Genomic DNA, 144,179 nt, shown 5'->3' with positions numbered 1-144,179 from the left:
CAGTCCCCCCAATAAAAAGTTCGATTTCCAGCAATTTCACTCATTTGATCATTCGCTGAAATCAACTTTCGATAATATAATATAGACCCAAAAAACACATACCCATGTTATCTGAACCTGTATTTGGGTGGGCTCCTGTAGGTCATAGACCGGGTTATGCAGAGGTCCTTGAGTGGTCTCTGGGGTTTGGCACTAGACTAGGTTAGACTGTGCTGAAAGTTGATAGTTTTGTTGTTTTAATGTGCAAACTAGCTGCTCTAATCTTGTCTCCATGCAATGTTTTTGTTTTAGCCACATTAAGTTACAGGTTTCAGTTCTAAGGGTAGTTTATAGATAGAATTTGCTTTCTGGGCATTTGTGTCTCTACAGGGTACTATTAACTTCTTGATGTAAAACCACCAAGAAAACTTGCTTGCAAGTATAATGCTACAACAAAACAACTTAAACTACCTTGACAAGGCAGTTTGAAGTATTAGGGGCCTTTAGAATATTTAGAGGCAAAATCAACAAATAAAGCAAAAATAAAGCAGAAACACTCTTAATAGTTAAATGAAGTGCAAAACAGTGAAATAAATCTCTTATCTGCCTATGACAGAGCAGGATTAACTCAGTGGTCACGTTCAGTATGCTAATTAGTTTTCAACTTATTATACTTTCTGCATCACTCAGTCTGTGAGATGAGTAAATGAGGTAAACATCATGGTGAGTTCTACATGATGCTGTGCACACCCCTGAACAGCACAAGAATGGAGAATGACTTTGAAAAGCAAATACTTTCCAAGTGTCCCTCATTATGATTAATGGCTGGTCAGTGATGTGTTAAAGTTCCATGCTTCAACCCCCCTCCCCCGCACTTTGAATGGGTGTGTCACAAAAGTGACTGTTACAGATATAAGTAAAACACATTGAGAGATGTGGCTGAATTTTACCCACATATTGGTCATGTCAACTAAAATGTTTGTGAATGAGGCAACTGCACAACATTCCAGACCTGTGTGAAGATTCCTAATAATGAGGATGATATTTCTAACCATCTGAAGTTGGATTTACAGTGGAAAACACTGCATGATTTGGTTGTACTTCAGTGTGTTACAAATATCCCTGTCACCCACCACCATCCTGCTCAATGCCTGTGTCATCACCTTTGTGATTTCACTTTTGAACATTTCCTGTATCTGTAATAGTGCAAGTTATTCTGTGTCTTCACCTGATATAACATTGACGTGGAGCATGCATTTACTCCTCATGACTTACATTCCATAAATGTAGAAATGTGTACTTTGCGTCAGTCTTTCACACACACACACACACACACACACACACACACACACACACACACACACACACACACACACACACACACACACACACACAGGAATTATTAATAAACTCACCAAACTAGGCATCAACTCCTATATCACTAGGTGGGTTGCAAACTGGCTCACAGATAGAACCCACAGTGTGAAAGGAGCGGACTCAGTCAGACTGCCAACAAGTCATGAGTGGAGTCCCACATGGATCTATCCTGGGTCCTCTCCTGTTTGGCATCTACTTCTCAAAAGTTCAGGCCAACACAGAGGGACTTTGGCCGACCATGTTCACAGACGACTGCAAGCTGGAAGCCATTATTAACTCCCCAAGTGATGTAGACATCCTACAGAAAGGCCTCACTGAGACCAATGACTGGTGTTAAAACCATGGCCTTAAGCTTAATGCCAAAAAATGTATTGTCATCCCCTTTGGGAAAAACTAATTTCCCCACTAAGTACCACATTGATGGGAGCCCACTGAAAACTGAAGGTGTTATAAGAGATCTGGGGACACAGGTTGACAGCAACCTCTCCTTCGGCCACCACATTGCCACTGTGGTCAGAAGTCCTTCTATGTGGCACATCTCATTACTAAGGGTTTTGCATCCAGGAAGAAAGAGGTCATCATCTCTCTCTACTCTTCCCTCATTAGACCAATCAGAGTATAATGCACCATTTGGCATGTACCTAACTAGACACATGCAACAGCTGGAAAGGCCACAACCGTACCTCACAAAGAGGATCCTAGGCCTTAAACACATGTCGTACATGGACAGACTCAAAAAAACTCCAGCTATTCTGTGTCTCATATTGTCTACTAAGAGGCAATCTCTGCTTGACTTAAAAAGCCATGTCTGATCCAGTTATGTTAGAAATGCTACACTTAAAGAAATCCCATTCCTTCCACACCACATGCTCCAGAGACCTCAAACTCTTTACCACAAGTAATAGAACATGCTGGAGGGACAGGTTCATAACCCAGAGACTGCCCATCCTCTGGAATAGACTTCCCATACATGTCAAGCAGAGCACCTCACTGGCCCTCTTCAAGAGAAATCTTGATGAGGGGATGGGAAATAGAAAGTTTGCCAGGGCACTTCTATGGGCTAGACTTGCAAAGGCTCCGGGGCCATTAGCCTAGTACACACCTATTAACCTATATATATATATATATATATATATATATATATATATATATATATATATATATATATATATATATATATATATATATAGATATATATATATATATATATATATATATATATATATATATACATATATATATCCATATCTATATATATATATCTATATATCCATATCTATATATCTATCTATCTATATATATATATATATATATATATATATATATATATATATATATATCTATATATCCATATCTATATATATCTATATATATATATATATATATATATATATATATATATATATATATATAATGTGTGTGTGTGTGTGTACACGTGTGTATTGGTGTATTGTTCACTACCTATCACTTCACACACATGACCATAAGAGTTTGAACAGTACAACATATTACTCTTTCAGTGTTTACAGTAGCACACTGCTTGGCATTGAACAGTATCACTATTCATATTTAGGTATTTGTAAGTGGCGCTTTATATCTTACAGCAAAATCTGATGAAAATGTGCCTTCAGTCGCATTGATATGCTGACAGTCATGTGAATGAGCTTAGTATCAATGCTCAACAGAAAGCAATAATGGTATAAGCATAAGTAAACAGTAATTTATTATTATAACTGTTAACAGCTTCCATGGTTCAAGTTACTCCTGATGTAGAGATCTCACTGTCATTCTATTATGTAGAAGGTTAGGATCCACTGAGTATGTCTGTCATTGTATCATCACTCGTACATTCCCTTCAAATGTCTGCTTTCTGACAACTGCTGTAGAACTTATTCTGTGGTCTAGTGAGCAAATGTGATGTGAGAAATTTTACTTGGTTGTCACACTTTCACAGGTAGATGATTTTGACTGACTGCTTGATGCATTCCCTTTTAACCATGGCCATATTCAGTCGCACACACTGGTGGTGGTATCCCTTCAAATGTCTGCTGACTGAAAACTGACCTGTAATGTCTTCTGTGGTGTCCGTAGCTTATGCAGAAGTCAAAAGAATGTGAGTTAAGCAGGCAGGAGTTAAAATCTATTGTGCACCTTGTCTCAGTGTCTAATAAGCAATTGGTGGCATGCAATAATAGCTTAGTGAACAGATGAGATATGATGAATGTGAGACATTTTACTTGGTTGTAACCCACTCACAGGCAGCAGCTTTTGATCCCCCAAGGGATGTACTCCCTTTTAGCCTTGGCCATATTCAGTAACACACACTGGTGATAGTAACCCTTCGAATGGGTGCTGTCTGATCACTACTATATGACTTCCTCTGTGGTGTCAGTAGCTAGTACACAAGTCATGACTATGTGAGCTAGGCAGGCAAGGAATCAAATCCAACACACCAGTCATTGTCTCAGTGTGTAAAAAACAATTAGTGGAATGCAAGAATGGCTTCCTGGATGTATGTGATAAACTTTACTGGTATTTGACAGGTGGAGGGTTTTGATCCCTTAAGTGCTCTACTCCCTTGTAAGCATTCCCAGTTTCATAATTTATATTTTCTATCTCTCAGTTCACAACAATTGACAAATAGCAGCATCGTTATTCAAGGTTGGGAAATAGTAACTATCATTTCATGCTTTATGGCAAAAACTGAAGAAAATGTCTTTGGCCGCATAGTTATGCTTATCGTCATACAATGGACCATACTCACAAAGGGTGAAAGACAGTAATACTAATATAGGCATGGGTAGACATTTATAACTGCCAATGTAATAGCTTCCATAGTTCAATGTACTCCTGATGTGATGTTCGAATGATCAATAAGATATGTTGAGGATTGTGATCCAGTGATTACTGCTATCCATTTCACAATGTGCATTTGTCAGGCTTCCGTAATGTTGTCATACTCCCTTTAAATGTGTGCTTTCTAACAACTGCTGCTCAGCTAGTTTTGTGGCAACAGTAGCTAATACACCTGCCAAGTGAATGTGTTATGTAAGCAGGGTTTTTAATCCAGTCTGCTGTACACTGCATCAGTCTGTAAACCAGCTGTTAATATGTAGTAGTGACTTGGTGAATAGATGTGTTGTGTCATATCGGAGTATACTATCCCATCATGGTTGTAGGGTTTGGATGTCCTAAATCTTGCTCTGCCTTTTAACTATGGCCATTTACATTCACACATGCTGTTGAGGGGACTGTTTCATATGTGTGCTTTATGACAATTGTTGAAGCACTTGTTCTTTGTCATTTGTAGTTAGAGCACAACTCAAGGGACTGCGAGTCAGTCAGGTGTAGGTTTGAATCTCTCATGATCTAACTCTTGTAATAATAGCAGCTGTCATTATCATGTGTTAATAATGCTATGCAAGTATAAAATATGGTAACATGCTATGCTCATTTGACAGATTCCATGCCTCAATAAACTCATGCTGTGATTTGTACAATGGATGGCGTTTCTCACTCCCCACCGGCATTACATCATTTTTTCTCTCTTCATTTTACATTCTGCATCATTATTTATAACTTGGCATGTTTATGTGTATTTACACCTCTTTTATGGTGTATTTTAGTTATGACCATACCATTGCATCATCAGTGTGAATGATCATGAAATAAAACCCAGGTATGTACATTTTACTTGCCTGGTATCACATATTTTCATGTATATTGTTCCCTGAAATGTATTTTGCAGCCATATTTTTCATGAATACTTTTTTAGCATGCCTTGCTAATAACCTGTTCAGGGTAATGTATGCATTACTAAAGTTAGAGGTTCAAACACAGGTGTGTGCAGTTTGTTTGGCTGGAATCACTTAGGCTGCTGCCTTCAAATGCATTTTGCAGCCACCTCTTTCATGAGTACTCTATCGTGTCTTACTAATAACCTATTTGGGTGAATGTATTCTTCAGGAAAGTCAGGGGCTTAAAACACAGGTGTATGCATTTTGTTCATCCTGTTATCAACTGTCCCATACCCTAGAAATGTGTTATTGCACTCTTCTTTGTTCCCACTGATTCTACACCATGTTAATATGGTGGTCTAGCACATATCGGTGAAATTATCAGGGGTGTAATCTCATCCCTGTTTTTTTTCTCTTTTAGTGCTCACATCTGTTAGATACCTCTAAAAGTAAGCTATCCTGTCATAAGTCTACATTTTGTGGAGCATGAAGTACAGACTGTGCAGCAACTTACCATCATCTTACAGATGTGCAAACTGTTCCCCAACTTATAGGTTAATAGGTTCATAGGAAGTTAGTAGGCTAATGCCCCTAGGGCCTTTACAAGCTTTGCATGTAAAAATCTGAGTATCCTTACTGACTGTAGTTAGACTGGCATTTTTAACAGAGTGATTTTGTGATCAGCACTAACTGCCCCTGTTCATGAGGGACATAGGTGCCATCCCCGGGGTGAATTTATTGTCACCCATCCAGATGTCAAGGCTGCACTTGAATAGGGTCATTGAGGAGCTTCTCTTCACATGGAGTGGGAGCTTATTCCAGAGGAGAGGAAATCTGTTCTGTTTATGTCACAGGCTAGGGTGAAAACCCTTGAGCAAGTTATTCTTATCCCATTTGATTTGTGGATATTTTATTTTATTTTATTTTATTTTACATTTGTTAACCGGGGGTGTCTGACTGAGCCGAAATATGCCGCATTTCCATTTCCATTAGGGCATGGTCCGAGACTGTTCTGTAGGCCAGGCACAGGTCGTCTCTCAGCAGCCTGTATGATTCAGAATACAGTGACAGGGCTCTTAGTCTTTCCTTGTACATCATGTTTTGGTTGCCCTAGAGTCTCTTGGTTAGAAACCTCTGTGGTCTCACCAGTTGCTGCAGGTGTCTGGTGAGGTACATACAGAAGGGAGCATTGTACTCAATTAGTGGTCTGATAAGGTTCAAGTACAGCAGAGCTATGAGCTCCCTGGTCTTGGATGCAATGCCCATATTTGAGATGTGCAATGTAGAATGCTTTTCTTACCACTAGGGACACATGGTGATTGAAGTTTAGATTGCTATCAACCTGTGTTCCCAAGTTTCACAGCACTGATTTTGAGCTGAAAAGGGTGTTATCTATATCATAATTAGCAGGGGCTACTTCTTTGCCAAGCAGGATAATGAGGCATTTTTCTGCTTTAAGCTTTAGTCCATGAGTTTGGAACCAATTATTTGTCTGTGTCCGCCCTTTCTGTAATAAGTTAATATCATTGGGGGACTCTATGACTGCCCCAGTTTACAGTCATCTTCAAACATGGTAAGTCACAGGTCATCTACCTTAATCTGGACTTAAGCGAAATGGATTCCAAACAGTAGAGAGCTCATCATAGATCCTTATAGTACTCCACTAGTAACTGGTCTACTGGGGAGGTGGACTCCCCAACTTTGACAATGTGCATTCTGTTGGTGAGCCAGTTGGCTAACCATCTGGTAATGTATGGGTTAATCCCCAGATGGGAGAGTTTTTCTATTATACCTGAATGGGAGTGTGTGTCATAGGCTTTTGCTAAATAAAGATAGGTGGTATATACTGTTTTGCCCTTGTCCAGGGCTTTGGTGACCTTCTCAAAGAAGTCCACTAGGTTTAATAAGCAACATCTACCCTTACCAAAACCAAACTGGGTTGGGTCAATAGTTTGGAGGTTGCCTATGTCCTTGTGAATAAGGTCCATGATGATTGTTTCCATAGCCTTGCAATTAAGGCTGGTTAGGCTTATGGGTCGATAGTTCCCAGAGTCATTTGATGGATCCCTTTTGTGCAAGGGGATTACCGTTGCTGTTCTCCACTCTACCAAGACAAAGCCATTTTCTGCTATGGTTAGAGTGTGCTAAATGGTTCTACTAGGTCTTATTTTAGCTTGTTTAGTAAGTAGCCTCGGATGTTATCTGGTCCCATTGAGACCATGTTTTTGGCCATGGAGAATGCTTGTATGACCTGCTCTTTGAAGATACTCAGTGGGAGACTGGTGTTAGGAATGCTTTGGGGTATGTCTGGTGAGGGCTGAAGTTAATGCCAAATCTGTCAGCTAGCAGGTTGGCAATTTCTTCAGGTTCAGTCTGAGTTGCACTGTCTACAGTAAGTTCAGTGCACAGCTGGGCATTTCCTTTTAGGTTTCAGATGTAGCTAAAGAATGCCTTATGATTGTCTTTAGCTAGGGATACTAATTTAGGCTCATAGCTAGCCTTAGAGGACTTTAGAAGATATCTGATTTGCTTGTTCAAGCTGCACAGGGTATTCTTCCTCTGTTAAGTAAGTTCCCTCCTGTTCTTCAACATTTCTTTCTTTTGTTGTATAACTTATATATACTTACAGTCCACCAGGGTGGCTTTTTTTTGGGGGGGGGCATGATTTTGTTCCTGTTGAGTTCATCTGAGTCAATACATTTGTATAAGTGGTTATAAAGGGCATTTGTGTAGTCTTCTGCATTGTTAGCTATGTCGGCAGGGGCTTTGAAACCATCGCTTTTTAGGCAATAGTTTCCTTTAGAGAAAATTTTCAGTTTTTTTTAATTCCTGTGAGGGTGTCAGATTTGATATTTACTTCAAATGAGACAGATTTATGGTCTGACCTTACCAGAGAGGGCAACACACATGGGGTAGTGCACTGACACCCCCATGTTGGTGTGCACTATGTCCAGGACATTTGAGCCCCTAGAGGGGGTGCGGACTATCTCTTCCAAGGCATTTGAATTAATAAAGTCCAAGAATATAAAAGAGATCATGTTTGTGCTCATGTAAGTCACCCAATTGATGGAAGGATAGTTGAAATCTCCTATGACCAAGGTGTTTGGCTGTGTACTGAGTGACTCTAGCAAGTCCAGGTAGGCAGCGTGCTTCTCCTAATTTATGGTGGTGGACTTGTAGCTTGCAGTGATGTAGAAGGGTATTTTACCTATAGTTAATTGGACTTGAAGTAGCTCAAGAGAGTTGAGCTGTTTCATGAGTCTCAAGGTGTATTGGGATTTAATGAAGATGAATACACCTCCACCTTTGGTTCTTTCTTTTCATTTTGTTGTCTGAACATTTGAAAGGCATTGAAAGCTTGTACGGCCAGGGTGCTGTCAGCATCCTTGAACCAACTTTCAGTGACTGTACAAATTTCAGAATCTTCCGAGGCAAGGAGTGCTTCCAGGGAGTGCAGTTTACTGTTTAAGCAGCATGACCTGGAGTTTGTCTTTAGTGGATTTCTTTACATTGGAAGTTTTTTTTGTTTGGACATTACCTAAAAAGGCACTATGAGGGAGGTGTCTTTGCCAGTATCTGAAAGCCTTGAGGAGACAGGTGAAGGCCATCTCTGGCAAAGCAGCATGGATTGTCAACCATGTCTTCCCAGTCAGACAGATACTGGATCCCACTGGAGTCGCACCAGAAGCTAAGCCAATGACGGAAATCAATCATTTTTTGTCTGTATTGTGGCATCATTCTAGGTGAAGGTAGAATGCTGCTTAGGGCTAGGGACATACCTGCCTGGGACATATAATCTGAGAGTTTGGTCATGTCTCTTCATATAGTCAAGAGAGGTATGTGTCAAGTCATTCACACCAACATTACTATGACAGAGTCATAACGGTAATTGTTGCTGAGTGACTTGAGTGTGTACGTGATATGACAGATCCTGGCACCTGACTGACCATAACCTTCTTGTTCAGTCTGGTGAGGGGGACATCTGTGAGTCTCACTATTGAGTCACCTATGACCAGAACATTTGATTTTGAGGTGTTTTGCCTTAGGAGCTTAATTGTTGAAACATTGATATGTATGTTGTTATGTGTAGTGGTGGATTCTATTCATGCACCAGTATGTGAATGTTGTTTGTGGTTGGGAAGTCTTTTTGGCCTTTTTGGTAAGCTCTTAGTGAGTACCTCAGCATATGTGTGTTTATGTATCTTGACCTTCTCTTGTGTGCTAAGGGAGATGTGTGTGTGTTGACAACCTGTTGTATGTCTTGTTTATTGTTATGTCAGAGGACTGATTCTAATTTCATGGTATAGGTACATCTCTCACATACTGTATTTGTTTGCTTTAGGAGTAATTGGTGATCAGTATACATGAGGCAATTGCTACATTGCCTCAGAATGCCCATGTTAATCAGGTTGCCTGGAGAAATGGTGGGAAACTGTCCATCCATTATGGCAGGTATGTATTGTAGCAACTAGTGGGGTTGGGCTAGATGGACCAGGGTTTGTCTGTGAAGCTAACAAAGGTGGCTATTCTGTGGAAGGCTAAGGATGGAAGACTGAGTCAGCACCTCAGAATGTGCAGCTGAGTTGCTCGCTGGATAGCGATTTCCAACTGAATTGTGCACAGACAGGGAGTGGAGCTAAGGAGGGTTCTCTATCTGATATCAAGGGAAAATTGTGTTTGTGTTTCTAACAGTGGCAGCTGGTGACTTCAAATCACAGGGGGGCTGCAGGAGACGCTGAATGGGTGGGGTCAAAGGGAAGGGGTGTGGTCAACCATAAAGGGGAGGAGCTATGCACAAAACCACAAAAAACTAACTTTAATTAAATACGCTGCCCTGGGTGGCAAACCATCATTATGAAAGTCCAATCAAGACAAAAATAAGTGTAGAAGAATAAAAATATTTCAATGCATTGGCTGCATGACAGCTTACTTAATATCTAGATGGAAACAAAAGGTTGTGAGGCATGAAACAATAAATTACTTTTTAAATACATTACTAGAATGCCAGTCAAAATCAAGTATAAGAAAAACCAGAAGCACTCAACTCAAACCACTTCTCCTTGCACTGCAGTTCTAATTATAATATATTCAGCTTTATTAAAGTACCAAGCAACATACTGAAAGTAGAAATCTATGTGATGCCCCCACTTGTAAAAATGTTTCTTATCCAAAAAAGACCTGCTGCCTGACAACTTGTTTCATGGGGAAAACATGATAAAAGTAAAAAATGAAAAGCAAACAAGCTCAAGATACATTGCTTAAAGGATTACTGTACAGGTTATGGACCACACATGATTGGCATTCTGTTTAGTTTACGGGTAAAGTCTGTAGAGATGACTGGAAGTCTCCAACAAGTGTAATGAGCTTTTTAAAATAATGGAATCCTGTCCTTTAATACCCAAGGCTTATACATTATCTAGTCAAGTATTCTCTGCATGGCAACAACAGAAAGGCTTTCAATGTTGGCAATTCTTTAACAGTATGCTTATTAAAGCTTACTTGCATCTTACAATGTCAGACAAGCTTACCTTATGGTCATTAAAGCATTGCTACTTAAACACAGAGCAACAGGCACTTTGAGTAATAAGCATAAATCTGAGTAATAAGCATAAATCAACAGTACAAAAATATGACAGAAACCAGACCATTCTGCAAAATCAAGGACAGATGAAAAGCCACTGTAGTACTTATGCAGTGTGTCCTCCCCATCCAAGGTAGATACAACTACTCCTTGCCTTGCTTGGACACATCCAGAGTCACTACATGGGGAGTGGGGTGCAACAAGCATGTCACAATTTGAAATCTCTCTGGCTGACTGTGATGGCCCTGACACATTTGTCATACCTCTCAACCTCAAGAGCAAGAAATCTGGACAAAGCCATACACAGAAGTGGGACAAAGGCACAACAATAAGGACAATTTTTAAATATTGCTCTAATAAACTTAGAAAGATAATAGAATAGGTCTTGCATTAGCATGAATTTTCTGAAGGGTATAAAATCTGAAACTCAAATGTCTGTCATTTTCTAACTTCAGTCTTTAGTGATTTGTCACTAATTTGCCAAAAACACAATTTTATGAAAAATGGACCAAAAATGTGATGCAAAAATATAAAATAGACACACAATACAGCTGCTACCTGTCAAAGAAGGGACACTTTAATATTAGTACTGCTACCTTGAGCAGCTGACAAAATAAAAGAATCTACATGCATTTCAAGTAATCTATAACTTTGATTATTACAGTTATTTCTTAATTGTAAACCCTCCATGTTTTCTTCCAAAATTGCTATTTTTGGAGGGATTATTAGGGGGAAGAGCAACATTTTGAGCCAAAAATTGGGGACAGTTGAGAGGTTGGCTATGCCTAATTCTATAAAGCAATTTATTTGCACGTACCTCTCAACCTGTTAATGCAGTAAATCTGAACAAGGCCAAATATATTGGGGCACATATAAACAGTACTAAAAATTGCTCTTGTATAAATTGAGACAGTTGATAGAACGGCTCTTACTTTAACATGCATTTTTATGAAGGTTATGAAGTCTGAAACTTATTATTTAGTGACTTCTGGCAAATCATTTAGGAATTAAAACTACAAATTTTATGAACAACAAACCAAAAATAAGAAGCAAAAATCTATTCATTCTTTGAAAATCTGGACAGTTGGGAGGTATAGTTCAGCTGGGCCTGTCTGAGTTTGCTGCCCTTCCCCCCCTGACAAAATAATGGTTGAACTGGAGCCTCTGCAGCCATTCCAATTAACCATTACTTGGCTATTTCACTCCATTTACCATAAACACTAATGTGCATACTGCTTTACTTCAATGATTGGACTTCATTTGAAAGTTTTATTTTGTATTTTACAGCACAAACATTGTCATCTGTTAAACAAAGCAATGCAGTCTCACAATGAAAACTTAGCATTAAAACTTCTCTGCCCTTGAAACTCACATTCATTGAAACAGCATTGAAACCCACATTCAAAGAAAATACATTTTGCCAGTGGCAGATAAAGATTAATTTTGGGCTGTTTTCGAATCATAGGCCCCTTGCATATGAAACATACATGTGCTCTGATACACCTTCCTCATTGTACTAAAAATTATATTCCTTGTACAATACAGTACACTTGTTAGAGGGTGTTTTAAATTTGTTTTGAACATTTTTCCAGTAAGCAATGAAACAAAACATATGCACCCATAATGGCAAAACTGCCCAGTTGAGAACATTTATCATAAAAAAGTCTACTCAGACTTCCACAGTCCACCATTATTAGTAAATATACACAATTCTACAGTCCACCATTATTAGTAAATATGCACAATTCCACAGTCCACCATTATTAGTAAATATGCACAATTCTACAGTCCACCATTATCAGTAAATATGCACAATTCTACAGTGCACCTTTATCAGTAAATATGCACAATTCTACAGTCCATATTCAGTGAATTCAGTTCTTGCCATAGCTGTCAACCTTAGCACAAAAACCTGGATGAAGCCAATAATGGGGGAATACAGTCCCAAAAATAGGGACAAATTTAAAATATTCATCTTATAAACTTAGAAAATTGCTAGAAAAAAAGGTTGTGCTACTATGTATTCTGAAGAACATGAAGTTTGAAATTCAAATGCCGGTCAATTTTACTGCGGACAGAACAAAAACAATTTTCAGCAGGGATTAATACTGCAGACACGTCTTTGTAAAATGGCAGGGCACCAGAGCAAATCCACGCAAACACAGGGAGGAGATGCAGACTCCACACAGAAGCCACCCCAACCAAGAATCAAACCAGAAAACCTATAGCTGTGAGGCAACAATTCTACCACTGCACCATCAAATCTGCAAGGAATTAAACATTCAGAAACCTGAAGTTTGAAATTCAAATGCCGGTCAATTTTACTGCGGACAGAACAAAAACAATTTTCAGCAGAGACGCAAGGATTAATACTGCAGACACGTCTTTGTAAAATGGCAGGGCACCAGAGCAAATCCACACAAACACAGGGAGGAGATGCAGACTCCACACAGAAGCCACCCCAACCAAGAATCAAACCAGAAAACCTATAGCTGTTAGGCAACAATACTACCACTGCACCATCAAATCTGCAAGGAATTAAACATTCAGAAACCTGAAGTTTGAAATTCAAATGCCGGTCAATTTTACTGCGGACAGAACAAAAACAATTTTCAGCAGAGATTAATACTGCAGACACGTCTTTGTATAATGGCAGGGCACCAGAGCAAATCCACACAAACACAGGGAGGAGATGCAGACTCCACACAGAAGCCACCCCAACCAAGAATCAAACCAGAAAACCTATAGCTGTGAGGCAACAATACTACCACTGCACCATCAAATCTGCAAGGAATTAAACATTCAGAAACCTGAAGTCTGAAATTCAAATGCCTGTCAACTTTATTTAACATTTGTTAATCAGGACAGTCTGACTTGGAACAAAAAACAATTTTCAGCAGAGGCCCAGGAAGAAATAATGCAGACATGTCTTTGTAACATGGGAGGACACAAAAGCAAACCCACACAAACACAGGGAGAAGATACGGACCCCACAAAGAAGGAACCCCAGCCAAGAATCAAACCTGAGAACCTGCAGCTGTGAGGCAACAATGCTACTACTACACCATCAAATATCAATCATTGCAACATTTACAAACCACAGATATTATGAGGAACAGATCAGCTCAAATATGAGGCAAAAATCTGCAATTTTTTTACAAATGGTGGTGGGTAGGGAATCTTTAACACCTGCATACAGAGTACAGGGTTCAAGCCTGAGGTATTCCCTACCACACCACCATGAGCACCTGGGGCATTTTCACACACACACATACACACACACACCTCCAGTTACAAGCACCAGTTAACACATACACAACTCCAGTTACAAGCACCAGCTAACACATACAAAATTCCAGTTACAAGCACCAGCTAACACAGTCCGCGAAAATTTTAAAAAATTATTTTTTTTTTGTTTTCTTTTTTTATTTTGAGGGGGCTGCAGTCCGGCAGCCCGATGCCACGAGCCGCCCCTGGAAACGTGTTTGCATCTATAAACATCAGCGCTAAATCCCATTGCACAGTGCACAGCTATGCACAATTGCATTGCTTCATTACATGTGAAGTTATAAACAGTTTTAACACAAACTAAGCAATGGCAAAACCCAAAACTGAGCCTAATTCCAACAATCCCCATTGGGTCATGGGCTACACACTTTTGCTACAAGGGTGTAGAAGGGCCGCCTTAATGTAGGATGGCTGGTTTTCATGCTCAGTTAATACCAAACAGCTTAGATTCACTAAGTCTGAACTGAGCCTGTGCTATAAAATGCAGAAGTACTAGAAATACAAAATGCAGAAATAGTCACAGCAGTCGACACAGCAAACAACAAAGCAACAATTACGCTAAATACAGTTCAAAAAAGTGTAATGCAAGCTTAGAATAGATTTATTTTTTTGTTTAACACAGTGGATGCCTAGGATTTAGTTCAGATTCACTCCATATCTCTGGCTAAGGTTGTCAAACTCTGAGCAGTTCTGCCACACTGAGGGCAAAACCACACACATGCAGTGCTCAAATACAAGTGAAGCTAAACAGTTTTAACACAAACTATCTAATGGAAAAGCCCAAATTGAACTTTATCCCAACAATTCCCAATGCAGACCTGCACTACAAACTTCGGACAAGGGTGCTGGAGGGCCTGCTTAATGTAGAATGGCTGGTTTTAGTGCTTAATTAATACAAACCAGCTTAGATTCAGCAAGTCTGAATCTAGCCTATGCTATAAAATACCAAAGTAGTAGAAATTCAAAGTACAGAAAAAATAGTTACAGCAGTAGGAACAACAAAAAATAAAGCAGCAATTAGTTAAAATGCAGTTCAAAACGTGCAATGCAAGCTTAGAATATACTTAATTTTTGTTGAACACAGTGGATGCCTTGGATTTAGTTCAGATTCACTCCAGATATCTGGCTAACTGTACCTGACATACCACTATCTCTCAGATGTACAGGCTGTGTGTGAGCATACCATCATCTCATGTCCTAGGATTTCCCTCACCCTCTATTTCCCTTAGCTCACTGTAGCCTAGGCTGTGTTGTCCCCTCCCAACTTGATGGGAATTTACAAGTAATGGTCAATACAGACCGGTGCCATTTTTAAACCTAACTTTGCACACTAGTGAATGTATCCCCCTTCCTCTCAGCATTGTGTGCAAGCCAGTAGGTAAACTGTTTTATATTTGTCTCTTTCCCTACTGCCATAACTATGCCATACTCTTCTTATTTTTGTTAGTGACGCTCGATATTTAATGTGGTGTTTTGTGAGACTTGCTTACCTTTCAGATGTTACATATTGCTACAATACTTTGCTCTGTTGTGTTGTTGCAGCTATTTGTTAGTCAAATCTCTTGTTCATGTATTTTTACCTAGTAGTAGTGCTGCACGGACAGGCAACTGCTGCTGTTTGAACTCTTTTACTATAAACAGCAAGCTCTGTCCATGAACTTTTACAGCTTGTAGTAGAGATGCACAAGTCTCTGGTAGCATCTTCTTACTGTTTAAAAGCATATCCCTGGTTTGTCTTTACTTTGAAATTGCCTAGTATTACTGTTTAAAAAAAGCATCGACTGGTTTAATGTTAAAATTACATTGTCTGATGCTAGTTATTCAACTTCCTCACTCTACAAATTGAAAACCAATACCATGTAACACAAAAACAGTCCTCTGTGCTGCTGGAAAGCGTAAAATTCCTTTAATATTCGATAAAAATCTTACAAGTGAGCGCTTTCGTCTGCTCAAGGCAAACTTCATCAGACAAATAAAACCACTGGTGCATCAAGTATTTATATTAAAATCACCAAAGAAATCATTCAATTAATTCAATTGAGCTTGATCAACTAAAAATTTTTAAAGTTATATCAACCATCATTGGTACAATCAACCCACATTATTTTAAAAATAATACAATTGTATAATTTGACCAAAACAAAGAATAAGGAATAAATATACACTTTGGTGTTAATGACAACCTCTCAACCTAAAAAATGAAAAATAAAAAGTAAGATGCAATGTTGATAGACATTGTGATGAAGTGCAGAAATATAATGACATGAAGGTAAAAAAGTGAGATGTTCCAAAAGATTTGTATAAAAAATATAAACATAATTATATAAAATGTGATTAGCCCTTTCTGAACAATATGCTCTTGACAAGTAAGTACAAAATATTGAATGAATCAGAATTATAAATGAGTCAAAATTATAAAATGTAGGTAAAAAAAACCTCTAACTCATCTTTATCTTTACCCACTATTACCCTCTGTTTTTTATTTAGCTAATAATCTCCCTCTCTCGACTGCCTCTTATCTATACCCACTTTTACCCTCTGTCTTTCACTCCTACTTTAGTTATTACCCTTCACTACCCTATCTCTGTGCTCTCGTGTCCCTTTCCTTACTTTGCTGCCCATTCCTTATCTGTCTCTCCTAGCCCACATATCCCACCCCCCTTTTTCTGTTTCACTCACTACAAACTGCCCTTTCCCCTGCTACCTCAGTTTCCAAATTAACTACTTGGCTTTGTATAATGCTGCTTATTTTATTACAGCATGCTCCTCAGATGAACTCAATCTGCTGCCCTTCAGCCACCTCTTCTCCACCATCTGTTGACTTTCAAACCCCATGGAATAATCTCAAAACTAAAAAATAAATAAAAGGAACTGAACGCGCTCCCTTACTGAGTTTAAATGTAGATGTTTGCCTACTGTTGCATCATTTAATGTTATTGCTACAGTGCTGACTGTTAGTTGCCTGCGCACATGCCAAGCTCCCCCCCCCATACCCATCTTCTCCTCTTCATTTATCCCTTTTACTGCTTTTATTTTTCTATTAGTTCTTTTTACCTCTCTGTGTTTTTACTTAATCCCATTCTGCCACTATGTGGCAGTATTGCCTAGGAATTGATAGCTCTACAGCTCTTGTATCTCCCAGAGCTGCTTCTTAGGTTCATAGGCAGGTACTAGGCTATCTGCCCGAAGGCATTTATAAGCCTAGCCAGAATGTGTTGGCTTTCGGCGCCCCCTTAGATTAGTTCCCTGTGCCTCTGTCTGGCAGAACCACTGAAGTGATCCCCGGGGTAAACGTTCTGTTTCCCATCCACTCATCAAGGTTTCTCTTGAAGAGTGCTAGTAAGCAGCTCTGCCTAATGTAGATTGGAATCTTGTTCCTAAGCATGGGAAGTCTCTGGGACAGGAATCTATCCCTCCAGCACATCCTATTTATTGCTGTGGTGAGGCTTAGATCCCTAGAGCATGTGGCTCAAGGGGATAAGGTTTTCTTTAAGTGGAGCATGTTCATCAATTCTGGGTTGGACATGGCCTTGTATGTCGGGCAGAAATCACCTCTGAGCTGGCGGTATGCAACCGAGTACAGCTGGAGTTTCTTCAGTCGAGCTGCATAGGGCATCTGTTTGAGGCCAGTGATACTCTTGGTGAGGTACTTCTGTGGTCTTTCCAACTGTGCGTCTTGTAAGGCACATCCCAAATGGGGCGTTATACTCTATGATGGATCTGATGAGTGATGAGTAGAGGGGCACAATGACCTCTCTTGATCTGAATGCAAACCCTTTTTTGATTAGGTGGGCCACATAGAAGGATTTTCTATCCACTTTGGCAATGTGATCATCAAAGGAGAGATTACTATCTACTTGGGTCCCCAGATCCCTTATTACATTTGCCGTATTTAGGGGACTGCCACTTATGTGGTAGTTTGTGAGTACTTTGTTATTTCCAAAGGGAATAATTATGCACTTTTTGGCATTTAGCTTGAGGCCATGAATTTGACACCAGGTATCAGTCTCAGTGAGACCCTTTTAAAGGATGTCTGTTTCAGCCTGTGAGTCAATTATAGCCCCTAGTTTGCAGTCGTCTGTGAACTTGGTCAACCATAGTCCTCCTGTGCTTGTCTGTACATCTGAGAAGTATATGCCAAACAGGAGGGGTCCTAGGACTGAGCCCTGCGGAATGCCACTTGTAACCTGTTTAGAGTCAGACCTAGCTCTGCAATTCTCACCATGTGGGTTCTGTCCATGAGCCAATTGGCAACCCATCTTGTGACATAGGGGTTTATATTCAGGCTGTTGAGCTTGTCTATAATACCAGCATGGTGAATGGTGCTGAAGGCCTTTGTGAGGTCTGGGTAGGCTGTGTGTACCACCTTTCCCTCGTCTATAGCCTTGGAAACTGTCTCAAAGAAGTCCCTCAGGTTTAGGAGGCATGATCTGCCCTTAACAAAGCTGAACTGGGTAGGTACCAGTGTATGGAGGTTCCCAATGTCTCTGTTAATGATTTCCATGATAATGTGCTCCATAGCCTTGCAGACCAAGCTACTCAGGCTTATAGGGCAATAGTTCCTGGGGTCTGTTGTGACTCCACCTTTGTGGAGTGGAATAACCGTTGTTGTGCACCACTCTATGGGTATGTAGCCTGTGGAGAGGCTGACTTTGAACAGTGTGTTTAGGTGAGGGGTTAGTTCATCTTTGAGCTTGTGTAGGACGCAGCCTGGGATACCATCCGGCCCCACTGATGCTGTGTTTTTGGCTTTGGAGAGGGCTATTTTAACCCGAGTGTCTGTGATTTCAGGGGATCTACATTCTTTTGGTATGGTTATGGGTCCTTTTGAGGGTGAGAGGGGGTGAAGTTTGCACTGAACCTGTCTGCCAGGATGTTGGCAATATTGGTTGGTTCAGTGTATTTTGTGCCATTCTGCACTAACTCCGAGCAGATCTGAGCATTGCCACTTAGATTCTTGACATAGCTAAAGAATGCCTTGTGGTTATCTTTGGAGTCCTTGGCAAGTTTTCTTTCAAAGCTTGCCTTGGATGATTTTATGAGGGATCGTAGTTTCTTGCTGATACTGATCAGGGATGTCTTCCCTTATTGGGATTTTACTCTTTTCTGTACTAGTTTCCTCCTTCTATTGTATAGTGTGTTTATGGCAGGGGTCCACCAGACTGGTTTCCTTTTCTTGGAGGAGTGATTCTTGGTTTTGCTTGGGATAGCACGGTCCATGCAATCTTGTAGGTGCCCATAGAATGCATTAGTAAAGGATTTTGCAGCTTGGACAGCATTATCCTTTAACATGGGGGCTTTGAAAATTTCCACCTCCGTCTTAAGTAATGTGAAATTTGCTTTTGAAAAGTTGTTCACGGTGATTTCCTTGTCCGTGGGTGGGGGTGGAATGTGGATATCCAAAGTGATTTGTTTATGGACAGATCTAACCAGCGAGGGGCTGACCTCCATTGTGGAACACCAGTCGCCCATGTTGGTGATGACCAGGGTCCAATATGTTGTCACCTCTGGTGGGAGTGTTGACCAGTTGTTCCAGGGCATTTGAGTTTATAAATTCTAGAAAATGTTGGGCAAGGGAGTTAGTTCTCCCAGTTAGTTTGGGTAGTTGAAATCACCCAATATTAGGGTATTTGGTAGGACCTTTGTTACCCAGTGTTTCCAGAAATGCAGAATGGGGGTCCTGGGACATGGTGGGTGATTTGAATTGCAGTTTTGCCTGTTAGTTGCACGTGGTTGATCTCTGAAGCATCGTACTGTGGCACTAACCTGGAGGTGTGGGTATCTTTGATGAATATGGATACTTCCCCACCTTTTGTATTTCGGTCCAGGTTCTGTGGCCAAAATGTATGGTATGAGTTGTAGCCTCATAGTGCTGGGGTGCTCTCTGGACCCTTAAACCAGGTTTCTGTTATTGCACATATATCGATTTTCTCCATACTGAGACGTGCCTTGAGTGCGTGCATTTTGAAGTTTAGACTTCTGGCATTGAGTAGTATTACCCTCAGATTTTTGTTACTTGTGCTATTTATAGCGGTGGGTTTGTCTTTTGAGTCTTGCCTAAAAAAGGCACTATGGGGGTGGCAAGAGCCTTAGCCAGTATTTGAAAGCCTAAGGGTGACAGGTGCAAGCTGTCTTCAGCGAAGCAGCGTGGCTTGTCGAGCATGTCATCCCAGGCAGACAGACACTGGATCCCCTTTGAATGACACCAGAAACTTAGCCAGTTGTTGAAATTGATCATTTTTTCTTTATACCGTGGTATCATTCTTGGTGAGGGCAGGATGCTACTCGGGGTCAGGGTCATACCGGCCTGGGCTACATGATCAGAGAGCTCTTCCATGTCTCTTTTCATGTAGTCCAGGGAGGTACGGCTCATTCACACCAACATGGACAATGACAAAGTTGTATTTGTCCTTCTTCTGGAGTGACCTGAGTGCTTGTGTTATGTGACGGATCCTGGTAATCAACAAGCAGCTAACAGTAATCTTCTCCTTATTCAGCCTAGTGAGTGGGACATCAGTGTGCCTGACTATAGAGTTACCTATTACTAGTATGTTGGGTATGATATTTTGCCATGAGGCGTAGCACACTGGTTTTGTGAAGTATGTGTTTCATGGTTTGTGTTGGGGGTGGAGGTTGCTTGGATGTCTGCTTTGGAGGGCTCTGTTGCTTTTGCAGATTTTTATTTAGAGCATCTGAGTATGTTTTCATGTATTTACGTGTTTTTTTTTGCCGGTGCTGGTTTAATGGTTCTATGTGAGACTGGTGGTGTGAAGCCAGTATTTCCCTTCTCCTCTTGACTGTCTGATCCAGTCTTGGGTTGAGAGAACTTAGCCTCCAGTTTGGCTGTATAAATGCGTCTCTCGCATGTATTAGTGGTTGGTGGTAGGAGGAAAGGATTGTCTGTGTACATGAGGCAGTGGTAACATTGCCTCAAAATGCCCAGATTCACCAGTTGGACTGGAGAGTACACCTGAAACTGCCCTTTGGGTATGCCTGGATAGGTACAGTAAATTGTTTTACTGAATGGCTGGTAAGGTCAAATAGAGAGCCTTGTCCTTCTGTAGTGCTAGGGTTTATAAGTGTTGCTATGAGTTTTGAGCAAGTGCCGGGCTGAGAAATGAATGGCTTTAGTGCTTAATTTGAAAGTTTGTCTAGTTCCAAGGGAAAAATTGAAGAGGAGACTTTGTTGAGCCAGGAATAGTTATACCCTATAATATTTCCCTTTACTGGGAGAAGAACGTAGGTATGAGTATAACAGAACAGACAACAAATTAAAAGAGCAAGGGTGTCTGTTTGTTCACACAAATTGTAATGAAAGTCTATCAGTAGAAAGAGTTGTTGGCAAATATTGGCCGATAGTGACTATGAATGCGGAATTAAAGCAAATGCTTGGTAGTAAACCTCAATTCATTAGAAGAAGAAATATGAATTTGAAAGAGCTGCTTGAGACCAACCATGAGGGGGGACAAGACAGGACGTACCGAAGGACTGGAACATATAAATGCAATACTTGTAAGCAGTGCCCCAATATTATCAATAAAAAAGGTTTTATTTAAATTCTAGAAAGACCTACATAAAATCACCAGGGTATTTTAATTGTAAAACCAAGGGGTGGTCTACCTTGGTCTGTGTCAGTATTGCCATGGTTTTTACATAGGCAAAACGGAGAGGACGCTGGCAAAAAGAATATACGAGCATCTCTACGAAATCAGTAAAGGGAAAGAGACTAACGCATTCTTTAAACATTCATTGACTTGTGACAAAATGGAACTGAGGTTTTTAGTTTTAGAACAGGTAGATATTAACCTTAGAGGAGGAGATTGGGAAACCTCCTTAGAGTACAAAGAACTGCTCTGGCAGTTGAAATTAGAGGCAGCAAAACCCCCTGGCCTTAATGGGGCTATTAGTATAGCTAGCTTATTGAAAATCAGAAGAGCAAAACTGTAATAGAAAGGTATATAAGTAGTATTATAAAAGACTATGTGTGATATGTGCCAGCTCATATTATTCACAATACTTGATAGTATTTAATAAGAGGTGGGTAAAGTCTTATTGTTTTAGAGAGTTATTCACAATATTGGACAGCATTTAAGAAGGTGTGTGCAAAGTCACATTGTTTTAGAGAATAAGTATACAATTTTTGCGAAGAATTGTTGATCAATACTTACAAAATATAAGACGACTTAAACAATCATGTACCAACCATAATGTTCTAGTTTTTTTTTTTTTTTTTAAGTATTTTTGCAGTTGCAAAGTAGGAAATATCAAAGAATTTGTAAAGTTGGAGTAGTATTTGTAGTTGCTTGTAGGTTTTGTAGTTTACAGATATATTTTTAATATTTTTATAATAAATGATATTCTATATGTAGAGTAGATTATGGAGTTGTACACATGAACTCTGTTGTAAAACAAAATACCACCAGGTATATGGCAATGTTAAAAGTGGAACTACCCTTTTAATTGTAAATTTAATAATTGAATAATTTAATTTTAACTGAATTTATTTGTTTGGTAAGGGCAGTATAAAAGAACCTACCAAACTATGTAATAAATGTCTTGAAAAAGCCTGGGAGTGCCTGGGTGAAAGCGCTTGACATACGATATACTGGATGTGCTTTGTGTTTTTAATGCTTTTTGGTGGAGCTTTCTAAAAATAAAACAAACTACTGTTCAGTACTTGGTTTGCAATCCTTGAATCCTGATTTTTTGGATTACCAGTTGGTGTTTTGATGAGGCTCTTCGTTTTTGTAATAGTTATACCCTAGCTAACCGGCGCTGCCCGGCGAGCAAAACCGGGCAAATGCCGTTTTTTTAGCAGGGAAATGAAAGAGATAGAAATTAGCCCAAAATGGCCAATAAACTACTACTTTCTGGGCTGAAACCACTCCTCCAGGAACAGATAGGCTGCTCAAAGCTCCCCTCTCTCACAGGTGAACAGAGAAACTTCCTTCTATCCAAGTAAGCTATGGGCAAACACAGAGATGTGCAACACAGCCCTGAATTCAGCACTAACCTGAAAACTGGACTATACTAGCTTAGAAAGGCAGGAAACAAGTATATATATATATTTTTCAGAAAATAAAGCAGATACAATAAAAAAAAGCAGTTTAAATGCACATAAAAGGATGCTTATTGTTATATATCTCAGTTCAGAGTTGTAGTCAATGCCCCTAGTAATAAAGTAGGAAGAAACACAAATACAGTAAAAGCAGATGAATAAAGTGCAATTTGATATATATATATATATATATATATATATATATATATATATATATATATGTTGTTGTTTCCTTCGGCTTATCCCGGTTAAGGGTTGCCACAGTGGAACTGTGGTCCGCTAATGTTCGGTAGTGGATTTTTACGTGCCGAGTTACCAGCCCTGATGCACAACCTTCAACGAAGGCATGCCCATTCACACATGCCGCCACACAGAAGACGCTCTAGCTGAGAATCGAACGTGACAACATCTTGCTGTGAGGCGACAATGCTACCGCAATATTATATTTATATATATATCCCGGTTAAGGGTTGCCACAGCGGAACTCTGGTCCGCTAATGTTCGATAGTGGATTTTTACGTGCCGAGTTACCAGCCCTGATGCACAACCTTCAACGAAGGCATGCCCATTCACACATGCCGCCACACAGAAGACGCTCTAGCTGAGAATCGAACGCGACAACATCTTGCTGTGAGGCGACAATGCTACCGCAATATTATATTTATATATATATATATATATATATATATATATATATATATATAAAACATATATATATATATATATAAAAAACAATAGAAAATGAACAATCTGATTTAAACAAGTTACCCAATTAACTAGAAAAAACTCAAAACTGAGCCCTCTTCCAGCAGTCTTTAATCAGACCAATTCTAACTGCACACTCCCACTACTAAGCTTCAGGGGAACCTTCTCCAAAAAAGATGGCCTGGATCAGTGCTCAAGTTATACAAACAAAGCTAGATTCAGCAGGCCTGAATCTGGTCCTATGCGACAGCAACAAGGTGCACCAATTTCAGCAAGAAACAGTTCAAATCAGAAGGCACAATAAGCCTGTGACCAGAAATCAGAAGAGCAGAATCCAGCCTCTTCTCCCACAAGAGTGCAGACCACAAACCTTCTTAATGTAGAATAACTGGCCTGAAGCCCAAGTGCTTAAACCAGAACTAATACACTTTTAGAATAGCAGACACTGAGCTTTCAATCAGCAATTCCCAGCTTAGAAGGAGGTAAGCTACCTGTCCTGCCACAACAGTGCAGACCACAAACCTTCTTAATGTAAAACAACCAGTATGAAGCCCAAGTGCTTAAACCAAAAGACTTAGAATAACAGTTACAATTTAATCAGGCTACTACTAAGCAGCAATAAGTGCAGCAGAATAAATAAAACTGAGTACTTTTAAGAAGAGGCAATAGCAAAATAATGTAGGAGGAAACACAAATACAGTAAAAGCAGATGATTTTTTTTTGTTAGTAAAGTGCAAGGAGAGAGGAAGGAAGAACCTAAGTGTGTTGGCCTTCTCAAATCTTCTCTCTGTATTATGTAGAGTGAACACTCACTCTATTCGGTTAAGTGAGCAAATGAGATGGACTCAGGAGAAATGTTCAAATGTAGACTTACAGGAGGGGCGGGCAATTCCAGAGCCACCAACACTAACACCAAAACAAAAACAGGTAGGGTGGATGGGGACAAAAAGTACAGTTGTACAGATTACAGAGATATTAAATCAAAATGCAAACAAAAAATGAGAATAAACACTTATTTTTTCTCAATATCACAGCTGGCAGTAGGTCAGTCTCTCTGCAGCAGCCTGGGCAACAGGTATATCTGATTTAAAACACAGGACAGAAACCAAACAACACAGATGCAGGAATAGTTGGGCTGTATGAAACTAGTTCTGAAAACTTACTGCCACTAAGAAAACGGACAAGGCCTCCAGACAAAGGATTTGACTACAACTGAGGTCAACACTAACAGATATACAGCTATAACACACAAGAAGAATAAGTACAGTTGGACAAATTACACAGATATTAAATCAAAATGCAGACAAAAAATGAGACCAAACACTTATCTTTTCTCAATGTCACAGCTGGCAGTAGGTCAATCTCTCTGCAGAAGCCTGAGCAACAGGTATATCTTATTTAAAACACAGGACAGAAACCAAACAATACAGATGCAGGAATACTTTGGCGGATTAAACTAGTTCTGAAAACTTACTGCCACTAAGTAAGAAAACGGACAAGGCCTCCAGACAAAGGATTTCACTACAGCCCTGTCTACCTCATGCCACACATCACTTCATTACCTAACACCAGCATCTACTCTCTCCTACAGTCATTGCTCGCACAACAACCCTCACACACCTCTTATCACTCCCTACCTATTTCCACTCTCACCCTCCAACCTCTTTATGATCAAATTCTATAATAATGCATCTGTTTCCACTTATATAAAACCTAGAACTCCCTGTACTGTACACCTTTTCTGCATCTTGCTTACTTTCTTTGATACACTTCTGTTGGATGGCAACATCCATCCCAATCCAGTACCAACCACCTCTACCTCTTACATACATTCACACTCCACCTCACCCCTCAGTCTTTACACCAATTCCCTTCTTCGCCACCTAAATCCCTAACTATCTTCTCTCTAAATATCCAAAACAGTGTTAACAAAACTACTGAACTGCACTCTTTGATCCAGCTTAACTCCCCTCATATCTTAACCCTATCTGAAACCTGGTTAAGCCTCACATCTCTAACTCTTAAATCTTATCTCCAGGCTACAACATCTATCATGTCGACAGAGCTAATAACAGAGGTGAAGGTGTTGCCATACTCTACTCCAACCAGCTTACTATCTGTCCACTTTTAATGCCCTTACCCAGCTTTGCTCCTGCAGAAATCCTCATTGTAAACTGCCATCTTAATCCCCATAATTTGCCATGGCCCCATCTATATCCCCCACGTGACACATTCCTGTTCTTGAAAACTTTCTCTCCTGGATCTCCCAAAATATCGCCTATGAAACCATGATACTTGGCAAAGTAAACATTGATTGGGCTTTACTTTCCTCCTCTTCCCATACTCATTGCCTCAATCTGTATGCCTTCCACCAACTCATATTTTCTCCTACCAGAACCAACAAAACCTCTACCTCTGGATCTATTATAGACTGGATCCTAACTTCCAGCCCTTGTGTTTATCATAACCCTGGCAAACTTCCCAACTCACTGATTGACCATTACCCTACCTATATCCATAGATACTCTCAACAGTCGCCCAAAGAACACCTTTACAGAGAGTGTTATAATCTGACTCACTTCAACCCAGACACGTTTAACTCTTCACTGTCCAACATCAGCTGGACCTTCCTTTATAACCTCCCCCTTAATAATGCTGTAACTGCAGTCAACAAAATATTTCTTGACATGCTAAATGCCATGGCTCCATCTAGAAAAAAACAGATTAAAATGAAACCGTGCCCCCCTGGCTCACTAAGCAAACACATTCTATTATGCACCAGAGGGGCGCTGCATGGAAAACCTGGGTCAAAAATAAAACTTCTCCCCTACTCCAAAAGTACAAAGAACTTAGAGGCATGTGTAAAAAAACATTCCTTAAAGATAAAAAAATAATTTTTCACTTCCAACCATTGCAACCCACATACCAACTCCAAGAAATTCTGGTCCACCGTTAATACAATCCTCTACCCCAGTACCCCTCGCACCCCCAACCCCTTCACTTTCAATACTCCCACTTAAACTGTTGCTCTATTAAACAATCACTTTGTAGAAACAATCCAAAGACTCACTCAACATAGTCCCAATGCCTCTTCTCTGACTTTACCTCCCAGTCCTCCTCCTTCTAATACCTTCTCCTTACAACATATTCCCACTGCCTTCATCAAATCCCAACTGAATAAACTCAAACCCTGCTTTCCCTATGTAGACAATTTACCTCCCCACGTCCTTAAAATTGTTGCCAGGTCTATTGCCTACCCAGTCTCTAGCCTTATTAATTGTTCCATTATTGAGTTTGTTGTCCCTGAATTATGGAAATCCTTTTACACAGTCCCTCTCCATATAGGTGGTAACTCCACTGACCCCTCAAACTATCGTCCCATTGCTATACTATCCCCACTTTCCAAAATACTAGAAAAATGTGTTAATTCTCAGCTACTTAAACACTTACTTGATAATAATTTCAACTCCCACTCAACATGGCTTTAGACCCCATCACAGCACATCTGCTTTACTCTCACTCACCTAAACTGTAGCAGAAGCCTGTTATAACAACCTACTTCTTTCCAGTCAATTCCTTTATCTCTCAAAGGCTTTTGATACCGTCTCCCACTCTAAACTGTTAACTAAACTTTCTGACCTTCACCTGTCTACCCTCTCTATAACCTGGTTCTCTACTTCATAGGTTCATAGGTGTGTACTAGGCCAACATTATATTTATTATTATAAATTATTATAGTAATTATTCTTATATATTATAATCATTATTGTTATATTACAATATTATTTATCTAATAGACTGCAAACTATATGCTGGCAAACTTGTCACCTCCCCATTTCTGCCTGTCTACACTGATGTTCACCAAGACTCTATTTTGGGTCCCCTCTTGTTCAATATCTTCAATAACAGCTTACACTCTGCTACTAACCTCTCAACACTCTTACAATATGCTGATGATGCCACCCTTATTACCACTGCCCACAGTATCCCTGAGCTCTTTTCTCTTACCCAAAACACTTTCTCTTCCATCAAAACCCGGCTCACTGATAAACAACTAATATTAAAAACTAAAACAACTAATATTAAATCCTAAAAATTTAAACTTCTACTTTTTCTTTCTAAAACACTAGCCCAACAAAAATCCTCTTTCTCCATCACCTCCCTTAACAATACCATCATCAGAATGGATCCACATACTAAATCACTTGCTGCCACCATCGATGATGAACTAAAGTTCGATATACATATCAATCAAAGCATTAAAAAAATCAAAAGCTTGGCCTCCTGTACAGTAATCATAAATTTCTTCCTCCCTCCTCCAAATCCTCCCTAGCCATGTCTGTCCTTATACCTTGTCTTCTGTATGCAGCCCCTGTCCTTACAAACCTCCAGTCATCTCTTCTCAGCAAAGTAGAGCAAACCTGCAATAAAATAGCCAAGTTTGCCTCCAATCTCCCCTATAAAATCCACCATTGCCTTGCCCTAAAGTCCATGCAATGGCCTGAAGTCCCCAAACAATTGCTCCTTCCTCAACTGCATATAATGTATTCAATTCTTTATAACATATTTCCTGCCCCTCTATCTTTAATATTTTATCACTATACAACCCCCAGTGTCAGCTTTGTACATCTGATAAACATCTTTTTGACATTTACAAACCCACAAAAAAATATTGGGAAGTCACTATACAAATACTCTAGCCCACTCCTGGAACTCCCTTCTACATAATATAAGAAGTATGCCCCATAAGTCCCAGTTCAAACTTGAACTTAAATACTATCTACAAAACACCTGGTCCTGTCCCTGTCATGCTCCAACCTGATACAAGCTACCCTCCTTCCAAATCTACTTTCTTCTCTCATCTCATTCTCTTTCCTCAGTTCTTTCTCCTTTCCATAATGCTAATAGTACTACATACCAACACCCTGTTTCTTTTAAGTAATCCTTTGCATCCAGATTATCTTGTTGTTACTGTATGCATATACACAAAAACTTGTACAAAGCTGTTAAATGAGTTAATGTCACTATGCTGTTATACGTTCTTGTTATATGCCATCTGTGATGTACATTTTTGTCTTGTATGACTGTAATTGTAACTGGAGCTTTTCTCCTCAGGTCTCCACTGAAAATGGGCCTTTGGCTCAGCTGGACCAACCCAGTTAACAAATGACAATAAATACATAAAATAAATTAAATGTACAGGCTGTGCATAAAAGTAACAAAATGCCACCACATCACAGATGTACAGACTGCACACCAAGAGTACCTGACATCCCATTATCTCAGATATACAGACTGTGCAACAACTGTATCTGAAAAAACCCCAACTCATAGATGTACAACCAGAGCATCAACTTACCATCATCTCACAGATGTACAGATGGTGCACGGACTGTACCTGACATACCGTCATCTCACAGATGTACAAACAGTGCATCAACATACCATCATCTCACAGATGTAAAAACTGTTCACCAACTGTGCATGAAATACCCCTATCTCACTGATATACAAACCGTCCATCAAAATTCCATAATCTCACAGATGTACAGAAGTGCACCAACTGTACCTGATATGCCACCATCTCACATATGTACAAACTATGCATCAACATACCATCTCACAGATGTACAGACTGTGCAACAACTATACCTGACATATTGTCATCTCACATTTGTACAATCTGTGCACCAGCTATACCTCATATACACCATCTGACAAAAGTACAGACTGTTCAACATACCATCTCACAGATGTACAGAATCTGCACCAACTATAACTGACATATCACCTCACAGATGCACAAACTGTACCTGACCTACTATCATCTCACATATGTATAGACTGTGCACCAACTGTACCTGACACATCATCTCTCAGATTTATAGATTGTGCATCAATATAACATCATCTCATACACAGATTGTGCAACAGCTGTTCCTGACATACCTCATCTCACAGATGTACAAACTGTGCATCAACATCGCAACATCTCATAGATGTACAGACGGTTTACAAACTGTAGCTGATATATAACCAACTCACAGATGTACAGACTGTGTATCAACATACAGTCATCTCACAGGTGTACAGACTTTGCACCACTTGTACATGACATACCATCATCTCACAGATGTACACATTCTGCACCAACTGCACATTAAATATCCCCATCTCAAAGATGTACAAACCGTGCATCAACTTACCATCATCTCAGAGATGTACAGATAGTGCACTGACCATTTCACAGATGTACAAGCTGTGCATCGACATACCATTGTCTCACAGATGCACAAACTGCACACCAGTTATACCGGGGATACCATCACCTCACTGATGTGCAGAATGTGCACCAACTTCACCTGCCATTTCATTATCTCACAGATGCAGGCACTGCACATCAAAATACCATCATCTCACAATCTCACAGACCTACAGACTACAGGCCAACTGTACCTGACATACTGCCATCTCACAGATGTACAAACTTTCCACCAAAATACCATTATCTCACAGATGTACAGGTTGTGCAGCAACTGTACCTGACATAACACCATCTCAAGGATGCACAAAGAGTGCATCAACATATCTCACAGATGTACAGACTGTGCACCAACTATACCTGACACATTGTCATCTCACATTTGTAGACTGTCCATCAACTGCACCTCACATACCACTATCTGACAGAAGTACAGACTGTGCATCAACATACCATCATCTCACAGATGTACAGATTCTACACCAACTATAACTGATGCACCATCATCTCATAGATGCAAAAACTGTGGACCAACTGTACCTGGCATACTATCAGCTCACATATGTATAGACTGTGTACCAACCATACCTGACATATCATCTCACAGATGCACAGATTGTACATCTGTGAGATGATGGTATGTTGATGCACAGACTGTGTATTAATATACAATCATCTCACAGATGTACGGACTGTACACCAACTGTACCTGACATGCCCTCATCTGACCGATGTACAGACCTTGTATCAACATACCATCATCTCACAGATGTACAGACTGTACACCAACAGTACCTGATGTACCATCATCTCACAGATGTACCAACTGTATGTGACATACCACCATCTCACAGATGTACACAATGAGCAACATACCAGCATCTCACAGATGTATAGACTATATAGCAATGTAAGATCATCACACAAATGTGCAGATTGTGACGTACCATCATCTCGCAGATGTGCCAACTGTATGTGACATACCACCATCTCACAGATGTACACAATGAGCAACATACCAGCATCTCACAGATGTATAGACTATATAGCTATGTAAGATCATCACACAAATGTGCAGATTGTGTACCAACTGTAATTAATATACCACCATCTCACAGATGTATAGACTCTGCATCAATGCACCACCATCTCACAGATGTACAGATGTTTCATCAACTGTACCTGACATACTGCCATCACACTCATGTGCAAACTGTGCATTAACATACCATCATCCGCCAGATGTACAGACTGTAGACAGACTATACCTGAAACACTTCCATCATGTCATAGACTTTGCATCACCTGCACCCAGCATAACACCATCTCACAGCTGTACAGGTTGCAAATCATATGCTACCATCTCACAGATGTACAGACTGTGCATCAACATACCACCATCTCACAGATGTGCACGTTTCAACAGCTGTACCTGACATACCACCATCACACATATTTGCAAACACTGAATCAACATGCCATCATCTCACAGATGTACAGACTGTGTACAAACTAAGTAACATAAAACCATCTTACAGCTGTACAGACTCCACATCACATGCTGTCATCTCACAGATATACAGACTGCATCACCATACCCACATCTCAAAGATGTACAGGCTGTGCACCAACTGTACATGGCACACCATCATCTCACACATATACAGACTGTGCACCAACTGTACCTGACACATCTCCTCACAAATGTACAAACTGAGCACCAACTGTACCTGACATGTCATCATCTCATAGTTGTACAAACTGTATATTAACATACTCTCATCTGAAAGATATACAGACTGTGTACCAACTGTACCTGATATACCATCATCTCACAAAAGTACAAACTGTGCACCAGCTTTATCTGACATACCACCATCTCACAGATGTAAAGACTGGACATCAACACACCATCAGCTCACAGATGTACAGACTGTGCACAAACTGTACATGAAATACCATCATCTCAAAGCTGTATAAACTGTGCGTCAACTTGCCATTGTCTCACAAATGTACAGACAATACAGTGACTGTACCTGACATACCACCATCTCATAGATGTACAAATTCTGCATGAGCATACCATCATCTCACAGATGTACAGACTGTTTACCAACTGCACCTGACACACTGCCAATGCACAGATGTACAAACTATGCAGTAACATAACATCATGTCACAGATGTACAAACTGTGCATCAACATGCTATCATCTCACAGATGAACGTAGTGTGCACCAATTGTACCAAAAACACTCCATCTCATAGACTGTGAACCAGCTGTACCTGACATAAAACCATCTCACAGCTGTACAGACTGCACATCACATGCTACCATCTCACAGATGTACAGACTATGTATCAACATACCCTCATCTCACAGATGTACAGACTGTGCACCAACTGTACTTGAAACACCATCATTTCACCCATGTACAGACTGTGCACCAACTGTACCTGACATATCATTGTCTTACAGATGGAGAAACTAAGCAGCAACTGTGCCTGACATGCCGCCATCTCACAGTTGTACTGACTGGATATTGACATACTCTCATCCTCTCATCTCAGAGATATATAGACTGCACCAACTGTACCTGATATACCATAATCTCACAAATGTAAAAACTGTGCAGCAACTTTATCTGACATACCGTCATTTCACACATGTACAGACTGTGCATCAACACACCATCATATCACAAAAGTACAGACTGTGCACCAAATGTACATGAAATACCCTCATCTCAGTGATGTACAAACTGTGCATTAACTTACCATTATCTCACAGATGTACAGGCAGTATGGTGACTATACCTGACATACCACCATCTCACAGATGCACAGACTGCGCATCAACATACCATTATCAGATGTACAGACTGTGTAACAACTGTACCTGACACACTGCCATCCCACAGATGTACAAACTGTGCATCAATATACTATCATGTCACAGATGTATATACTGTGCATCAACATAGTATCATCTGACAGATGTACAGATTGTGCACCAGCTTTGTGACATATCACCATCTCAGATATGTATAAACTGTCCATCAGAATACCATCATCTCACAGATGTATAGAATTGCACCAACTGTACCTGACATAATACCAACTCACGTATGTAAAAACTGTGCACCAACTGTACCTGATATATCATCTTACACATGTACATCAACATACCATCATCTCAGAGATGTACAAACTGTGCACCAACTGTGCCTGTAATACTACAAATCTCTCATAGACTGTGCACTACCTATACCTGACATATACCACATCTCATAGATGTACAAACTGCACAGCACATGCTACCACCTCACAGATGTAGATACTATATATCAACTATACTTAACATACCATCATCCCACAGATGTACAAACTGTGTATCAACATACAGTCATCCCCAGTCACCTCACAGATGCATAGACTGTGTGGCAACTGTACCTGACATACTGCCACCTCACAGATGTGCAGGATGTGCACCAACTATCCTACCATCTCACAGATGTGCAGACTGTATCAACATACCATCATCCCACAGATGTACAGACTGTGAACCAACAGTACCTGATGTACCATAATCTCAAAGGTGAAGAAAGTGTGCACCAACTCTATCTGACATACCACCATCTCACAGATGTACAAAATTTGTATCAACATACCATCATCTCATAGATGTACAGACTGTTCCATAGCTGTATCTGACATACCACCATCACACAGATGTAGAAACTGTACATCAGAAACACCAAACCCAAAAGCTGTATAAAACAAAAATCAACAAAATAACATCCACAGAAGACATTCCAGTCAAGGAAACATTTTAGTGCTTTCATCCAAAGGCTTCATCAGAATAAAATGACAAAATGTCAGCCAACCTTAAATACTGTTCTACATACTCAATTAAACAATTGATTAAACAGTAAAACAATTAAAATCTAAAAACTTCAAGAAACAACTTTTAAAGCAACATTACACAATATGACACATATATGTATAAAAAGCACTTAATAATATATGCTGCCATTGATTACAGGATACTTATCTGCTTGTAACCTAAGCTGCCAGAAACTTGCTCTGCTCAAAAGCAATTTTGAAAATCACCACCCCTTAATCCCTAGGGACTGAATGTAATGTAACATATAAAAATTAAACTGTTCAAAATCTGCACATTCAGCAGAATGTTTATAAAGGGCATTACTGATTTCACAGTGTTTAATACTATACAGATGTTCTCTTATTCTCACTTCTAACTTTCTTGTAGACATAATCCAAATATCTGGTGCAGTGAGAATAACAGAAGACCAGGAAAAAAATGGAAAATGCACCAAACAAGCCTGTATATGAACTCCATTTGTTGCAGTAAAAACACTGCATTGCATTTTACTGCAAAAAATGGAGTTCATATGCAGACTTGTTTGGTGCATTTTCCATTTGGTTTCTTGTAGACATACTATATAAAAAGACAGGCAGCTAGAGCAGATTGCAATATAAATAATACCAGAGGAATCGCATTTAAAATAACTGTTACTTATAATGTGCTTATTTGTATGAGACAAAAATACTGAAGAACCCTGCAAAATAAAAGAGCACATATTACAATGCCATGATTTTTGCCAGTCTTAGCAGTCTTTGTTATAATATTGTCTGTTTCTTATAATATTGTCTGTTTCTAAGTATTGTTTTAGAGACTTAGCCTTCTTAACTACAAACCTAGATTCAATATCAACTGTTTTAATAATGTTCCAATCAGCCTAAAACATGTTCCATTTCTGAATAAGAATAGATCTAATACTTGATTCATCCACAATCATGTGCAGACAAATCTATTGGTGTAGCCTTTATCTATCTTAATATTAGAAACAGTGGAACAAGCAACCCTGTTTTCATTAGGCATGCCTACAGACAATGTAGGTGGACACTTATCATTCCTTTTTACTACAGTTTCATCCACAGTAGTCTTAAGAACATTATAACTATAATCCCTGTCAATAAAAAATACTACTATTTCATGAATTGCATCTCCTGATTAATAGTCATCCTCAAGGCCCTGATTGTCAGCACCCTAGGTACATTTCTCTTCATGTATTGTGGTTATGCACTAGAAAAATGCCAATAGTTGTTAGCAAAACATTCCTTCCTATAAATATTGATAGAAAAAGCCTTATTACTTTTGTTCCATTGTATGGCAACATCCAAAAAATGTACATTAGTGCCTAAACAGCTTGTATTATAGTCTAAATGTCCAGTAGTAGCATTAATATTTGAAACAAAAGCAGTAATAGCATCTAATCTAGCATCAGTAATAAACAAATCATCCACAAATCTATAATATTTAATTGCATATGTTTTTTAAAAAAGCACATTATACAAATATTCTGTCTCCCACCACCCCATGACAATATTGGAGAAGGAGGAAGCCACTGTTGCCCCCATTGCACCCCCTCTTTTGTGGTGGTAAATCTGACCATTAAATATGAAACAATTATCTGACATACCACTTTCTCAGAGATGTACAAGCTGTGCATCAACATACTATCTTCACAGAGATGTAAAGATTGTTCAAGTGTACCTGACATACCACCATCACACAGATGTACAAACTGTGCATCAACATACCATCATCCCACAGATGTACAGACTGTACAGTAACTGTATCTGACATACCACTATCTGACAGATGTACAGACCATACATCAATGTACCATCTCACAGATGTACAGATTGTGCACCTGCTGTACCCAACACACTACCATTGTGCAGATATGCAGGCTGTGCATCAACATACATCATCTCAAAGATGTAGAGATATTTTACCAACTGTACCTAACATACCACCATCACACAGATGTAGAAAATGTGCTTCAACATAACATCATCGTACAGATGTACAAACTGCATAAACATACCATCATCTCACATATTTACAGACTGCACAAACTGTATCTGACATACCCTATATTATAGATGTACAAAAGTGCATCAACATACCATTATGTCACAGATGTACAAACTGTGCAACAACCATACCTGACATACCTGATCGGACAAATGTACAAACTGTGCATCAGCATACCATCATCTCACAGATGTACAGACTGCGCACCAGCTCTACCTAAATACTCCATCTCACAGATGTACAAACTGTGCATCAACATACCATCCTGTCACAGATGTACAGATTGTCTCCCAAGTGTATCTGACACATGACCATCACACAGATGTACAAACTATGCATCAACATACCATCATCTCACAGATGTACAAATTATGCACCAACTCTACCTGACATACCACTATCTGACAGATGTACAGACTGTACATCAATTTTCATCTCACAGATGTACAGACTGTGCACCAACTATACTTGACATATTACCATTGCAGACATGCACAGGCTGTGCATAAACACCCCATCTCACAGATAAACAGATTTTAACCAGCTGTGCCTGATATGCCTCAATCACACAAAAATACAAACTGAGCATCACCATACCATCATCATACAGACTGTACATTAAGTGTACCTTACATACAACCAGTGCACAGATTTTCAAACTGTGTATCAACATACCATTGTCTCACAGATGTACAGATTCTACACCAGCTGTTCCAGGCATACTCCATCTCACAGATGTGCAAACTGTCCATCAACATACCATTGTCTCACAGATGTACAGCCTGTTCCCAAACAGTACTTGACATACCACCATCACATAGATGTACAGACTGAGTATCAACATCCAAATAGCTCACAGATGTACAGACTGGACAGCAACTGTACCTGACATACTGCCACTCTCACAGATGTACAAAATTTGTACAACATACCATCATCTCACAGATGTACAGACCATTCCCTAACTGTACCTGACATACCATCATTGCACAGATGTCCAGACTGCATCAACATCCAAACATCTCACAGATGTAAAGACTGTGCAACAACTGTACCTGACATACCACCACCTCATAGATGTACAGAATTTGTAAAATCATACTATCATCTCAAACATGTACAGACTGTGCACCAACTATATCGGACATGCCACCATTTCACAGATGTCAAAGCTGTGCATCAACATATCATAATCTCACAGATGTATGGATTGTTCACTAAGTGCACATGATATACCACCATCACATGGATGTACACATCATCTGACAGAAGTACAAGCTGTGCATGAACTGTACCTGACATACCACTGTTTGATAGAGGTAGAGACTGTACATCAATGTACCATCATCTCATAGATGTACAGATTGTATACAACCATAACACAGATGTACAAACTGTGCATCAACATACCATCATCTCACAGATGTACAGACTGTGTACCAGCTCTGACATAGTGTTCTGACAGATGTAGAGCATCTACAGCAATGTGCCACCCTCTCACAAATGTACAGATTGTGTATAAACTGTACTTGATATACTGCCACTGCAGAGATGTACAGAGTATGTCTCAATGTGCAATCTTCTCTTACACGTCCATATTTTTACCTACTGTACCTCACATACCACCATCACACAGATGTACAAACTGTGCATCAACATATCATCATCTCACAAATGTACAGACTATGTACAAACTGTATGTGACATGCTCCATCCTAGTCGTATAAACTGTGCCTCAACATACCATCCTCTCACAGATGTTCAGACTGTGCACCAGCTGTACCTTACATATCACTATTGAACAGATGTGCAAACCCTGTTTCAACACAACATCCTCTCACAGATGTAGATATTCTGAACCAACTGTACCTGGCATACCCCATCTCATAGATGTACAAAGTGTACATCAACATACAATCAATTTACACATGCATAGACTGTGCATCAACTCTACCTAACATATAAACATCTAATAGATGTACACACTGTGCATCAACAAACTATCATCCCAAAGATGTACAGACTGTGCACAAACTGTACCTGAAATACTCATCATCCCATAAACTGTGCACACCCTGTACCTGACATACTACAGTCTCGCAGATGTGTAGACTGCATATTAAATGCTACCGTCTCACAGATGTAAGACTGTGCATCAACATACCAAAATTTCACGGATCTACAGACTTTGCATCAAGTGTACCAGATATCAGACATACTGCCACCTCACAGCTGTAGGCTCAGCATCAACTGTACCTGACATGCCATCATCTCACAGATGTAAAGTTTCTGCACCAACTGCACCTGACTTACCACCATGCCACAGGTGTACAGACTTTGTATCAACATACCATCATCTTTCACATGTACAAACAGTGCATCAATTGTACTTGACATACCACCATCTCACAGATGTACAAACTGTGCATCAACATGCAGTCATCTCACAGATGTACAGATTGTTCACCAAGCGTACATGACATACCACCATCACACAGATCTACACACAGTGCATCAGCATATAATCATCTCTCAGATATATAGACTGTTCATCAGCTTTACCTGATGTACAGCTATCTGACAGACTATCAGCCTATTCAGCAATGTACAGATTGTGCGCAAACTGTACCTAACATACCACCAATGCAGAGATGTACAGACTGTGTATCAACATGCAGTCTTCTCACACATGAACAGATTTTTACTGTCTGTACCTCATATACCACCATCACACACAGGTACAAACTGTGCATCAAAATACCATCATCTCACAGATGTACAGACCATATACAAACTGTACCTTACATACCACCTTTGCACAAATGTGCAAACTCTGCTTCAACGCATCATATCACAGATGTACAGACTATGCACTGACTGTGTCTGACATACCACCATCTCACAAATGTACAAGCTGTGCTTTAACATATCATAATCTCACAGATATACACACTGTGCACCAACTGTACTTGACACGCAGCTATCTGACAGATGTACAGACTGGACAGCAATGTACCATCATCTCACAAAGGTACAGAGTGTGCACCAGCTGTACCTGACATGTCACCATTTCAGAGATGTACAGACTGCATCAACATACCATCTTTTCATACATGTACAGATTTTTTTACAGACTGTACCTGACATACCACCAATGCACAGATGTACAGATTGTGTACAAACTGTGTATGACATACTCCATCTCCCAGATGAAAAACTGTGCATCAACATGTCATCTCACAGATGGATAGACTGCACATCAAATGTACCTGAAATACTGCATCATCTCAGAGTGTGCACTGCCTGTACCTGACATAACACTTTCTCACAGATATACAGACTTCACATCATATGCTATCATCTCACAGATATACAGAGTGTGCACCAGCTGTACCTGGAATACCATCATCTCACAGATGTACAGACTGTATAGCAACATACCATTATCTCACAGATGTACAAACAATGCACCAACTGTACCTGACATACTGCTACCTCACAGATGTACAGACTGCACCAACTGTTCCTGACATACCATCATCTCACAGATGTAAAAGACTGTGCACCAACTATACCTGACATACCTCCATCTCACAGATGTACAGAATTTGTATCAACATACCATCATCTCACAGAAGTACAAGCTGCATGCATTAACATACCATCATCTCACAGATTGTTCACCAAGTGTACATGACATACCACCATCACACAGATGTACAAACAGTGCAGCAACAAACCATCATCTCACAGAAGTACAGATGGTGCATGATCTGTACCTGACAAAGCAATATCTGGCAGTTGTACACTGTACATCAATGTACCATCATCTCACAGATGTACAAGCTGTGTGCATCAACAGACCATCATCTCACAGATGTACAGATTGTTCAGCAAGTCTACATGACATGCCACCATAATACAGATGTACAAACTGTGCATCAGCATAGCATCATCTTACAGATGTATAGACTGTGCACCAACTCTACCTGACATTCAGCTATCTGAGATGTACAGCATCACTGTACCATCATCTCACAAATAATTGTGCATCAACTGTACCTGACACAGTCTGTATATCTGTGAGTTGATGGTATATCAACATACCATTGTCACACAGATGTACAGATTGTGCACCATCTATGCCTGATGCACCGTCTCACATATGTGCAAACTATGCACCAACTGTACCTGGCATACTACCATCTCACAGATGTGCAGACCATGCACCAACTGTACCTGTATACCACCAGCTCTTGGAAGCAGAAACTCTGCATCAACATACCATTATCTTACAGATGTACAGACTCTCCACCAAATGTACCTGACATAGAACCATCTCATGGATGTACAAACGGTGCATCAACATACCATCATCTCACAGACATGCAGAATTTTCACCATCTCTACCTAACATACCATCACCTTATATATGTACAATACCTGACACTCCACCATTGGCATAGATTTGCAAACAGTAAATCAACATGTCATCATCTTAGAGATGTACAGGTTGTACCTCAACTGTACCTGACATACCATATCTCATAGATGTACAAACTTTTCATTAACATACCATCATCTCACAAAAGTTCAGACTGTGTACCAACTGCACCTGAAGTACCTATCTAATTAACTGTGTACCATCTGTACTTGATATACCACAATTTCACAGATGTGCGGACTGCACATCACACGGTACCATCTCACAGATGTACAGATTATGCACCAACTATACCTGCGATACCACCATCTCACAGATGTACAGACTATGCAATAACATACCATCAGCTCACAGATGTACAAACTTTGCAACAGCTGTACCAGACATACTTCCACATCACAGATGCATAGACTGTACACCAGCTGTACCTGACATACCATCATTTCACAGATGTACAGTCTCTACACCAACTGTATCTGACATACCACCATCTCACAGGTGTACAAACTTTGTATCAACATACCATCATCTCACACATTTGCAAACAGTGCACCAACTGTACCTGACATACCACTATCTCACAGATGTACAAACTGTGCATCAACATACCATCATCTCACAAATGTGCAGAGTGTGCACCAACTGTAGTAGAAATACCCCCATCTCACAAATATACAAACTGTGAATCATATTACCATCATTTCACAGATGTACAGACTGTGCACAGAGATCACTATATCATCGATATTTAAACTATGCATCAACATACCATCATCTCACGGATGTACAAACTGTGCACAAAGTGCATGTGACATGCCATAATCTCACAGATATACAGAGTATGCACTAACTTTACCTGACATATCATCATCTCACAGATGTACAAACTGTACAACAACATCAAATCCTTTCACATATGTACAAAATGTGCATCAATATACCATCATCACACAGATTTACAGGCTGTGTACCAACTGTACCTGACATACTACCATCTCACAGATGTACAAACTGTATATCAACATTTCATTAACTCACAGATGTACAATATGCACACCAGCTGTACCTGACATACTCCATCTCACAGATGTACAGACTGTATATCAGCATACCTTCTTCTCACAGGTGTACAGTGCATCAACTAATGATCATCTCACATATGTTCAGAATGTTTGCCAACTGTACCTGACATACCACTATCTCAGAGATATACAGACTGTACATCACTGTACTATCATCTCACAGATGTACAGGTTGTTCACCAACTGTTCCTGACATACCACAATTCTACAAATATACAGACTGTGCATCAACATGCCATCATCTCAAAGATGTACAGATTTTTTACCAGCTGTATCCAACATACCTTCATAACACATGTACAAACTGTTCTTTAACATACCATCATTGTAAAAATGTACAAAGTATGCGTCAATGTGCCATCTTCTCACATATGTACAGACAGTGTATGTCAGATACAGTTTGTACACAATCTCACAGGTGTTCAAACTGCACATCAACATACCATCATCTCACAGATTTACAGACTGTGCAACAACTGAACCTGACATACTACCACCTCACAGATGTACAGATTATACACCAGCTGCACCTGACATACCTTTATCTCACAGATCTAAAAACTGTGCAACAACTGTACCTGACATACCACCATTTCACAGATGTACAAACTTTGTCTCATCACACAAATATCTCACAGCTGTACAGACTACACCAACTGTCCCTGTCATACCATCATCTCACAGATGTACATAGTGTGCATGGAGTGTACCCGACATACACCATCTCACAGATGTACAAACTGTACAGCAACATGCCATCATCTTTCAAATATACAGAGTATGCACCAACTATACCTGGAATAGTCCCATCTCTAAGATATACAAACTTTGCATCGACTTACTATCATCTTTCAGATGTACAGATGGTGCACAGATACCACCATCTCCTAGATGCTCAAACTATGCATCAACATACCATGATCTCACAGATGTACAAACTGTGTACCCAGTGCACATGGCATGCCATCATCTCACAGATATACTGAGTGTGTACCAACTGCACCTGACATATCACCATCTCACAGATGTACAAACTGCGCATCAACATTCCATCCTCTCACAGATGTACAAACTGTGCATCAACATACCATCATCTCACAGACATACAGATTTTGCACCAACTGTACCTGACATAACACCATGTCACAGATGTACAGACTGGCCACTGACTTTACCTGACATATCATCACCTTACTGATGGACAGACTGTGCATCAGCATACCATCTCACAGATGTTCATGATGTGCATCAGCTGTACCTGACAAACAGCATCTCGCAGATCTATAGCCTATGCATCAACATACCATCTTCTCATGGATGTACAAACAGTGCATCAACTAATCATCATCTCACAGATGTACAGAATGTTCATCATCTGTCCCTGACATACCACCTTCTTAGAGATGTATAGACTGTGTATCAACATACCATCATCCTACAGATGGAAGACTGTGCACCAGCTGCCCTTGTCATACCATCATCTCACAGTTATAAACACTGGACAAGAACTGTATCTGATATACACCATCTCACAGATATACAAACTGTACATCAACATAACCTCATCCCACAGATGTACAAATTGTGCATCAACATAACATTCTTTCACAGATGTACAGACTGTGCACAAACTGTACCTGACATATCACCATCTCAAAGATGTACAGACTGTGTATCAACATACCATCTTCTCATAGATGTACAAACTGTTTACTAAGTGAACCTGACATACTGCCACCTCACAGATGAACATCCTCTGCATCAACTGCACCTGACATATCATCTCACATATGTACAGTGTGCAGCAACTTTACCTGACATACCACCATCTCACATATGTACAAATTGTGTACCAACTGTACCTGACATACCATAATCGCACAGATGTACAGACTGTTCACCACTGTACTTTACTTAACCACCATCACACAAATACCCAAAGTGTGCATCATGATACATCATCTAGTAGATGTAAGGATTGTGCATCAACTGTACAAACTGTGCATCAGCAGGACAGTACACTCAGAAGTGTAGCACCCTTCCCTTATGTTTGCATTGTCAAATTAATCCAAGTACATGGTGGAGGAACAGAAACCACAGCCTTCTGATTTTCCAGCACTAAAGGTAAGTGTGCAACCTGTAGAGCCACAGAAAGTGACTATATACAGGTTATATAGTTTATTTATATGGTTGCATCCCGAGAGAGGTTTATTCCTGAATTTACCATTATTTTTAGTGTGGTAAAGAGATTTGTTTAGATGCTTTTTTTTTGCATGGATTCTCATATCAGTAACATTTCTTGCATCTGTCATGGAGTTTTATTATGACCACCCACAGTATTTACATCCTGTACTAGTCCCTGCCAAATCTTTTCACAAAAATGTTTGTCTGCAGCAACTTTGTCCAGGAGGCACATGCCACGTGTTTGGAGAGAATGCCATAGCACTTTGTTCTGTTAGCTAGCGAACATTTCAAGGCATTGTCTCTGTCAGATGGCTATGGCAGTAGATGTACACCTGATGGCAAAACATGTCAGTCAGCTGGTAAGTATGCTATGCTGAGATGCATCCAAGTATGCCTGCAGCCTCTCCCTCTTATACATCTACTTAACTAATGATGTGCTATGCACAGCCTCACCTCACCATTTATATATTGAGCCCCCATCTCAATCTATGGATCTTTAATCTCACACACACACACACACACACACACACACACACACACACACACACACACACACACACACACACACACACACACACACACACACACACACACATCTTGTGGTATATCTTCCCCCAAAATTTCTTGTGGTCTCACTTTGAATCCACTCAGCCCCAGGCAGATGGTTCTGTGCCATGCCAGTGATATGGGTTCTCAGTTTCCCAAACACCATGACATCTCCCTCACACTCCATGATGTTCAGTATGGTTGCTTGTATTACTGATCTACTTTACAGGCAGGACTTCTTTCTTAACTCTGTGAAGCTCCACACCTACAGATGCTTTAGTTAAATTCCTCAGTTTGAGGATGTAGTATTGTAGGTATTTTGTCCACAGTGTCACTGATGTGTTATATTCTGATAACCAGGGCCAGTTAACACTGTCATTACACTAATGAAGCCAGTTAGAACCACAGTGTGTTAACTGTTGCTAGCATATAATGCACTACCCGTACATGTCGGCACCAGCTATGCATGTAACAGTGAACTTGAAGCATGTGACCTGCATGCTCATACATGATTCACAAATATACATCCATCTATACAAGGCTACTGTATTGCTCCTCAGGTGGATCTTATTGATTATCTGCATCTTGAACTGTGGAATGCAGTTCTTCAGCATGGTGATCCATGAAGAGCAGATTTTTTCTGTTCCTTCTGCACAGGAACTTTATGGGGTGCTTGCTGGTCCTTGTGGTAGCCTTAGAAAAAAAGTAGATGCCTGGCATGAGCTAGCAGAAATGCTGAGTGATGCTACTGTCATTATCCATTCTGGTAAGTAATGTAGATGTCACTACAGTGACATGACGTGGTGCCATTTCAGCCTGCTTCACCATTCAGATTCAGAATTGAGATTCAGAAGAGGAGCCAGATATGCAGTGCAAGCAGTTTTTTCAGTATTATTGCCTTCAACTATTTTATGTGTTGTACATGCAGACTAAACAGCACATAGAGTTCCTTACATATTTGACAGTCTTCTTATCTGCAGATATTTAAAAAACAATATGATACCTGGCCGGGTCCCAGGTTATATATATTCATTGAGGTGTCTATGTTCTGAGTGGTCTTTGGCATTTACACAGGATTTAATGAACAACTGAACAACTGAAATGAACAATACTTTGTTGACCAGTCACAGAGGAGTGTCAGCTGAATAAAGCTGGTTGCCACAGCAAGCATATTGTCCCTCAACACAGAGTCAAGTATACGCATTGTGCGGCAATCCGTTATTATTACTACACATGCAATAAACTACTACTGTTAGAAATAAAACAATAAAAGGTAGCAGAAACAATATTTATTAAATCCACTTCTAGCACCTTGGCACAAACTCCTTCAAAGGAAGTAAAAATACAATGACACAGCACGTATTTAAAGCAAGAAAAAAAAACATCATCAATTAAAAAATAATAATTTAATTATTATGCATGTGCATGTTGATTTCTTTCCCAATGCCTTCACCACTTACCCTTCTTGGAAAACTTAGAAAAAGATTTTTTTCACCACAAAAAAAAACTTCTTTGCCTCCAGATTTCATACATTATGGTTCCCCTTCTGTGTATACCTCTGCCGTTTCATACTATCTACCCCATTTCCTCCCCTTTATGTGCTGATCAGAGTTGCCATTCTGCAGTGCACACCCACATTGGTCTTTCTGTTGGTTGCTTTACTCAGCTGTGCTGCTATTTCTGTAATAGACACTAGCTGCAACTATACATGAAACAATTCCATGTATTGATTTATTGATAACATTGCATGTGCAATTGTACATCGACTTGGCTACAGTTGTTTGTCACATCCATCACTTTGGCAATGCACATTACCATAGAGTTGTTCCTGCCATACAGTAGTCTTGTGCTACTTAACTTGCTACTGCTAACTCCGCGACTCGCTTTGCTTATTTGGGCCTTTGCTCAGTATGCATGGTCTATCCACTGCTTTCTACATTTGATTAGCTCTACACTACTTCACACAACAACTTTCTCTAATACTAGCTCTTTACAGGTATTCATTGTCTGTGAATAGCAGCCTAAAGTTCAGCCATAGATATTAAGTACAAAAAAACGGTTTTAAACAGCTCCATCCACCTTCCAAGTGACAGAAGTTTTTCAAGCACATGTTGCTGAGTAAGTATTTATCACTTCCCACTTAGAAAAGCATCTTGCTCAAAGAGCATGTAATAGACAAATGAGGAAGTTAGACCAATCCAGCACCAGCACAAACCTTGACAACAAATACTGGTAACATTCTCTAGCAATTCCCTTTCTTACTCTTTTTTTTTTTTTTTTTTTTTTTTTGAAGTTGAAAATCCTTTGCAGCCAGCATTGCACTTCTTACTGCACTTTCTCATTAAGACTTTACTTATTTTTGTTTTATTTCTTCATTGTAAGAAATGTTTCAAAAAGAAAATACTTCATCACAATGTTTGCAACTGGCACCTCCATCTTCCATTTATCTGAATGAGCCCCCACCATGTCAATTGTGCATTCTCAACACCTCAGCATTTTTTTTCTGAAAACTACCTCTGTTTTAGAATCCCTTGTCATACTTACATTCCTGTACTATATCAAGTTCTTTACTGTCCTTATTTTCTCAAGAGCATAACATTTAAACTTTACCCACCATGAATGTACATTTTCCCTGTAAGCTACTTTACTGCTCTGGTTTGAATGCCAATGTGAAATTAGGAACCACAGTTTTATCAAATTTGTCAGAATATAAAGATATGGGCATTTAGAATTTGCAGTAATTTTAAATTTAGATCACATGTCCAAGTAATTGAAACCAAAACACTCAAAGCATAGCATTACCTTTTATGAACCTGTATGAAGCAATACAGAATTATTTTAAAAAATATTTATTACATATGTTTGACCTATTATTGAATATAAAATTACATTTTGTGCATATACCAAAGGGGAATTTTCATTTTGGAAGGAGTACAGAGGAACTTTGCAAAGAGAATTTCTTGGTTGAAAAATCTTCCATATCAAACTAGATTGGAAGCATATCTCTCAAATGTCCAGACTTTCATACAATGCCCTGATTTTTGTTTCATATTTTTGGTCTGTTTTTCATAAAATTGTGTTTTTCTGGAAAATAACTGGCAAGTCATTCAGGACCAAAGCTCTAAAATAATGGCAGGCATTTGAATTTCAGACTTAATATCCTTCAGAAAATCCATGCTAATGCAAAATGTATTCTATCAACTAAGTTTGTAAGAGCAATATTTAAAAAGTGCCCCTATTTTGGGGCCTTTGTCCACCCATTGTTTATGGCTTTGTCCAACTTTCTTGCTCTAAAAGTTGGGAGGTATGACTGGAAGTTGTAGGTCTTTTTTTCATAAGTTATAAGTTTATGTGAGGAAAGTTTGTTTAACTTATTGGGCATTAAGGAATGAAGAGCTGTGATTATTACTAAACACAGAGCTTACATCTTCTATTCAAATTACTGAGGGGTGTAACTATTCATTTAAAATTGGAAGATGTAGAACTGTTGATAGAGCAAAGTCTCTATTAATTATACAGTCTAAATCATTACATCTATTTTAAAAAGCATCCTGACAAATGGGTAAATGCAAAGGTTTATACATTTATATTGGAATCTGCGTTTTAACTGGCGTTTTACCCCAATGCAGTTTTTTTTTCAAGCTATTGAAACTATTGTTATGCTTTATGAAGGCAGGAAGTCCAGAGCTCCACAATGCACTTGAAATTAAATCTAAATAACTAATAGTAGGTTACTATATTGATTGTGTCTCCTGATACTGATTATATCTCTAGTTATGTTTTCCAAGATTTTCATTTAGTATTCTAAACTTATTTGTGGTAATTTTAGCTAAGATTCAGAAAAAAAACTCACCATGGATACGAACTGCTGTGACCAAAAGTAGCAGTTTGTAACAATAGCAGAAACTAGAATTAATAAACACATTTAATCATGATGAGGAAAGACACCCACAGACAGACAGACACACACACACACACACACACACACACACACACACACACACACACACGCACACACCACCACTACTTCGACACAGACTCTTATCTTTTACATGGTCTCCCATTGACCACAATGAGAAAGGCAGCTTTTCATTTGTGTTCGTTATCACAATGAGCCATGCTAATTTGTGTGAATTGTTCAGCTGCATAGTTCACATTGTCTCACAGAAAGCTCTACATTAATATATGTATGTGTGTGTATATATATATATATATATATATATATATATATATATATATATATATATATATATATGGGTCTACCTGATAACACCGACATGCCAAAAGACTGACAACAAAATAACTGACACGAAAAAACTGACAAAAAAAGAAAGTTCAAAAACACGAAACTTCACATGCCCGACAAACCAAAATCCCGACAATTAACAAAACAAATACCTTTCCCGAAAAACACACACACAACACAAGCACGCCAAAAACCTTACAAACCTACACTAAACCTTACATACACAACTATCTAGGCACTAACCTTAACCCAAACAGTAACCCTAAGGTCCGTCACTATCGCACCTGCACCCTAACTCACTTAATCAACCCTTAACTCTGTCACTGTCACACACTTACCTTACCTGCACCCTAACCCTAACTCACTTAACCTGCCCCTAAACCTAAAGTCCGTCACTATCACACACTTACCTGACCCGCACCCTACCCAAACATCTATCACTATCACACACTTACCTTACCCACACCTTGACCCTAACGTCCATCCCTATCGCACACTTACCTTAACTTGTCGGTATTCTCAGTGTCGGGATTCTCAACTATCAGTCTTCTCCATTGTCGATCTTCTGGTGTCGGTGTTCTCGTCATTGGCGTTGTGCACTTTCGGCGTTTTCAGGTAGACCTATATATATATATATACATGCGCAGTTGTGCATGCTGTGGCTAACTTGTAAACAACTTGCATTACTGTATTATTAAAATAGATTTGTATACCTTATGGGCTAGTGGGCCCATATTCCTGTCCCTCTTCTTGGAAGTGATGAATGCAAGATCATCTCCAGCCTGCACATAACAGTCTGCCCTACAGCTTATGCTATTGCGCCGGCTGGCCTCAAGGGCATGCATTACCAACTGTATGTTAAGTCTGGTACCGCATCCTGTGTGCAATACCAGGTCTGATAAACAGATAGAGCTGCTGCACTCAAGACCTTGGAGAAGCTCGGGATGTGCCCAGAATAGGTAATGGAATTCATTAACACAGATTGTTATGGAATTTCATCTGTATGGGCAGCATCAGAACTTTAGTTTAGTACCTCAGTGTTGCAAGGCATTGAATTAGGCAAACCCTGGCCCTGGGTTAATGTCATCTGGGTGAGAGGTAGATTGAACAATTCATTGTAGTGAGAATGGATGGTCTTCTTTAGACTACTCATTACACTGGGGTTTCGAATCTGACTCTGTATGCATTCATGCTCTTATAAACTCTCACTGCCACACACCTACTGAGCAGTGGTCCTTTAAATTTATTATGATCATCCTTTCCTTTATTCTGCCATAATGGTTATGGATTCAGTAAAAGGCATGCCAGCTGAGTAGTTCATATGAATTATCACAGAATAATTTTTCATTTTATGGAACACCACTGATAGAGAAAAAAATCTGCTTTGTTCAGTTGCAGGTATATGTAATTTATATACATTTTTTTGCAAAATGTCAATGGTTTCTGAACATTATTCATTTTTGCCTTTAACAGGTGTCTTCCAGTGAATGCAAAAGTTGTGAAGTCTACCCAGAGTTACCTGCTCACATGTTTCTGCAGGACCTCACAGAAACTCTGCAGTGGATCTATAGCATATTAACCAAGTAAAACACTGCATACAGCAGAAACAAGAAAATGATGGAAGGTGACCCTGATTTAATCCAGTTATCCAGTGTAATGAACAGAGTAAATGGGAGTGATTTCATGAACCTGGACACTGTTGTCTTCTGGCTAATGGTAAGACACAAAACAATATTTACCATAATAGTAAACTTGAATCTTTACTTTTAAGGGGAGAACAGAAAGAAAAAATGAACAAATACTGCCTTCCAAAACAAATCCTGGAGGTAAATAACCTTCCCGTGGTTATGGAAATATCCCCAACAAATCTCTGTGAAAAACCTCGCTAGTCTAAAAAGTAATGGCTTTCAGGAAAAAAAAAATAGCAGTGTTCCTGTTGAAGTATCACATTCTCCAAAAGAATATAGTGGTGGAAATATCCTTTCCAGTATCACACAATAGAAAGGTGGTTAAAAATGAAGGTAGGACTCTAAAAACTGCTTCTTGTCTGAAGACATGTCTTTATTCATAAACAGTACTTTACAGGCAGATGAGTACTGCTCAGATAATGTGTTAAAGCTTGTAAAAACATGCTTGTAAAAACAGGCTTTCTTCAAGATATGTCTGTCCTCAGGGTTAGTGTCACCGGTGGGGCATGGATCACCACTGGGGGTGTAGTCTAGAATGCTGCCTTGCCAAACAAGTTTTACTTATTTCCAAAGACTTAACATCTAGGTTTCTGTTGCACCTAATGAAAAGATGATAAATCCACTCAAAAAATGTTAAAAACAAGTGCAGCAAACTGTGGGTGAAAAGCAAAATTAAGTCCATTTTTGTAAAACCTTATGCCTTAATCTATCACCTTCCATGCTATGGTTCTTTTTCTTTATTCTAAAGCCAATCTTCTTTTTTATAAAAACGAATCAAAGTTTCAGAGAAATATGACAATGAAAAAAAAAAATATATATATATCCATATATATATATATATATATATATGTGTGTGTATGTATATGTATATATATATATATATATATATATATATATATATATATATATATATATATATATATACATAGTAAACCAGATACAGGGACGATGACAGATGGAGGACTAGCAGCACTGTCACCTAGTCACTGGATTTTAATGACATTAAGAGAGCAGTCCAGAACAACTAGTGCATTATTAGTGAGAACAAGACTCTGACTAAGATCCTCCCCTCCAAAACTGGCCTTTACCATCCATAAAAACAAGATCCTAAGGTACTATGTAGAAAGTAGAGCACCAACAGAGAACTTACAAATTAGGAAAGGTACCTATCGATGTGATCAACCTTTCTGCAACTATTGCAGATTCATGAGCAACCAGGACTGTTTCTTTCGTCCCAACAGTCAGAAGACATTTCAGAGCACAGGCTACATACAGTAAGGGCAAATTGGATATAGAGCATAGTGTGAGGTTTGTCTGTCTTTTTATGTAGGAAAGACTATCAATAAGTTAAAGACCCACAACACTGCACCAAAATATGTCAAGGCACCCCTACCAACTCCTTGGCTAAGCATGCTAAGGAAAATGTTAGACACAACACCTTCACTTTTCATGTCATTGACAGGATCCACTATGAAGTCCAGGACAGTAATTGAAACAACAGACTAGAGAAAAAGGAATTAGAATGGGAGATTTGTTTGAGTGCAGGAGAACCACCAGGCCTGAATACCTTACTTTCTTTTAACTACATACTGAATCTTAAAAACTGGACCACCACAATTTTTACTGAACTTGAGAGAAAGAAAAGTCTAAAATTAAAGACAGATTTTTAATATTGCTCTTATAAACTTAGAAAATTTCTAGAACACTGGGATTTGTGTTGGCATGAATATTCCAAAATATAAGAAATCTAAAACTCAAATGCATGTCACCATTCTATAAAAATCTGGACAGTTGAGAGTTATGGTCTCCTACTATCCCCTTTATTTTAGGCTTTAACCAGAGCTTTTTGAGCTAAGAGGTTGAGCGGTATCCATACCTCTTAACTGCTGCTGCCACTGGTCGACCACTTTTACTGTTTATTGCTCTCTCATATACCCACACGCGCACACACACACACACACACACACACACACACACACACACACACACACACACACACACACACACACACACACTTTTTCTTTTTTTTTGTTGAGAATAAAATAATGGCAGTCATTAGCTTTCTTTCAGTCTGAACACACACACACACACACTTTTTCTTTTTTTTTTGTTGAGAATAAAATAATGGCAGTCATTAGCTTTCTTTCAGTCTGAACTCCACAGCACCTTAATTTTTCTGCTGTGAAATAGCAGACTATTTTTTTCAGAGGGCATTATGCAAGCAATGATGCCTGACAGGGTGTGTTAATGTATAATTACCACCTGCCCAGTGGTGTTATAAGGCCCGATGCCTGGAAGGGTGTTAATTACACATTAGCACACACCCTGAAGGGCATTATTGCACTTAGAGAATGGACTCGCTGTAAAAATTGCTCTGTTTTACTTGCTTATTTAAGTACTATATTATTTTGTTTTACATATTTTTAATGTAAAATAGCTCCTCTGACTAATGTTTTAAACTTGCCATAGTATATGATAATGGTGCTGGAGGAAACATTTTACATTAACAATACATAAAATCAATAATATAGTGCTTAAAAAAATAAATAAGTAGAACACAACAATTTTACATAGAACTCATTCTCTCTCTCTCATACACACATACACAGCCTGTGTTGCTTTCACACACACATGGATATACAAACACAGTCTCCTCTACATTTATGCATGCATTCACTCAAACAAGATCAATCTCACTCTTTCTCGATCTCTCATAAATACAGTCTCCGCTGCTTTTATACACCCATTCACACATACAAGATCGCTCTTACTCTCTCTGTCTCTCACACATGCACACAGTCTCCTCTGCATTCATGCACCTATTCAGTGACACATGATCACTCCCACTTTCTCTCCAACTCTGTCACACACGCACACGCACACACATACACACACACACACACACACACACACACACACACACACACAGAGTCTCTCTCTCCTTTTTTTATATTTTACGCTCGCAAAACAGCAGAGCCACTGCTTAATAATGGCGGCCGTTATTTTTTTTCCCAGCCCCAGTTCCACGGCAGCTTGATATGCTGCCGTAAAGCGGCAGACTCATTTTTAAACAGGCATTACTTGTACAGTAATACCCTGCTGGAGAAGGTTTGTTCTCCAGTCAGTGTATTGATATACAGATTGCCCGTTTTCTAAAGCCAGTTACAGGCAATGGTGGAAGGATCCAGGGGAGTTGACTGGAGGAAAATCTGGGAGATAGAAAAACAAACAACTAATCCCAAAGCTTAGAGTTTAGTCCCTTATTTGAGTATTTCTGAAAGTCTCATGAGGGTTTACTAGCTCAGTAGCCTGTGGAACCTCATTCTTAGTTAAAAATCTTTTTATTTTTATTTTGAACAAAACATGACAACACACCACGAGCTACCACTAAAGAACTATAGTTAAGAAAAATTTTTGAATGAGCTTCATCAGATCCATCTAACAGAGTGGCTTTTAGAGTGGTTTACAGTTTGATATTTGAAAATACCTGCTTTTATGAGGCTATCACTAGACTTAATTAACTTGCTTTGTATCACATGTAATGTGAGAGGATGGGTCTGCCTTTGTGTGGCTCCTATTCCTTGAAACAAATATGAAAGCTTTATTACAAAACTTTTTGTCCTTATCAATGCATATAGAGGCTCACATGACTAATGTGGCCAGTCCCCAACCTTCTTCCTGAAGACAGCCCTTTTTATATGCAGAGAAGGTAGTCATATAGAGCCATACTAGGTGACTCACATTTTTTGAAAAATACAGGTACCCAGAGAAATAGTTTAAAGTGGAAACAAGTCACAATGCTCATTTTACAGAGCTCATGGATGTACACAAGTAGGAGAGAAAATATAAGCACAGTCTGAGGCCTCAGAACCTTTTGCATAGGCTTTTTGTGCCCATGGAATAAAAATTCACCAAGTAGTGAACTGCAGACTATATAAAACCTTTAATAAAAATAAGCATCTCAGATCTTCCTTGAGTACTGGTAAACTGCGCCTATGATGTAAAGAATATAGCAGTGTGGAGTGGGTCCCTGGGATAACAATTAAATTACAGAAATTATGTTAAATGTATAGCCTCATAAAAACAGGCATTTTCAGTGATCAAAATATAGAAATGGATGGGTAAATTTGTGTGCTGGTAATCGGCCCCTTTTTATTTTTTGGAGACATGAAGTTATGGAAAAGTCATGGAAAATAAGGCAGAGAACACTGTGGGTAAAAACATAACATATATCATGCTATAGGACAGACAAAGGTCAGTGATATGCATAAAGGATAGGAGAGGACAGCACACATATAGACTGCCCAACACCTGGATTCCCTATTTAAATGAATCCTGTAATATTAGTTGTTTACTTAAACTAAAAAGCCTCAGTAGATAATAGTTATTGTCAAAGTAGTTTATGTCAATATGTTACTACATGTGACAATTTTTAGGGGAAAATTTGTGGTTTGTTTTGCGATTTGTAGGTGACATGACCACTAATGGTTAGGTTTTATTTTATTGTTTTATGGTTAACGATGTAAACGATTTTATGTGATTTTGTATCATGTGACTTTTTATTAGTGATGTTTGATCATGTGACAAAATTGCTTAACTATTTATATGTGCATTGGAGGTATGTTATTTTGTCTGAAGAAGTTGCTTTACTGAAAGCGACGAAAAGGGCTTCATTAAATACTTGTCAATTGTCAATCATTCGTAGTCCTAATATTTCCCAGAGCCTACGTTTTGGATTTAGTTATTTGTTTTGATTCTGTATGTAAGTAGGATCTTAGACTTTAGTGTTTCTCTTAAGAAATAGAAAATAGTAAGTTTAGACTAGTTGGTTTCTATGTTTATGTCAGAGTGTTCTACAGCATTATTTTAAGCATTTTCCTGTGATTTTTGAACTCTTGACTAGTACTGTGTTGAATTGAGAAGATTTGTCTTGTGCTATTATTTATTATTAAATATTTTTAAACCTCTCAACAATGGCTGTTTTGTGTAGAGATAATTTAAGCTCTAGAGTACTTGCATGTATTTGGTGATAATGTGCAAAGCCACTCCAAATAAGCCTTGCTGTTCATCACACTTACTAATTGGATAATAATATTGCACAGTAATAATTGTACACCCATTGGTAAGGGCCTTTTTAGTAGCTGATAAGAGTAGTTGGTGGTAGTGATTACTACCTCATAGCCTGGCAGGAGGGAGCATAGCTGGAGAACCTGTGCCAACCTTCCCCAGGAGTGTGTGTGTGTGTGTGTGTGTGTGTGTGTGTGTGTGTGTGTGTGTGTGTGTGTGTGTGTGTGTGTGTGTGTGTGTGTGTGTGTGTGTGTGTGTGTGTGTATAAACCAAATCTTAAAGTGTGTATGTGTCAACTGCTTGGGCAGGGACATAAAGCACTGGTTGGATAGAGAGGGCACTGGAGGGTTTGGCTGAGATCTGTATGCTGTAGCTCTGCCAGTGGGGAGTCTTATTGTGGATCTGGAGAGAAAGGGAGAAATCAGCCCAAGACTGACTGTGATTTCTGTGTGCTCTTTGAAATTGTACTTTACTGTGTGTGTATTTGTTATCATTCCAAATGTGGACACCCCTCAGTGGCATTAGTGGTGAGGATTTAGGCTCCTTGATTACTGGATTAGTGCATGGGCATCACACAAGTTATTATGCAGTTTGAGAAATTACAGTTTGCAATGAAAGTAGGACAAAAACATAGATATAAAAATAAAAATCATTGGTGTAAATGTGCTCTGTGTGGACCATTAAGGTAATATCCACAAAAGAGTAGATAACACAATGGTATAAAACAGTAGTGGCAATGAGCCTCACATGGCATATTAACAAATTTTTAGGGAAACGGGGGAATAAGAGTTATAAGTCTTGTATGTATGCAATAGAAAATATAAGAAATAGTAGGGAGTAATATTTGAAGAAAAAGGTGGATAAGAATAGTGGAGATCAGAGTTATAATTGAGTTGAGAGAGGGGGGAATAGGAAAAGAGGGGTGAAAGTAGAGGGGGAATAGGAAAAGAGGGGTGAAAGTAGAGGGAAGTCATGTGGGGTGAGGGCAGGAACATTCCCAGTGAGATGAGAGGTGGGAATAGAGCAAGGTCATAAAGGTGGAGTGGTTATGGGTGGTCCAAATAAGTGGTGGCAGGGAATTTCAAAGGCATGCTAGAGAGAAGAATAATAGAAGTTTGCCTGATGCACATGTAGGCTTGTGCACTTTAAGCAGGTTCTGATTATTGGATCTAAAGTCTATCAGGCAGATGCATTTTTACAGAGGAGATGAGGGAGGGGCAGAGAAAGGGTTTGAAGATGAGTTTATGGGCATACGTTTGTTGGATGTAGGAGAGATAGTTGGCCAGTTCTAGCCAGTTTAATTTGTGAAGGGCATTGCAGTGGTGGGTGGAGGATTTATATCCGGTAGCAAACTTAGATATTTTGTTATAGCAGGAGAATAATTTTGTCTTTAGAGAAGATTGAAGGTTAGTAAGAAGTGGTGCACCATACAAGAGGGATGGAGTGAGGTATGTGGTAGAGATGACATATTTAGTTGAGGAAGTAAGATAACAGTTGTGGCAATAAAGCAACCTAGTTTTTGGTGTTTTGTTTGTTATTGTGTAGGTGAATACAAATTTTAACTGTTCATCAACAAGAACTCCTAGAAGCTTTGTATAGGAGAGGATTTCAATAGAGGTATTTTTTTGGCTGGTTATGGAGAAAGAGTTCTTGTCTATTATGGTATTTTTTGAATGAGAAGCTATCATGATTTTAGATTTTGATGCATTGAGTACTAGGTGATTATTTGGCATACAGCGCTCGTTAGATGAGAAGACTTCTTGAGTTAATTTCAAGAGAGTGGGGATGGATGTGGCAGAGCAGATGATCATAGCGTCATTGGCGTATTGGATACATTTAGCATTTGGAATGCACTGATGGAAATCATTTATGAAAATATTAAAGAGTAAAGGACCTAATATAGAATCCTGTGGTACACCTGTAGGAGTATTAAGGAAGTAGAATGTGCAGTTCTTCCGCTTGACGGCTTGTTGTCTATCAAAGAGGTAACTGGAGAACCAGTTAATAGAACAGATGGATAGGTTGAGATTAGAGAATTTGGACAGGAAAAGATTATGTGACATAGTATCAAAGGCCTTGGATAAATCAAAAAGAAGGGTAGATACTAAACTACCAGAGTCTCGAGCATTATATTTGATTTCAAGGAAGGAGAAGAAAGCAGTAGTGGTGCTGTGTCCCTGTCTAAATCCGTGTTATGTGGGGGTTAGCAGATGGTTGTTTAAAAGGTAGGGTAATAGCTGTAGGTGTATACATTTTTCAAGAATTTCAGAGATAGGGAATATGATGGTGTGATGCCTGTGCCCTGGCCCAGCAATCAAGGAGCCTCAATCTTCACCACTAACACCAGTGAGGGGGGTCTCATATAGGAGGAAAGGATAACAAATGCACACAGTAAAGTGCAATTTTTCTTAATAGCACACAGCGTTCACAGTCCGTCCGGGGCTGGTCGCTCTCTTGGTCTCCAATGAGACTCCCCACTGGCACAGCTATAGGATCCAGATCTCAGCCTAGTAGGCAAGCTAAAACCTCCAGCACCCTCTCTGTCCAACTAATGCTTCATGTCCCTGCCCAAGTAGCTCACACACACACACACGCACACGCACACACGCACATGCACACACACACACACACACACACACACACTTTAAGAAGAGTTTATATAACCACATAGCCACCCCTGGGGAAGGCTGGCACAGGTTCTCCAGCTGTACCCCTTTTCCCCAGACTATACTGTAGTACCAGCTGCCCCCACCCACTAATATTTATCAGCTACTCAAAGGCTCTTAAAAGGGTGTCCAATTATTACTGTGCAATATTATTATCCAGTTGGTAGTATAGCCCAGGGCTAAAGCTATTGGGGTGGCTTTGTACAATTTTACCAAAGGCATGCAAGTACTCTAAAGAGCTTAAATTATCTCTACAAAACATCCACAGTTGAAAGGGTTTAAAATATGTAATAACAAATTGTCAGAACACAAGACAATACTTTTTACTACGCAGTGCTAGTCAAGAGTTCAGAGATCACCGAAAAATACTTAAAATATTTCAGTAGTACAGTTCTGACATCACAGAAAAACAATTAGTCGAATCTTTCTAGTTTCTAGCTATTTCTAAGAGAAAACACAAGTCTAAGATAAACTTACATATAGAGCAAGACAGTGCTGATGAATTGGAAGGTCAAGCCAAAAATGCTTAATGCTCTCTGATTCTCTCCGTTTTTAAAATCATATTCCTGTTTCACATTACATCATTCTTCACACTTCGCTGGGTTCCCAGGCTAACAGAAACTACATTTACATTCTTCACCTCTTCAGCAGAAACCAGAGCAATAAAGGACATTTATGCATGCAAATGCTGACCATTAACTCTGGCCTTAAAACAATAGGCAGGATGCCTCACTCTAGACTTACTGGCTCCATCAACATCAAAGGGTCACCACATGCTTTACTTGGTCAGTAGAGTGCACTGTTATTATATTTTTTTCAGTTCCACATGTAACACTATTTTTACCATTTAAGACAACAATCCTGTGGTTTACATTAATATTTACAGATGACAGAATTATCTCCAAAATTCTATATGGCTAGGCTGGCAGCCTTCACCTTTCTTCACCCAATCTTCACAGATGGCAATTAGCTGAAAATTGGGGATGTCATTGGTATTGGCCCCTTTGTGACAGGGGGATAATAAAGGTCTTTTTCCAGAGTAGGGGTATATAGGCTTCTTGAATTGACCGCTTTATTAGGATAGAGATGGGGAAGGATATGCCATTGGCAGCTTTTTTTAGGAAGTTGAATGAAAGGTCATCAGGGACATTTGAACATGGTTTCAATTTTTGAAGAAGTTTTCTCATGGTGGAGATAGGAATAGGATTGAGAGTAAAGGGGGGAGTTGTGAAGTTTTGGTGTTTGAGGAGGAGGAGATGGGTGGAGGTGAAACTAGTGCATTGTTTGGGAAGGATGTTGTGAGTTTGGCTATAGAGTCTGTGAAGAAGGTGTTAAATTGGGTGGCTAAGGACAGTTCAGAGGCATTAGGATCTAGGCAAGGGTTGACTTTTTTTACCAGGATGGAGGAGGGTAGAGATACTATTCCAAAACGTTTTGGGGTTAGTTTTATGGTTATTTTGAAGTACAGAATAGTAGGATTTTCAGTCAGATGCAATATGTTTTTTGACTTTATTTCGAAGTAGCTTGTATTCAGTAAGGGAGATGGGAGTTTTATATTTCAGGTAGTGTTTCCATGCTTTGTCTCAGAGATGCATCAGGATTATAGTTTATTTGGTTATTCAAGCGACAGTTCTACATTTAACTCTTTTAGTTCTGGGGGGTGCATAGCTATTTCAGGTTTATGAATGTAGTATTAAAAAATGTAACGGCATTATCCAGAGAGAGGGTTTTTAGAGGGTTCCAGTTTGTGTTTTAGAGAGTCAGAGAAGGTTTCAAGGCTGAAGTTTTTCAGAGAGCGAGTAGATATGTAAGTATACGATAGACGTATGGAGGAGGGTAAATGACGAGCAAAAGTGGGGAGATGTTCACTGAGAGAGGCTGGAAGGGTACCACTATCAGAAATATTGTGGGGGTGACAAACTAGTATCCAGTTAAAAGTACTACCAGACGAGCAGTCCTTGGAGGGTCTAGTAGATGAGTTGATTAGTTGTGTGAAGTTATATAGGTTTAGGTTCTGGGAAGTTGTGGGAGATTGTATGGTGGTCCAGTTAATATTAATGTTGCCTAAGATTATGACAAAATAATTACTGTGCAAGTCAGTTGAACTATTTAATGCCATGTAGCACTGAGATAGGTTACTCACAGGTCAACGATGTATGCATAAATGGCAGAAATAAAATTGTAGTGGATAATACAAGGAAAAAAAGGCTCAGTGAACAGTACACACTGGGGCAGATTTCACATGGGAGTCTCTGCAACACCTATGTCATAAATGTTGCAAATTCTCTGCTGTGACAAGTATATCAAAAACATACAAAACACCAGCATGACAACAAATATATGTGCAAAGTAGGTGATTATTCCACTGATGTGCACATAACATCACAGGAGAATGGCATCACAGTGGGATGCATCGTGAATGTCACTAATGTCTGCAGGTGTCATATTCAACCAGGGTTGCCACCTTTTAACAAGGGCAAAGTGGGACATGGGGGTGTGGTCAACATGATAGGGGTGTGGCCAACATGACACTGGCCACACCCCCACCACGACATCACCAGAGTTGTTAAAGGAGATGCAGTATTAGTTATGGATGCAACATTGTGACATTACAGCATACTGAAAACTCAAACCATTTAAATGAAGTGAACTATTACTGCACACACACTAATCGGTTGTAACAATAAACTTTAAAGGAATTATAATCTGATTATAATGAAAACAGTAAATAAGTATGTTGAAGACATCACTAAAACACAAAATAAAAACTTTGCTACTTAGACGCAAACTACCCTGTAACATGGTTTAGCACAATCTGAAATACATTGCATTAACTTCAGAGCATCCATCCACAAAAAAATAAAAATAAATGGGAAAAAAGTCCAAACATTTTAACTTTTAAAAATACTTCTTGCAAGAGAAGTAACAAACTACAATGTACAGCAGACTCCATGGGCTCCTTTTACCTCAAAACATAGCAATTAATCCAGCACAGCAATGCAATAAACAGGCCCAAGTAAAAGTAACACACCCATATTCACATTACAAGCAAAACAGTACATTTTAACCTTATTAAAATGCATAATAAATTAAATGCACACATTTACAAGTATAAATGAAAACAATCTTGAAACAGCTTTGGCAAATTGGCAACGTGTACCTACTAGAATAATAAATGAATTACATTAACTGTTAACATTCCCCCTCAAAAGGTAGACTTGTACCACAGACATGGACTTGCAGGAACAGGAAAAGTTACCTAAACAGTATATCGTAACTTCCTGAAAACAGCATTGTAGTGCATATTTCCATACAAAAAAATACAAACTATGCTCAAACAATTCCTATATGCATACAGACAATACCCAGAAAAAGCTACAACAATAGAAATGCATCACACTAAGTTTATATTTCACTGCCCCCCAACAGAAACAAACAACTTCTATACACAGTTCAGCCTTTTAAAAGTAAGGCATCCAAATCATACCCCCAAGCATGATAACTATTACATGTACAGTCAGGTTTTATCTCTTTAAAAACTACTACACAAAAATATTAAACTAACTACTACAGATTTAAATATTGCGTACTGCACCCACCATCTGCCTTTAAACATTAAAAAAATTAAACCACAATATATTCCCATTTTAAACTAGTACAAAAGTCTCAAAATAACCACTGCACATATTTAAATACTACATACTACATCCCCATCTACCTCTAAACATTAAAAACTTAAATAAAGCACACTATTCCCATTTTAAATAACTAAAGCCACAAAATGCAATTATCTACTTACCACTCAGTTATTGCTGGGCTGGCTGGGCTGGCTGGCTGGCTGGGCTGGCTCCCTTGCTGGCTGGGCTGGCTGGGCTGGGCTGGCTCCCTTGCTGGCTGGCTGGCTGGGCTGGCTCCCTTGCTGGCTGGCTGGCTGGGCTGGCTCCCTTGCTGGCTGGCTGGCTGGGCTGGCTCCCTTGCTGGCTGGCTGGCTGGGCTGGCTCCCTTGCTGGCTGGGCTGACTCCCTTGCTGGCTGCCTGGGCTGACTCCCTTGCTGGCTGCCTGGGCTGACTCCCTTGCTGGCTGGCTGGGCTGGCTCCCTTGCTGGCTGGCTGGGCTGGCTCCCTTGCTGGCTTGGCTTCAATGCTGGCTTCAATGCTGGCTTCAATGCTGGCGAAAAATTCAGATCTTTTGTCCGGGCTGCTATAGAGCTTAGTGCTCTACAGCTGCGACCTTTATGGGGCTCTTCACAAGAAGTTCCCGCCCCCTACAAATAGCTGCAGCCAATTACTGTGCTGCATTACCACCCGGACCTAGCAGAGAATCCCTCTAACTGCAGGTCCGGGTGGTGACGTAGCCGCATTGCCGTGGAAAAAACTGAAGTATTTTCGGCTTTTCCGCGGCAATTTTAAAATGCAAGCGCAAAGGGGAAAAAACGGGACTTTTAAAGTCCCACGCTTGGTGAGCGCGGGAAGCGGGATGAGAGCACTCAAACCGTGAGTGTCCCGCTGACAATGGGATGGGTGGCAACCATATATTCAACACATGCCATCTACCATCGCCTATTAACGCATTCATGTAAGCATTGTCAATATGACAACTGTATGGTCAGTGGTGGCCTGCAATCTGTTTGTTTTAAACTTAGCTGTCCCATACAAGTTATAAAGGATCATAAATGACACAATCATGGGCCACAATATGGAAATTAATATGGCCATAGACACAGTGCAGGAATAAGAGATTTGCTTATTTGTATTACTGTCAGCATAAATGACAGCAGTGTACGTCTGTTTGACATGATAGTTATAATGGCCTTGACACATCTGAGCATGTATCATAATGCAGAAAAATGAAATAGCCCCATAACAGCCCAATTGTGAAATGTGCATCACAACATATACAGTATGAACATGACCACAATATGGGAAATGTGCACAAATATGTGCAATGTAAGTGAAAGAAGCCTAAGTAACAATACACCATGGTAGCAGCATGGCAAGAGTGGGACATGTAGATAATTCTTATGGTCCACAGGCCCATCCTTGATCAGGCTGAGCAGCACAAATGATCTCATGTGCAAGCTCCTGGAAGGAGTCTTGCAAGGCCTATTTCTTGTCTTGGAAAAAAATGTTCTAATCATGTTCTGCATTTAGGTCCAGAACTCTTTTGTAACAACATCTTAGATCTGGTCCTTCAGGTAGTCTGGCTGGGGTGGTGGTGTCACCTTTCTTCTAGAACAATGTACTCTGATGTTCTTGGTCCTTCATCAGCATCATTGTCTGGATGTCCTCTCCAGTCCTTGGAGTTGGAATGTGCCAGCAGAGTTTGAGCATGCCTTCTTTGTCTCCTGAGAATGAGTAGGCTGGCAAGGGTCCCAAACTATGTAACATGAACAGTACACATAAATCAGTAACATTGTTATAACAAGCCAAAATGGTAGCAGATAATATCAATAGGTATACAAATGCAACATTTCCAAAATATGTATCGTATGGAAATACCTATTCATGGGATGTGTAAGTATGATAATCATTACCCCATGTGTATTGTGCTGCCACAATGTGCATAATGTCTAATCCTAACACAATACACATTTTGCTGTCATAATAGTCAGATTGATAAAGATAACACACACACACATATGTATGTATGTATGGTTTCATTTCATATACTTGAATTGCTGAAATATCGAATTTCAGCAATTTGTGTCCATGAAGCCGAAATCGCAAACTCACAAAAGTGCATAATCGCGAATGAGACCATGTCAAATTCGCGGTCATGCATTTCCGTGATCATACAGCAGTTTTCAGAAGGGATGATGTCTGCAGTGTAAGGTGAGTGAGTGTGCGTGAGTGTGTTTGTAATGTGTACGAGTGGGTTAGTGTAGGGAGGTAGAGATATGAGTGTGTGTTTTGGCTGTGTGTGCTTGTTTTTTCTTATTTTACTTATTGTACGATCTCGGAGTTAGTATATATAAGTAGGGGGGTGTGGAGGGTGCAGGATGCTCCTGCATTTGTGTAGTGTAGATGTGTGTTTGTGTGGTGTTGTGTTGGGTTTTGGTGTTTTGTTACATAGGTGTTATGGTGTGTGTGTTTTGTATTGTATTCTGTGTGTTCATGTTTGTGAGGTGTCGATGTTTTGATGGTTTTGACTTTATATGCTTGAAATGCTGAAATTCGATATTTCAGCAATTTGAGTATATGAAGTGAAACCGTGTGTGTGTGTGTGTGTATGTATATATGTGATATATATATATATATATATATATATATATATATATAAATAATGTGTATGTGTATATATATATATATATATATATATATATATATATATATATATATATGATATATATATATATATATATAACACAACTATGCTAGCAGTAATGCAGTCATCCAAGTTAAGGTATAGGTCAGACAACATCACAACATTATATACTGTGTTATAAAGCGTAGGGTCTGTCAACAGCACAGTTGTTATTAGGCACCCTGTCAGTACTACCATACATAGTAGATGAGTAACAGAACAATGAGACATCACTCACCATGTCAGAAGAGCACTTACAGTGGCTTACACACACACACACACACACACACACACACACACACACACACACACACACACACACACACAGCAAAGTATGACTAGCTCTGTTTGTAATTCACATGCCATTGAATGGTATTGTCAGCTGTATCACAATTGTGTACCTATATACAGTAAAGTTATCTATCGGAACACGTCAGCTGCAGCACACAGTTTCTGTACTGATGTGACACATATCAATGTCATCACAAATCTCTGATGCTTACTGAACAATAACAATGACTTGCATACATGAGTAGTGTCCTGCAGTAATTAAACAAACGGTATTGCCCTGAAAGAATGAATACTACAATTATAAAAGGAGCTAACAAGCTGTACGCATTACAGGCCTGAAACAAGGGTGTGTGAAGTAGTGACATCCATACAGGGTATAGATGGCTCTAATCTGTGAAAATATAGATAGCTGATCATGTGTACCCCATCACATTTATTTATTTATTTTATTTAACATTTATTTTACCAGGACAGTCCAAATGGACAGCTAGTGCCCATTTCAGTGGAGTCCTGGGGAGAAAAGCTCCAAGAAGTTACAGCTGAAATACGTAGGTTGAAGATTAACATTAAGTAGAATGCTGACATTTTAGACAGGCATGACAGTTGTATGCAATAATAGTAGTTTGATGACAAGAGGTAGAATGTTAACATGTAAAAGGCAGAAACAGTTAAAATGCAAACAGTCATATGCAATACAATTTCATAGCTCAAGCAGCAGATAACAAAACTTACATTATTTGTACAATATATGAACATAAGATAATCAGAGTAGGTACGTATTTACAATATTTACAAAGTTATACAATGCACCTAGGTGTTACAGCTACATTATTTCATGGTGTTATATTGCTGACATCATAACCTATAGTGGGGGATCTCACTGATATGCGAGTCTATTAAACCATCTTGTATGATGTCATGATTGTACTGACCATCTGTGGGAAAGTAGGATGAATTCTGGCACAACATGTGCATGTTTCCTAATACCAGCAATCTGTATGTCTGAAAAACACACAGGACTGCTGCAAAAATGTGATAAACGAAGGCCACAATTTATATGTAAAGCAGTCTCAGAATGTTGTGAATAATACAACAAAAAAAGCCATAATTGCTCTACCAATAGACTCACATATCAATGAAACCCCACCCCCGTATAAGTTATGGTGTCAATAATATACCATGAAATAATGTAGCTGTAACATGTAAAACTTTAAAGCATGCTGATACATCCCAAATGAGATCTGTGCTCAGAAGTGAATCCCCACATGTAAACAATGCATGGGAATATAGAGATGGTTATGCAAAGTAATGAACAGTGGGTAAGATATCTCCTGACAGCATCTTTAGATCACATTCTGAGTGGAATGTATGGATCACATCTTTACAGACTGTCCTTACCATATACAGTATGTCCATGCTATGATATATGTAAATAACATTATTTTAAGTATCACTCAGTACAATAAAGTTACACAAACTTATCTGTATGTCATAATGAAAAAAGCATGTGCTTTTCTAATCAGTCTCATACAGATGACTCAGAGGTGACCTCTGTCGGACATACAAAGTAATCTCAGACCCTGACTTGATGGGACTGCTGCTTACTGCCAGTCAAGCTCAACTTGAGTAACTCACACTTGTGACCTCAACCTGGTGTGTGACATCAATAGGACTTGTTCACGGGACAGATGTGTCCCAGAGACTCCCTCTTCTGTGGAATAGACTCCCTCTCCACATCAAGCAGAGTACCTCTTTATCCCTTTTTAAGCACAACCTGGATAACTGGATGGGAAACAGAAAATAAACTCCTGGGATTCCACCTGTGCCTGTCCCTGCTGGCCAAGGGCATTAGGTGCTGACTTGTCAGAACATGCGCTAAATTCTTGGCTAGGTTTGTAAGGGCCTCAGGGCCAATAGCATAGTAACTTCCTATGATTCTATGACATCCTTGGACAAGCTCTATTAACCCAATGAACAATAAAAATACATTCTGATATAGTAATGTGTATAAACATGTGTAAGGCCACTAAGGGCCCTAACACACATACAGTTGCAGCTACATTTACAAGCAAGAAGAGCAGAACCCAACCACAACCCAGTGATAAAACTCTCCCAATGGCACTGCCAAGGTGAGATAGCTGATACCCATCAAAAAACTGAACAGGCAAGATGCACACATCATGAAGTGAATGGAGCACCACTACCATACATTTGTTAACAGTGTACACTAATAAAAGAGGAGTAATACTAGGAGATACGGTTTATGTAGTATGTACCAAAACAGCAAACTCACATAACTTCTGTATGCAATACAATCAAAACTATACACAAAGGAGAATTAGAATGCAGGTGACTATTATTTAGGTTCTGTCAGCAAACTTCATTTTACCTTACAGTAGATACTGACAAATATTTCAGAACAGGATTACACTTAATCATGACTACAGCAAATGTGAGATAAACAAAAGTCAAAGTTAAAGAGATACACCTGTGTGTTGCATTATGGCAATCTTGTATACATATTTGCATTAAATGGTGCCATCTGCATAAACAGTGCTACCTGGTGACAGTGAAAAGCCAAAAGGGGAAAATTAAGGCTGTAAAACTAAACACATTGAATACATATTTCTCTCTCCCATTGCTGCTCCACCTGTCTGTGGATTCTCTCAATGCAAATGGCATAGTTATGTCCACTATGCTCAGCACCTGCAAGAATATACGAGTGCTTCTTCTTCTTTCGGCTTTTTTCCGGTTAGGGGTCACCACAGCAGATCACCTGTATGCTCATGATTGGCAGTGGCATTTTTACTGTGTCGAGTTGCCAGCCTGGAAACCAACCTTCCACAGAAGGCACACACATGCACTCATGCCTAGGGCCAATTTAGAGTGTCCAATCCACCTACAGCATGTCTTTGGGATGTGAGAGGAAACCGGAGCACCCAGAGGAAACCCACATGACCACAGGGAGGACATGCAGACTCAACACAGAAGGCACCCCAGCTGAGGATCGAACCGGAGAACCTCTTGCTGTGAGGCAGCAGTGCTAACTGCTGCACCACCACTCCCACTCATTTAAGAATATACTCGTGCAATCAGTGTAAATATTACCTAACAACGATTCTGTCTTACGCAGGTGTACAACATGTAATGGTAAATTACTCAGTTCAAAGCCTGCACTTTACAGATTAAAACAATGCTGTGTTCCATTATCTTACCTTATCACACACATTAGGATAACTGGCATCAAACCCAGCAGAAACTAGCTTCAAACCCATAGCAGTCACCAATATCAGTACCAGAAACCATTACTCTACCTGCTTAGCTACAGTGAACAAATTCCTGTGAGTCTTAACATGTTGGAGCTGTGAATATATACACACACACCCACATCCAATCCCACACACACATACACACACAAACACATTCATTCACATGCGCGCGCACACACACACACACACACACACACACACACACACACACACACACACACACACAGCATAAAATAATGTCACAGGTAATTATTTGTACTTGGAGAATGTTTGATACAGAATACATGGCAGGTACAATATGCTGAAGTCCTGCTGTGTGATGTAATGAATGACATTGTCACCATAATGCTCAGTGGATTGTATACCAAGACAAAGTAAATGGTGTTAGGACAGCATTAAGTATGTGATTGCATGTGCTAAGGTATAATGTATACCACATTAATATATGAAAAGTACTAAGACTGTAACATAAGTAACAGCACAGATATTTATGCAAAATATATTAGCAGACATTTATACAAACGTTGACATATAAGTGCTTGTATATATATATATATATATATATATATATATATATATATATATATATATATATATATATATAGGTCTAGTTTGATTCATTGAAAACTCATTTCACTGAATTTCAATTCACCCTCTAAAAATCGCTGAAATCTCAAATCACTGAAAACTCATTTCACTGAATCACATTTCACTAATTAAGTACTGTTGGGCAAATAAACCATATATGCCCTTTTCCCCACTGTAGTGCAAGTTAGTATATATAGTTAGGGTGATGTGGGGGGGCATAGCCCCTACTTTTAGTTTTATATTGTTAGCTGTCAGTGAAATGCGATTCCTAAATATAAAAGCTAAGTAGTAAACTGGTAGTGTCACAGAATCTCCAAATGATGTCAACATCTTACAAGAGGGTCTTACACAAACTAATGATTGGTGCCAAAGTCATGGCCTTAAACTCAATGCAAACATATGTATTCTCATCCTTTTCAGTAAGAGCGATGCTTCTTCTAACTATCACATAAATGGCAACACCCCAAGTACAAACTCATTGGTGAGAGATCTGGGCACACAGGTTGACAGCAGCCTTACCTTTGATCCCCATGTCTCCACAGTGGTAAGAAGGGGATTCTCTATAGTTCATCTCATAAGTAAGGACATTGCCTACAGAAAAAAGAAGTTATAATCTCCCTGCACTCTTCCCTCATCAGGTCAATAATTGAGTACAATGCCTCTTTTGGTATGTACCTCTCCAAGCACCTGCAGCAACTGGAGAGACCAGACTCACAAGGGAAATTCAAGGTCTTCAGCATCTGTCCTATGAGGATCAACTGAAATCACTGTCACTTTATTCTGTTTCATACAGACTACTCAGGGGCAATCTCTGCCTTGCATATAAGGCAATCTTTGACCCTGCTTTATTGGAAATCCTGCATATCCATATCCGTAAATCAAATGGTACATGGGTTACTCACTCTAAAGGCCTTCACCTGGTATGTGACATTACTAGAACCTGCTGGAGGGACAGGTTTGCCTCCAAGAGGTTACCACACTTTTGGAACAGACTCCTACTTCATGTCAAACAGAGCACCTCATTGGCCCTCTTCAAATGTAATCTGGACGATTGGATGGGTAAAAGTAAATTCATCCCAGGGGTTCCACCTATATCCCTCTTGAACAGGGGGGATAGGTGCTGATCGTGGAAATAAGGGTAAAACTTGGCTAGGCTTGTAAAGGCCCTAATGTCATTAATGTATTAACCTCCTATGATCCTATGAGAGAAAGAGAAAAAGAGAGATAGAAAGAGATAGTGAATTGTGAGAATATGTACAGACATAGCATTTTTTTAAAACATTAACAGGCATATGATGACCTGTGACGTGTGATAAATTTATTTATTTACTGACATTTGGTTACCAGGATAGTCTGACTGGGTAGAAGCCCATTTTCATTTTCATTTTCATTTTCAAAAGCTGCAAAGTAATACAAAACATTTTAAGAACAATAATTTTACAGTCTTCAAAAGTAAAACGAAAACATCTGCAGTTTAAATAATTACAACAAATTAGACATAAAAACATTGGTTAAGAATCGATACAAAGTGTATGACAATAATGTAATATTTAAAGAAATTTTAGACAGAGAAATTAAACGTAAGTTAGTGTAATGCAAATAAGAATTACAATATGAAGTGAAGGGAAAATAGGCTTATCGTATATTTAGAGAGAAAGTCAGGGAAGAGCATTAGATAGCAGTAAGGAAGTAAGTGAAGAAGGGAGAGTAAGGTGGTATAAGGAATGAAAAGGTACCTGTTCACATTTAGGGATATAGTTTATCCTGGTTTTAAGCAAAAACAGAGCCAGATTTTAGCTAGGAAGCCTTGCAGAACAGTTTTGAAGGATGGGAGGGAGGGTATCGAACTAATAGATACAGGTAAGGAGTTCCAGGCTTAAGTAACCTTGTACAAGTCAGACGATGCTCAGCAGATATGCTAGGTCTGTAGATGGACAGGAGAGTTTGGTCACTGGATCACAATGACCTATTGGGGACATAGTTGTGTAGAATGTTTTTAGTGCTGGACAGGCAGATGGATGCCAGATAATTTTATAGGTGGTATGAAGCTGTGTATATGTTAGTTGATGAGGCAGTTCTAACCAATTTATGCTTTTTAGTGATATACAGTGGTGAGTTCAGAAAAGGGTATGTGCTGCAACTTTGCTATAGCATTGTTCAAGTTTTAATTTTTGGGAAGCATGGCGGTTAGTAAGGATGGAAGCATCATGAAGAAGAGTGGGGAGGAGATAAGTAGTGGTAAGTGTAGTTTTATTTGTGTCTGTGAGAAGGTTTTTGGCTCTGTAAAGCATCCCAAGTTAATACTAATTATTGCGTGACAGTCTGTGGTGCCTTAATATTTAAACATTGAACAACCACTGAGTTTCAAGGCCTTGCAGGTGCCAAAGAAATACTTAGTCATCCACAACCTACATGGAGTATGTACTGCAATGCACAGATGTCCTTTAAGATGTTGTTTTGTGCAATATCTGCATAAATGTATAACATAACATAATAAAAGCTAGCCATTACATAAAAAAGGAACTTACATGGGAATAAAACCCACAAGCTCATAACAACAGCAATACAATTGCTAGCTATATGAAGAGAACATCCCCCTTCAGCTATACAACATTTTCAGGATTCCAAGTGCATATTTGCTTTAAAGACGATATTAATTTAATAATGCAGGGATCCAGTATCTGTCTGCTTGAGATGACATGATTGACAGACTTCGATGCTTTGCCAGAGATGGCCTGCATCTGTCACCCCTGGGCTTCCGGGTACTGGCTAAGGCTCTTGTCACCCCTATAGTACTTTTTTAGGCAGTATTCCAAAGACCAAATTACCAACATAACAGCTATAAATAAATGCAATCTGAGGGTCATGCTGCTCAATGCTAGACGTCTAAATCTCAAGATGCACTCACTCGAAGCACTCCTCAAAATGGACAACATCGACATTTCTTCTGTAACAGAGACTTGATTTAAAGCAGCAGAAAGCACCCCTGCACTACCAGGCTATAAATCATTCCACACCTTTCAGCCCTGAAACATGGACCAGAGCTCCAAAAGTGGTGGTGTCTCCATATTCATAAAGGATATGCACACCTCCAGACTAGTAGCCCAGCATAACGCATCTGAGATACTTCAGGTACAACTAACATTGGGTAAGATGGCGATCCAGGTCATAGCCTGCTATAGGTCCCCAACCATATCCATGGACACTCACTCCATTTTCCTAAACACCCCAGAATCTATCAAGGTCCAACCCAACAGTCTCATACTAGGAGACTTTAACTACCCCTCCGTCAACTGGGAAAACTACTCAAGCACCAATACACTGGCCCAATGCTTCCTGGAATTCATCAATTCCAATGCCCTGGATCAGCTCATTCTGACCCCCACTAGAGGAAGCAACATCCTTGACTTGGTTATTACTAACATGGGCAACCATTGCTCTAAACCAGTAGTCAATCCCTCCCTGATCAGATCCGACCATAAACTAATCACCATGGAAATCCACATCTCACCCACACCCCCTGCAAAGGTAACCACCTTGAAAAACTTCTCCAAAGCAGACTTACGGCACCCATGCCAATGGAAAAAGCTGCATGACTACCAAATCATATACCAATGCGCTGTACGAACATGTACATAAATGCATGGAACTAGCCATACCCAACAGAACCAAGACACACTCCTCCAAAAAAAGGAACTCAATCTGGTGGACTCTGCCATTAATAAACTCTACAACAGAAGGAAGAAACTGTTGCAGAAAAAGGTGCTGTCCCAAGACTGGAAAAACTCCCTCATTAGCCCCAACAAAAAGTTGAGATCCCTCATCAAATCCTCTAAAGCCATTTATGAAGGCAGAATTGCAGCAGACACTAAAACAATCATAAAGCCTTCTATAGTTATATCAAGAACCTCCATGGCAATACCCAGATTTGCTCTGAGTTACTGCACAATGGTACCTCCTATACTGAGCCAGCAGACATTGCCAACATACTGGCTGACAAATTCACTGCCAACCTTACCCCTCCAAAGGACCAATCACAATACCAGAAGAATGCCAGGCAACCAGCATTACTGCAGCACAGGTTAAAGCTGCATTGTCCAAGGCCATGAATACAGCTTCTGTGGGACCCGATAATATCCCTGGCTGTGTTCTACATAAACTACAAAGCAAACTGGCACCACATCTGTGTGCCCTGTTTAGTCACAGACTCACTTCAGGCATTGTCCCTACCAAATGGCACAATGCTACAATCCTCCCTCTGCATAAAGAGGGAGCAACTACAGACCCTGGGAATTATTGCCCCATTAGCCTGACTAGTCTGATATGTAAATCTATGGAGCTCATCATCATGGACCTGATTAACAAAGATATAGGAAATCTCCAAACTCTAGACTCCACACAATTTGGCTTTGTGAAAGGGAGATCATGCCTGCTCAACCTTGTTGACTTCTTTGAGTCATTCACCAGGGCTGTGGATGAAGGTAAGGCAGTGCATACAGCCTACCTCGATCTGGCCAAGGCCTTTGATACCATTCCTCACTTGGGAATTATTGATAAACTTACCAAACTAGGCAATCCCTATATCACTAGGCGGGTTGCAAATTGGCTCACAGATAGAACACACAGTGTGAAAGTAGTAGACTCCAAGTCAGACTGTTGACCAGTCACGAGTGGAGTCCCACAGGGATCAGTCCTGAGTCCTCTCCTGTTCGGCATCACGTCCAGGCCAACACAAAGGGACCACGTTCGCAGACGACTGCAAGCTGGGAGCCATTATTAACTCCCCAAGTGGTGCAGACATCCTACAGAAAGGCCTCACTGAGACCAATGACTGGTGTCGAAACCATAGCCTTAAGCTTAATGCCAAAAATGTGCCATCATCCCCTTTGGTAAAAACTCAGTTCCCACTAATTACCACATTGATGGGAGCCCACTAAACACCGAGGGCATTATAAGAGATCTGGGTCACAGGTTGATAGCAACCTCTCCTTCGACCACCACATTGCCACTGTGGTCAGAAAGTCCTTCTATGTGGCACAACTCATTACCAAGGGTTTTGCATCTAGGAAGAAAAATGTCATCATCTCTCTCTACTCTTCCCTCATTAGACCAATCATTGAGTATAATGCCCCATTTGGAATGTACCTCACTAGCCACCTGCAACAGCTGGAGAGGCCACAGAAGTATCTCACGAAGAGGATCCTAGGCATTAAACACACGTCCTACATGGACAGACTCAAAAGACTCCAGCTATTCTCTGTCTCTTATCGTCTACTTAGAGGCAATCTTTGCAGACTTACAAAGCCATGTCTGACCCAGCTCTGTTTGAAATGCTACATCTAAAGAAATCCCAATCCCTCCACACCACATGCTCCAGAGACCTCAACCTCATTACCATAACCAACAGAACATGCTGGAGGAACAGGTTCCTCACCCAGAGACTGCCCATGCACTGAAATAGACTTCCTGTGCATTTCAAGCAGAGCACCTCGCTGTCCCTCTTCAAGAGAAATCTTGATGAGTGGATGGGTAATAGAAAGTTCACCACAGGAATCACTCCAGTGGCTCTACTTGATAGAGGCACTGTGAACTAACGTCAGACGGCACAATGCCAGGGCACTTCTATGGGCTAGGCTTGTAAAGGCTCCAGGGCCAATAGCCTAGTACACACATATGAACCTCTGAACCTATGAACACTGAGGTTATTCAGTTGTGTTTCTATAAGCAATGCAACTGAAGCACAATGAGATGATAGTCAGTAAACTGAATAACATGGAATACCATTGGAGTGTTGCAAATGGCGTAGAAATATGTAGTCATCGGCAGCCTACATGCTGTAGGCATTAATGGACACTGACAGTAAAACATGACTACACATTTTAGTAATGCCACACCCAACCCACTACAGTATCATAGTTGTAGAATTAATACAAATAAATTAATGCATATGCAAATCAATAAAAAAATGCTTTTGAAACACAGTCACTTAACTTCACACAATACTGCTACATTGATTAATCAGTTGAATTAATTGACAACTGTTTTCAGGCTGTATTAGGGACTCTTAGTACATACTAATATTTATTAGCTTTATCACACACATACAGTCTTGAATGAGGAATTATTTTGCTATACATTCCTTTTGCTTATCTATGGATAACCTCAGACTGCCCAGTCATGTGATCATTAAAAGCGCTTCCTTAATATACCATGAATAGTAATGTATCACAAATCAGTACTGCACAATATCTGCTCAGTGCATAATAACTATGTCATGGGTGTTATGGTGTAGAATATGACACTGTAGGCATCTTGCAGCTGTCAGCAAACTTTGGTGATCCTCTCAAGCAGTTGCACCTGGTCTCTGCAGTGAAGATCATCATAGTGGTGGTGGACCTGCTCACCAGTCCTGAAAATCCTAGTCCATCCATGAAGCTCCCTGGCAACCCAGATACAAACATCAATCTGGGCAAATTCCTCTGTGATGTCTGCATACTGGCATCATGTTGCACATACACCTCCAGCATCTGCAGGGTCTCTTCATCCACCATTTGGGTGCCTGGGCATGCCACAGTCTCCTCTCAGTTAACATCTCATTGAAATCAATAGAAACACTGAAGAAAAATGCCTTCTGAAAATGCTCACTGAGGTACCAATCAGTATGTAGGTAGTAAGGGAAAGATCTGTAAATGTATCAACATCTTTTAAAACTGACATAAGCAGGATGTTAGCATTGGGCCCATGTTCTACATGTACACATTTACTGGCAACTATTGGGCATTTGTGCTGAGCACTGTGCACTCACACCAAGCTATTGGTTAATGCACCAAGATTCAAGAACTTACATGAATATTTGCAGATACATTTCAAAAACATTCTTTGCTAATGAAGCACATTAATTATGCATTGTGCAAATAGTACTTAATAGCTGTGTGTGTGAGGAGAAATACTCTCACTGTTAGGTTTACTTGCCTGACTCATCATACCTGTAAGGAAAGCTTTCATGGGGTCAGCTGCTTGTGTTACTACTTTAAATAATCTGTGATGGTCAAGTAATGTGTGTAAACTATATTACATGAGTTTGTGCTACAAAATCATCTGCACACGAACATTTAAGTTACATAAAATGTTAGAGATAGCCTTCCCCCATATGCACGTGTATGGCTACATGTCCATCATTCCCAGTCAAGTTTCTCCCATATGCAGGTGAATGTCCCAGTGAACTGTGGAAATAAACAGACACTCACCATATCTGCCAGGAATACAGTTCTACCTGTTAGTTCATAGTATTGTTTGGGGATAATGATGGGTTATGAGACTTTCTGCACATCAGATGTGATTAGTATGGTTTGCCAGTATTCTTTGATGCTGAGTCCCACGTTGGAAGCTCCCATGCAATTCAGCGGGACTGGTAGGACATCCATATGGTTCAGCCTGTTCAACCTCTCTCTGTGCTCACATTGAGCCATCAGAGCTATGATGTACATGTCCATTTGTGTTTAATGTGCTGTGGGGATGTTTGACACAGTTGGACTTATACGTTGGTCACGTGGATATTATACACAGCTATGCAGCTCTGTGGGAATTGCTATATTTTTTAAATGCCTTTATTAAATTATCACTTGTGACACATGCAAACTTACATTTATATAAAAGTAATCCAAGTTAACATTTACAAACATTTATTAAGCACCTTTATTGAATTATCATTTGTGATATAGGCAAACTTACATTTATATAAAAGGAAGCAAATCATATGAACAAGTTCACATTATAAAACATTATGCACCACATGTCTTGCTATATATCCTATAATCTAGGCAATCTCCAACTGCTTAATAACCTGATTTCCTGATTGACTTCTTCAAACCCAGCACTCATCTCTTTCTCCCTTAATATGTCACCCTTGGAAATCTATCTATACCAAATCTTGCCTCAATTGTCATATGGAAATTACTGTAGTTACCTACTCTTGTTTATGCATTCTATATAAGGGACTTTGAATAGTCCATCTGTTTAAAATGCATTATATTATTGTATTATCTGTAAACTCTTTATATATTGAAACCCTGCCATGAATCAAAGTTTACTCCTTAACTAATAGCCATTGAATTTTACAATGTTCCAATCATACCTCCCAACCATACCAAATTACTCCGTTTTTACCGAGTTTTGGGGTCTAAATAATGGGGTGCCACATTTCCCGAGTGGCATCCCTTAATTTCCGATTTTCCAAGCATTTTTTATTTAAAAATGTTTTTCCGGGTTTTTGAGCTGATGTCATCACATGCACAATGACGTCAGCTCAGTGAACCAGCCTACCAGCCTGTTGCATCTGAGCTCAAGGGCTCAATGTGCATGCATTTCTGGCTGTTCCTTAGCTGTTAACAGAAACAGAACAAGCTGCAATGTGTTGCTGTTTTCCTGAGATTTGCGAGCTGCCTGGCTGGAATGGAGATTTAAGCTGCCGCTTTTTTTGCTGCTGTTTCCCCTGAGAGTTGCAAGCTGCCTGGAATGGAGATTGGACAGCCATTTTGTTTTCAGATGTGTGCATTTTGTAGAGGTATTTATGGACAGCTTGCGAGCTACCTGAAATGGAAATTTAAGCTGCAGTGGTATATATGGACAGCTGTTTTGTTTGCAGAGGTGTGCATTTTGTAGAGGTATTCTGGAATGGGGATTTAAGCTGCCGTGGTATTTATGGACAGCCGTTTTGTTTGTAGAGGTGTGTGTGCATTTTGTAGAGGTATTCTGGAGCAGAGATTTAAGCTGCTGTGGTATTTATGAACAGCCATTTTGTTTACAAAGGTGTGTGTGTGTGTGTGTGTGTGTGTGTGTGTGTGTGTGTGTGTGTGTGTGTGTGTGTGTGTGTGTTTGTTTGTTTGTTTAGTCAAACTCTTAGGAAAAGGATATTTCAGGCCCTGCAAATGCAGGGTAGAGGTTAGGGGTAAGTATAAGATTAAAGTTTTCACACAAGATTAAGGTGGTGCGGGAAGAGGCAAAGCCCAATTACTTCTCCTTACTAATACATGCTAACCCAGCCTCTAACTCTTTCTATGACAATACCACTTATGCAGACAAAGAATGCCTGAATTTAGTGATATTTTTTGGTTAAATAAAAGTAAAAGGAAATTTCCTTTTCCTTTTCCTTTTCCTATCAATTTTTCTTTCAGACTGGCTGCAATTATCATTTGTATTTCCACGTTTGTTCATTAGACTAATATATATATATATATATATATATATATATATATATATATATATATATATATATATGTATGTATATGTGTGCGTGTGTGTGTGTGTGTGTGTGTGTGTGTGTGTGTGTGTGTGTGTGTGTGTGTGTGTGTGTGTGTGTGTGTGTGTGTGTGTGTGTGTGTGAAGGCACATGACTTGTCAGTAAGTCAAAACATGTTTTGGTTAAGTGAACATGCCTTTTTATCAAATGTGGATGCTTTTTTATCAAGTGTTAGGACTGATAAATGGTAGTGTTGGAACTGAAAAAGACTGCATAGCAGTAGTTACTAGGAAAACAGCTCTTTCTGCACTCTTGTGCAGTTCTGATGTTAGTATATACTTAGTTTTCAGGGTGTGTGTGTGAGCATAAAGATGACATAGATGAACAGAGATAGATAAATGTAAATAAATAGACATGCATTATATGTTCTTTCAAGGATATCTCATTTCATAACTTCATGACTTCACAATCTCTCATAGTGACATGTTACATTTTTTCCTGAAGAGTATTTAGCAAATGTGTTAAAAATAACTTTCTTACAGTTTTCACAACTTTAAGTGATAATGTTTCTATAATGAAGAAGATGATGTTGAAAATATGAAATATGGAGTTGAAAAAATCAGTTATGTAACAGTGTTTAGTCAAGCTAATAAAGAATTATAAAGTTATAGAAAACAGAGAATTGTAAGTACATGACGCAAACTATTGTGATTTATACATTTTATAGATCCCATCTCATATGTAGGCAATTGTCAATTTTCTGATTTGGACTTTTTTTTCTGCATGGTGAAAGAAATTATGTTTTCAAAGTACTATGTAACTTAATGTAAAAAGCAAAGAGATTTCCTTCTATTATCATTTTAGAGTAACATGACTGCTAGAATAATCATAGTGAGGAACAGCAAATTTATATCCATGAAAGGAAATGGCAAATTAAAGTATTATAATATTGTCATTGTTTGCAGTTTCTATTCAGACTTTAATAAGTCACTTCTACAACAGAGTTGCAAAATGATATATTGCAAATGAGCAACCTAACTTAATAAATGATTGTTCTTTGTAAAGCTCTACACATATGACAAAACATTCATCAGAAAAACATTTCTTGCACATTGACTTGTGTACTCTCTTCCCAACCCACCACCACTTGTGAACATTTCCCAGATTTATATCTCATATTTTTGTTCTGTTACTCCTAAAATCTGTGGTTTTCTGAATTTTTGTGGCAAATCAGTGAAGGATTGAATTCACTAAATAATGACAGGCGTTTGAATTTCAGACTTCATATTTTTCAGAAAATAAATGGTAACACAAAACCTTTCATTCTAGCAATTTTCTAAGTTTATAAGTTCAGTATTACAAATTCATCCCTATTTTTTGGGACTGTATTTCCCATTATTGGCTTTGTCCAGTTTTTTTTTTTTTTGCTAAGAGGTTGAGAGTAGCTATGGTGAGAAGTGAGAACTGAATTCTGTATTGCCCCATTATTGGTTTTGTCCAGGTTTTTTGTGCTAAGAGTGAGAGCTATCGTGAGAAGTAAGAACTTAATTCACTAAATGATAGCCATTTAAGTTTCAGTCTTCCTAAAGATCATGTCTTTCAGGAAACTGCTGATTTGGCATAGTGGTATGTTGCTCTGACTGTAGTGCACAGGGTCCTGGGGCTAAGACTTGGCAGTGAAATGTATGATGGTAACACATTTTAGTCTAGCAACTTTCCAAAATTATACAAGGAATGTTTAGAATGTGTCCCTGATTTGGGAGCTTTTGCACCCCCCCCAGTAAAATCTGGCTTTTTCCAGATTTTTTGTGCTGCAAAGTTGAGAGATACAGTGAGTGGATTTTACAAGGAGCTGAGAGCTTCAGGGGAAGAGAAGTTTAGTGTTGCTTATGCTGAGTCTGCTTGCATTGTTAATAGCATAATAGGTTAAAAACTTGCTTTTGATGCAGAAGACTGTGGGTTCTACTCCCACAGTATGCAGATGCATTGCTGATACTGTACTATGTTGTACCTTTAAAGGGGGTGGGTGTAACAAGTCAAGGGTGTAGCTACAAATAGAACAAAAGTGAGAAAATGTCATGCACAAGGGCATTTGTGTCTCAGTGGAAAGAGCAAAAAATGTTAACCCAAATTCAGGAACAGAAAATCAGAATGATTATATTCTGTGTTGCATTATAAGAAATAATGTGTGTGTGTGTGTGTGTGTGTGTGTGTGTGTGTGTGTGTGTGTGTGTGTGTGTGTGTGTGTGTGTGTGGAAGTAGACTTTTATGATGGAAATGTTCTGAATTGGGCAGTTTTGTCATTGGTTTATTTTGTTTCATTGCCTACTGGAAAAATGTTCAAACAATTTAAAATGCACTTGAAGTCTAACAAGTGTCCTGTATTATACAAGGAATATAGTTTAATAAAGTCAGGAAGGTGTATCAAACAACATGTGTGTGTTTCTTGTTTTGTGTACAAGGGGCCTATGATTTGAAAACAGCCCAAAGGTAATCTTTATCCACCACTGGGCATATGCATTGTCTTTGGATGTGGTGACCATATGGGTTTCAGTGCTGTTTCAATGAATGTGAGTTTCATGGCCAGAGAAGTTTTAATGCTACTTTTATTTTCATTGTGAGACAGTATTGCTTTGTTTAGCAGATGTTTATTAGTGTTTGTGCATTGTGCTATAAAATGTAAAAATAAAATCTAAATAATCAATGTAGAAGTAAAGCAGTATGCACATTAGTGTTTATGGTAAATGGGGTGAAATAGCCAGGTAACAGGGCATTGGAATGGCTGCAGGTGGTTTCTAGTGCCATATTGTGGTTGTCCATTCTTCAGTTTAAGTTTGAAAGTTGGTATACCATAATTCCATTAGAGTGGGTGGGGTTACATAATTATGTATGCTAATTGTATATTAATCAGCATATAGATTTGCACCTATGTTTCATGGGCCTTGTCCAGATTTTTGATGTTTCCAGGTTGAGAGGTATGGTTCCAAGTTATTCTCCTGTTTGGTACACTTTTTTGTAAAAAAGCTATATTTTAGTTACTCTTGTTTAATATATTTCTATTATCTTGTATTCTGTTATGGAGCTTTTCTCCCTGGACCTCCACTGAAAATGGGCTCATTTCAGCCTAGTGGACTTTCCCAGTCAACAAAAGCAAATAAATAAATAAAACGAACCTCTGTTAACCTACATTCCTGCTCCAAAGCATATTTCTGCATGCATTGTTCCCACAATTTCCATTTTTTTCTACGTAATTTACTTCTACCCTTTTCTAAAGATCCCACCTCCTATAATTTTATCTCTGTTACAATATTCACTACTTCAAGTTTAGTTGGTTTAGATTTTGAGTTCCATTTTCTAATAATTGCTTTCTTTGGCAGCCAACAGAATTAAACTTAAAAATGCCTTAGTATGACTAGACAATTCAGATCCTGTTTCCCAGTTCAAAAAAATCATTTTCTTAGTTACACTCATTTGCTTGCCCAGTATTCCCAATCCTGACAGGGTTCTCTAGGGATTTTTTTTTAAGTCTGCTAAATTATTACACCCCCAGAACATATGGTCCCAGTTACATCTTTTTCCCTCATTACACTTTCATCATTTACCATCTACCTGAGGGAAATTTTGGGAGTTTGCTTGGGACATAAAAGTATCTATGCAACATTTTCTGGCCAAAATCCTAAATCTTCTACACCTTGTTGCATATTTGGGAGCCATACATATGTTCTCCTATTGTTTCATTGTGAATTGCATATCTAATATGTCTTCTCAATCTTTTCTAACCTCTTCTAATTGATTTCTATAGTTGGTGTGCAGTATTTTGTATGCCATATTAGTTATCCCCTTTTTAACAGCAGCTTCTGTTTTGTCAGTTAAAACTTTGCCAGTGTAGGTTTTTCATTAAGGATTACTCTATCTCTTTTTCTTTGTCTATACTCTAATATCAATCCCTGATAGGGAAGGCAATCAGTAACCAGCAATCTAAATGTCTTCTTGGCCTCTTTCCATTCTTTTACCTTTCCTTCCCTTAATTATTTACTCCCAATACCTCGGTTCCTTTGTCAGTTTGCTCCAGTAAATTCCAGCCCCTTTTGTCTATTATGTGTACCCTTAATTGCGGTCATCCCTGTCATCAAAATCTCCTTTCTTCATTCCTGTATTGGCTTAGTTCTTAGTATACTTTCTGTTATTTTATGAACATAATATTCTGTATGACTGTTGTTATTCTGTTTAAGGATATGTGTCCAAAATCCCATTTTTTCCTTATTTCTTGAATTAGACCCCCTGCTTCATCATCCTTACTTTCCGCTTTGAACTGTAGCTTTGTGCTTTCATTTTGTATAAGATCCTTAATTGTATAGCTCTAAAATATCTGTTCAAATCAGGTAATCCTAAACCTCCTTATTATGTTGGGAGGATCAACTTATCCCACTTGACTCTTGCCCACTTCCCCTCACAAATAAATGTATTTAATTCTTTATTAATTATTGTTCTGTGGTTGACAAAAATATATCTGACCTGTGTATTAAACTAAAGGGACTAAAACCATTTTACTGCTTGTATCTTTTATCCATATCCATCAACAAGAGCTTCCAGTTTCTCCGTTTTTGAATTTTTTTTTGTTTAGTCTCTTCCCACATATCCTTAGCTGCCATAACTGAATTCCTTTTAATCCATAGCCATAAATACTTTACGTTATCATCTCCCCATAAATATGTGTATGGCTTGATCTGTTCATGTGTGTGTACATAGTTTGTAGCTATCGCCTTTGTTTTATCTTCATTAATTTTATACCCCCCAAACTGGAATTATCCCAGAATATTCCACAACATTGAGATGTTTTTTTCTGTTTCCATCAGGTACAAAATAATATAATCTACAAATAAAGCCAATTTTCTTGAATACCATACCAATTATATCCTTGAATTTCTGAGTCCCATATTTTTTATCAGTGGTTTTAAATATAAAGCAAATAAAAAAGGGGAAAGAGGGCACTTTTGCCTGATTCCTCTGCTCAGATACAACTTATCAGAGAGGAACCTTCCTACTTTAATTTTTGCCTCTGATCTCTCATATATCCTTCTAATTAATCTTATTATTGTATCAGGAAATGCAAATGCTTCCATTGCGCCACTCATAAAATCAGAGTTTAATCCATTAATATTGTCAAATGTTGGTCTCCCATCCACAAAACTACATTAATACATATCTATCAGTTTTGGCATCAACTTTGCCATTTTTTAGCTGTTATATACAAAGAACACTTTATGATTATGGTTTAGAATTGAAATGGGCTTATATGAAATTGGATCAGGTGGGTCTTTACAATCTTTAGGTATTACAGCCACCACAGATTTTTGAGGATGTTGGTGCCTCCCCTCCTTTTTAAAATTCCGTTAAACAAAACCTTTGAGATTTTTATCAATTTTCCCTTCTAACTTCTAAACTTCCACTGGAATACCATATTTTCTGAGACTTTCCTGTAGATTGGTTATACATCACCATTTATAACGCATCTCCTCCTACCTTAAGTCTTCCATAAATATTTCCATTTGTGCTTTTTCTTGATTTTCCCACTTCTCAACTTTATACACATTTTCATAAAGTTTCTGAAACATCTGTAATACTTCTACAGGATCTTTGGTTATTTTTCTTATTGTAGGCATCCTAAGTTTGGCAGTAACCATTTCTATTTTCTGTTGCCTATGTCATTGTGTGAATTACTTTGTGATCTGTACTTATTATCAAAAAATAGTTTCTTGACAGCAATCTTTCTACACTAAAGCATATTATTCAAGTATTCCCTTATTTTGTCTTTAGCACTATGTAATTGTGCCTCCTCTTATTCTGCGAGATTCCCCTTATTTTATGTTGACCTTTGTTAGCCCCTCTAAATAATTCTTATTACCTCTTCACCAGATCTCCTTTTCTTTTATTTGTACCCTATTTTAAACTCCACTTTAATTTTATTCCACTCACTAGCTACAACTTTTGGAGTACTTTCTATCTTCCCTAATAACTCCCAAATAATTTCCACCACCCATTCCTTAAATTCCACTCTTTTTAACAGGTAGTTGGGGAAACACTAGTATCTCATCTTTACTTCATTACCCTGCATTTTAATCTTAGTAATTATTGGCATATGATCTGAAATACATGTTGGATGTGTTTTCAATTAACTGGACATGTTCTTGTGAAATATAATGCCTATCAAGTTTATCCCAGTCATTGTACCTTGTGGAATAATATATATATTCTCTCAAAATTCCTGCTACTTAATTCACATCTTTCTTACAAAATATTTTCATAACGCTCTCCAGAGTCTGTCTTCTTATGTTATATTTTAACTTCTAGGCTCTACGATACATCCACTTTGCCACAAACCAAATTCCAGTCCCCATCTCCAAGGAATATTCCCTGCTAAAAGCTGATTATTCCTCCCATTTTCTTTAAGCTCCAACATAGCAGTTTTAGATGGAATATAAATACATGTCAGTATAATTCTCATACCTTGACAATCGCTCCTTGCTGCAACAAATCTGCCATTATTGTCTCTTTTCCAGGGGCGGCCCGTGCTATCGGACTGCCGGTCTGCAGCCCCCTCAACTTGATAGTACACATAAAATAAAAAATAAACCAAAAAAAAAATTAAAAATTTCGCGGTCTTCGCGCATGCGCACTGCTGCTGAGACAGTCTAGTGCATGGAGCATGCGCACGGCAGTCCTGATTGAGAATCATGGACAGGAGCGCTCCCACAAGTCTATGCAGTTTTAAACTGCATAGACTGCCTGGGAACTCGCTGGGGAAACGCGTCGGGGTCGGACTGCAATGTCGGCAGTCAGGGGATCAGATTGGAGTTTGCTGCAGGGGAAGATCTCGCGACGGGCAAGGTAAGGATCTGGATTGGAGTAGAGTTTGCGACGGGCAGGGTCGGATTTGCGCGGGATGTCCTTACTGGATGTATGGTGGCTGCAGTCTCGTCGGGATTTACATACTGGATGGTTTTATGGACAGGGATTTACTACAGGACCAGGTAAGTGGTGTGTGGTGTAGCTTTGAAAATGCCTCAGGTAGGACGTACTGGTGATTAGACTCATGGTGGTGTGGTAGGGAATACCTCAGGCTTGAACCCTGTACCTTGTATACAGGTGTTATACAACCTGAATTCCCTACCCACCACCATTTGTAAAAAAAATTGCAGATTTTTGCCTCATATTTGATCTGATATATTCCACATAATATCTGTGTTTTTAAATATTGAAATGCTTGAAATTTGATGGTGCAGTGGTAGCATTGATGCCTCATAGCTATAAGTTCTTGGGTTTGGTTCTTGGCTGGGGTGCCTTCTTTGTGGGGGGGTCTGTATCTTCTCCCTGTGTTTGTGTGGGTTTGCTTTTGTGTCCTCCCATGTTACAAAGACATGTCTGCATTATTTCTTCCTGGGCCTCTGCTGAGAATTGTTTTTTTTTTTGTTTCAAGCCAAACTGTCCTGATTAACAAATGTTACATAAAATTGATAAGCATTTGAATTTCAGACTTCAGGTTTCTGAATGTTTAATTCCTTGCATATTTGATGGTGCAGTGGTAATATTGTTGCCTCACAGCTATAGGTTTTCTGGTTTGATTTTTGGCTGGGGTGCCTTCTGTGTGGAATCTGCATCTCCTCCCTGTGTTTGTGTGGATTTGCTCTGGTGCCCTGTCATTTTACAAAGACGTGTCTGCAGTATTAATCCCTGGATCTCTGCTGAAAATTGTTTTTGTTCTGTCAGCAGTAAAATTGACAGGCATTTGAATTTCAGACTTCATGTTCTTCAGAATACATAGTAACACAACGTTTTTTTTCTAGCAATTTTCTATTGTTTATAAGATGAATATTTTAAATTTGTCCCTATTTTTGGGACTGTATTCCCCCATTATTGGCTTCGTCCAGGTTTTTGTGCTAAGGTTGACCGCTATGGCAAGAACTGAATTCACTGAATATGTTTGAGGGCTGTATTCCCTCATTACTGGGTTTGTCCAGGTGTTTTGTACTAAGAGGTTGACAGCTATGGTGAGAACTGAATTCACTAAATGATAGCCATTTAAGTTTCAGTCTTCCTCTCTTTTACAAAGCAGCTGATGTGGCGTAGTGGTATGTTACTCTGACTGTTTTGCTCAGGGACTTTGGCAGTAAAATGTATGGTGGTAACACAACATTTTATTCTAGCAACTTTCCAAGATTATACAAGCAATGTTTAATGTGTCCCTGTTTTTGGGCTTTTGACCCCCCCCCCCCCCAATACATTTTGGCTTTTTCCAGTTTTCTTGTGCTGTGAAGTTGAGATGCAGTTGAGTATTGAGTAGATTTTACAAGGAGCTGAGAGCTGCAGGGGAACAGAAGTTTAGTGCTTTGCCTTGTTAATACTGTAGCACAACAGGTTGTGTACTTGCTTTTGATGCAGAAGGCTGTGGGTTCTACTCCCACAAGGGGTGGATGCTGCCGTACTGAGAATGTTTTCCTTGGTGAAGATACTAACTATGAGTCTGTTATCAGTTTGCCATCCATTTCCTCTTGCAATATTGTTACTAGCTTATCATATTTTAATGTAATATAGGCAATTTATTCCTCAGGGGCAACAGATACTTTATTTTTCGATGAAACCATGAAATATAAAGGTGATTGCTAGCAGCAACCTCTTCATTAGTTACAGATTTCTTTAATGTGGAATTATTTAGATGACTTTTACTTCAGAGATTGTGCATATTTACTGATAATGGACTGTAGAATTGTGCATATTTACTGATAAAGGTGGACTGTAGAATTGTGCATATTTACTGATAATGGTGGACTGTAGAATTGTGCATATTTACTAATAATGGTGGACTGTAGAATTGTGTATATTTACTAATGGTGGACTGTGGAAGTCTGAGTAGACTTTTTTATGATAAATGTTCTCAACTGGGCAGTTTTGCCATTATGGGTGCATACGTTTTGTTTCATTGCTTACTGGAAAATGTTCAAAACAAATTTAAAACACCCTCTAACAACTGTACTGTATTGTACAAGGAATATAATTTTAGTACAATGAGGAAGGTGTATCAAAGAGCACATGTATGTTTCATATGCAGGGGCCTATGATTTGAAACAGCCCAAAATTAATCTTTGTCTGCCACTGGCAAAATGTATTTTCTTTGAATGTGGGTTTCAATGCTGTTTCAATGAATGTGAGTTTCAAGGGCAGAGAAGTTTTAATGCTAAGTTTTCATTGTGAGACTGCATTGCTTTGTTTAGCAGATGACTTAGTGTTTGTGCTGTAAAATACAAAATAAAACTTTCAAATGAAGTCCAACTCATCATAGAAGTAAAGCAGTATGCACATTAGTGTTTATGGTAAATGGAGTGAAATAGCCAAGTAATGGTTCATTGGAAAGGCTGCAGAGGCTCCATTCAACCATGATTTTGTCAGGGCCAGGGGGGAAGGGCAGCAAACTCAGACAGACCCAGCTGAACTATACCTCCCAACTGTCCAGATTTTCAAAGAATGAATAGATTTTTGCTTCTTATTTTTGGTTTGTTCTTCATAAAACTACTAGTTTTCTGGCAAATCATTTAGGAATTAAGTCACTAAATAATGATACACTGAGTTTCAGACTTCATAACCTTCAGAAAAACGTATGTTAAAGTAAGAGCTGTTCTATCAACTGTCTCAATTTATACAAGAGCAATTTTTAGTACTGTTTATATGTGCCCTCAATATATTTGGCCTTGTTCAGATTTACTGCATTAACAGGTTGAGAGGTACATGCAAATAAATTGCTTTATAGAATTAGGCATAGCCAACCTCTCAACTGTCCCCGATTTTTGGCTCAAAATGTTGCTCTTCCCCCGAATAATCCCACCGCAAAATAGCAATTTTGGAAGAAAACATGGAGGGTTTACAATTAAGAAATAACTGTGTAATAATCAAAGTTATAGATTACTTAGTTGAAATGCATGTAGATTCTTTTATTTTGTCAGCTGCTCAAGGTAGCAGTACTAATATTAAAGTGTCCCTTCCTTGGCAGGTTCCCAGCTGTATTGTCTATTTTATATTTTTGCATCACATTTTTGGTCCATTTTTCATAAAATTGTGTGTTTTGGCAAATTAGTGACAAATCACTAAAGACTGAAGTTAGAAAATGACAGACATTTGAGTTTCAGATTTTATACCCTTCAGAAAATTCATACTAATGCAAGACCTGTTCTATTATCTTTCTAAGTTTATTAGAGCAGTATTTAAAAATTGGCCTTATTTTTGGGCCTTTGTCCCACTTCTGTGTATGGCTTTGTCCAGATTTCTTGCTCTTGAGGTTGAGAGGTATGACAAATTTGTCAGGGCCATCACAGTCAGCCAGAGACATTTCAAATTGTGACGTACTTGTTGCACCCCACTCCCCCATGTAGTGACTCTGGATGTGTCCAAGCAAGGCAAGGAGTAGTTGTGTCTACCTTGGATGGGAGGACACACTGCATAAGTACTACAGTGGCTTTTCATCTGTCCTTGATTTTGCAGAATGGTCTGGTTTCGTCATATTTTTGTACTGTTGATTTATGCTTATTACTCAGATTTATGCTTATTACTCAAAGTGCCTGTTGCTCTGTGTTTAAGTAGCAATGCTTTAATGACCATAAGGTAAGCTTGTCTGAGATCGTAAGATGCAAGTAAGCTTTAATAAGCATACTGTTAAAGAATTGCCAACATTGAAAGCCTTTCTGTTGTTGCCATGCAGAGAATACTTGACTAGATAATGTATAAGCCTTGGGTATTAAAGGACAGGATTCCATTATTTTAAAAGCTCATTACACTTGTTGGAGACTTCCAGTCATCTCTACAGACTTTACCCGTAAACTAAACAAAATGCCAATCATGTGTGGTCCATAACCTGTACAGTAATCCTTTAAGCAATGTATCTTGAGCTTGTTTCTTGTTTGCTTTTCATTTTTTACTTTGATCATGTTTTCCCCATAGTTGTCAGGCAGCAGGTCTTTTTGGATAAGAAACATTTTTACAAGTGGGGCATCACAGAGATTTCTACTTTCAGCATGTTACTTGGTACTTTAATAAAGCTGAATATATTATAATTAGAACTACAGTGCAAGGAGAAGTGGTTTGAGTTGAGTGCTTCTGGTTTTTCTTATACTTGATTTTGACTGGCATTCCAGTAATGTATTTAAAAAGTAATTTATTTTTCATGCCTCACAACCTTTTGTTTCCATCTAGATATTAAGTAAGCTGTCATGCAGCCAATGCATTGAAATATTTTTATTCTTCTACACTTATTTTTGTCTTGATTGGACTTTCATAATGATGGTTTGCCACCCAGGGCAGCGTATTTAATTAAAGTTAGTTTTTGTGGTTTTGTGCATAGCTCCTCCCCTTTCTAGTTGACCACACCCCTTCCCCTTGACCCCACCCATTCAGCTGTCTCCTGCAGCCCCCCTGTGATTTGAAGTCACCAGCCGCCACTGCTCTTTTCCCTCTTCAATCACTGTTGGGGCTCCTCTAGGAATTGGTATCAGTGCTCCTCTTTTCCTTTACTGTGATATTTTGCAGAATATCCACCCTGAAATCCTTTCTTTATCAAATTTACATGCTCAGTTCTTTCCAAACGTGCCTCCTGTAGCATTGCTATTTGCACTCTGCAATCTTAATATTATTAAGTATCCTTTCCTTTTTGTCTATACCTGTGAGACCATTCACATTCCAAGATAATATAAAAAGTACCACCATTATGGTAAGAAGTCATTATTTCCACCTATTACATATGGCAGTTTTTTAAGTTGAATTCCAGCTTTTGTAGTACATCCACCCGTTAATGTTTGACAGGTTAGTCCTTTATACATTTTTTCTTATCAACATTGGAACCTATGCCACATTTTACAAAACTTTTTGTTTTAATAAAAACACACGCCCAAACAACCCCATAGCATATTAACTTAATACAAACACAATTAACTATGCACATCTTCAGATAACTAAGTTTAACCCTCCTAATAGGAAACTTTGCGCCAAATAGACAGCTACTAAAACAAGCCCTAGTTAACCTGAAACTGAGGATGTCCATGTTAAGATGCATGTTATTGCCTGTGCTTCTACTTACACTAATTGGTGCCTGTTACAGCTGTAATGTTTGTAGATTTATTTATGAAGGACCATGTGTATCTTTAGGTCATACTCCACACACTTTAAAAGCATCCGGTAGGTTTAATTGTAACACAACAGGGGTTGTACAGATTGTCCTTTGTTCTGGTTGCCCAAGTTTTTATGTAGGGATAACTACCAGGAGTTTTAGGCAGAGAATCAGAGAACATCTAAAGATGTGAACAACACTCTCTATAGACACTCTAATTTATGTGAACATTTTAAAAAAAATAACATTTGCTATTTTAGAACAAGTTTTAGAAAGTAGAAGAGGGGGCGACTACAACAATTACATTGAGAGAAAACAGTTTGAATGACAAGGGAAATTAAGGGCTGATGATCCCCTGGTTTGAGTGAAACCCTTAATATTAACTGTTTTTTAGAGGAACATAGGTTAAGGGAACTTTAAGAGGCATTCTCTTATATTGTTAAACCTGTTTTGAGTTCATTGTTTTCAGTAATTGGTCCCAGGATTTTATTGATTGATTCTTGTATATATTGTGATATAATTATAAGTCTTTTCTATTTCTGAAGAAGTTATTTTGCAAAAGCGGCAATTAAAATTTTATTATGCTAAAGACAGCTTGGTTTGCTCCTTGCACATTTTAACAGTTTGTTTGGGTTCTGAAGAGAAAAAAGTAAAATGTATTCCTCTGTAGCAGCCTGAAAGAAAATCTGAAACATTAATTGCTGAAGGAAAACTTTTCATTATAGTCAGAGTTCTCATTTTTACTTGTTTCCACATAAAATTTGTTATTAGGTTAAGCCAGGAGTGTGAATCCAGACATTCACCTATGCAAAAGTAAGAGAAAACATGTCAGCTATTCATATACTATGATCTGTGTACACTTTTACACTCCATCTCTCACCTCAACATCCCAAGATTACAGCCTATTAACTTAAACATGTTTTGTCTAGTTTTTCTTCTCTTTTCACACTGTAATGCCTACATTTCTTAATACCAAAAAGAAGAAACAGGAAAGGAAAAAAGAAGGCATCTATTTACTTTAATACCTTTATCACACAAAATAACACCTAAAATATATTGTGAAAAAGTTTCATGGAAATACTTTAAGAAAATAAATAGTTTCACTTATAGTTACCTTTTTCCTGATTTTTGTTACACAAGAGAGTATTAGCCTTTCCTAGTATATGTCAGGAGATAATAAGCCCTGTAAAAGTGAACACACCTTCTCATATTACATGTGATAGACTGGAAAAAGTTCTGTAATAAATCTTTCATACTTGGCTACAATGAATATCAGCCCCAGTGATGCAGACACAGCCTCTCATTTTACGTGTTACAAAACAGACTAATAAAGTCTGGTGATAGCCACATAAAAGCTGGCATTTTCAATGTTCACTGTGTAAACCACTCTATTAGATGGACCTGATGAAGTTCAAGAGAAAGTGTTTTCTTAAATATAGTTCTGTAGTTGTAGCTCATAATGTGTTGTCATGTTTTGTTTGTTAGAAGTTAGAAATAAAAATAAAACCTTTTAACTAAGAACGTGGTTCCATAGGCTGCTGAGCTGGTAACCCCTCATGCATCTTTCAGGAATATTCAAATAAGGGACTAACTTCTAAGCTTTGGGAATGGCTCCTTTGTTTTTCCATCTCCCAGGTTTTCCTCCCAATCAGTTCCCATGAACCCTCCCACCATTGTTTGTAACTGCGTTTAAATAACTGACCTGTTGAATGTAAAGTATTAGAACAAGAACAGTCATCCATCTACCTACTTAACTGAATAAACTACTGAAATCTTCAACAAGGTATCTTTATTCTTTCCACAGGGAGGGTATCAGACAGTGAGTCTCCCAGATCTGCTAGCTAAAGTGATTTATTTGGACTTCTCTTTATACTTTCTCTCTCTCTTCTTAAACTGTAGCAAACTGATTGCCACATTTGTAATAAGCAGTTGCAGTTTCTACAGCTTATTTTATGCACATGGAGCACAGAGTCTTAAAACACTTACGTTATTAAAAAAGCTACAGTTTATACCACTCATGAATATAGCTTTCCGATTTATCCTAAAAAGTAAGAAACATTTTTTTTTCTTTTTCAGCTGTAGTACTCAGATTTGCCTGGAAAAAAAGAAAGAAAGAAACCGTTATTTATTTTTTTCTTTTAAACTGTAGTAAACTGCTTAGCTTGCTTAAATGCAGCAAGCAGTTGCTAAAATTAGACCACACAAACAGCACTACAGCACTCAGCTTTGACCACAGGTGGAGTACAGGCATATGCAGTATTATTAAAGATCGGTCAAAATCACCCAATCATGCCCTCTAAAACTTTGCACCTAAGGCAACTGCCCCTTCATCCTACCCTTGCTACACTACTGTTATTTTTATGTTGGCATCCATTGAACTATTGAAGTTCACTTCATTGTCTGTCATTTTGTGAAAGATGTGATAAGTGAGAACTCGTCTGGGTGCCAAATGCTTGCCATTTTTCCTAAGATTTTTGAAAGTGAAACAAGTATAGCTGGAGAAGGTGAGGGTAGTACTTCTTTTAGAGTGGAGAGGTGGTGTGAAGAGTCGTTCAAGATTTTCTGGACATCCTCCATAAGCATTACAGCCATAGTCTCCAGCAATAATGATTTACTGGGTCATAGTATAGGGCTGATATTTGGAATTGATTGGCCAAGGCTGTCATCAGTGCAACTAGCATCCCTTACATGGGGAACAGTGCCATCACCACTACAGTGGTTTAAATCCCTGACCTCCTTGGGCAATGGAAGGATGATATTAAGATATGACCACCTGCACCATATTATATGTATAACATTATTTACTGCTACAAACACCCTGACAGTGTATGCACCAAGCACCTTTTCATTTATCTCCAGTTCTGTAGAGATTGAAAGGAGTAAGAAATGCATAAGGACAGACTAGAGCAGCTAAGACAGTGTTGATGTAGCAATTATAAATAACGGCATATCGCATTTATTTAGCCAGACCATATTTGTCAATACTGGCATGCCTTACTGGATGCAATGTTAGATTTTGACTTCTGCATGCCACCTTATAACATAGATGGAGAAGTTGCTTATTGTGTTAGGTCTAGATGTGCTTAACATGTTAGGATGGCTATGGATTCAATCCCACCCCCCACCCCCCAAAAAAATATGATTTGTCATCTTATCATTTTATATGTGTAATTTCAGTAATATCATTGTACTAGAATTTGGTCCATATATGTCTGAGCCATAATTATTACTTGGCTGGGGACTTCATAATGGAGAGTACATGTATTAGTCCAATATGCTTCACCTGTGCTTACATTTTTATTGTGTGATCAGCATGTTTCTTGTGTATATGTACAGTTGTGTTATTGTCAAAACTTAAATAGCATCACTAGTCATAAGACATGCTTTTCAAATAAATCTCTCCCACGGTCATGTCCTTATGTCAGACTGCATGTGAGGATGACTTTTGGCATAGGCTGAACACCCCCAAAGAAAATTACACAAACTAAAAGTCTGAAGGCATAACTGTGTAGGTCCTAATATTAAAAGCTTATTTTACTTCATTGTATTATGTGTATGAATATAGTTTAAAATGAAATTACATTATTTTTTGTCTGTTCCCCAACTTCTTTGATGCTGTCACTTCTCTTTTATACTTTTTTATTTATTCATGTATGTATATATGTCTCTCCATTTCTTTTGCTATTAAATGCAGCAGCACAACATCTGGCTCCACCACCTCAGCACAGCCTGTCATCATCCGCTCCCTCACAGATGGCAGCAACATCATCACCACCACCACCATAGGCACCCAGCACATCCATATTTCAACTGGTTTCCACACCTCTAGCCCTAACTGCACCACCCTGTAACGGATAGCCCTGCACCAGGGAATGGTACTGTGGTACCAGCCAGAAGCAGTGCAAGTGAAGATGACGCTTTTGTCACATATCAGAAATTGACAGAGCTTGTAGGGGACATGTTAGGCAGGAGGTTTGATGCCTGCATTAGCCATACAGGGACCATGCTCCAACAACTCATTGAGTCACTTCACTATCTGGTACTGCCTCCAGTTCCAGAGGTGGGACCCAGTGATGACAGCTTCCAGGGTGAGGAGTAGTCTCTCAGTGTCAAAACCTGGAGAGATTGCATCTCCAAACATTCAATCCTAATTCCAAATATGGCGTTCCCTCTCTTTTGTGTCTATAACCACCCCTGCATGTTATGCAATCCTCCCCTAAGCACTGTCTACCCTCTCTTAGTCTAATATCTCTTTTATCATTGTATTTCCCCTCTCTCATTGTGTTACACCACACCCTAACACTCATGTCTATTATCCACTGTGACCTACCCTTCCCCTCTTATCCACCTCTTACTTCATTGACTTCCTTTCCAGACTTCCCCATCTCAATAGTAAAATAAAAAGAGCATTTATCCCACAAAGAAAATGCTCTCACGCCTACCTATCAACCTAACACATCTTTATTTAATTTACACATAATAGGCTATAATTGTTCATCCTAAAATATATAGAATTCTGACATATCATTGATGAGTTTGGTCATTAAACCAATACAACTATTGTTGTTCTTCACCCATGATTATTGAGTTAAGAAGTTGAGTGGTGTTGTTCGTCCAGTCAGTATAAAACAGATGAACAGCCGTGGGTTCAGTTCAAGCAGCTTTATTATATACAAACACATCAGGATTGAGACTTAGTAATGTAAAGCTAAATAAACTTATAAACAGACTGACTACTGCACTCCTACTTGTCAATACTCTAGCTGTTTTCTCAAAATGGCACAGCTGTCTGCGCCTACTCTCTATTTATATGCACGTGTCCTCACTTTGAAATGTTTCTTAAAGTTACAACACATTCTCTGTTCTACATCCTCCCTCTTTGAGAAATAAGTCATGCACTGAAAATTACAACGTTCATTGACATACAATTGTATAGAAATGATCCTTTGACATGCAGTTATACAGAACTAATTCGCTGACATGCAGTCATACAGAACTAAATACAAATAAAACAACCTGGAGTAATTCCACCAAAAGCAACCAGTAACCAGATATCAAGATGAAAAAAGCAGAGATCGCACCCAGCAAAGTTAGTGCCCAAAACTCTTTATTTAACGCTGCGGATACCACACGTTTCCACCCATAAAACCACAGACTTCATCAGAAATACTTTAATTAAAACCATTCATCTTATATACCTTAGTAGGATCAAAATCCTTCTCTGAAAATAAATCAAAAGGAATATCAATCTTCTGCTTTCTCCAAATACACAAGTGCCCTCATCTTCAAGTTCTCTAGCTAAACATTTACCTTTTTATCACATAGATTTAAGTCTCTGAGCACAGTGAAACTCATTAGAATAGCTGAATCCCAAACTTTTGAACTTTTGAGGAGAAGGATTCTGATCCTACTAAGGTATATAAGATGAATGGTTTTAATTAAAGTATTTCAGATGAAGTCTATGGTTTTATGGATGAAAACGTATGGTATCTGCAGCATTAAATAAAGAGTTTTGTGCACTAACTTTGCTAGGTGCGATCTCTGCTTTTTTCGCCTTGATATCTGGTTACTAAATACAAATAAAACAATCATATCCAGGTTGCTGTGTATTTTACACTATGTCTAGAAATACGACCTGATCATGTAACATAAAAAAATTGAACTGGGTTTAGCAACAGGGACTATCTTTAATGAATGTTCAACTTCAGGGATGTCTGGGACATCATCAGGAATGGTAACAGGTACCGAGACATGTCCTGCAACAGGAACATCGTCTGGGTTGCCCTGAGATCTAGAGTCTGTATCACAGGTACGATGCTGCGATATTGATACCAGAAGAAGATGCCTGCTGTTTCTTCTGTATTCTATACCCTCAGATTCCACTAAGTAGGATCTCGGCTCAGCACATATACCTCTCACTTGACCAATTCAATCAAAACCTTTCACCGATGCATCCTCACTATCTCTCCTTCTTTCAATGGATGAATAAATCTACTCATTTTATCATAGCTGGACTTCTGAAAGGAATGCTTTTTAAGTAGTTGGGCTTTGATTGCTCTGGTGTTTTTAGCATTAGGTACCAACAAACTAGAACTGTTAGGCAAGGTTGTTCCGGTTTGCCTAGATAGAAGTCTCTGAGCAGGTGAGCCAGGTAGGTTGCCATGGGGTATATTTCTGAGATTAAGCAAATTCAAGAAGATATTGGTATTGTCATGCTTTGACAGCTCCAGTAATTATATATCTCAAATCTGTCAGGGTACAAACATGGCTTAGATATAAAATATTTATTAAATAAAAACAAGGTAAAACTGTATGTGTTTTCGCATCTGAACACAGATGCTTCCTCAGACTTTAACAAAGTTATTGCAACAGCTCTTATTAAATAGCTGAATAAAATACACTTAATTGCTAATTCAAATTAGCCAATAAAACATTCTAATTAATTAAAACACACCAACAGTGAATGCTAGCATTGCCATACTTCCTACGTAATGACATGCATCTCTGACATATGTATACAGTGTCTCAGATACAATCATTGAAATGATCGTACTATAACTAATAATAATACATTAAATACAAAATATTACAACTAATAAATGATAAACTAAAAAAATCATGGTTACTCACTTGTAACGAAATTTCAAATCTCATGGTATATAGCTAAAGATAGGTTGCTGATCTTTCCTCAGTTCATAGAACCTGTTCTGCCTATACCCGAAATAAAAAAGTTCAGAATCCAATTCATCATTTAACCACTAGATAATATACCAACTCAATGAATCTAAAACATTTATTCAGTACTGTCCAGCTGATCTAAATTGATAAATAATACATCATGTTAATAAAGATGAAACAAAAAAAACTATCATTAAATAAATAGGGAAGGCTAAGAAATTAAATCAGAACACCTGACATATGCATAAACAATGAAATGTACACACACACACACACACACACACACACACACACACACACACATATATATATATATATATATATATATATATATATATAAAGAAATATTATGTTAAAACACTCATTCATCTTGTGCAACAACATAAGGTATATATGACATCCATCCTAAACTAATCTAATGTTTTAATGCCCTGTCTGATAAAAAGTTATTCAAGGATAACTTATCAGTCAGCTCAAATGACTTAGCCTGCAACCTAATTATCCACCTGACCTTAGACTTCTCCATGATATTCCTGATATTTCCTAACCTGGGGCTCCTATGGATGACTTCTAAGACTCAAAACAAAAACGTATGCATTAGATCGTTATTATGTACATGCCTAGCCAAAGCATTGCTCTCGTCTTCTCTATTGATAACATATACATGCTCTCTAAAGTGTTCATGGAGTGTCCCATTAGTTTTACCTATGTAAAAACTGGACACCTGGTGCAGGAAGCTAAATAAATGAGATTTCGCATTTTACAGTCTGCATAGTGTGTAAATTCATAAACTATATGGATGTATAAAACTATTGTGATTAGCCATATAAAAGCAATAATTGCAATTCCTGCAACTGGAAGTACCTTTCCTAACGGATACAATTTTAGATAACTCATCCCTCTCGTAACAAAGTAGGCATTTCAGAGATTTACTATTTTTGAAAGTGAAGGCTGGAGTTTCACCTACTAATTCTTTCATTTTGTCATTCACTGTTAGTATCTTCCAATCCCTATCTATTATATCATGGACAGCTGCATTATTGGATTGTGAAAGTAACTGAACCCTACACGTATTATGACTGGGTGGTCTTCTACTTCTGCCATCTGATGCATTCACTCACATACCCCTGAAATGTGCTTTACCTCTAGCATTCCTTTCAACATAACTACCATCTATCAACAGAGTGCACTCATCACGTTTGTAACTCATATTTAGAAAATATCTCTCTAAGTCCCTAATGGCTGCATTGTACCCGGTCTCTGTGCTAGTTAGTCTGATTACCCTAAGACCTTGTACTATGTTCTTGTATATATGGGAAGGATGCATACTTTGTGTGCAACAGATTACTCTTTCTACATGTTTTCCTATTTATCTCTGTCACTATCATGCCATTGTCACTAAAGATGGCTACATCTAAAAAATCAATCCTCTTATTTTACCACTTTCCTGTAAAATGCAAAAAGCAGTAGTAGAATTAATATATGTGATAAACATATCAAGTTCTGTTTCAGTGCTATTCCATAAGAAAAAAACATCATCAACAAATGGCTTATAATAAGAAATAAATCTGGAATATTTATGATTAGCTAAAATAAAAGAAGTTTCCCACTGGGCCATAACTATATTTGCATAGGAGTTAGTCCATGGCTTGCACATCACCACTCCTTTCTTTTGTAAATAACATTTGGTCCCATAACAAAACACATTATTGTTCAAAATGAACTCTAATAGAATACAGTATAAAGTAATCTTATCACTAGCAATATTATAATTTAACAAAAATTGTCTAACATATTAAATTCTACTGTCATTTGGAATCATGGTAAATAATGAAGCCACATCAAGTGCAACAAAAATGTGACCAGCAAAATAATCATCAGAAAACATATTCAGACAATGAAGTGAGAAAATATTCAGTATCCCTCAAAACCGTCTGTGTGGCTTTCACTATAGGTCTCAGTTGTTTTTCAATAAATACAGAGGCAGGTTCAACAAGCCATCCTTTACTTGACACTATAGGTCTTAATGGTGGATCAAAGGGGTCTTTTTGGATTTTTGGTAAGTCTCTAAATGTGGAGACTCAAGGTATTTCAACTAGGAACTATTTGTATAAATCTCCATCTATAACTCTACTCATTAAAGTCGTACACATCTGCATGAACATTGTGAATAAGCTTGTTCAATTGTTCATTGGTCAAGTAAGAATAAGTATCACTATTGTTCAGCATTTCTACTGTTTTATTGTCATACATTATCTTATCCATGATAACCATGGCTTCACCTTTATCTGTGGGCCTAGTAACTATGTTATCATTATTTTGTAAGTCAAAAAGGGATTTATATTAATTCTGAGTCAAATTAGGAAATACTTTATCATGTTTTGAAATATTCCTAATATTTAGTAGATCTCCCTCACAGGACTTGTCAAACACTTCTAAAATAGCATGTAAAACCGGTATAAAAGCACTAGTTTTTTTTAAATCAGATACCTGTTTGTTCTTTCCATCAGACATTATCTTCAACATGATATTTCTGATAAATAATTTAATATCTAAAACTAAGACAGCAATATCTATTCATCTAGATGGAATAAAGGAAATAACCTTTTGTAATAAAGAAAGCTCTGTCTTATTCAAGTCATGTGGAGAAATATTCCATACTAATTGGGAGCTGCTGGATGCCATAACTTTTTCGATTGCATCTTGGACTATGTATTCCTTCTCTTTCTCTCTTTGCTTTGAGACCTTAGCGTCTATAAGTAGTCCCTTATTTGCAGTGGAAGAGTGGAAAAAAATGCTGGTTGGATGAGCTTGAAGCATCAGATACTTTCCTTCTTACATCTGGAGTCACACTGGAAGATGTAGACACCAGCTCTGACTGGATCAAAATGGTCTTTTCACATTGATGTTGGAGGGTATAACAGATTCTGAGTTGGTCGAAGGCAGGGAGCTATCAATAGAGGAGATGAGAGCAATGCTTTGACTAGGCATGTACATAATGACAATCTATTGCATAAGTTTTCATTTTTAGTCTTAGAACGCATCTATAGGAGCCCCAGGTTAGGAAATATCAGGAATATCACGGAGAGGTCTGCGGTCAGGTGGATAATTAGGTTGCAGGCTGATAAGTCGTTTGGGCTGAACGATGTTATCCTTGAAGAACTTTTTATCAGACAGGGCAATAAAACATTAGATTAGTTTAGGATGGATGTCCTGTATAATACCTTACATTGTTGCACAAGATGAATGAGTGTTTTAACATAATATTTCTTTTAATATAAATATATATATATATATATATATATATATATATATATATATATATATGTGTGTATGTGTGTGTGTGTGTGCACATTTCATTGTTTATGCATGTGTCAGGTGTTCTGATTTCATTTCTTAGCCTTCCCTATTTATTTAATGATAGTTTTTTGTTTTTGTTTTATCTTTATTAATGTGATGCTTGCATTATTTATCAATTTAGATCAGTTGTACAGTACAGAATAAATGTTTTAGATTCATTGAGTTGGTTTGCCATCTAGTGGTTAAGCAATGAACTTCCTTACTTTCCGTGTAGGCAGAACAGGTTTACCAACTTAACCTATTTGTAGCTATATACAGTGAGATTTGAAATTTCATTACAAACGAGTTAACAGTGATTTGTTTTAGTTTGATTATGGTTTATTAGTTGTAATATTTTGTATTTAATGTATTATTGTTAGTTATAGGAAGATCATTTCAATGATTGTATCTGAGACACTGTATACATGATGTACATAGGTTCATAGGTTTTTAATGGATGACTTTCCAAAAGATACTATTATGCATTCCTTGGCATATAGTTTTAGTCCATGACTCTGACACCAGTTGTTTGTCTGTGTCAGCCCCTCCTGGAGAACATTTGTGTCAGTGTGAGAGTCAATGACACCTCCTAATTTGCAGTCATCTGCAAATTTAGTCTGCCAGAAACCACTGACATTGGCCTTGACTTCTGAGAAGTAAATGCCAAAAGGAGCGGTCCAAGGACTGATCCCTGAGGGACTCCACTTGTGACTGGCCTCTTTGTAGAGGTGGACTCCCCAATTCTAACTTCCTGGGTCCTGTCTGTGAGCCAGTATGCCATTATGTAGGAAGTATGTCAATGCTTGCATTCACTGTTGGTTTGTTTTAATTAATTAGAATGTGTTGTTGGTTAATTTGAATTAGCAATTAAGTGTGTTTTATTCAGCTGTTTAATAACAGCTGTTGCAATAACTTTTTTAAAGTCTGAGGAAGTGTATGTTCAGATGCAAAAGCACTTCTGTTTTAGCTTATTTTTTTTAATAAATGTTTTATATCTAAGCCATCTTTGTAGCCTGATGGATTTGAGATGTGCATTTTGTTTGTTTGTTTTTTTCGCTGGAAATGTACTTAATTCTCTGGCACATCGTTTTCATTCACTGTCTAGTAATTGCTTTGCATGTCATACTGCACGCTCAGCCAGGCCATTTGACTGGGGGTATTCCGGACTGCTGATAATATAGATAAAGTCCCACTCTTTTGCAAATTTCTGAAATAAGTGACTGGTAAACTGGGCAATTTTGTCAGAAATAACTTTGTGTGGACTACCATGGACTGAGAAGTGATGTTTCAACTTAGTAATAACAGCACTGGATGTTAGGTTTGGTAGCAGATCGATCTGGAACCAGTTTGAGTAAGAGTCTACCAGCACTAAGTAATGTTGACTGTTCCACACAAATATGTCAGTGGCTACTGTTGACCAAGGTAATTCAGGAATCTGGCTTAGCTAAAGTTGCTCTTTTTGCAAATGCGGTTTAGTACTAGTGCAGACTGAACAAGATGGAGTCACTTTATCAATGTCTTTTGACAGAGAAGGCCAAAGTACTAGGCCTCTCACCCTTCTTTTGGTAGCTTCAGAACCTGGGTGGCCAAAATACAAAATCTGAATGTGCTCATGAGTCATGTTATAAGGAAGGAGGAATGATAACTTTCAGACCTTTGAAAATGATACCATCTTCCATCAACATCTCATCTCTGTAAGGAAAATAAGGTTGCACTTCTGTTGGTACACAAGATTGCTTTGACGGCCAGCCAACATTAATGAAGTGGTTGAGCTTTTGCAAAACTGGATCAGTCTTTGTATGATCTCTTAGCTCATCAAATCTTGTGGTAGAAAACTTATGCACCTCCATGACATCGAAGTCAAAATTCTCTGCATCAAGTTTTTCTGTGTTATTTCTGGGGGATCTGGATAAGGTATCAGCTAGATAAAGAAGTTTGCATTTTGTATAAACCATTTTGAAGTTGTACTTTTGTAATCTGAGCACCATTCTTTGCATTCTTGCTGCAGCTTTATGCATAGGGTTCTTTAAAATAGTGACTAGAGGCTGATGATCAGTATTAATCTGGATAAATATAATCATGGAACTTTGAACATGCAAACACAATTGCCAAAAGTTCCTTCTCAATTTAAACATACAACATCACAGTTTGGGTAAAAGTTTGAGATGCACAGGCTACTGGTCTGCCCTCTTGAAGAATAACTGCACCAAGACTGAACTTTGAAGCATAACAGGAAATATTTACTGGTTTGTTGGTTTGTGGAAATCACAGTAATTTAACGTAGGTGGACTGGCAATGTGTTGCTTAAGGTCATCAAATGTTGTCTGTAGTTGTTCTAACTATGACCAGGCAACATTTCTGCATGTCAGCTCTTTTAAAGGTGCTGATAATTCACAGAAGTCTGGTATAAACTTGCCCAAATAGTTAACCATACCAAAGGAAATCTGTAAGGTTTGGACATTGTCTAGAGCTGGCATCTCAAGAATGGCTGTTTATTTGGAAGGGTCTGCTCATCAGCCTGTACTGGTAAATAAATGACCTACCTCATGGACCTGATTAACAAAGATATAGGAAATCTCCAAACTCTAGAACCCCTGCAATTTGGCATTGTGAAAGGGAGATCATACCTGCTCAACCTGGTTGACTTATCTGTGTCAGTCACCAGTGCTGTGGATGAAGGTAAGGCCTACCTCGATCTGGCCAAGGCCTTTGATACCATTCCTCACTGGGGAATTATTGATAAACTCATCAAACTAGGCATCAACCCCTATATCTCTAGATAGGCTGCAAATTGGCTCACAGATAGAACAAACAGTGTGAAAGCAGTAGACTCCAAGTCAGACTGCCAACCAGTCATGAGTGGAATCCCACAGAGATCGGTCCTGAGTCCTCTTCTGTTCGACATCTACTTCTCAGAAGTCCAGGCCAACACAAATAGACTCTGACTGACCAAGTTCACAGACAACTGCAAGCTGGGAGCCATTGTTAACTCCCCAAATGATACAGACATCCTACAGAAAGTCCTCACTGAGATCAATGACTGGTGTTGAAACCATGGCCTTAAGCTTAATGCCAAAAAATGTGTTGTCACCCCCTTTGGTAAAAATTCAGTTCCCACTAATTACCACATCGATGGGAGCCCACTGAACACTTAAGGCATTATAAGAGATCTGGGGATGCAGGTTGACCGCAACCTCTTCTTCAACCACCACATTTGTACTGCGGTCAGAAAGTCCTATTATGTGGCACATCTCATTACCAAGGGTTTTGCATCCAGGAAAAAAGAGGTCACCATGTCTCTCTCTCTCTCTCTCTCTATACTCTTCACTCATTAGACCAGTCATTGAGTATAATGCCCCATTTGGCATGTACCTCACTAGACACCTTCAATAGCTGGAAAGGCCACAGAAGTACCTTATGAAGAGGATCCTAGGCATTAAACACATGTCTTACATGGACAGACTCAAAAGACTCCAACTATTCTCTGTCTCATATCACCTACTTAGAGGTGATTTTTGCCTGACTTCCAAAGCCATGTCTGACCCTGCTCTGTTAGAAATGCTTCATCTAAAGAAATCCCAATCCCTCCACACCACAAGCTCCAGAGACCTCAACCTCATTACCACAATCAACAGAACATGCTGAAGGGACAGGTTCCTCACCCAGAGACTGCCCATGCTCTGGAATAGACTTCCCATTCATGTCAAGCAGAGCACCTTGCTGTCCCTCTAAAAGAGAAATCTTGATGAGTGGATGGGTAATAGAAAGTTCAGCCCGGGGATAACTCCAGTCGCTCTATTTGATTGAGGCACCGGGAACTGATGTCAGGTGGCATGATGCCAGGGCACTTCTATGGGCTAGGCTTGTAAAGGCTCCAGGGCCATTTGCCTAGTACACACCTATGAACCTATGAACATAAGTAACTTCTGGTAGTCTGAATTTACATTTCAGAGGATTGAGCTTTGGGTTTACTTCAGGTGCTCTGTCCAGAACTTTCCTGAGGTTTCTGTCGTGCTCTGCTTCACCATTACCTCCAACTAGTACATCATCTACTATTATACCACATGGATAACCTGAAACAATTTGCTGCATTGCACACTGAAAGACTTCACTGGCAGGAGTTATTCTAAAAGACATTCTGAGACATCTGTGTCTACCAAATGGGGAACTGAATGTAATCGGTAGTGAAGATTTGTGATCAAGCATTACTTGCCAAAATTAAGTCTTTGCATCTAAGACAGAAAAAGTGGCATTTGGCATGAGAGTAGCAACCTTCTTGACTGTATCCCTAGGGTGGTGGGACTTTAATGCTTTGTTTAAGTCTCTTTGGTCAATACATATTCTGATTTCATCTGGACTTTTCTTATGAGCAACTACCATGGAAGATACCCATTCAGTTGTTTCTGTGACTGGACACATCATATCTTGTTGCACCATTTTATCTAACTGGACCTTGACTTTGTCCTGTATAACTATCATAACTTTTCTCACTGGTCTAACCACTGAACTGACCTCTGGGTCTAATTTCATGGAGTATATAACTGGATGTTTGCCTAGCTTGTCATCAAAAATATCAGCATACGCTGAGAAAATAGCATCGGTGAAATTGGAAGTAGGACATGTGCTTTCATGATAGACTTCGTTTGTAAAAGAAAGCAGTTTAATTCTTAAACTGTCTATAAGACCTATTAATAACTGTGCAGGTCTTCTGACTACATAAAATTGCAAACGGTAACTGTTCCTAGCTGAATAGCATGAAAGCACTAGTGACCCCTCGGTTTGAATCTCTTCACCTCCATAAGCAACAAGCTTCACACAACTGGCCAAACTTAAGTTGTTCATCCGCTCTTACTCTAGCAAATGTTTCTGCTGACACAACATTGCACTTTGAACCAGTGTCTAATTTGAGCTCTGTCAGTTTACCATTGATTGGGACAGTACAAAACACTTTGTTCTTTGCCAACAAATCTACTGCATTAACCTTTTCACCAACCACTGATACACCATCTATACAGAAAGCAGAGTTGCAGCTTTCTGTATGACCAACTTGCTTTTTTGAGTGACCTTTCTTAATAAATGAATGAGGCTTGCTTGATTTACAAAACTTTTGAAAGTGGTTCAATTTTTTACACTTGTGGCATTGCTGACCAAACGCTAAACATTTCTCTCTCTTAAATTCATGACTGGCACCACAATTATGACAGTTAACAAACAGACTTGACTTGGGTTTTGCTGACTCACCCTTGTGCTGCACTGAGCATATCCATTTTACTGAGCTAGTCTTAGAACTTGCTGGAAAGTTACAGGCTCTCCCTGGAAATCCTGCAGGGGCTGCAACTGCCATGTGCTTAGGCCTGCTTCTGTTAGCCATGTGCTGCATGCTTTCTACATTTGCTCTAGAGGCTGCTGAAACCATGCTCTTATCACTTGTAAGCATATTTGTGTATCTGACAAATCTCTATAGCTTTGTTTAATGTTAAATCACTGTCACGAACCAAAACCATTTTCACTGCAGCATTATTAACACCACATACAAGCCTGTCTTTTTATCAACTCATCTTTCAAATCAGCAAATTTGCACATGTTAGCCTCATTTCTCAAGTCAATAATATAAGCTGCAAAAGTTTCTCCTGGCTTTTGGTCTCTTGTATAAAATAGGTGTCTCTACAATGTAACATTTGTTTGGGGGTTACACATTTTTCTAAATTAGGTTTAAGCACTCAGTGTCCTCCCTTGATTCAGGTTGTACAACAATATGACACTTCTCCTGCATATACTGCTGATGCATACACAAATTAATGCTGTCTTTCAATGGCTTCTGACCCTGCTAAATTAAGCAAAATAAATGCCCCTCATACATGCATCTTTATCAGAAAAAGCTGTTTGTATGAAAATATTGTATTCCTGCTCAAATACTCTCCTGTTCTCTACAATCTTATAATCAAACACAAGTGGACTGGGTCTGTGAAATTCATATGCTGTATCAACACACAGTAATAAAGACCCTTGGAATTATGTATGAACATACATGCATATATGTCTGAAATTTATGACAGAACTTGTAATTATGCCCAATGGCACAACAGACTCTTTAAAATAACTGTACTTTGTAAAATAAGTCTCCGTAGTACAAGAACACTTTGAAACCAATGTATTTTGCAAAACCACTCCTTATCAGTGTAAGAAAGACTTCAAAATGACTGCACTTTGCGAATGAACTGTACACAGCACAATAAACTTCTTGAAATGACTGTACTTTGCAAAATAACTCTGTACAGTGTAAAAAACACTTTGAAATGACTGTACTTTGTGAATAAAATGTACACAGCACAAGGAACATTTTGAAATGGCTGTATTCTGACTGCACTTTGCAAGATAACTGTACTTTGCGCACAGTAAACTCTTCAAAATAATTGTACTATAATAAAGCACACACTGCAAACACCTTACACACTCTGAAATACTTCGAACAACTCTAGTTATACTTTGCATAGCTTTGGTCAATGCGAAATAGCTCATGTCAAAACATGGTCGTTCACTAAAAAACATGCAGTTGCTTTGCTTTTTTTATGCTTATTTTGCCCTTTTATTGTACTCATTATAACCATTTGGCCTCTTATGATGCTAGTTATACTTTTCTTGTGCACAATTTACTTTTAACATGCTCGTTATGCAAATCGGAAGTAACTCTGAACACCCACATAAGTATTTCTGATAATTCTATCAAATATCGTAGTTTTGAATATTTTCTTTAATCAGTAATGCATTTTTGCCTTTCCTTTGATTACTGTGTTTTGTGCTACTCGTTGATTAATAATGCATTTTGTGCTTTACAAATGCTTTGTATCGTTTTCTTTACAAAATAAATCATTTATGCAAGTTTTGGTTACCTGCAGTTCATTTCTGGTCCTTTTTAATCATTTGAGCATTGTATCACCCAACCTGCTCAATGTACTTTCACCATTAACTCAGCACCTCATGGCTTGAAGAAGTTGCACTCTATATCCTGGTTCTGACATCATGTCACTTGGCCGGTCAGAATAAAAAAGATGAACAGTTGTGGGTTTGGTTCATGCAGCTTTATTATATACAAACACATCAGGATTGAGATTTAGTAACTTAAACTTATAAACAGACTGACTACTGCACTCATACATGTGAACACTGTGGATGTTCTCTCAAAATGGCACTGCTGCCTGCACATGCTCTCTATTTATATGCACATGCCCTCACTTTGAAATACTTCTTAAAGTTACAACACATGCTATGTTCTACAAGTGGTATGGCTCCTATCCTGCCGCCCTCCTGCTCTTTTTTTCACTTGCTCACCTTGTGTTCTATCCTCTACTTGTTTACCCCTTTTGATCTCTGTCTCATACTCCCACTTCCAACCTTTAATTTAATTACAAACTTGATAAACACACTACATACTTGCCCAAAAGACTTGTATATTAAAATTATCTTTATGTAATCTCATGTTATGCGTGGGTTAACATACAGAAATGTTGCTGATCATCTGTAACCACAAAGAAGTAATAGTTCCTGCCCTATGGCATAAATGAAGAAAATACCTGCAAACATGCAAAGACACTGCCATCAGTCATGCAAATGAGCTAAGCATAGATGCACATCATGAAGCAATATTGAAATACAGTCAAGCTAGTAATTTTCCTATGATGAGTTGTTTGGCTCAACATAGTTATAACATGATGAGTACATTCTCAATAAACTGAATGCAAGGTTCTGCTATCTTCTATTCCATTATCCTGCTAAGTGTTTACCAATACCTTGCCTATATATAATTCTGTAGTACAGAAGGGGAGCAAGGCTAGGTGTATCGGAGGTGGGTTCAAATTGTTTTATCATGGTGTGGATAGGAAGAGAAATGGCATAGGGGTTATCCTGAAGGAATAGTATGCTAAGAGTGTTTTGGAGGTGAAAAGAGTGTCGGATAGAGTGATGTTTATGAAGCTGGAAATTGATGGTGTAATGATGAATGTTGTTAGTGCATATGCTCCACAAGTTGGGTGTGTGATGGATGAGAAAGAAAAATTTTGGAGTGAGTTGGATGAAGTGGTGATGACTGTACCCAAGGGTGAGAGAATGGAAATTGGAGCAGATTTCAATGGGCATGTTGGTGAAGGGAGCAGAGGGGATGAGGAAGTGATGGGTGGGCATGGTGTTAAGTAAAGGAATGCAGAAGGTCAGATGGTAGTGGAATTTTGCAAAAAGGATGGACATGGCTGTGATGAATACATATTTTAACGAGAGAGGAGCATAGAGTGACATACAAGAGTTGAGGAAGATGCACACAGGTGGATTATATCTTATGTACAAGGGCCAGTCTGAAGGAGACTGGAGACTGTAAAGTGGTGGCAGGGGAAAGTATAGTTAGGCAGCATAGGATGGTGTTTTTTAAGATGACATTGGTGATCAAGAAGAGGAGGAGGAGTGTGAGGCAGCACCAAGGATCAAATGGTGGAAATTGAAAAAGGGTAATTGTGAGGTGGAGTTTAGGGAAGAGTTAAGACAGGCTCTGGGTGGCAGTGAAGAGTTACTGAATAGCTGGGTAACTACAGCAGAGTTAGTAATGGAGATGGCTAGAAAGGTGCTTGATGTGACATCTGGACAGAGGAAGGAGGACAAGGAGACCTGGTAGTGGAATGAGGAAGTACAGGAGAGTATACAGAGAAAGAAGGTGGCAAAGAAGAAGTGGGATTGTCAGAGAGATGAAAGTAGACAGGAGTATAAGGAGATGAGGTGCATGGCCAAGAGATAGGTGGTGAAGGCTAAGGGTAAGGTGTATAAAAGGTTGGACACTAAGGAGGGAGAAAAGGACCTTGGCTAGACAGAGGGATCGAGCTAGAAGGATGTGCAGTAGGTGAGGGTGATAAAGGATAATGAGGGAAACATACTCACAAGTGAGAAGAGTGTGTTGAGCAGAGGGAAAGAGTACTTTGAGGGGCTGATGAATGAAGAGGATGAGAGGGAGAGAAGGTTGGATGGTGTGGTGATAGTGAATCAGGAAGTGCAACAGTTTAGCAAGCAGGAAGTAAGGACAGCTATGAAGAGGATGAAGAATGGAAAGGCTGTTGGTCCAGATGACATACCTGTGGAAGCATGGAGGTGTTTTAGATAAAATGGCAGTGGAGTTTTTAACTAGATTGTTTAATGAAATCTTTGAAAGTGACAGAATGCCAGAGGAATGGGGAAAAAGTGTTTTGGTACCGATGTTTAAGAATAAGGGTGATGTGCAGAGCTGTAGTAACTACAGAGGGATTAAATTGATCAGTAACAACATGAAGTTATGGGAAAGAGTAGTGGAAGCTAGGTTAAGAAGGGAGGTGATGATTACTGATCAGCAGTATGGTTTCATGCCAGGAAAGAGCATTACAGATGCAATGTTTGCTCTGAGAGTGTTGATGGATAAGTACAGAGAGGGTCAGAAGGAGTTGCATTGTGTCTTTGTGGACTTAGAGAAAGCATATGATGGTGCCTAGAGAGGAGTTGTAGTGTATTGTATGAGGAAGTCAGGAGTGTCAGAGAAGTATGTAATAGTGGTGCAGGATATGTACGTGGGCAGTGTGACAGCGGTGAGGTCTGCGGTGGGAGTGACGGATGTGTTTAAGGTGGAGATGGGATTACATCAAGGATCAGCTCTGAGCCCTTTCTTATTTGCAGTGGTGATTGACAGGTTGACAGAAGAGATCAGACAGGAGTCCCCATGGACTATGATGTTTGCAGATGACATTGTGATCAGTAGTGAGAGTAGGGAATAGGTGGAGGAGACCTTGGAGAGATGGAGATGTGCTCTAGAGAGAAGAGGAATGAAGGTCAGCAGGACTAAGACAGAATATTTGTGTGTGTGAATGAGAGGGAGGGTAGAGGAATGCTGAGGATGCAGGGAATAGAGTTGGTAAAGGTGGATGAGTTTAAGTACTTGGGATCAACAGTTCAAAGTAATGGTGAGTGTGGAAGAGAGGTGAAGAAGTGAGTACAGGGTGGGTGGAGAAGAGTTTCAGAAGTGATTTGTGACAGACGAGTACCAGTAAGAGTGAAAGGGAAGGTCTACAAGAGGGTAGTGAGACCAGCTATGATGTTCTTCGTTCCACATTGCTGCAGTCCTTACTATTGGGGTAGTCCGCTGTCCAGTCGGCCCGAATACCAGAGTATAAGGCTGACGTCGGTCAGGGCGCATTAGACTGACGTCAGTACGTCAGGGTACTAATGCGCATGACCGACGCCATATCCTCAGTCTTTTTTGCCGCATGGTCCGATGCAGAAGCAGTTTTGCGAGTGCAGGTTGGCGTTCTGAAATATTTCGAAGCGGAGTTTCAGACCGAATCAGAGTTGGCTAAGTACCCGTTGGGGAACATTTTGGTTTTTCTTGCCTCAGTATTTAACCGGATGTCAGAAAAAGTGAATAACTGTATTTCTTGTGGGAAACAGATACCTCATAGGGATTACCATACCTTGTGTATACCTTGTTTAGGGCCTGAGCACGGCGTTGTTGGATGCCGCTCTTGTGCTAGGTTTAACAAGCGCACTATTAAGAGACGGTTAGACTGTGCCAGGTTAGTGTTTGGGAAGCGTTGCAATTATAAAATGCCGTCGGATGCTCCGACGCCCGCTTCATCCAAGAAGCGCAAGGACAAAACAGCGAAGCCTAGGGTTGATGAACCGGCAGTCCCGGACGTCGGTTCTCTAGAAGGCTCAGTGGAGCCAGAGGTTTTGCCAGGAGTTTCTTTGGAGTCTCAGGCAGAGACTTTACTGTTACAGGATGTGCCTTCTCAGGAGGTAGGCCAGGCTGAGGGGGCTTCTCAGGTAACTGTTCTTCCCTCTCTTCCCAAGGTAGTTAGAGCCTCTCCTTCTGTTGCCAAAACTTCTTTGAGAGGTAGGCCAAGTTCAGCTTCAGTGGGGGCTTCTTCTAGCATTTCAGGTTCTGTGCCTAAGAAACATATGCTTAAAATGGCAGAAGATTTGATTACTATGATTAGAGGTTCTATGCCCCCTCCTGATAAGAGGCCTAGGGTGGAACCGGAGTTTGATAGTTTTGAACAGTGTTCAGAGGCTTCTGAGTCTTCTGCGGAAGATTTGCAGGAGTATCCTCCTTATTCTGATTCTGATGTGGATGATTCCACTCCTACAGCTTCTCCTCCTGAGGATTTCTCATTTTCAGAGACTCTGCATTCCATGAGGGAGCACTTTAAATGGGAAGGCCAGGATTACTCTGATTCCAGGAAAAGGCTTAGGGAATTCTTGTTTTTGCCCCAGCATAGGCCCTTAGCTATACCTCCTGTGTTAAATGTGGTGGAAGATGTTTTTGCAGAGGCTTCCCTGAACCCTGATTCTTTACCTCCTGCTCCTGTTAAACCTGATAGGTACTATAGGGTGCCTGAAGTTCATAAGTATCTTTTTAAAAGCCCTAGGGCAGACCCGGAAACTGTTTCTCAGGGACCTAAAGGTGTTAAGGCCTCTGTGGTTAAAAACCCTGTTCCCACTGATAAAGAGGCAAGGGCTTTGGATAGATGGGGAAAGAAAGTGTATACTTCTTCCACTTTAGCCATGAGGGCGTTGAATTGTCAGTTTCACATGCTTAAATATCAAAATTATCTCCTTTCACAACTGAAATCTAAGGTGGATGCTTTGGCAGAAGGTATTGAGTGTAAAGAGTTGCTGGATTTAGTTCATGTGTCTGAACAAGTGGGTAAGCATTCCTTGCAATGTGGTTTTGATGCTGTACAGGCCTCCTCGAGGGTGGCTGCCACTAGTTCTGTTCTTCGCAGGCATGCCTGGTTGAGGGATCAGAATTTAGCTGAGCATGTTAAAACAAGGATTTTGGATGCTCCTTTACAGTCGGATGTGTTGTTTGGTTCGCCTGTGGAAGCAGTTTTAAAGAAAATGGAGGACAAAGCTAAGTCTATGCAAACTGTTAAAGATTTTTGCAGGTGCAGCCACCGAAGTTTAGTAGAAATTGGCCTACTAAGGGATGGACATATCCTGCTTATGATTCCCAGTCTAGGGGTAGGTCTAGACGTGGTAGGGGCAGAGCTCAAGGTTCTTTTAGGCCTAGAACAGGGAGTTCACCTGCTCAGACTTCTGGTGAGGGCAGGGGTCAGTCCTTTCGTAAACAGACCCAATGACCTGCCTTTTCAGCTGCCAGTAGATTCTCGTCTGGCAGCTCCTTTGGGAGGAAGACTGTCTCTTTTCAAGGAAAATTGGGATTTAATTACTCAAGACAGATGGGTGTTGGATATCATTCACCACGGTTACAGGTTTTATTTCCATACATTGCCCCCTTTCAAAGGCATGCCAGACGTTCCTCCTCCACAAAGGAAAGAGGCCCACAAGCAAATTTCTCAGTTACTCCAAATAGGGGCCATTCAGCCAGTTCCTGTATCAGAAAGGGGCCTAGGATTTTATTCTCGCCTGTTCCTAGTACCAAAGAAGGGGAACACGTGGAGACCAATTTTGGATTTATCTATCCTCAACACTTATCTGGACATTCCCAAGTTCAAGATGTTGACGTTACAACAGCTTTTACCTCTGCTGGGCAAAGATCACTGGATGGTAACTTTAGATCTCAAGGAAGCTTACCTTCATGTGCCTATAAGACTAAGTTGCAGGAAGTATCTGCGTTTTCGAGCTGGAAATTCTCATTATCAGTTCTCTGCATTGCCCTTTGGCTTATCTACTGCGCCCAGAGTATTCACAAAGGTTCTGGCTCCAGTGATAGCTTACTTCAGGCTAAAAGGAATTCAAATCTATCCTTACTTGGACGACTGCCTGATTCTGGCTCAAGAAAAGGAAGACCTTCTACAGCATCTGGAATATGTTATAGCAGTGCTAAGATGCCTAGGGTATTCTGTGAACGAAATAAAGTCCAGTCTAGTACCCTCTCAAGACATGTGCTTTCTGGGTGTGAGACTGAATACAGCAGCCCAGATGGCCTTTTTAACCCCGGACAAACAAAAGAGTCTATCACTTTACTTCCTTCAACTATCTCATCAGTCCGTGCTGACTGCAAGGACAGTCCTTCAAGCATTAGGGTTCATGGCATCTTGTATTCTGGTGCTTCCCAATGCCAAACTGCATATGAGGAAGCTACAATGGTATCTCAAAATGTATGGACACAGCACTGCCAGGATTTGGACACTGTCATTCAAATAATACCTTGCCTTCAAAAAGAATTTTTGTGGTGGGCTCAGGAATGTCACCTAAACAAGGGACTCTCTGTGACCCGGCCAGAGGCGAGTCAGATTTTAACGACAGATGCCTCGGACATTGCTTCGGGAGCTCATCTGAATGGAAAGTGGATACAAGACAAGTGGCCTGCCAGACTACAGCATCTACATATCAACATGAAGGAGATGTTAGCAGTCCAGTTTGCATTAATGGCTTTCAAGGAGTTACTTCTTCCAGGGCAGGTGTTGATTCTAACAGACAACACAACTGTCATGTGGTACATCAACAAGCAAGGGGGAACACATTCTTATCCTCTATGCAGGCAAGCAATGATTTTATGGGAGACTGCGCTAAGCTTGCAACTAACTCTTCAGGCAAGGTTTCTGCCGGGAGCACAGAACTCCTTAGCAGATGTGTTAAGCAGACAAATCATGGATCCCCACGAGTGGAAACTGGATCTTCATGTTTTTCAGAAATTGACAGTGTCATGGGGAACTCCAGACATAGATCTGTTCGCTTCTCCACTAAACCACCAGCTGCCAAAGTTTTGCACAAAGGGGTTTCATCACACAGCTTGGAAAGTGGATGCTCTGTCTTTCAGTTGGAAAAACCTTCATGTGTATGCCTTTCCACCTCTACCTCTTCTTCCAAAGGTGCTATTAAAAGTCAGACAAGACAAGCCAAGGATGATTTTGATAGCTCCAGATTGGCCTCGGCAACACTGGTACCCACTACTAAGGAGTCTGGTAAGGAAGCCTCCATGGCCTTTACCTTTGATTCCTCATCTGTTATCTCAGAAGGACGGTCATCTGCTCAATGTCAAGCTTCACTCTCTTCATCTAACAGCCTGGCATATTCTGTGTTGAAACACAGCAGGTCTCAACTTCCTCAACAAGTTTTAAATGTGATTATGGAAGCTAGAAGACCTAGTACAAGGAAAGTGTACGCAGAAAAATGGAAGAGATTTTTATTTTGGAGTACAGCAAAGAATTTGGAGATTTCTGAGCCTAATTTGAGTGTGGCTCTTCAATATCTTACTGAGTTATTGGACAAAGGTTTGTCCTTCTCTTCCATTAAGATTCATGCTGCAGCAATTTCAGCTCACTATGATTGTGACCCACCATTGTTTTCGCATCCTTTGTTCAAGCAGTTTCTTAGAGGGGCAAAGAATATAAGACCCCCACGTAGAGCTCCTACTCCTGCTTGGGATCTCAATTTTGTGTTGGAGAAACTTACTCTACAACCTTTTGAGCCTGCGGCTACTGCTGAATTGAAATACTTGTCATGGAAGACTGCTTTTCTGTTGGCTATTACTTCTGCAAGGAGGGTGTCTGAGTTGCAGGCCCTTATGGCAGTAGAGCCTTTTTTGATTTTCCATAAGGATAGGGTATCATTACGTACTAATCCTTCCTTTATGCCTAAGGTGGTTTCTAGTGTGGCTTTAAACCAAACTATTCATTTGCCTACTTTTTATGCAGACCCCCAAAATAAAGGGGAGAAGATTTTGCACACTTTAGATGTACACAGGCAATTGCGTTATTATTTAAGCAGGACTAAGGATTTTAGGCAGTCTCAGCAGTTGTTTGTTTCTTTTGCTTTGAGTTCGCAGGGCAAGCCTGTGTCAAAACAAACTATTTCTAGGTGGATTGGGTTTTGCATTGCATTTTGTTATTCCCATCATGGCAAGGAGATTCCAGCTGGGATTAGGCCTCATTCCACTAGGGCTACTGCCACTTCAACAGCATTTCTAAGGGGGGTGGCAACTAAGGATATTTTGGAGGCAGCTACTTGGAGTTCAGTGCATACTTTCTCTAAACATTATCACCTTCCTATCTACTCTAAGTCTAGGGCTGGTTTTGCCACAGCTGTTTTGCAAGGCATGTTGTCAGCTCCTACTTCTTTATGATTTGCCAGCCTCCCTTACCTCTGCTTTGGGATTCTACCCAATAGTAAGGACTGCAGCAATGTGGAACGAAGAACATAGTACAGTTTTGTACCTACCATAAATGTAGATGTTCGAGGATCCACATTGCTGCAGTCCAATTTAACCTCCCTCCTTCCCCTCTGTGTTTAGGGGTGGTTGTGTAGGTGAGGTTATATGCTGATATTTTTGTATATATCTTTTTGTATATATTGTACATATGTTTGGTGCAGGTATTTTGGGCCTTGTCTTTTTAGGGTCTTCTGACATCTGGGGCAAGAAAAGACTGAGGATATGGCGTCGGTCATGCGCATTAGTACCCTGACGTACTGACGTCAGTCTAATGCGCCCTGACCGACGTCAGCCTTATACTCTGGTATTCGGGCCGACTGGACAGCGGACTACCCCAATAGTAAGGACTGCAGCAATGTGGATCCTCGAACATCTACATTTATGGTAGGTACAAAACTGTACTTTATATGGGTTGGAGACAGTGACATTGACAAAAAGGCAGGAGTCGTAGCTTGACGTGACAGAGTTGAAGATGTTAAGATTTGCACTGGATGTGACGAGGATGTACAGGATTAGGAATAAGTATATTAGAGGGTCGGCCCAGGTTGGAAGGTTTGGAGACAAAGCCAGAGAGGCAAGATTACGTTGGTTTGGACATGTGCTGAGGAGGGATGCAGAGTATATTGGGAAAAAGATGCTAAGGATGAAGCTACTAAGTAACAGGAAAAGAGGAAGGCCCAAGATAAGGTTTATGGATGTGGTGAGAGAGGACATGCAGGTGGTTGGTGTGACAGAGCAAGATGCAGAGGACAGGAAGAAATGGAAACAGGTGATCCGCTGTGGCAACCCCTAATGGGAACAGCTGAAAGAACAAGTAGTACAGCTGGCTAATACTTAGTTTTGAAGACAGTGAGTGACACATGGATGGTTTCATATCAATGCAGATGTACTCATGCTGTCTTGCTCTCATGTGTTCCTTTCCCCTGAAATGAAACATTGCTATCATCAATATGTACCTTCTGTCACAGAGTTTGACAATGAAAGTATTGAGTCTTCTAGTAGTGGTGAGTTAAGACATCATGATATGCTCCTAACCACCTATATCCAGCTCAGTTTTCTAAGCTCACCTTGTTTTCTATGTCCGTCTCCTTTCCATCTCAGCCCTATATTCTTATTTCCTACCTTAAACCTGATCAGAAATAGTCAGACACAGCACACACACACGTACCCACAAAGAGGTTGTACATTAAAATAATCTTTCTGTGGTCATGTATTGCGCAACAATTGGCATTAATCAACAGTGGTGGTTGTATATAACCCCCAAAAATGATAATTTTTGTTCTATGGCAAAAACTGACAAAAAGCAACTGAACACACCAAGCTCTGACCATTGATGTGCTTCATCAAGTAATACTGAAATAAGGTGAAGGGCAAAGTTTCAGTGTAACAGTTTTCTTGGTTCATTTTACTCACAAAGTGATGTGTACATTGTCAGTACACTAGATGGAGGGTTTTGATACCCTGCCTATCTTACCCCTGAACTATGATTTTTAGAAAATGTTCTGTTACTGCTTCCATTGCTTGCCAGCTGGTACACTTGTCTAAAGAATATCAAAAACAAAGACATTGGTTCAATGTCATTCTGGTGTATGTTACCTTTCTTGCTATTATGTGCTACATTCCCATAAAAGTAAATATTCCTAACATCAATGTGTAAATTATGCTACAGATTTTGGCACCTTTTAACTGAATTTATGTTTGGATTTATTTCCCATTGTTGAAATAGGATGTTGAGAGACTTGGGCTCCTATCCAATCTCCACCCAGCTCATTATGTACTTGTTCACCTTCTGTTGTTCCCACTGCTTGGTTCCACAATTTAACTCTGTCTTACACTCCCTTTTCTAAAATAATAAAATGGTCATAACATAGATAGACACCACATATATACCCACACTGGGCAAAAGAAATGATCTTTGTATACCTTTAGAATATTCCGTTCAAATGTGTTCATTCTAACCCCTTCACTGTTAGTTGTTCTGTGGTGTCATTTGATAATGGACTGGTCTATAAAATGTCAGACAGAAGTTCAAATCCATTGATGTCTACCTTGTATCAGTCTGCTGAAATATCTGTGTCGTGCTAATAACTTAGTGTCAATGTGAAGTAAGGAAAACACAATACATGTAAGTAACAGCTTCCATGACCCAATGTCATTATGCTGTGAGATGTGCCTTGTCAGTACAATGGCAGACGGGCTTAATCTCTTTATGGTTGATATATTGTTTCCAATGTCCAGTTTCCATCTTCAACACTGTTCTAACATTCCCTTGAAATGTGAGATTTCTGACCCCGCCACTATGAGTTCTCAAATGGCTTTACTTGATAATGCACTAGTCTGTAGAATGTTAATTAGTTGGCCAGAGGTTCAAATCCATTGATGACTATGTATTCTTCTGTTATAATACCTGTATCTTGCACAAATAACTTACCATATCGGTATGAAGTAAGGTAAATATAATGTGTATGTAACAGCTTCCATAGCTCAGCATAGCCATGCAGTGATGTGTACATTGTCAATACAGGGTTTAACCCCCGATGTTAATCTTTTATTTTCCTGTGCTCAGTTTTCAGTCTTCAGTACTGTTCTAACATTTCCATGAAATGTGCATTTCTGACCTATTTACTCCAAGTTTCGCTGTGACTTCACTTGTTAATACACTGGTCTACAGAATGTCATGGCCAAAGGCCATGAATTAAACTCATTTAATTGCATTTTTCTTGTTTAGCTATCATGTGTCCCATTTTCCTGAAATGTATTATACTGACACACTCATTATGATTCTGTGGTGTAGTTGGCTAATGCCCTTGGACTGGAAATATCAGTAATAGAGGGATAGGTTTAACTACATCCAGGCATGTTTTTTTCTTGTTACCATTGTGTTGCATTCCCCAAAATGTGTTTTCCAGAAACTATTCATTTGATTGCTTCTGTGGCATGCCATGCTAATGCAGTGATCTACAGAATATTGTTGATGAAAGCAGTGACTGAAATCTGTTTAGGTACATTTCGTATTTCTTGCTTTCATGGATACAATTCCCCTGAAATATGTTTTCCAGAAGCTTTTGTTATAGGTACGTCAATGCTATACCATGCTAATACAATGATCTAGACAAGTCACAAATGCATGGGTTCAACTACTTGAAGGCGGATATCTCTTTTCTTCATATCCTGGCTTCCATTTCCATGTGAAATGAAACATCCCTATCATCAGATTGTAAATTATATCATGGAGTTTGGCACTTTATAACCAATCTGTTTATGGATTTTTCTACTATTGTTGAGCTAAGAAGTTGAAAAACATGGGATTCTATCCCACCTGTATTCTGCTCATTCCTTATTTGCTCACCTTGTGTTCCACCCTCTATTTACTTCCCTCTTTTCATGTCTGTCCTATACTGCCATTTCATATTGATCATGCAGTCAAAACATAAGACACTACACACATGCTTAAAAAGGGCTTATAATTCAAAATTATCTTTCTGTGGTCATACGTTATACAACAGTTGACAGAGAAGACCATTAATGGCCATATGCAACCACAGAGAAATGGTACTCCGCATCTTATGGCGCAACTTATGAAAAATCCTTGGCATGTACTAATCAGTCTTGCAGATTAGCTAAGCATCGCTTGGCATAATGAGCTATAATAATGTACAAGTAATGCCTTTGTTTGAACTCCTTCAAAAGCTCAATGTACTCAATGTGGTATTCATACTGTGTAAATGCAGTGCTTGTGTGTTTCAGGTTCCCAGGGGTTGCATGTTTTTTCAATTGTTCAGTTTGCAGTCTGCATATGTACTACATTTCCTTGATGTGTGTTTTATGATCTCTTTTACACTGACTGCTGCAGTGAGGTGGCTCACCTTGTCAGTGTACTACAGTGGAAACATTCAGTGGGAAAGTCATGGGCTCAGTTCCCCTGAGGCTTACTTTCTGGTGTCATCAATCTGTACCTGTGCTACATTTGTCTGATGCATGGGCTTTATGACCTCTGTTACTCTGACTGCTGCAGTGGCTCACATTGTCAATAAACAGTGGATATACCTGCATGTCGACTGCATTGATCAATCAACTCCCCTAACGGTATCATGCATTCCTTATAGTGACATTCACAGTATAGTACAGGTCCAGTACTCACAATGTGATGTTGTCAGGACTGTTACAGGTTGTTATATCATGTTATTTTTTCATCCCACCTTTCTTGTCCAGGTTTCCCATTCTTCTGTATTCACATATTGTCGTATCACCTTCTCCACTTTGTGCGTTGTTCTCTTTATCTCAGTTGATTCTGTTGCTATAGTATAACCAGTACTTCACCCTCAGCTATATGCTATTAAAGGACTGCTTCATGTAGATGGTTTGATTCCCTTAGCCTTCATTTTTTCTTCTATGTGACTCTGCCAAGTTACTTCACCAGACAGTACTCCTGGGCTGCTTCTGAAAACAAACGCTTGCGTACAGTGGGCTGCCCTAGGCAGTTAGCAAATGCATTATACATTTGTCATTTGAGTTCCTGTACCCTTCACATACATGTTGATTAATACTTCACTGTATGTTATTTGAGGGTGAATATCAGAACTTGTCTAGTAGTTAATGGACCACCTGATGCTTTTTCACTAAATGTGAATTTCAAGGGAAGAGAAGTCTGCAGTTTCTCATGCTAAGCCTGTTTTCAATGTGAGATAGTTTTGTTTTGAAAATAGATGTCCATGTTTAGTGTGTAAAACTGGAAATTAACATTTTAAATAAAATCCAAATCTCTGTAATAATTGTAAAATTAAAGAAGAAAATAGTATGGATGCTGACAGGTTTGTATGGTGCCTGTGGCAACTGGAGAGAGAGAGATAGCCAAATAACACGGGACATTGTTATGACTGGTGGGGGCCTGATTCATTATCTTGTATAGAGCCCCATTTATGCATGATCCAGCTTTGTTGACTCTGGAGATATATGCTTCCATAATACAACATTTGTAAGCCATTTAAGTAGGTCAGACCTGTACTGAGTGATGTCAGACAGGATAGCTATTTTTGATAACAGAAAATGTACCTGGAGATCAAAAATGAGATGTAGGTGTCCTGCAAAAATGTAACCCCCCCCTTTAAAATAGTATGTTGCATGCAGTAATATTTCTGATTTTTGTATGACTTGTGTGTGTGTTGTTGAACAAAAGCTGATATTGACTAAGCATATGTTATCATCCAATTTATATTTTTCTGCTGTTCATAGGTCCATAGGTAGGTACTAGGCTATCAGCCCAAGGGCCTACGTAAGCCTAGCCAACAAGGTTCCATGGCTTACGCCACACAAGAAAGTTATTTTCCTGTGCCACTGTCGAGCAGAGACACAGAAGTGATGCCCAGGGTGTATTTCCTATTTCCCATCCACTCATCAAGATTTTTCTTGAAGAGTGCTAATGAAGAACTTTGCTTGACATAGATGGGTAGCTTGTTCCAGAGTATAGGAAGTCTCTGGGACAGGAATCTATGCCTTCAGCGTGTCCTGTTTATTGTGGTGACAAGGTTTAGGTCCCTAGAGCATGTAGCTCAGAGGGATTGGGATTTCTTTAGGTGTAGCATGTCCAACAGCTCTGGGATTGACATAGCTTCATATGTTAGGCAGAGATCACCTCGGAGTAGGCGATATGCTACGGAATAAAGCTGGAGTTTGTTATACATACTCTTCTATTTAAATTGCTTCACATGGCTGGATCTTATGGTCTGATGCTAGTAATCTTTGCACAGTTTTATATAGGTTTACCTTTATAATCTTGAATCACACTTGTGCGAGTATTTATATATTCGCATCGAAAAAAATGAAACTGGAAACAGCGACAGTTGTTAATGTTCGAAAAGCAGCAAATCAAACAGCCAATTCACTGAGTTTCGAACATAAATGTCGACAACAAAATTAGATAAAGTGTAATGCAGGGGGGCAAGCCCCACCTGCACCCCCCATGTTGGGGCTGCACCCCCCACACCCCCCTACTTTATTATTCTAACTCTGAGATCGAACTACAGCGGGGAAAGGAACCATTTCCAACTCCCCACTATAGTGCAATCTGCCCCAGAATGTTGAATGTGCAATGAGCGAATCTCACTGTGCATTCACTCATTGCACATTCGAACCTTCTTCCATTCATCGTTTGCAAACCTTGCAAACTGTCTTTCGAATAATTGTCGGTCGAGGCCGTGTGCAATACGCACATGTAAAGGTAAACCTTTATATACTTCATCTAAAGCTGCCAATAAGGTACAAGTAATTTATTTTTTCTTATCAATAAGGGGTGGATGCCATTAACATACTAGCTATAACTGCTGGTAGGGGTGCAGAACTCTCTGTGAATGAAAGTGCCTTATGCTGTTATCTGGTCATTTTTAAACCGTCTTTAATCTGGCTTTGCAAGACTGTGTGTGCGTGTGTGTGTGTGTGTGTGTGTGTGTGTATTAGGTTGAAATACTGTGGTTACTGTATGTTGATGTGAACAGATTTGAAGTATGTGACTTTGATAATTGTTACTGTTATTTTTTGACACAGATATCGGAGAAGGATGAAGTCAGCAATGTAGCTATAGTTGCTTGGTTTGGGAGATGTCTGTAGATAAAAAAAATTAAGAGGTTATTAGTCTCTCTTTGGAAGACTAGTATGCATTTGTATAAAGCAAATTGGAACAGTTTATTTTGGCCATTTTTCACAATCAGACATGCTATGTGTACACAGTCAATAAAGTGGCATTAAATGTTGAGTACAGATATTGGTGGATTATAATGACAGCAGTTTGAGTGGCCTTTTATAATTTCAATCTTCTGAAGTGGATACTTGTTATCAATATTGCTTCATACATTTCATTTCACTTCTTACTGAAAACATAAATCAAAACTGTAAATTTAAAATACTATAAAAAAGGTGTCGTATTAAACAAAAAATATAATTTATAACAACAGGAATGTGAATCAAAGAACACATGCATTTATGCATAGGCCTAAAATGTGTCTGCATGACACCCATGGTTTGAAAAACAGCCTGGAGCATAAGGTAAACCCAATTCACCACTGACATGATGCATTTTCAATGAATGTACATTTCAATGCATTTTTGATGAATGTGAGTTACAGAGAAATAAAGGTTTCCTGTTACACATGGAATGTTTGTTTTCAATGGTAGATTAGATTGCTTTAAATGATCATCAGTGCTTGGGTGCTATGAATTTTGAAATAAACATTCTAAATAAAATCTATATCTTTGTAATCATTGTAAAAGAAAACATTGTGCACACTGACACATTTGAATACTCTTTATGGTAATGGGAGGATACAAGTAATAGGATACTGGAATGGCTGCCGAGGGGAGGTTTTGGTCCATTACCCTGCCTAGGACCCCATTTGACCATGATTCAGTACTGAGGCAATGATAGGAAGTTAACCACTGAATACTTTTTGGGGGTTATTTGTGTCTTGATGCTTTGAATAAACATATTAATCTGTAACATTTTCTTTGAGTAATGTGCTATAGAGTATCCTTGATATCAATAATATCAATGGCTGTTCATTGCTTTGTTTGTAATTGCAGTAGAAGTATGGAAAAAGACAAGAGTAAATAAAAAATTTCTTTCTGCTCTTTTCCTTTCAGAACAAAAAAACAGCAGAATGCATGTCTTCAGAAGTTAGCAGAATCACCAGTGTGAAAAAGGAATCTGTCCTTGCCTTGTCAACTGCACATGGTGAACAGGAGGGTAAATAGAAGGACATGATGGCCACTATATGCTGACATGATGGAGATGTAATTTATGAAACATTTCTATTCTGTTTGGTTGGCAATGTGGACCTAAATGGAAAAGTTTCATTATTAAGATTTCTATTACCATTTTGATGGTGCGACTAGAATATAATACTTGTTGCAGCTACATGATATGCTGAAAGAAATGGACTGATTCAGCAAAATGGAAACCACATACTAAGCATTGCATGTACATGCTTGTGTGTTCCCTTCATAATTGTCAGTCGTATTGAGTTTCAGTCATTTCTTACATTGCAGGAGGAAGAGGAGGAGCAAGAGTATAAGAGATGCAGAAATACAAGTGAATCTATTCCCTACAGGATACATTTCATTTAAAGTGCTCCAGAGACAAAGGGAATCACTCACCTCTTAAAAACAGAAAAAATGAAAGTTTCCTTGTGCAATGAAAGCAGGACAATCAATATAAACTACTTCTTGATTATCTTTTTTGATATTTCAAAGAGGTGTTTGTGCATAGCATGTGTTTCTTCTATAATTTTAGTGTATTTTTAAACACAGTTTTATACATTTTGTATATGCAGTTCACGTTTTATTATTGCATAAAATATACATTTAGTATTGAAGTTTTCTGTTCTTGTCTTTACTTATTTAAAATAATATATTGCAGCAACTGTGAAGGCTGGCAGCCCGGCCAACTAGAATTTTGTAAACAATTCTATGTCATCTGTGGATAGTAATATGATTTGTTGTATGCTTGCCTTAGAAATGTAAGAAAACAATATGTTCTGTACTGAGCTTCAAGAATGTAAACACAGTGCACCCTGCTGGAAAAGAGCAGAATTGTGTATAAACTACATGCCTATGCAAATTTATGTGTTGATGGTAAAGGCCTGAATATACAGAGTTAACTTTCAAACTCTAAGAAAATAAGTGAAAATTGTTTATGACTCTGTTATCTCTGTTTCAGCTCACAGCAGACAGAATACATAGAGTTGTAGGCTTTCCTATTGTCTGGAAACAGAGGTAATTACAGGTTTCAAATGTAAAGGTGTTTCACAGTTTTATGATTTCCATTTCCAGGCAAGTTTCTTAGAAATAAGTGTCAGCTTCTGAAAGATAAGTATTCTTAACACTGAGGTGTTATATTTTAAGTTCCTGTTGGCCTGGAAATTACAGGCAGAGTTGATATGAATGATGTAATCTGAGATGACCCAGCAGTGACTCCAGCTTTACTCCGTAGCATATCGTCTACTCCAAGGTGATCTCTGCCTAACATATAATGCTATGTCAAACCCAGAGCTGTTGGACATGCTACACCTAAAGAAATCCCAATCCCTCCGAGCTACACGCTCTAGGGACCTAAACATTGTCACCACAATAAACAGGACATGCTGGAGGGATAGATCCCTGTCCCAGAGACTTCCTATACTCTGGAACAAGCTACCCATCTATGTCAAGCAAAGTTCTTCATTAGCACTCTTCAAGAAAAATCTTGATGAGTGGATGGGAAATAGGAAATGCACCCCGGGGATCACTTCTGTGTCTCTGCTCAACAGTGGCACAGGAAAATAACTTTCTTGGGTGGCGTAAGCTATGGAACCTTGTTGTAGCCATGTAAGCCCTTGAGCCAATAGCCTAGTACCTATCTATGAACCTACGAACCTATAATGTACATTATTAATTTAAGAACTATCTCAGAAAGAAAGTCTGGGCATTTTGTATCTTGTCTTGGTCCTGTAAACATTCATTCAGCACTTGTATCTGCCTTGATTTGCAAGTAAGACTTATACCATAGCATCTCTGTTAGAGATATATAGGAAAATAATAAGATCAGTCTAGATGTTTTCTTTATTTATGTGAGACTGTCCTGCAATGTTGTTTTACAGTATTTCCTGTGATTCTGAACTCTGTTGTCACTGTGTTGGGTTAATGAGTATTGTCTTGGGCTTTTATTATTTATTATTAAATATATTTAAACTTTTTAATTGTGGCTGGTTTTGTTTAAAGGTATTTAAGCTCTTAGAGTACTTGCATGTATTTGGTAACACTGTACAAGCCACTCCTAAATAGCCTTGAAGGCTTAGTCACACTTAGCATTTGGATAATAGTAACATTACACAGTAAAATTAGGCACCCTTTGGTAAGGGCCTTTATAGTAGCTGATAGGACATGGTTGGTGGCAGTGATAACTACCTTACAGCCTGGGCATAAGGGGGCATAGCTGGTGAACCTGTGCCAGCCTTCCCCAAGAGTGTCTGTGTGTTTGTATATAAATCTAATCTCAAAGTGTGTGTGTCAGCTACTCGGGCAGGGACACGAAGCACTGGTTGTACAGAGAAGGTGCTGAAGATATTGGCTTGACCACTCAGCTGAGATCTTAACCCTATAGCTGTGCTAGTGGGGTGTCTTACTGGGGATCTGGAGAGACAGGGAGAAAATAGCCCCAGATTGACTGTGATCTCTGTGTGCACTTAAGGGAAATTGTACTTTACTGTGAGTGTACCTATCATCCTCCCAATGTGCACATCCCTCACTGATGTTAGTGGTGAGAATTTAGGTTCCTTGATTACTGGACCAGTGCACAGGCATCACATATTAATTGGTGACAGTGGTGGGATAGCCACATCACATATTAATTGGCTTGTAGTGGTGTGAATATTGAATTTCTGTAGCTTGTGTACAGTGATCACTGAAGTTGCTTGTACTCTTAATCAGCCACACAGTGAACATTCAGGGTTCATATCACAATTGTTTTATATCTTTTGTTAGCTTAGTTAGTCAGAGAGAGCAGGCAAGCATTTCATCACAGGACTATGGCAGGCTGACAAGGAGCCAGTTGGCTGAGATGTGCCAGGCTAAAGGACTGGTGCTTGCCAACCTAAGGCAGACATGACTGCAGCTTTAGTCACAGCTGCATCAGAGAATAGTAACCAGGAAGATGATCAGACTGGCCATGGAAATGCACAACACTCAGAGAATGGACAGCTCAATCTTTCCACAGAGGACTTCAAAATTTATCTGGAGTTAAAAAAACTTGAGCTAGAGGCCAAGCATTTAGAAATAGAGGCAGCAGAGAGACTGAGATGTCTGCATGCCGAGGAGAAAGAGAAACTGCTATTCCTGGATACTGAGCAGAAGGAGAGGGAGAGGCAACATAAAAAGGAGATGTTGACTTTTTGCCAGAGCCATGGAGGTAATGGGGAAGGGAGTAACTGAACCCCAGAAGCAACAAAAGTCAGTAAATTTCTTCCACAGTTTACAGAGGCGGATAATTTTGTTAGTTTCATTCATATGTTTGAGAGGGTATGCAAACAGTGTAATGCTGACCAAGGGCTCTGGGTACAGTTCCTGACCCCCTTACTCTATGGGAGAGCTGTAACTCTTCTTTCCAAATTGTCTGGTAATGACTGTCTAAATTATAATGTTGTAAAGAATTGTTTGCTAGCATTTTTTAAGCTAACAACTGAAGCTTACAGGAAAAAGTTTCATGAGCATAGATGCAAGGCAGATGAAAGTGTGTGTGAACTAAGCACTTATTTGCATAGGTGGGTGAGTGGATGTCAGGTCACCATTTTTGAAGGGCTGGCAGACCTTTTGGTGATAGAATAAGCCCTTAGCACTTTGTCTGAGGATGAGAATCTGGTTACTTGATAGACAATGCCTTACTGTAGATGAGTTGCAGAAGAAAGGAGACCTATACCTTGAAATCAGGGCATCCCTGCACAGGAAAGGGACACCCAGTACTGCTCATGGGTCTAAGGGAACCCATGGTGGGCAGACCATACTACATCAACAGAATCTGCCAGTGGCAGGGAAGCCACTAGTCCGGGTACACATCCAGGACTTAGGGTAACATTTTTAAATGCAACCAGTGGGGCCATGTAGCATGTAGATGTCCACAGAGGCAAGGTGGGGGACAAAAGGTGGGAGAGACAGTAAGTGGGAATGACAAAATACCAACAGTAGGTTGTCTCGAGACAGCAAGGGTACAAAACTACCACCAGAGGTTATATCATATCTTAGTGAATGGCAAAGAGACCATTGTTAAGAGAGAGACAGCCTCTGACATAGCCATTGTGAAGCCTGCAATGGTTACAAAGGAGCACTACTTGCCTGGGCAGTCTAATCCAGTCAGAGCTTTAGGAAGGACCCCATTCCAAATACCCTTGGCTAGGGTTCACCTTGACTGTGAGGGTGGAAATGGAAGCTAGCAAGTAGGTATGTTTGAGGATATCCCTGCAGATGTCCTGATAGGAAATTATTCTGATGATGCAGTACTGTGTGTTCATGCAGCTACACACAGTCAGGCTTGGAGACAAGGGGGGGAAACCCAGTTAGACCACATACTTGCAGCCAGGACTGGTGAGATGGTTGCTTCAGGGAGGGAGCTACCCTGTAGCAGTAAGACTGAAGATGAGCTACAGCTACTTAAGGGTCTACAGTTACCAGAGTTTGTGGTTGGACCACCCTTATGTAATGGCATTACAATGGCCATTTCCAGGCTTCATGAATGTAGCCAGTGGAGAGGCTTAGATTAAAAAGGTTGAGTAGAGTTTGAGAGAGAGGCCATATTTAGCACTGATGGCCGGGTAAACTGATACAGTAATTCCTATTCAGCAAAGTTCAAGTGGGTTAATTTCTGTCTATATTTCTTTCTTAGCTTCACTAGCACTACTCTGCATACTTGGATTTTAATACCGCACTGACAAGCAGCTCAAAGCATCACAACAGTAAGGTTTGGAGCAATAGTGAGCATATTTGCCAGTCGCAGTAAATGAAAAAAGTGCAGATTTGTATTTTATAACACAAGTCAGCATGACACAATTGCGTACCAAAAAAAAAAAAAAAAAAAAACTATGGATCACAAAATATGAGGATAGTCTCCTTTATATAATTAAGCTCCATCTTTTACATACATTTCTCATTTACATCCCATTATTCCTTCATTTGTCCATAACTTTCTAAGTGAATTTCTAACTGTTGCATATATGTGCAGGTTATGTCTCAGAACAGCACCTCATTTCCACTTGTATATAGCTGCTGCTCATACCAGCTTCTTCGAGCATCATCATAAACTGAAACACCACTAGGTCATTATCATCACTAAAATATACCATTCTACCATTATTATCAGGTTCTAGAACTCAATTAAATATTTGCATTTATAGCAACAGTGCTATGCATATTTGCTTTTACATATTTGCATATTTCAACATAACATAATATAAAAAAAAACTAAAGCGGATGCATTTGCATGATAAAGTCCATGTAATTTAGCATAAAAGTTTACAAAATGACAGCCTTGTATATAGTATTTTATGTGTAGTCATTTTGAGAAAAAAATAAGAAAAATATTTTTTCATGCTTACAAAGACGAATGACTTTAAAACAGAACATGATGACAGGATACTATGAATGTAAAATATAGTCAGCATGTAAATGTTTATAAAAGCAGAAGTGTTTTTTGTATGAACATATTCAGATATTTTTTGATGTAAAAAAACACAAAAAGAAATAACTTTAAAATAAAGCACAATAGAATGATGATGTGAGTACAAAAGTTGTTTAGCATTAAATTGTCTACAAAGTGACTGTGCCTTTAAATGTATCCCCTGTATTTGTCAAGAAAATATGAGCAGATGTATGAAAAACATTGATTTTGCCATATTTTGTATTGCCTACTTTCCACATATACAAAATTAACTCAATAAAGCCTACTCAGTGCACTAAAGCCATGTGCGCATCATGGTGCGACACACATGGTGGAGTGCCATTTTGTATCAGTTAAGTGGCTGTACATGTCATGTAGAGCCCCGCAAACACAGTAAACATTGTGGGATGCTAATTACAGCATAAGCACCTGAACTGTATGGTAATTAGCCAATCCAAGATGGAGGAGCTATTTAACAAGCTATGTACACTCAGTGGAGGTTTTAACCTTGCATTTCAAAACCTATTGGAACACAGCCACGGAAACTACTCTACATGGAAAGAATGTTAGGGGTTGCTGTTGCTGTTATACATGTATATGTGCAACAGGCCCAAGTCTTTGCTGCTGTTGCTGCTAATAGGCCTTGGCCAAAAAAGAGAAGGGTGTTTAGACCCCATTTAACTTTTCATGGTCTGCATGATTTGGAAATTGTGGAGTGCTACAGGGTGGATAGAAGCACTACAGGAACTCTGCAACTTCTGTTGTTTGCAACTGATATCAGTGGCAAACCAAGGGGAGCCACTACCTATGATGCCTAAGGTATGTGTAGCACTTAGAATATTAGCTACAAGAATCTTCCAGAATCCAACATGGGATATGTTGGGGGTGTCATAGGTATCAGCATCCAGGATTTCCCCTGTACACCTGACAATAGAGCTACAACTATGCAGGATTTCTACTCTATAGCACACTTCCCTAAAGTCTTGGGTGCCATATACTGCAAGGACATTGAAATCAAAGCCACAAGGTCATTTACTAGGAGGTGCAAGGTATGCACTTGAATCATGTCTGATGACACACATCAGAAATGTGCCCTCACCCAAAGAACGCTATAATGAGGCACATGCTCAAACAAGAAATATCGCAGAGAGTGTGTTTGGGCTGCTGAAGTCATGGTTCTGGTGTCTAGTTACATCAGGGGGATCTCTGCAGTATAATCCCCATACTTGCGTTGAAACTTTCACTGTCTGTGCTATCCTTCACAATATTATTCTGAGAAAACAGCTTCGGCAGGAACACCAAGGGGAAGGGGCACATTTCCCACCACTGCTGGCAAGGTCACCATGGTGACAAGCAGGTGAGGATCCAGAGGAGGAACCATCAGCTACTGTGGGTGTTGGTAGACGTAGGCATGCACAATATGCCCTCAGCCTTGCCAAGAAGCAAAAGACAGCACATATGCTCACCACCTTTCACCTTATGCATATACATACATACAGTAAAATTGATGCCAGGCAATGCTCACAACCTTTAGTTACTCATGTAATGGCTGTGTACTGCTAGCATCACACATAGTCAGCCCCAAATTAATACACTTGTAACTGCCGGACTATCAATGTAAGTGTTGAACCTGGAATAGGAAAATAAATGGTTAAGAACACAAATAAATGGCATATCCTTGCATACTGTTACTTGCTAATGTAACTAAGTAGAAGGTGGGTGATTTTTACAGCAGTGACATCAACATGTGACAGCGCTGATGTATGTGAATAGATGTGTTCGCTATCAACTAATAGGCCTCACACATCAAAGATGCACACACGTTACAAAAACCTGTACGAAAACGGTGCAATTTTCAAAAGACCATCACAAGCACATATATGTATTAAGCACTCAGTCAGCTATGCACCCTGGGCATTAGACAAAAAATATTTATGTATCACTGAATCCAAAAAAATAGAATCAAGGACATGGCACAGTTGTCATCATTTGCACAGGGTGTTGTTTGGGGGGGGGGGCAGGAGGCCAAGGCTGACACAAAAGGTAGTGAGTGCATCTGAGTAAGAAAAACAAGTAGGGAGAAATTTTGATGAAATATCAAATGGCCACTGAGACAGAATGATCTGTAAGTCTCATGAATGGCCCACGTAACTGTTATATGTTTGGGTCTGTATGGGCATCAAGGTGAAACATGTGTGTGAGTGTCTGCAAGAGTGCAGCCCAGCTCTGTACTAGCTCTACATCCTGATATGTTGGACAGGTGTGAGCCATGCATAGTAGAGGTAACAGTTCATCATCATCACCCCTGACTGTGAGAACTGGCTCTGCCAGCAGTTGCAGTGGTACATCCATGCCCATGGTCACATGTGCTGTTATTACCTGAATGTGACTAATGTCTGCTGAATGAGGTCTCCTGACATGTACAACCAGGACCAGGACCTCATGGCCTACCATTTCTAGGTGTGAGCACCTGAATCACTGATGGAGCAGTTGAAGTAGTACCGGTATGGGACCGTGATCGGGCACGGCCATGTTGGCTAACTTCAGATGATGATGATGATGATGATCTGCGTCCATGTGGATGCTGTTCCTCTCCCAGCAGATGTTCCATCACAGACACTGCCCATGCCATCGTGTCATTCATCCAATCCATTGAATTGGCCACATGGCAGAGACAGTCATGCATATCAGCCTGTGCCACATTTACAAACATAAGCATGTGTCTATACCATCATGACAGTCCTAAACATATGCCAAGTGGCACTTAAAGACACACCAAGATCAGGTAGAGTGTGGACAGCAGGTTTCCTCTGAGCACCCGATAACTTTCCTGCATGGCACCTTGTGCACACTACCCTGCTCAAGTCTTATCTGAGGGCTCAGATGAATAGATATACATAAGCCTACTGACTCTGGGGGAATTACATGGGATGGCTGAATGCCAACCTCTGTGTCAGATTGAACCTCTGCACCCCCCCCCCGACTGTGCTTTTATTTGATCACTATCATCATCAGAGTCTGACTATATTCTGACATCAGGTGGCAAGAGTCCTACGCTTCCACCGTCGGGATCACCTGTGATAGTAAGCGAGAAACACAGGAATGAAATTAATACTTCAGTAAATACTTAAATCAATTTATATGATAACGAACTAACACTGGTCACACTATAGCAGATGTTAAAGCAGTACATACACTCATTACACCCACCTCACCCATTCAGAGAAATGCATAGATCTGACAAAGGATCATCAATAATCAAAGAAAAATGTATGGCTTGCCAAGTGCAGATGGCTCCACACTTGGTAGGGGGGAAGAAATGAAGCAAGTTAAGGAAGCAATCATCAAAACTGCAGTAACACATGGGGACAGCAAATAAACAATTTCTGCCTATATGTCCATTAACAATACTTTTAACTGAAGTTTGGCTGACATATCCACCCACAGTCCATGTGTAATGAACAAATGTGTTGTTGAGTCTTCTATTAATTTATCAATAGGTTCATCAAAAAAACATGAACTATTACTTAAATTGTCCTATATTTTACTATAAAAGCAAATCTTAAAACTTGTCATACATAAGCTTACCAGAAAGCTCCACCTGGCACATACTTGTCCTCACAGACACATCAGCACTGACATCAGTCACATGTTGGTATGCAGTTTCCACTGTGCTCTCTGGATCTCTGACTGTGGGCAGAAAGTCTTCATTTGGTGTCAGTAGTGGCTGTGTAGTAGCACTCTCCCCGCAGTGTCCAGCTGTTCAAAGGAAACTGCAGCTGCTCTCCTTCGGGCTGATGAAATCATATCAGTGCCCCTATGACACACCTGCTCATAAATCCTGATGCAACCCCCTATTGCATTGACATCACTATCTGGTTCCCAGTCTGCAGTCTGTCAGTCATATCCCCATGTCCTCTCTCATGCAGAAAGGTGTCATGGTGCCTGAATGCCTGCACTTTGACATTGTTGTCAGAGTCACTGAAAGGGGGTTTACATGGCTTTGTACACTTGGATGCCATAACACAGAAGTTTAGAACACATAATTATCACATAATTAAATTTCTGCTTATATACACATATATATTTTCACCATTAAGCACAGGAGAGACACATTTCAGTTATTAAAATTGAAGGTTATGTGGTTGTATCATATCACACACACAAACCAATGATTGTTCTAAGATAAGAAATACCACTTTAATAATGTATTGCTTCAAATGGAAATGACAGGATGATTATACAATTTCAAGAGCAAATCTTTGGAAACACAGCTTTTGTTGTGGGAACACACAAATGGTACTTAGCTTCCCAGCCCTAAAACAACAGGTAAATGAAAGTTTGTACAAACCAAGGAATACCACATAATTCAATTGTTATATATGCTTTCAATATAATTCTCACAAAATGTGCATGCATTTACAATAGAAAGGTTAATTTTTATGAAGATTTTTAGAAGATTGCTAGATAACCAGTTTTAACAATAACACTTGTAATGAAAGTTAATATGCTGTCTATCTGAAAAAATAAATGCCTGCCAAAAATGCCTATGCCAACAGTGAAATATAAGAAGTGTACAGTGCATGCAGATAAAAGTTGCATTTTCTAATGCATGTATATAAAAATGTTCTTTATAACATGTTAGCAAATCTAGAATGTAGTTAAATGCAATCATACCTTAGCAATATCAGACGCTTTCTCTGCAGATAAATCAAAATGAATAGCAATCTTCTTCTTCTTCTTCTTCTTTTTTTTTTTTTTTTTTTTTTAAATACTAAAGTTTTCTCACCTTCACGTTCCCTAGCTACATGGTTGGTTACTTTTGACAGTGTAAGCTTAGGCATCTGAGTGCGCTAAAGATGCAAATGATGTGTGAAATCATTAGAAATGCTGAATTCCAAATTTTTGACTTTGTGTAACAAGTGTAAACATATTGAAGGCACTACCTCGGTGCTAGTTGTGAATGGATTACAACTATGAATGATTAGTGGGAGGGAGAAGGAAGACACAACAACAATTCAAATTACGTTACCTGCACTGGGTGTGTCACACGGGATATACCAGTTTCGACTATAGCACATATAATTTTCCATGTGGAATGAATGTCGTTCTGCTCTAAAACCGACACAATAACATGTAAAAGTGAACTTGAGTACCGCATGGGATATTTAACCAGATCCTTTCAATCAAAGTGGTACTGTCATAATGAATAAGACACAAGTAAGTACAAATAAGTGGCAGTAAACATATGTAACACACAGTAAGCATATGCGAGTGCGCTTGCTCGGATGTAAGCAGCGCCGTGCATAGGAAATGCATATAAGCATGTACAGATATAATATATATATATATATATAAATATACACACACATATACATACATACATATATATATATATATATATATATATATATAAAATATATATATATATACATGAAGAATGAACGTTGTAACAATAAAGCATAGACAAGGGATGAGAAGGGAATCAACAGCAGCTATAGTATTATATAGTGCTGTCAGCGTATGTCAACTCCTCAACTAACATGTACAAGCATACCTTACCTATGCTCACTGCATGCACTCTCCTTGCATATCTTACATCCTACCAAAGCTCTATCATTCCCCCACTCAACCACTACCACTGTACTACTACTCACACCACCACTCATGTCTCACCCTCACTCAGCTCCCCTCCAACCAACTCAAGAACCATCCCTATGCACCCCCCACATATTCTACCATCTATATTGCTCAAACATAAAGCATCCCTACAACTTAACAGAGTAACCCTCCCACCATACCTATTACCCACAGAGCACAATAATAAAGTTTCCCTTATAAACAAACACATTCAAAAACTGGGAAAACTAATAACCTCATGCATATCAAAACTAGCCCTAAGTGGAGACATCCACCCCAACCCTGGCCCTACCATCTCCAACCCCAATCCTCATAATCAGACTAGAAATCACAACTTCTCCCATATTACAGCCAATAGAAAGCTAAGTGACTTCCTTCTACTAAGCCTAAATATTAGAAGTATATCCAACAAAGTCCATGAACTCCATGCCACCATAGACTTGTACTCCCCAGATATAGTCATCCTGACAGAAACCTGGCTAAAACCTCACATTACCAGTGAGCAAATACTCCCTACAAGTTATGGCATAATAAGTGTAGACCGGCTAAACAAGAAAGGAGGTGGTGTAGCTATAATATTTAAACAGCATCTAAAGATCCAGATCTTAAAATCATCAGCTCCAGAAATTGGCAATGAAGAAATAATATATACCACCTCAAAATAAACCAAAACAAAATCATCAACATAATTGGATGCTACTTCCTACCTGGCCAAAACATCCCTCCACTAGAAAACCTCCTCAGCTGGTCTACCCGCCATCTCCCCCAAGAAACTATAATTTTAGGTGATTTCAATATTGACTGGCAATCCTGTTCTGGCAACCATCCAACCCATCATGTAAACCTTCATGGCTTCACCCAACTAGTCCAGTCGCCAACCAGGAAAAATAAAAACTCCAGCAAGCACACTACCCTGGATTGCATACCAGTCAGTAAGAGCCCCCAGTCATATATAACAGGCTGCTTATCAGATAGCCTCACAAATCACTCCTCAATATTCCTACTCAAAAAATACCTATACCAAGCTAAACCTGTCATCTACCCTCAAGTACGTAAAAACCTAAACTTTAACCCACTCACATTCATCTCATCCCCTCAAAGAATGTAACTGGCATCCTCTAAAGTACCTCAGTCTTGATGATGCAGTTGAATGTTTTAATACTACCTTCCTGAGCATCCTTAATTACCATGCCCCCATAAGACTTTCCAGAATCAAAGCACAACCCTCCCCATGGCTACAGAAAACCATTAAGTCAGAAATGAAAAACAGGGATAAAGCCTGGGAGCACTGGCGCAAAACCAAAACCCCCTCAACTAGACAGAAATTTCTAGAACTATGCAATAGAGTCAAAAAGCTAATAAAACAGGACAAATTCCAATACTACCAGTCTGCCGTAGACTCCTCCCAACACAGCCCCAGACAATTCTGGTCCTCCATAAACTCCATCCTCCACCCAGGTAAAGTCAGTACCCCTCCTCCTAACATCCCTCACTCCTCAGAAAATATTGCTACCTCATTCAACTTACACTTCACACAAACCATACTATCACTAGCTAAATAACACAACTCCCCTCCCCTCCAACTCACACCGTCAACTAGTAATCTCCCCACTGCCTTCTCTTTTTCTCCTGTACCTACCTCCAACATAAAAAAAAAAACTCTTAACTAAACTTAAGCCCACCAAATTAGCAGCAGAGAGCCTTTCAAGTGAATACCTACAAATCGCAGCTGATGCTCTGGCCTATCCAGTATCCATATTGATTAACCGATCTCTGTCAGAAAGTTACGTTCCCACACTGTGGAAAGTATCACATATTCCCCTCCACAAAGGTGGACCCTCCACAGAACTAACCAATTACTGCCCCATAGCTATTCTCTCTCCACTCTCCAAAATACTAGAGAGATGCATACACTCTCAGCTCTGACTACCTTCTTACTAACAACCTCCTTTCCAATACTCAGCATGGTTTCCAAGCAAACCATAGCACCACCACTGCCTTACTCTCCTTTACTAACACTATCCTTCAGCATAAAAACAATGGTTATCTCTCCTCTGCTACTTTCCCAGACCTATCTAAAGCATTTGACATGGTCCCACACAAACAACTTATCTCTGTCCTCAATAACCTATCCTTCTTACAATCAGTCACCAACTGGTTTCAGAGTTACCTGTCTGACCACCAACAATCCATTGTATGGCAGAATGAGATATCTCCCCAACTACCTGTCTCCATAGGGGTTCCCCAAGGATCCATCCTTGGACCCCTACTCTTCTCTGTTTTCACCAATAATCTAGCCTCTGCCACCAAACATGGCACACTCATACAATACGCAGATGACTCAACCATCAGCTGCTCAGCCCAGTCCCTACCCAGACTGCAAAAAGTCACACAGGAAGCCTTTTCCTCTGTTGAAACTTGGTTATCTGATGCCCAATTAATACTCCACCCAAACAAAACTAAACTACTCATCTTCCAACCCACCAAACATACTCAAAACAACTCTCACTTTAACATCACAGCAAAAGACAGCACAACTATATACCCAACTGAACACACCAAATTGCTAGGTGTGGAAATAGACAATAAACTAAAATTTGACATTCACATATCCATGACCATAAAAATAGTCTACAAAAAACTAGGAACGTTATACAGAAATAAGCAACGTCTCACCAAAGCAGCAAAGATTTCAATAGTAAATTCTCACCTTATTTCCACCCTACTTTATACCTCTCCAATATATACCAACCTAAGGCAATGCGATCTAAACAAGCTAGAGACCTGCTACAACAAAATCACCAAATTCGCCACAGGGGTATCCTACCGTAGTCACCACTGTCTCTTACTTGCTGAACTGGGCTGGCTTGAGCTCCCTCACCTACTTCAATGGTATCAACTCTCACTCTCCCACAAACTAGTAAACCATCCACTAAATGTCCCATCCCGCCAGAATCTACTCCAACCCTATCGCACCACCAGACTACTAAGATCCAGCAACAAAAATCACTTGCAGATCACTAAAGCCAATAACTCTGCTGGTGAAGCACTATTATCTTGCGCCATAGCCAAATTATGGAACTCCCTCCCACCCACAATTACCTCCATACCATCATGCACCCACTTCAAAACTTTACTAAAAACGCACCTAAAAACATGCTGGCTATGCCCTTGCAACTCCCACTCTAATATCACCCACCCCATCCAACCACTACCTTTCTTTCCACTCCACTAACTACCTTGAATATAGCAAGCTCAGATGCTCATAAGCCTAGTACTTATTATACAGCAGGAACTTCTTATTGTAGCATTTGTTAATGTCTGTTATGTACTTCACAGATAAAGATTCTAGTTGTCTACTGATGTACTATGTTCTTCATCTGTAAATATGTTGTAAGTAATTGCTATGTAAATTGTTAATCGCTATGTAATCCAATGTAACTACTGTCTGTTTATTTTTACTGTGGAGCTTTTCTCCCCGGGCCTCCACTGAAAATGGACCTATGTCCAGTCGGAGACTCCTGGTCAACAAATATAAATACATAAATAAATAAATAAATGTCATAACAAGCTGGCCATTAGTGAGCAAAGCACTGCTACTCACACCACAAGCAGGGTTTTACCAGTGGGAATAACATCGTTGAATTGCTAAGTCTACTTTACACACAGACAGAGAGTAGTCCCTGGTGGGACTACCAAAAATTATAAGGCGTATTTGGATGTCCAACCATTACACAAGCAAGGGCAGGTATGTTCAAAGACTAAATGGTGGGAGAGCCTGAGAATACACGAGGCAGGACAACACATGTGTAGGGCCCCTAATGCTCTGGAGAGGGCAATGTTTGGAGGTGTGTCATGGCTGCGATAATAAGTGGATATTGGAAGTTACGCATGTAAGTTGAACACTGGTGGGGTGGAGGAACTATGGGTATGAAATTATGGATCCAGATGTGCCAGGGTTGGATGGCCCGGTTCTAACTGGACCACCCCGTGGAGGTCAGCGAGTTTGTAATAGGTATATATGCATACACACATATAGACATCAATATACAGAAGTACATTCTCTGTAACACATGCATTCCATTTGTAGACATAGATAGCAGGAATGAGCACATATAAACATAGACAGTAGATGGAATAATAGGCTGTGCAGAAGAGGGATGGGATGAAACTGCTAAAACACAGAGGTGTGTACAGTGTCCAAAGTCAGTGCTGTGCTGATGGTAATCAAATGTGAGGGCTTCCCCACACATGGAATCATTCCTGTGATCTGCTGGCTATGGCAACGCCAAGTACTAAACTGGTCTATTTGTAAAAGAAATACGCTGAACATGTACATAATTAGGCTCCCATGTGTAATGTGTGCATTACCACATAGTCATACATATTAATTAATTGTAGTGTCATGTTAGCGGGAGTAAGGATGTAATGAAGTATAGAGTCTAATCTTGCCATAAACACATGCGTGTTCCATGTTGGGCAACCCAATAATTGCGAATAGTATTCCTTTGGTTGCTCTATCACCAATGTTTGTGGACTAAACATATGGGAGTTCTGAGGATATGTGGAGTGAGTAAACTGATGGGAAGACTCTATAGGTGTAGGGAGTGGCCAGTGTATAGTGGTGTTGATACATCGCAAATCCGGCAGGAAAATGGATGACAGCAGTATTAGGGAGGCATTAGGGTGTGTGTTTGGGGAACCAGGAGCCATGGGTATATGGGTATATATGCATATGGAGCAGCACAGCAATAGTGCATTTGTTACAGCAACCCCCTAACAAACAGACATTCTCGTACCGAATCCCACTGTATCACATTCCAATTTATTGGAAAGGCTCACCCAGACTCTGCTACACTTTGCTGTGAGGGAAAGGTTGGCTTGCTTTTTATTTGTTGTATTTTGTATTAGTTTATTGCCTTTTTATATTTTGAGTGCTGTGATTTGTTTTCTTTACCTTGTGTTTTGCTTGTGTTCTGCTTTTAACTGCATATTAAAACTTCAAAAAAACCCACAGCTCTGTTTCTTGTGAGTCAGGCAGAATTTTTTCCGATCCCCCCACTCTGTCACTGCAGTGTTCTTAAATACTACTGTCTTTCTAGTTGCCTGCCTCTTATGTTAATTTGACCATATATCTCATTTCCTCTCTGCTTTCACTGGCTTGTGTGAGTAAGCACAAAATTATAATTTTGTGAAATCACACCCCTTCAACTATTTAAATTGATTGGCCATTCTACTGTATTCCATAGTACAAAAGTGATCACCCCCTTTCAGTCTATCTTGCTGTTTTAAAAATAGTCACTCTTCACTAAAACTTAACATTTTAGACAGGTAAAACTTAAGTTACCTACTTTCACATCTAACTTCTCTAGTGCACACTGCAGTGTTTAGGATAAACCATTGTTTTTCATCTTACCTTTAAGCATCCCTGTGACTAGCACTTGCTCTAATACCTGCTGGAAAGCACTAGGAAGCCTTAAACTGATACAAGCACTCAACTCTCCTTATTAATAAGGAGAAATTAATCATAGGCACTAAACAGCCTATAATTGCAAAGTACCTTGCTATGGTAAGGGAAAACATCTCCTGTACTTTAAAAAAAAAGCACCAAACCAGGCATGTCCAAGGGCCAGCTTCCATTGATTTCTCCCGTCCACCTGGTAAATCTGGGCATACTGGGGCAATGCAACAATTGCCTCATGTACACAGACAACCCTCTCCTCCTACCACCCAACACTACAACCTGTGAGAGATGCACTTACATAGCCAAACTGGAAGCAAAGCTCTCTGCACCCAAGATTGTGCTAGACAGTCAAGAGGAGAAGGTTAACACCTGCACTACACCTCAAGCAAAACATAGCCCTTCTAAACTCACACCAACACCCACACATAGAAACACTAAATCCGCATATGGGAAGTCCCTTAATTGTAACCTGCACAAGCAACAAGGACCTCCAAAGCTGAAACGCAAACAAACACCATTCACAGCCAAAGTGTCACATAGCTCACAACACCAGTGTGCTACCCAGCAACAGCCCCTAAGGCAAGACAACATACTTAATACTTTAGTCATAGGTGACTCTATAGTCAGTTACACTGATGTCCCACTCACCAGGCTGAACAAGGAGAAAATTACAGTGAGCTGCCTGTCGGGTGCCAGGATCTGCCACATAACTCATGCACTCAAGTCACTCCACAACAAGTACAAATATGACTCTGTCATTGTCCATGTTGGAGTGAATGACTTGAGACCAACCTCCCTGGACTACATGAAAAGAGACATGGAAGAGCTCTCGGATTATGTGGCCCAGGCAGGTATGACCCTAGCCCTGAGTAGCATCCTGCCTTCACCCAGAATGATACCACAATATAAGGGCAAAATGATTGATTCAACAATTGGCTAAGCTTCTGGTGTCATTCAAAGGGGATCCAGTATCTGTCTGCCTGGGATGACATGATCAACAGACTACGATGCTTTGCCAGAGATGGTCTGCACCTGTTCACCCTGGGATTTAGGTTACTGGAAAAGGCTCTTGCCACCCCTATAGTGCCTTTTTTAGGCAAAGTTCAAAGGACAAAACCACCACCATAACAGGTACAAGCATGCAAAATCTGAAGGTAATGCTACTCAATGCTAGAAGTCTAAACCTCCAAATGCACTCTCTCGAGGCACTCCTAAAATGGAGAACATCAATATCTGTGCAGTAAATGAGACCTGGTTCAAGGCTCCAGAGACCACCCCTGCAATACCAGGCTACAACTCTTACCACACTTTTCAGCCACTAAACCAGGATTGAAACACTAAAGTTGGAGGAGTGTCCATATTCAGCAAGGATATTCACACCACCAGGTTAGTTGCCCAACACAATGCATCTGAAATTCTCCAGGTGCAACTAACACTAGGTAAGACTGCAAACCAAATTGTAGCTTGCTACAGATCCCCCACCATGTCCCAAGATTCTCACTACACATTTCTAAACATATTGGAAAATATTAATATACAACCAAACACCCTAATATTAGGTGATTTCAACTACCCTGCCATTAACTGGGAAAACTACCCGTGTACCAACACCTTTGCCCAACAGTTCTTGGAATTCATAAATTCCAATGCCCTGGATCAACTAATCCATATTCTCACCAGGGGCTCCAATATCCTAGACCTGGTCATTACCAACATGGGAACTCGATGCTCCACACCTATGGATCTGGAGTAGGGATTTCATTTGGCAGCAACCTGTGGGTCTTGGATCCAATATCGGATCCGAGCCATCAACTATTTATACAGCTATGGATTCGAGTTCCTAGCTCCTCCCCTCACCCATAATCCCCTGCCAACCCCAAATGACCTCAGATCTAGTTTGCCGCTCTTGAGTGTGTCAGCTGGATTTCGAGCTCCTGGCAAATTTTTGAGATAAGTGACTCTTTTGTCTAATCAGCCTACTTTTTCAGTAGTTTAATCAGTGTGTGTGTGTTAGGTTTCTCTTTAGTCAGTTAATTTTTAAATTTTTAGTGTTTACCCTCCCCTCGCTGGTTGTTAGAGTGTGCTTGTGTGTGCTTGCGTTTGGGGCCTCAGACCATAAGCTAATCAAGCTTAACATCCACATCCCCCCCCCCCCCAGTAAGGAAACCTCCATAAAAACTTCTCCAAAGCGAACTTCATGCTACTCAAGTCAGAAGTTACAAACTTCATGATACCCATGCAGACGGGAACTGAAAGTTCGACTGCTGAGTCCTACACTAAGGCACTGTATGAGCACATTCACTGATGCATGAATCGTTCCATTCCAAATAGAACCAAGATGCTGTTCTCCAAAAAAGGAAGACAATCTGGTGGTCCCCTGCCATAAACAAACTTTACAACAAAAGGAAGAAACTGTTTCAGAAAAGAGGAAAATCCCAGGATGCAAAACCTCCCTTACTAGCCTCAGTAAGAAGCTGAGATCCCTCATAAAATCCTCCAAAGCTAGTTACGAAAATAAAATTGCCAAAGATTCCAAAGACAACCACAAGGCATTCTATAACTATGTCAAGAATCTAAATGGCAATGCTCAGATCTGCTCTGAGCTACAACAGAATGGCATAAAATATACTGATCCCAAGGATACTGTCAATATCCTGGCAGATCGATTCAGTGCCAACTTCACCCCCCTCTCACCCCCTAAATGGCCCATCTCAACACAGGAAGATTGCCAAATTCTGGTAATAACAGCCACACAGGTAAAAAAACGCACTCTTCAAAGCTAAGAATACAGCATCCATGGGACCAGATGACATCCCGGGCTGTGTACTACATGAACTACAAAATAACCTGGCACCTCACCTAAGTGTCATGTTTAATCACACCCTCACCTCAGACTTCATGCCCACTGAGTGGCACACAGCTACAGTTATCCTACTCCACAAGGAGGGATCCACCTTGGATCCTGGGAATTACCACCCCATCAGTCTGATGAGCCTGATCTGCAAGGCCATGAAACGTATTATCATGGAACTTATAAACAAAGACATTGGCAACCTTAAAACACTGGACCCCACCCAGTTTGGGTTTGTGAAGGGCCGATCTTGTCGCCTGAACCTGATTGACTTCTTCGAATCAGTCTCCAGAGCCATGGACAAGGGTAAGGCAGTCCACACAGCCTATCTGGACCTCACCAAGACCTTTGACACCATTCCCCACTCTGGAATCATAAACTTACTAAGCTGGGCATTAATCCCTACGTCACTCGATGGGTTGCCAACTGGCTTACTGACAGAACCCACACAGTAAAAGTAGCTGACTCCAAATCCAGCTTCAGACAAGTGACAAGTGGAGTACTTCAGGGTGCAGTCCTGGAACCTCTCTTGTTTGGCATCTACTTCTCTGAAGTACAGACCAACACTAAGGGACTCTGTCTAACAAAGTTCGCAGATGACTGCAAACCTGGAGCCATTATTGAATCCCCAAATTATGTCGATACTCTACAAAAGGGCCTTACAGAAACAGATGCTTGGTGCCAGAGCCATGGGCTCAAGCTCAGTGCCAAAAAATGTATAGTTATTTCCTTTGGGAAAAAACATGTACCCGTAAATTACCACATAGTGGCAGTACACTAAACACCGAAAGTGTGATAAGAGACTTAGGGACACAGGTGGACAGTGGTCTCACCTTCAATAACCACATCACCACAACAGTCAAGAAATCCTTCTATGTGGTATACCTCATCACAAAGAGCTTTGCATCCAGAAAAAAGGAGGTCATTGTCCCACTGTACTCATCCCTCATTAGACACATTATAGAATACAACACCCCAGTTGGTATGTACCTCTCAAGACATCTGCAACAACTGGGAAGGCCACAGAAATACCTCACTAAAAGAATCACAGGCCTAAAGTAGATGCCCTATGCTGACTGCCTTAAAAAACTCCAGCTATACTCTGTTGCGTATCGTCTACTTTGAGGCGATCTCTGCTTAACATACAGGGCCATGTCAAGCCCAGAGCTGCTGGACATGCTACACTTAAAGAAATCCTAATCTCTCAGAGCCACATGCTCCAGGAATCTAAACCTTGTCATCACAATAAACAAAACATGCTGGAGATATAGGTTCCTGACCCAGAGACTCCCCAGACCCTGGAATAGACTGCCCATACATGTCAAGCAGAGTACCTCTTTGGCCGTCTTCAAAAGGAACCTTGATGACTGGATGGGAGAAAGGAAATTCACCCCTGGGATCACGTCAGTCACCCTACTATACAGGGGTCCAGGGAAGTAAATAGTGTTGGAAGAAATAGCCAGGGAATTGTTATGGCTAGGCTTGTATAGGCCCTAGGGCCGATAGCCTAGTACCAACCTATGAACCTATGAATTACCATCGGTAATCCATACTACATGAACATATTGCGACATCTGTCTTCTGTATAACCTGCTAAATATCGATTACAAGATAACTGGAGTGAAGTGTCAGGGTCATAATGAATAAGGCACTAGTATGCAGATGAAGCATATATAAACACCATTATGCATGTGTAAGTGCATTTGCGCGGGGTATGTATTGGTTTACACACACACACACACACATATATATATATATATATAAATAAATATATATACATATATGTATAGACATATATATATATATATATATATATATATATATATATATACATACACATATATGGTTGCAGACATACATATATGCATATATATATATATATATATATATATATATTTGCAGATATATACGTATATATATCTATATCATCATCATCATCATCTTTTGGCTTTTCCCATTAGGGGTCGCCACAGCGGATCATCTCTTTCCATTTCTTTTTATCCTCTGCATCTTGCTCTGTCACACCAACCGCCTGCATGTCCTCTCACCACGTCCATAAACCTTATCTTAGGCCTTCCTCTTTTCCTCTTACCTGGCAGCTCCATCCTTAGCATCTTTTTCCCAATATACCCATCATCCCTCCTCGGCACATGTCCAAACCAACGCAATCTTGTCTCTCTTGCTTTGTCTCCAAACTGTCCAA

At 39.4% G+C, this 144,179-nt stretch overlaps 1 long non-coding RNA gene across 1 annotated transcript; it reads left to right on the top strand.

Annotated features, from left to right (window-relative positions):
• The first annotated feature begins 49,874 nt into the window (after window positions 1-49,874).
• LOC122801512 lies at window positions 49,875-122,999 on the top strand. Its single transcript, XR_006364753.1, has 2 exons — window positions 49,875-50,112; window positions 122,483-122,999. It is a non-coding gene; the product is annotated as an uncharacterized LOC122801512 (long non-coding RNA).
• Window positions 123,000-144,179: the final 21,180 nt, after the last annotated feature.

This window comes from Protopterus annectens, chromosome 1.part0 (assembly GCF_019279795.1).
Source record: "Protopterus annectens isolate FY-2018-M chromosome 1.part0, PAN1.0, whole genome shotgun sequence".
NCBI classification, from domain to species: Eukaryota; Metazoa; Chordata; order Ceratodontiformes; family Protopteridae; genus Protopterus; species Protopterus annectens.
This window is presented reverse-complemented; position numbering and strand designations above follow the sequence as displayed.